This window comes from Pleurodeles waltl, chromosome 4_2 (assembly GCF_031143425.1).
Source record: "Pleurodeles waltl isolate 20211129_DDA chromosome 4_2, aPleWal1.hap1.20221129, whole genome shotgun sequence".
Lineage (NCBI taxonomy): Eukaryota > Metazoa > Chordata > Amphibia > Caudata > Salamandridae > Pleurodeles > Pleurodeles waltl.
In genome coordinates this window covers 340094647-340238825 of record NC_090443.1, presented here as the reverse complement: position 1 = coordinate 340238825, position 144179 = coordinate 340094647, and the positions used below count along the sequence as shown (strand labels likewise).

The window sequence follows — 144179 nt, the reverse complement described above, 5'->3', positions numbered from 1 at the left end:
TAGGCAAACAGATGTAAATTCCACTTCCAGCAAGAGAGAGCGGAATTGTGTTGGCTCTAACTTGGCAGGCGCTTTCAAAGCTCCTGCCAAGTCAGAGTAAATAGCTATGTTCTAGGGGGTGGGCACCCCAGGACATAGCAGGCACCGGCCCTTGGGGGGGGGTTGTGTTCCCTCAGGGCATTATTGGCTTCACAAGGGGGGCTACGTGACCCCACTCCGACCTTTAAACAGCCCGGTACGGTGGTGGTCCCGAGGGCTGCGGGGGGGGGTAGCATGCCCCCCCCCTTATTTTGTTACAATTGCCCCACGGAGGTGGTGGTGCCCAGGGCTACGTGGATGGGCGCATATAATCAAAACAGCCCTTTGGAGGTGGCAGGCCCTGGGGCACATGGGGTGGTCTACAGGGCCCCCCTATTAAAATTAACACATTTTGCCCAGGGAAGTGGTAGTCCCCTGGGCATGGGGGGGCCACATAGCCCCCAGCATACTATTTATTTTAAGCCCCTAGGAGGTGGCGGTCCCCGGGGCACACAGGGTCCGCAGGACCACCCTATTATGGTAGTCCCTATTAGAAATAAGCCCAGGAGGGGAACCCTGTGCACCCTACTCCTTTATTTTTTTACATGCCCTGTGACCTGGGTGATCCAGAAGCTTTACACAAGCGCAGTAGGCTATGCTCTTTTTTTTTTTTTTTACATTTTGGTCTTGAATTTACATTGTCGTCGCAAATTCGCCGCAATTTTTTGTTGTTGTGTCCTGGTGGGGACCTTCCCTTGGGCTTTGGAGCGCTGAACCACTGCTACTTCCTGAGCCTGTAACACTAAAGTTTTCTAAAAAGGTGGTGCGAGGCCCCTTAGTTACGAGCAGGTGAAGGGCCCTGGGCATCTTCCCACACTGCCCATGACTATCGCCGGCCCTGCATAGTCCGCCACGGCAGTCTCAACTAACTGTATACTAAGCAGAATCCCCATATCGCAATTTAGAAATTAGCAAAATAAGCTAATTCAGCAATCTTGTTAAGAAAAAATACTGTGATTTTTACAAGTGCCAACAAAGACGTTTCTTTTTTTGACGAGGCTGATCCTCCATTTCTTACTCTGTGCTGCCACTGAGCCAACAAGAGGGTGAGCAAGAAGCCATCTGGCAGTAAAGGTGTGAACTTCCTCTGTCTGGTAACACATCTTGCAAATGCAGCGGTCACTTCTCCTGTGCTAGCGACCTGCAGCAGTGCTCCCTGCATATGCCCATTGCCCCCTCCCTCCCCACTGTGCTTTGTCTCCTTGGGCCCAGCTCCCCAGGTCTTCTCTGCCTTGTAAATCCCCTTCTGCCCTTGGACTCCTCGACAACTCTCGCCTGTGCCTCGTCTGCTCCGATGACTCACCTGACCAACACCCCCGCCCCGCCCCTGCCGCCATACCCAGCACACAAGTGGCCGCCTTCCCTGGAGTTTCTTGAGCCCCTTCGCCCTTGGACTTCTCCTGCTGCGCTGTGTACCTTTGGAGTGATGGTTGTCGGAGGCCAGATTGTTTACACTTCAATCTGCCCTTCCTGGCACCAGACAGCCTCCTGTTCTGAGGCGCAATGCTGCCGGACACGGCCAGGTCACAGACAGTGACTTGACACTGTCCCTAGGAGTGGGAGACCGCAGACCAAGAGGTATTTTTTTGTGAAGGGTACGTTTTCTAACGACCACAAAATGACAACAAATTGTGGTGTTTGGGACCATATATTTTGCTCTTTTGCTGCAGAATACCATCCCAGAGCACAACTCCTAAAGATGGGTGGGTCTGACTGAGACAACTTTTTGTTATCTACTTACAACAATCGTGTAAGGGATGACTGTAATGTAGTCTACAGTATGATCGCAAATCTCTTATCTCCCCCACCCATCTGTGCTTTCTCAGGTCCAGAAATTCTCAGTATGGACAACCCGTGCAGTAGGATGCCCACTTCGTTCTAGGTCATTACGGGCAGTGTCTCCAGCCCTGAACCTTTCACCTACAAGTACTGATTTTCAGGTGTATTAGACTAGTTAGTTCTATTGGAGCAAAACAAGACAATAGCACCCAGAATGCATTAGTCTCTCAAACAAAAGCTTTAAATAGGAAACATTGTCTATAATGACCTAGCGGGAGGAGGTTACCCTGCTGTACTGCAACCAGTATAACAAACTGTAACCAGAAGGAATATCACAAAGGGATGGGTCAAAGGTGCCAGCATACTGTAAACCATAAATGTAGGCGCCTACCCTTTACACTTCCTTGTCCATTACACAGCTAAGCAATTCCTCACATAACATACCTCAGTGGTTATCGCCCACGATCTGAAAACACTTCCCACATAGAATTAAAAAAAAGAAAATACCCTACACAGGCTAGGATGCTACCATGCAAGTAAGCCCTTCATCACCCCTCATATGGCTAGTTTTTTCCCTTTGAGTTCTGGGACTTGTGGTATTGTTTAAACTACAGTGTAAAAAAACTGGACTGGAGCAGCACATCACGCATAGACGTTTGAAACTTGGCAGGGCTGTGAGTAGTAATACACACCAAATTCAAGATGTCACTTTCACACAGTGCTGGGGTTTTAGCCAACCATATATATTGCATGATGTGCCTACTTCAGCAACAACAACTTGTTTCTGACTCAGACTGATTGGCTCATTGCTCTAGTCAGGTACTGAATTGGCAATGCCCATGCAGTATTAACGCTTACTAAATGTCAAAATAGTGAAAAATACTGCCACAGAATGTGCAACGTTAGGCTGCATATATCACCTCTTGTTGACACACAACTTCTGCTCAAGATTGTCACCACGTCTCAAAACCCCACCATAAAAGAAAAAGACCATAGGTGTTTTATCTTCAGAAGAATATTCAAAAGTTGGCTCTTTCCTACATAACCACCATACTCAAACACTAATGTGCTGCATATTCTGGTGTATGCAAACATTTATAATTTGATTATATGTGTATATCTACATATGTGTATTTCTTTGTACAAATATGGATAATACCTATGGTTTTTAAAATATAGAGATACTCTTTAGGCCTGCTTAACAAATTGTATATTACTTATGGTCATATATATACATATATATATGTTGTATTCTATACTTAACATGTTCATAGTATAGTTTTTTATATAAGTTGTTTGATTAGATGGTTATGGGTCTCTGTTTTATTTATCTATCACAATATGTAATTATTATCATAACTATACAAGCACTTCTCTATTGAAATATTGAAGACAAGGAAAACTGAGTTATAAAAAATACACAAATAAATTACCTTTAACTACTTCAACTAGGTCTTCTCACTCCCCCCACTTGGGCTGGGGCCAAGATCGTACCAGTTTATCAGAAAGGGTCACGATCCTTGCTATCTAATTATCGGCCAATCAACCTTATCGACAGTTCGCAAAAACTTCTCTTTTGAATATTGTTGGATAGGCTGTGTGAGTGGGTCAAGGCCGCAGGTATTATAAGCCCCTTACAAGCAGGGTTTAGCTCGGGACCAGTACTATATAACAAGTGTTTAAACTACAACCTATTTACTGGAAGCATGTGGTTTTGCGAGGCGGTTGACTTTATGCAGTCTTTGTTGACATCCGCACCACCTTCGACCTTGTGCCAAAGGAGGCTCTGTGGAAGGTTTTAATCAAACAAGGTGCCCCAAGTTATTTGGTTGATGTCTTCAGGAGGTTGCACCAAAAGAATTAAGCGCAGGTCAGATATGGCAAACATGGGGAGCTGACAACAACAATACCAGTCACGAGGAGGGTATTACAGGGTTGTGTTCTTGCCCCAACCCTGTTCTTACTATACATTAATGATGCATTAGTGCAATTACAGAAGTGTAACCATGAGGCCCCGAGCTTGGCAGGTATGAAGATTCCACCCCTCCTGTTCGCTGACGACACCTTACTGTTATTCAAATCCCCTATGGGTATTCAGAACCTTCTGGACCAGCTTGGTGACTTCTGTGAGCAGAGAGGCCTTGAGATCAACTTGCAAAAAACCAAGCATATCGCAGTTATAAAACATGCCTAAAACCGCCCTTTTACGGTACTCCTCTTGAGACCGTCCGCACCTTCGACTATCTGGGTCTCACTCTGACTGAGAATTTTGGCTGGTTTGGTCAGATCAACAACCGCAAGTTGAAGCTTGAACATTATGCAGGGGGTGTTTTGAGAGGGTTTACGGGGGTTCTACTTTTCAACCGGTTTCTCCGCCCATTCAAATTTTCAACCTGCAAGCACTAGGCGGGTCCTTGTACGGGGAAGAACTGTGGGTTCACGAAAAGGTTACAGCATTAGAGGTGGGTGAGAACCAATTTTTGTGATCTTTGAAGAATCTCCCCACCAGTACCCCACTACTGCCTCTACGGTTGGACTTAGGGCAAAGGATCCCGTGGTTAAGGTATGTCAAGACCACCCTGACAAAGACTGGGTGCGAGTACCTGTGAACTAACCCAGGAGCTATGATTGGCATATCAAAGGTGGCACTTAAGATGTCCTGGGGGTATATAGATGGAGAACTAAGTAGTAACAGGAGTTTTGGCATCTTGACATCAGCCATTTTAGACTTCAAAGACAGCTTCTGTATGGAGGAATATATGGACTCCATCGAGCCCCATTGGCAACCCTTTATATCAAATTTCGCCTCGGGATTCTACCACTGGGCACATTTACTGCTAACTGTAGACTTCATGACAGTGACCCAAATTTGACCCGCCCCTTTTGTCCTCAGGTGAAAGAATGTATCAATCATATATTGTTTTTCTGTCAGCACTATTCCGGTAGTAGAAAGAAGTGGATACTTCCGCTTTGTCAGAGTATAGGGATCAGGGACTTCAGGGTTGTCTCTAGAATCCCAAGATCAAACACAGCACCACAGATTGTGTTTGCCTTGTTTCGTTTTTTAATGGGTGTATGGAGAATCAGATAGGGTAGTGTTGGACTCTGAGAAGTGTACTGCACCATTTATTGTGTTAGTAATATGACCTGTGCAAGTTTTGTAGCCCTCACCCTATAATTTATTGTCCCCCCAATGATGTGCTTTTGAGACCTAGAAGCACAAGTTAATGGTTCCAGGTTAATTGTGAACATTTTATGATTAATAATGTCTTTTTTTACTAGTTCGTTACATAGGAATTGTTTAATAATGATTTTAAGGATTTTGTTGATTTTATTGTGCTAAAGGTTTATCTGATTTGTATTTATGTCTTCGTTTAAGGCATTATTTGCCGAATAAAGATCATTATGATGGTGAATACTGCAACACTTGAAGGTCTGTGTTTTTACAACTGTAAATCCCAATATATTATCTTCTTTATACACATATACCCTTTCTATGTAATCATGTATCTATATCTATTTATATGTGTTACTTTACTCCTACTGTAGAAGAGAACAAAATCACTCTCTCCAATGCACTACTCTGCCTCACCCTATACCTCTCTCAATTTATCATCTATCTCCTCTCTCTAAATCATCCCAAACCTCATTCTAATACTATGATGTCCAAAATCACCATTTCTAGATCTTCCTTCCTCTATCCCTCCCAGCGCACCCCAAACTTCATTTAACTACCATGATCTCCAAAAACTACCTTTCTAAGTTCTTCCCTTATGTATCTCCTTCGACTCATCCCAAACCTCATCTTACTACTACCCTCTTTTAACCCTCCATATATCAGTCACCTATACTAATCCACTACTAAACCTTCTCGGTTCCGGAGTAGCATGCTACTCGCCAAAAAGCACTTCAACTTCTCATCAGGGGTAGTAAGCACTATATAAATACAATTACAATATTGCATTCTGGGATTTATACTTTAGCTTCTTAAATTGTAAACTTTGGCTAAAAAAATCCTATCATGCAAAGTGCTTTTACTAAAAGGCCAGGGACTGACTGACTGAAAGTGTCACATATAGCATCTTACCACTTAGCAGCTATGCCCTGTGCATGCAGACAACTTGCCACAAGAAAGAAATTGCATGGAGGCTAGCCACTCCCATCCCATTACAAACAACAACAGTAAACTTAAATAAATATACAGTGCTGTTGGAGCTCTCAGGTTCCCCCGCTTCACTCTCAAGAAATTCATCCAGTCCTGGTTTTTGCTTTTCGTGCTGGGACTCGTAGTTCTTATTTTATAAAGCGCTAGACAGGACTACGCATCTCAGAAAGCAAAGCAAAAGCGTGGACTGGATGAGTTACTCACACATGGACCTGGAAAGTGTCAGAGCTGTATGATGTAGTGCTCTTTAGCAGGAGGAAATCACAAGACATTCTATTCATTAAAGAGCAAATCAACTTGCTGCTGTGATCCTTCTAATTTATAGCGGTGATGTAATCTATAAAGGCGGCATTTTCAGAGCTCTTGAGATTCCCAGTTATAGGGGTGTGTAGCTCATCCAGTCCAGGTTTTTGAATTCTATTCTGCGACTTGTAGTCCTATTTTTTTAAAATGGAATAAATAGAACTACAAGTTCCAGAGCTAAAGTTAAAATGTGGCCTGGATAAGCTACGTACAAACGGACTTGGAAAGGTGAGAGCTCTAGACTTTCTAAAGGAAAGAACTGGGCAGTTAAAGTTAGTCATGAGACAATTTGGAGAGCTCTAATGTTCTCCAGGCCAGGTTTTTTGGGTTTATTGTGGGACGTGTAGCCCTGCTTTTGTTACAAGATCAGTGACTCATATTGTCATGCTTAACTTTTCTTGCATTTATTAGACAGCAGCCAAGAAGAAAAAACTACATTACCCAGAAAACCCTGGGAAATAATTAACCTGACAGAGCAACAAACCCTCTTTCCTAGCTGCGAGCAGTCATGATAAGAATTCTGCTTGCAATTTTTTCAGAGCGCGCGTCTCTCTTCATGTGGCAGCCGTTTAGAACGTTTGTTTAACGTTCTTCCTTGCCTGCGGTCAGAGAGTGTCTGTCTCTTCAAGACTGCAGGCCGCTTCGGACGTCTTCGCCCACGACAGCTTCATTTATTTTACAGCCTTTGTGTTTGCCCTCCAACTTAGCTGTGCCCGCCTGCTCTGCTTTATTCACTGGAGCTTCCCCTCATCTCACCGCTTCCAGGTGTGTCGCTCCTCTTATGATTCTGGCGACGCGAGGAGGTTTCTCGGCTTACGGCCCGCACTTTGACACACCTCTGCACGCGCCCCTACTGTTTAGCTCCTTTGGATTATTCTATTCAGCCCATTTTTTTCATTATTTTCTTTCTCAGTGGGTTGTTCTTTCACTTATTATCATTATTTATAGTGATGAGTATGAGGAATCTCAGACCACGAAGGAGAACTTAAAAACCTTCATTAAAGATTCAGTGCAACAGGCAGTTTCTGTCTCTATGTTGACGTTTTTTAATCTTTGGAAGCATCTATCTCCAAAATGTTGCACTGCCCTACTGATGTTCCTTATAAAAAAGGAAAGAAATGTGTTGCTCCTCTGAGGGTGCACTCTTAAGGAGTTTCTAAAAAAAAACTGGTTCTCTCACCTGAGTGATTTCCTTTTCGGGGATTCCCTCTTCCCCCCTCATTATAACTAACTTGCAGGACACTGATAATGATGACGACGACGCCAGGGTTTCTGATGATGTAATTCCTGGTGTTTCTGCTGATGGGCCTCTGTATTAAAGGTGGAAAGTTTATTTTTCTGATGGTGTCTTTCACCAAGTGTCCAGTGATCTGGTGAACCTATGTTCAAGCTTGTTTTAATCCACCATCCCAATTCCACAGAATGATACCTTTCAGATCATGTCTCTTATTACGTTTCCTTTTACCTACTTAAGACACGCTGAAGAAAAATCTTCCAGGAATAAGCCTAAATCTGAGCATCCTTGTTCCTCCCTCCCCAACAAAGTGTCTCATACCCCTGTTATAGATCCTAATACGTTGCTATTTTTATCAAAATTGGAAAAGACCCTAAAAAGGTGTTGATAGAGCCTTGTCTAATTGCCAGGACAGGATCATAGACCTGGTGGTCCTCTTGACCAGGATTTTGGATTTGGCTGAAGAGGCAAAAATGGAGGGTGAACATGTAGACCCTGCGACCCTTTCCAATTGGGCACAGCACACAATTTGAATGCTGGGCAATACTAATGCTTACATATAACCAAGACAGAACCTAAACTGAGTAGCCTTGCAACTAAGGAAGAGGGTCCTCAGGCCAACGGCCTTCTCTTTGAGGATTCCTTCATAAAGGAAATGGGAACATACGTTTCTACATTCGCTACTATAGACAAGGCCTAATTTTCTTTGAATAAGATTTTGTCTTTCCAGGTTTTTGGCAGGGCCGGCAAAGGAAGGAGTAGTTTTGCCAGCCGTTACACCTCCAGAGGTCAATACCAACAAAAAGGGTCCTACAATCAAGGCTTCCAATATGAATATCAAGACTACAAGCCCAATTTCTACCCCTACCGTTCTTCTGGGTTCTGGAACAGGGGGTATAGACCCAAAGGAGATCAGTTCGTAGGTAAGAGTTTTCAATTTTGGCCTTCCTCCCATAGGAGACAGATTGGCTCTTTGTCTAAATGCTTGGTTGTCTCTCAGGTCAGATCCTTGGGTAATTCAGACGATTCAGGGTTATTGCATAAAGTTATATCAAACTCCTGTACAGTAACACCTACCTCACCCTCTTCGTTTTCTGCAGGAACAGTTTCTCCTGGTTCAAGAGGAAGTGTAAACAGTTTTTTGCAAAGCAAGCTATCAAGCGAACTACATTTGATCCCTCAGGTTTCCTCAGCACCATATTCTGGGTCCTCAAAAAGAACAAAAAACATCGTCCAGTCATCAATCTAAAGTTCTTCAACAACTTTGTAGTTTACCATAATTTCAAGATGGAGACTTACTACTTCAGGATGATTGGTTGGTGCGCCTAGATCTTCAACACGCCTACTTAGCAGTTCCGGTTCATCCATCATACAGGAAATACCTTCAATTTCAGTGGGGCCACTGCTTTTACCGTTTCAAGACTCATCTGTTTGCCCTCTCTTCCGCCCCTTAGTGTTCTACCAAGATTCTCACACCACTGGTAGCCTTCCTCAGGATTCAGGGTAGAAGACTCATCATCTATCTTGACGACTTCTTGATTATGGCCCAAGACCAAACATGTCTTCTTTCTCATTTATATCTCTGTCAGGCCCCCTACTAAGGCTAAGTTTCCTCATCAATTTTCAGAAGTCTTCCCTCATACCTTCAAAACACCTGGAGTTCTTAGGCTTCATCATAAACACCTCTCAAGCAGTCCTTCAACTGCCTCAACACAAAGTGGCTTTGATCAACAAAGAGATTTGTTAATGTGTGGTATGATACAACCATGCATGCCTAAACCACGCATGCCCCAGTGACACCCTGCCCTTAAAACTACCTCCCTCATCCTTCCCCCGCCCTAAGCCCTATAACCGCCCCCTGCCAAAAAAACAATCCCAACCACCCCCCCACCCTGAGCCCTAAAACTGCCCCATAACTGTCCCTTCCCCCACTCTAAGCCCTCCAACCCCATCCTGCCCGCCTAAAAAACAACCCCAACCACCCTCGCCATGTGCCCTAAAACTGCCCCCAAAACTGCCACTTCACCCGTGCCCTCAGCCCTCCGACACCACCCTGCCCCAAAAACCACCCCAGCTTAAGCTCTAAAACCAACCTGCTGAAGAAAAAAAAAAAGCAACCCCGCCCACCGCCGCCCTGAGCCCTAAAACTGTCCCCCACAACTGCCCCCTCCAATCTCACCCTGCCCTTAAAACTACCTTACCCTCCCCCCGCCGTGAGCACTAAAACCAACCCCCTGTCAAAAAAGAACCCTGAACACCCCTTTTTTAAAAAACATGCAAAACTGCCCGTTCATCCCTGGCACCCCTTGCCTCCAACCCCACCCTTCCCCAATGCCAAAAAAACAACCCTGACCACCCCCCACCCTGAGCCCTAAAACCAACCCCCTGAAAAGAAAAAGAAAACAAAAACAATACCCCCAAAAAACTGCCCCTTCCCCCCCACCCGAGCCCTTTGACCCCACCCTGTCCTTAAAAATCCCCCACACACCCAACCTGGCTCCAGCCCCACTTACCTGGCTGCGTCAGGAGCTTCCATCCTGTTCCTCTCCCACTGTGTAAACTGCCCCTTACAACCCTCCCCCTTGCTCTGAGCCCTTCGACCCCACCCTGTCCTTACAAATTACCCCCCCCCCAGGAAACCCCCAACCCCACTTACCAGGCTGCCGCGTCTGGAGCTTCCTTTCTCTTCCCACTTTGTGCTTGAACCACACATACGCATGGTGCCTTAACCATGCAAATGTGTGGTTCAGGCAAGTGTGGTAACGCTTGCATAATTATGGCATGCGTGGCTCTGCCCGCGCTGAAAAGGCGGTTTCCCTCAATCATGCTCTGTCTCTGCCCTTCTGTTCTTTCAGATCTTCAGCTCGCCTGGTGGGTCTTCAAGCCTCCTCCATTCAGGCCATCTTTCCTGGTCCTCTCCATTAGTAAGTATTACAGAGACTAAAGATTTGTCACCTGACAAAAGTCTAGCCTACTCACAGGGCTCGAAAAAGCCACTCGACCACTCACATTGGCGAGTCGCCCTCCCTTTTGGCGAGTTCACACTGAACAGGTGTTCTGTTCAGTTAAAAGTGGAGGGGCAATAAAAGATGCCTTTAAATCTTGTTCTTATATCACATTTGCTCTGTGTTCACAGACAGAGGTCAAAGATCAGTTTTTCTTACAATTCATTTTCCTTCTCACTGTAGTGTTCCAGGACTTGTAAGGTGAACTGTGTGACCTGCTGCTTAGAATGTAATATAAAAGGATATAGGGTTTCGGGTTTTTCCTAACACACAACATTTATATGACTAAGTCAACTGTACCAACATTCCAAAATATATTTCAGTAGTTGTGAAAGCCATTTTTAATATTTCTGTGTGATGAAAAAATATGATAATAGGATGAAAACAAATCAGAATACTTTATGTGTTGATGTGCAAAGGATATGTTTTCTGAAAGCCCATTTTCAAAGACTGTTAATACATTTTATACTTTTAGCAGTAAAGCTGCAAGTTAGTGGCGAGGTTTTTAGACATTTCTTATAAAGTTACTGTGTGTAGATGACAATATGTTACCACATCATGGTTCAGTAATATATTTATTACAATTGAGTGTTTAAACAAACTGAGAAACACTCCTACCCTTATGGCAAAGTTATTAGTAAACTAAAAGAAGTCCTAGGTTATGTGGGCTAGATATCATGGGTGTGTGGGCTAGATTCCTGTGATGCATGCAGCAAACTTAAGTCTACTTAATCAAACAAAAGAGGCTTTTTGTACTGAAGAAATGCTGAGCTCACATATTTGAAGGTGCAATTATATATGAGAATGAAGAAAAAGGCGACTGTAAACTATTTGCCTAGGATCACACAATTTAAGACCCGTTTACAGGTCAAGTACATTACAGTTACGTCAAGTAGACTATTTAAGTTACATGCCCTGCAGGTGTAGTAACATTTTTATGATTTTTCGAGCCCTGACTCAGAACAGGTGACTCTGGATTTGGAGTCCAGAGACAAACTCCTCTGGTGGCTGAGTCACTTAGACACTTGGAGCGGGAGAACAACTTTCTCGGCCGCCCCAAATATAATCTTGGAATCAGACGCAAGTCGGACAGGATGGGGCGCACCGTGTGGTCAATTCTCGACTGCAGATGCCTGGTCTCTCCAGGAGTCCTCCATACACATCAACTGTTTGGAAATGTTGGCAGTTTCCTTTGCCCCCAGTCCTTCATAAAGGGCACTATACTCTTACGAATTGACAACCTATTGGCTCTCAGATATAGGAACCGTATTGGAGGGACAAGGTCCAAACTTCTGGCCAAGAGTCTTTGGGCATTTTGTCACCTTTGTCAAAGCGGAGTATCTTCCAGGCAAACTGAACATGGTGGCAGCCTGGTTTTCCAGACATATTCCAACTCAAGTGACTGGAAACTTCATCTTTCAGTATTTAATCGTCTTTCTTCAATATTAGGCTCTATGCCAATAGACCACTTTGATTCCTGTACCATCTCCCAACTCCTGTCTTTCTTCAGTTGGAGGCCAGATCCTTTAGCTCTTGCTACAGATGTGTTCCTAGAGCCATGGCCCCAGTCTCTTCTTCTGTATGCCATCCCCCCTTTCCTTTTCATTTCCATAGTCCTCGCACAGGTTTGCAGGCAACAATTATTCCTCATTATGATCACCCCCCCCATCAGCAGACTTAACTGTGGTATCCAACTCTATTGGATCTACCTGTGGATTTACCAGTGTAGATTCCTCCCTTAACCCACTCACTTCTCAACCCTCAGGGTCTGCGTCACATCCTCATTCTAGAGGGCACCCTGTCCCTCACTGCGTAGAGGACTTCGGGGCATCTTGGAGAACCTCAGGCATTTTGAAAGAAGCTATCCAGTTCATGCAGAGATCCTGGTCCCCTGGCACCGCTAAGGTCTACAGGTCTGGCTGGGCAGTATGGTGCAGCTGGTGTCTGGTGAGAGATTCAGATCCCCTCATTTTTCTAACCCCCCTCTTCCCAAGTATGATACCACGTGGGATGTTAATTTCATTTTATGCTTGTTTATTTCATGGCCTGACAATGCTGATCTTTCTCTCAAGCACTCATCTGCAAAATTGACTATGCTTTTGCTCAAACATGTTTCTGATGTTAAAGCATTAGATGCTTCTTCTTTTCACCATTCTCCTCTAGGAGTTTCTTTTCAGGTATCTAGGCGTACTAAGACTAACTTGACCTCAGTGCATTATCCTTTTTCCCCCTACCAACCTAAGTTGTGTGTTGGTAATTGTTTAAAAACGTATGTTTCACGGATTGCGGATCTGAGAACTTTCTCCTCGTCCCAACTTTTTATTTCCTGTCAGAATCCCAAATGCCAGTTTTGGCTCCTATCTTGGCCCATTGGGTTAGATGGATCATGTCCATGGCTGCGATCAGCACAGTTTTTTTTGGTGCCCATTCAGCTAGAGGGGATATGACCTGTAGAGCTTTCTGTGCGGGTGTGGATTTAAATTATATTCTGAGGTCTGCAGATTGGTCAAATCTTAATACGTTTAGAACCTTTTATTGTAAGCCAATTACTCATCCGGCTGAATCTTTTATTTCATTGCTTTGAACAAGAATAATATGAGCCTCCGGACTTGTAATACAATGTGCATAGCGCTTGATGTCCTATTGGTCTTTCCAATATGATGCAATGTTTGTAGTTCTTTCCCGGGGTTTTCTGAGTAATGTATTTTTTTCTTCTTGGCTGCTATATAATAAATGCAAGAACAGTTAAGCATAATAATACCTGCCTCTGTCTTTAATAAAATCTAGCCTTTCTGACACCGAGGCTGGGAAAATCTCAATTTTACAATGGGATAAATCCAGGAAGCAAAGTACAGAGTGGGAACTCAAGGGCTTCTAGTCCAGCAGCACTGCCACGGTTCTTTTTAAAAAAAATTTTTATTCTGGGACTTGTATTCTAGTTGTTTATTCCTTTGTCAAAGAGGACTACAATTCCCAGAATTCAATGGAAAAAAAATTGGATTGGAGCAACATCACGGATAGACCTGGAAAACGTGGCAGCTATGGTTCGGGGTGCAGGCATGCGTACCATCCAAAATATCAACCCTGCATGGATGTTTGTGATCGGAAAAAAAAACATCAGTGAAAGCCAAATGCAATGAGACTTCTCTGAAAATGTTATGCCACCGGCCTGCTCATTGCTATCGAGCTTGACCCTGTACCTCTGTTAGTCATAATAATAATAGCTTGTTTTTATACAGCAATCCTTTTGCCCTTTTTATGGGCGAGCGCAAAGCGCTGCATCCCATTCTGTAATCGCTCTTTGGGCTTCAAACCACGCCCATGTCACGTCAGTCACTTACATTAGTTTGTGGGCTTGCCTTTTAAAATTGGCTTGCTTTAATTTGTGAATGGCATGCATACGTCATGCCTTTTCCGGTGTTTAGCCCACCTACACAGCACCGGTAAACTACTAAAAACATTTGAGGATCGATGTTTTCAGCCTGGGGTCTGGACTACTTTATCTGTTTATTTTCCATGCAGTGTGATCGTGCTGGTTTTTTTTTTCTTTACAACGCTAATAGCTCTAACTCGAGCTAATGCGAGACCCGTTGCATTGAAAATGCTTGTTATTTAAATACCGTTAGTAAAGTGTTATTTATAACGAAGCTCTAGTCGAAGTGTTTGTCATGAAGAAACACAATTCAGTGGTGCTGCTTCAATGGGACCAAACAGTGACACTGATGGTTGCTTTTAACAAGAACAGAAGAGCGCTTCAAGCACGTGTATCATGGGGAAGCAAGGGCTACTCGTCATGAACAACGCACAGTCCTGCAGGCAGCTCGTCATGTGCCGTGGGGTTGTTGTCAGTATAATGCAGTGCTGCAGTGCAGTTTGTCATGACAAGGTTCAGTGCTGCATGGAGCTGGGCGAGGATTGAAGCTCGTGCCAGATGCCTTCTCGGTTCAACATGAGGCCCTCTTGAACCCTGGCGCCCAAAAACAGCTGAGCTTTCAAGTGGCATCTGCCTTCCACCCATGGTCTAACCTCATGCGCCAAGAATTAACGAGAAAACATTAACTTTTGATGTAAAATGAAAAGGAAGGGGTAGAGAATGAGGCATCGATCTAGTGGATTAGCTGCATAATGAGAAACAAACACACTTGGGGTCAATCCTGGAACCCCTACTTGCATATTTGTTTGATCCTAATCTACTGTTTCATTTCACTGTGAGTCCTTCTTTCTTCATTAGCACATTAAGAGAGCATCTTCAAATACTTGAGTTCAGGATTTGCACTACAGAAAAACCTATTGTGTTTTATTTAAGATACTGTAATGTTGCTCCATGTATATTAAGAATCTAGGCCACATATAGGGTATACATGACACCTGATTTCCCTCTTAGTTCACAAATGGCTCAGCCATCGCCATGGAGGGCAGGAATGTTTCCAAGTTCATGTTTAAAAAAACATCACTTTTAATAAATACCTCTCAATGCACTGATGGAAACCACTTCAACATGTTAATAAAATTTTGAAGAGACTTTATCATTTTTTTCCCCATGATGCTTATGTATGAATTACTTGCCAAACATGTTTAGGGATCGGCTTGTGCATGGGCTCTTGGAGCCAAGTCATACCATTGGCTCGGCTCTCCCTGTTAGATTGTTGGCTCCCTCACCCCTAATGCTGCAATGATCATATCGAAGGGTTCATTAGAAGTTAAGGGAAGTGAAGGCGACTTGAGGGCTTACGGTAGGTAGAAATAAAGGGAGGAAACTGTGATTTGAGCGTTTGGGGTTGAGTAGAGGTTAAAGGTGAAACATGAACGTTTTGAAATTGCAGTGTGTTTGATGATCCGAAAAACATTTTCCTAAATTCTAAAAGTTGCAAAAATTTATTCAGAAAAATAAGACTGTATGACAACAGTCTTAAATGAAGGAAGTATATTTACAGCTTCATCGTCAATACAAGCAGCAGGCAGATGAAATGTATGTTTCAGAAATTTCTCACACGCCACAAAGTTCGTTATTGGTAGCTTTTTACATTCAGCTCCTGGAAGTACCTGGAAACGTGAGCGTCAACTCTGTTGATTTTAAGTTGTCGTGCAAGCAAAAAAAAAAAGTAATTTAATAAAGTACTGCAATCCGAACACAAATAGCGCCTAAAACACTAATAAAAAAATAAACAAGTATCTGGTCAATGCTGCAGGAAAGAAATCAAATATACAGACAATATGATGCTCGATGGCACGACGCTCTCAACAATGAAAAGCGAGAAAATCAGATTGCCAACCAAGGGTAAATTATAGGCAGGCTAAAATACCATTTTTAGTATTTTCTTTAAACACTAGATTATCGCAAGCAACGACGACGAACAGGCTTTCTCAGGGGAGACCTATAAATACACGGTTGCAGTGGAACTGATGAGTAGTCACTGTGAGCTTAACTATAGGACCCAGTGGGGAAATGGGGATAGCCTTAAGGGAACAATGTGAGGGGCAGGTTCGAGGGATGAGAACAACATACAGGTGAAAGAGGTAGGGGGTGGAGGGAGCAAAGAGGAGTGGACACATGAGAAGAAAGTGGAAGGAGCAGCAATAAGCTGATAGAGCGATAGGCTGGTAGTTGAAAAATAGTTCCTCCTACTTTGCAACATAAGCATGCGGAAGAATGAGGGATACGTCCATTAGCCAATAGCATAAGGTGAGAGAGCTACATCACTGGGCGGAGCTGAGGTGTGATTGCCAATGTCTTAAGCCAGTGGTTAAAAGAGGATAGATAGTGTAAAAACCCAGTGGTTGAAGGAGGTGAAACCAAATCCCACTCACATTTTATTGTAAACCCAGTTGAAAAGTGCGCTGCCAAAACCCAGACCTTAAAAAGGTACTGCAATGTGTCTAGTAATTGGAGAAACAGGGTGCTGCAGGGCAATTTGTGATGGCGATGGATGGCACTATAGCGTGTGTTCTAAATACAAATGAGCATTGACAAATGCAGTACATCCAGGCATGAAAAGTCCAAGCTTTTGAATCGGACAATTCTTTGTGCCACTGGCTTGTGTCAAAAACCGTGGACACACGTGGCCAGCACTGATAGTGCACAGATACGTTTTTTGTATATGCATATATAAATATATATTGTTTTTTATGGACAAAAACATTCGGTGCAAGAAATAACTGAGCCATTGTCTCACTAGAGTCATAAGTCATCCATGAGAGATAAAAGGGTGTTATTACATTTGTGAACGCTCTGAAACAGTACATTTCCCAGCTCTACTGCCTCTCGCATTTGGTACCTCGCACCAATTACTGCCTACCACTGCTAGCGGATAAACTAATTTGGGCGCAGTGCTCAGTGAACCGATAAAACACCGGATACGTAATATTTGAACAGTAACTTTATAGGATACTTTGAAGGGGCCCGCGGAGAGAGAGACGCAGTCTAGTCTCTCCGGGGGCGGTTTCGGGAGAAAGGAAGTGGCGCGCAAGGCACCCCATTGGGTAAAAGATAAGTGGGGGCGGGTTTTAGGTTAAGAAATATAAGGGGGGTGGAGGGTGGGGTCGGCCTCTTCACCGCGCCGACTTAGCGAGGGAGGGTCGTTTTATTTAGGAGGTTTAGAGGTAAGGAGTTAGGGCAGTTAGGCCATTGGTCAGGGCTGGGGGATTTCCCAAAGGCAGGCACACCGTCCCGCGGGGCCTGCAGGAGGTTTAGGGCACCGGCGGAAGGGGAGGCCGGCTCCTTGGGCTTTTGGAGCACGACGCGTGGGGACGGGGGAGGCGGCTCCCTTTGGGCAGTATAAATAAATAAAAAAAAAAAAAATAAATTTAATTAAGAACCGGCACGGGAATCGGGGAAGGCCGGCCCCGGTAGCACAATTTTTGTGTAGCGCGCGGAGACGCGCGTTTGCAAGAGGCGGCCCCCCGGGGGTTTTTCTGCAACACCACCGGGAGCCACGCGGCCAAAAATCAGCAGGCGCAGGCCTTGCTGACGCGGAGGCGCCACCACCTCTCCGCGCGGGGCCCCCAGGGCAACAAAAGGCACGCTAGGTGACAGGGAGGGCCCCTTGGGCAAAAAAAAAAAAAATAATATTTCTCAAATTCTGGGCAGCAATTTAACAGGCAGCTGGACAACCCCCCAATGCAGGGGACAGCATAGGGAACACCCAGAACGGGTGCAGGCCAGTTTTTGGCACAACAAGGTGCAAAAAAAATAAATATATATATATAAATAAATAATAATAAAATAAAAGATAAAAACACGGATAATTATACAGAGACACATAAGCGGCCAATAAGTCTGTGGTAGTTACAACAACCGAAGTCTCGGTCGGCAACATGGCCACCGGCCATGACGCGGAGGCAGTAAGGGCCGCACTACGCGTTTTAGGCGAAGCAGGCAGGGTGGATTTACTTAGACCAGGGGTCCTAGACCACTAGCGGCATGCGAGTCACAGGACTCTGATGGGGATAAGGATGAAGGATCTGTAGCACCCGGGCAGGGCGCAGTTGCGCAGCAAGTTCTGCACGGGACACAGAGCCCGCTGATGTTTGGCGGGGAGACACAGGATACGCAGGACGCAGGGACAGCTAGCGCGCAAGCAGGTGCGGACCCCGCAAGCAGCGGGGGCCATACAGCGGGGGAGGCCGGGGACGACAGGCATAGCAAGGAGGGAGAGCAACCCATACCGGGGCCCAGTGGGGATTTCACCCCCCTAGATTTGTCATACCACAAGGGGGAGGGCCCCAGCTCTGGTTTTTTCGGGGCGCCCGTAAAGAAAAGAGGCAAGTATGCCGGAAGACACAGGGGTGGGTCAGGGAGGGCCAAGGCAGCGCCACGCCAGGCCAGGGGAGGGAAAGTCAAGGCAGCACAGGAAGCAGGAACCGTGGTGGACCTGAGCCCGCACACTCAGGGGGCCTGGAACCAGGCAGAGACATGGGATTTGGAGGCCAGAATACGGGAACAGCGTAAGGCCGTGTTAGAAACAGAGGCCAGGTGGGCGCAGCTGTGCAAGGACAGGGACGAGGCACAGGCCCGCAGTGAGACAACCCCAAAACCTAGAGAGGCCAAGGGGCAAGCAGGGACACAGCAACCAGGGCAGGGAAGTGGAACCTGGGTATGGGCGCCACAGGCAAGGGGGGAACAGAGAGAAGAGGGTCGAGCGGCCGAAGGGTCAGTAGGCGCGGTGAAACCCGGTGACGCAGACGGTCACGGGGGCAGAAAGGCAGCAATGCCAACGGCAGAGGTTGGCAAGAGACGGAATACGCCGACTGGGCGCAATACGGCACAGATACGTTGGCACGAAGCACTGGAGGGGTCTGCGGCGGCCTTCTCCACACCGAGGGATCACGGACACCGTCCCGATGACACGCGTCATGCGGGTTTTGAAGCAAGTGCGAGTACATCAACTAATACAAGAGATTTCGGCCAGCGCAAAGGCCAATGGGAAGGAGATGATGAACTGGAACTGGACTATGAGGAGGAAGGGGATGAATGGGAGGATGGCGAAATACAAGATTGGGAGGTGAGCACGGTGACAAAGGGTGGCGGGCGAGGGCGCAAGAGAGGCGCAACCTCTTCGTGCTCTGTTTTACAGGTGGCAGCTCCACTGGAAGGCCCCACTGGTGGTCGGCAAGTTACGCCGCTTGGCAGAAGCCTAAAAAGAATACCAAGGAGTCTGGGAGACACCGCAGGAGGTAAGAATTGGTGGTCAGTGTGGGGCGAGGGGAGCGGGATAATAAAGGAGGCTGACACAAGAAGGTCCATTGGGGTAGGAGACGGGTCAGTTTTAGAGAAGGCAGGTGATAGCGACATTCAGAAGACGGTCGAGAACAAAGATAAAGAAGGCACCGCCACGAGTGGTACGGCCACAACGGGGAAGGTGGATACGGGAGAAAAGACGGTAGAGGACAAGGAAGGGGGAGGCCACAGAAAGAGACTGACGTACATGGGTTTAGCCATGCCACTAGGTTCGCATGTGGCCGAAAAAACAAAAAGCAAAATATGGAAACACGAATATGTAGATGTTTTTAAACTGTTGCATAGGGACATACAGGCAAAGGAAGGGTCCAAAGAGGAAGAATGGGAACTAGCACGTAGGGCTCGGGTGCCGATAACAATGGATAACTGGACATCGGCCTTTTTGATATTCGCCAGTATATACTGCGAGAAATACCCGGACAGGGCCATTGCACTTTTTAAATACATGGATATAATTAGGAAGGCCCAAATGCATTTTGGAGGGTTCGCATGGCTCAGTTACGATGAAGAATTCAGGGCCCGGGTGAGTGTCAATCCGGAGAAACCGTGGGGTGACGTGGACCCCGAATTGTGGATGCAATGGATGGCATCTGCGCAGACAGCAGCGTCCACTCACACTGCGAGTGGCCTGCCAGTGACTTACAAGCCCTTTCAAGCTCGCCCGCCCATGGAGGGGCGGGCAATACCACTAAGACAACAGGGACAACGGCGGGGGCTTGTTGGAACTTTAACAAGGGTTTTTGTTCCAGGGCACAATGCAGGTTCAAGCATGACTGCTCCAAGTGCGGGGGCCGTCATCCAGTCACCCAATGTTTCTCCCTGTCCAGCCCAGCTGAACAGTGGAGGGCTGCCAGAGGGAGAGGGGCGCATGGCACTCCTGCGCCAAAAGGGTCCTACACCAGTTAGACTGGAATTTCTGTTGCCATGGTTGCATATATACCCAGACATGGATAAAGCGCGTTTACTCGAATGGGGTTTTAGAGAAGGTTTTAGAATAGGTTACCAAGGACCTCGGTAACGGAGATGGGCTGACAATTTGCGGTCAGCCAAAGAACGCCCGCAGACAGTGCGTGACAAACTGGCAAAAGAGGTAGTTTTAGGCAGAATAGCAGGCCCATTCTCCGGGTGGCCAAGTGACATCTTGATGATATCCCCTTTGGGAGTGGTACCCAAGAAAGCACAAGGGGAATTTCGGTTGATTCATCATTTGTCTTGGCCGGAAGGGACGTCTGTCAATGATTTTATTGCCCAAGAGGACTCTAAAGTAATTTACGCGTCAGTTGATGATGCGATAAAGTTAGTTTTAAAGTGTGGCAGGATGGCGGAATTGGCAAAATGCGACATTCAATCAGCTTTTAGACTGCTCCCTATTCATCCAGCAGACTTTGACCTCTTGGGCATGCAGCTGGATGGCAACATTTATGTGGACAGGGTGCTGCCCATGGGCTTCTCAATATCATGTGCTCTTTTCGAGACTTTCAGCACCTTTTTACAATGGGTTTTTGTAAGAGCGAGTGGACATAGGTGGGTAACGCATTACCTAGACGATTTCTTATTTGTAGGGCCTGCAGCATCTGGGGCGTGTGGGCGGGCTCTGGACGCTTTCCAGAAGCTGGCGCAACAGGCAGGTGTGCCTTTGGCTCCGGAGAAAACAGAAGGCCCTGTGCCGATTCTAACCTTTTTGGGCATTGAATTGGATACGAAAGAATTGGTCGCCAGGTTGCCAGAGGCAAAAGTGGGAGAGATGCTAGATTGCCTGGCGGAGGTGCGCACTTTGCGCTTGATGGACCTGAGAATGGCTCAGAGGCTTTTAGGCTATCTTAATTTTGCGTGCAGAGTAGTTAGGGATGGTAGAACTTTTTGTAGGCGGTTGGGACTTTCCATGTTAGGTGCCGTACTTCCGCACCACAGGATACGAGAATCATTGACGTTACGAGAAGACATTAGAGTATGGGAGATTTTTCTGAGACATTTCAATGGAGTGCCTATGTCTTTTGGGGAGTCGGACACGGTATGGCAGGTACAAAGTTTCTCAGACGCAGCAGGAGCTTCAGGCTTTGGCTTATATTGGGACGGGAGGTGGTGTGCGGAGACATGGCCGGCATCTTGGATGCAGCAAGGGAGAAGCATTGCGTTCTTGGAGTTTTTTCCCCTTTTAGTGGCACTGGCAGTGTGGGGACAAGAATTAGCTAACAGGACAGTGATTTTTCAGATAGACAATATGGCAGTGGTAGAGTTGGTAAAGAGACAGAGAGCAAGGGACCTCAGAGTTTTGCGCTTGTTGCGCCAGTTCATGCTGTTATGTTTGTCTTTGAATGTTATTTTTAAAGCTGCACATATACCGGGGATCTACAACGAGATTGCAGACTTCCTATCTCGTTCACAGTGGCGGCGTTTCTGCGAATTGGCACCTGGAGCGGATCAGAACAAGACTGTGGTCCCGGCAGACATCTGGGAATGGGGGGCATGATGATCACGGGGCTGGTGGAGATGTCATTAGCTGTATCCACGCGGCGTAACTACAGAATGGCATGGTTGGAGTTTCAATCTTTTGAACAGTTTTGGGGCAATTTCTGGGCACAAAGCCTGCCAATGCTTGAAGCCAGGACTAGACGTTTTGTGCTGTTTCTGATCGGGGAGGGTTTATCTCCAGCTACAATTGGGGGGAAACTGGCTGGCGTGTCTTTCTATGGAAAATTGTTTTTCGGTTATGAACCCGCGTGCAATGATTTATTGGGTAAAATGCTGAGGGGATGGAGCAAGGTTAGAGCGAGCGGAGACAAGCCAGCAAGGGAACCCATTACGTTTGAAATGTTGGTAGAGATGGTACAGGTGTTACCAGTCTGTTGTAGGGATGAATACGAGGTGGGTTTATTTCGGTTATGTATGTTGTGGATGTTTTTTGGCGCATTTAGAGTATCAGAGTTGTTAGGGGTGGGTAAAGAAATCGGGGTAATGAGAAAAGAGGTATGCGTGCATAAAGACAGGTTGGGGATATGGCTAAGACGGTCAAAAACTGACCAGCTGGGGAAAGGCAAGTGGATATGGTTAAAAAAAGGGGGCGTGGATTTAGCTTGCCCGGTTGAGGAATGGGTCAGTTTCAAAGCCAGATGGCCTGGGGCAGGTGAAACAGGGGTTTTCATGCATGCATCAGGGAAGAAGCTAACTAGTTACCAACTTTTACAAGTTATGAGAATAGCCCTTGGAAGGATAGGGTGGCGCAGGTGACTATGGAACGCACTCATTTAGGATTGGCGTGGCAACGGAGGCGGCACATTTGGGCTGGGATTGGGCTAAGATCAAGGCCATAGTGAGATGGAAGTCTAGGTGCTGTGAGAGATATGTTAGGCCTTGAAGAACACGGAACAGACAGAAGAGGAGAGATAGGGGGGGGGGGGGGTTGCGTATCCAGGCAATTGTTACAATGTTTTTTCTTTACAGGCTGCGTGGCTGGGCCGGAGACGGGAAAGATGACGACATGGTTGGTCGGCCATTCGTTTGTTCATTGGGCGGTGAAATTTGCAGAGAAGCAAATTTATGGCAGATCATTGGGACTACCCAGCAGAAGCCATGAAGTGCGTTGGTGGGGCAAGAGTGGTATGAGGTGGGGGAGCCTGCTCCCATTTATCACGAGTAACTTGCCTCAGTGGGGATGCCCAGATTTGTTATTGATTCATTTGGGGGAGAATGATCTGGAGAAGCTATCGGGGCTCACTTTGATTCAATTGATGCAGAGGGATTTGGAACTTCTAAAACAAAAACTATATGGAACATGCTTGATATGGACGGAATTTGTGCTGAGAAGGGCTTGGAGAGGGGCTATTAATCATGGAGCCATAGAGCGGGCTCGGAAAAAATTGAACAGATCTATGAGAGTTTTCTGCTGGGCCCAGGGGATCAAAGTTTTGAGACACGGGGACATAAAAGAACAAGAACAAGTTTTGTTTCGCGACGACGGGGTCCATTTATCACAGTTGGGTAATGTGTACTATATCACAGAACTGAGACTGATGTTAGAAAGCGTATGGGGTACAAATTTGTGTACCCGGAAATAAAAGAGGGTGGGGCAGTGAAACGCCTCATGGGTTTCTCTGGTTGGCAGGAGATGGGGGAGGGTGGAGAGCCAGGTGCGGGCTTGTCCACCCTTCCAGGGGGAAAAACAAGGAATTGAAGGATCAGAGCGGGGAGGGGTAGGCTACAGGCAGGGAAGGCATGGGAGGAATAGGGGAGCATATACGGTAGGAAAATTGAAGGGAGATATTTTAAGGAGAAAATAAAGGAAAGGGAATTGTTAAGTTAAAGTCTGTTTAAAAGGAGATACAGTTAAATGTTTAAGTAATGATGTTTAAAACCTGTTCTAATAAATGACCTTTTACACCAACAAGAGTGTCACGTATGTATGTCCCGATGAAGGGGCCCGCGGAGAGAGAGACGCAGTCTAGTCTCTCCGCGGGCGGTTTCGGGAGAAAGGAAGTGGCGCGCAAGGCGCCCCATTGGGTAAAAGATAAGTGGGGGCGGGTTTTAGGTTAAGAAATATAAGGGGGGTGGAGGGTGGGGTCGGCCTCTTCACCGCGCCGACTTAGCGAGGGAGGGTCGTTTTATTTAGGACCACCCACCCACCCAGCTTGGGAAGGCAGAGGGAGGAGAGGATAGTTAGGCAGGAAAGGGGGGTCAGGTAGGGGCGGTTAACAGTCATTTAGGACAGGTGATTTTGAGAGTGATGGCAGGAGATGGGGGAGGGTGGAGAGCCAGGTGCGGGCTTGTCCACCCTTCCAGGGGGAAAAACAAGGAATTGAAGGATCAGAGCGGGGAGGGGTAGGCTACAGGCAGGTAAGGCATGGGAGGAATAGGGGAGCATATACGGTAGGAAAATTGAAGGGAGATATTTTAAGGAGAAAATAAAGGAAAGGGAATTGTTAAGTTAAAGTCGGTTTAAAAGGAGATACAGTTAAATGTTTAAGTAATGATGTTTAAAACCTGTTCTAATAAATGACCTTTTACACCAACAAGAGTGTCACGTATGTATGTCCCGATACACATTTGGGGATGCAATGCTCGCCTTTCAGTCACAAAAACGGTGCAAATAGGAATGTTGGTTAATGTCCAGGATAACCCAAAGAGCTTAAAAACAGAACAAAACGCATTGGCTTTTTTCAGTGGGGTAGCTGCTGGTGCAGAAAACTGTTGACGGTTTTTGGCAACATTCATAATGCGGTGGAATGTGCAAAAATAGCCTGCAAGCTATTCTACGGATAACTTTTATTTCTAGGAGTGGACTCAAGCAGCATGGAATGCTCGAGGACTTAACCACACTGTTAGCAACTAAGCACAGACTGAAGCTATCTCTGCTTGCAAGAAATACTCACCGCCTAGGTGGCGCTGTGAAAGGGTTAAGAGGACATGGACTGCTCTTAGAAACAAAAAGCGTAGGGAGGACCAGTAGTGTGACTAGCTGCACATGGGGCACCTGGCCGAGTCGACACAAGTGTCCATGAGCATAGAGAGAGGACTATAGGCCAAAATCATTAGAAAAGAAAGGGGACGGCAGGAACAGTCCCAGTAGAAACAAGACCCATGTTGCGGCAGAGCAGTGGGTCAGTATTTTTTGTGTAAATAAAAAAAGTCCTTGGTTCCTGCAGTGCGGTGGGTCCAGTATTTACATAAATAAAACAAATCCCTGGTTCACGCAAGCGACAGGATCAGTATTTGTCACCCTGCCACTTTCCCCAGGTCCATGCGTGAAGTGCTGCTCCAATCTAAGTGTATCTTTGAATTCTGGGACTTGTACTGTTGTTTATTAAAAACGTAATAGGACCCCAAGTCCCAGAATCCAAGGAAGAAAACTCTGGATTGGAGCATCACAATAGACATGGACTTTGGAAAGTTATGATTTACATAAACGAAAACATGATTTCCAGATTATATTTAAAACTAAATGTTTTAGCATTGGAAGGATTCCAAATTCCAAAGAGGGTGGCGCCTCAGTGTCATGACTAAACCGGCTGGTTCACACTGCCTTGTGCCACTCCTCTCTCCTTTATGTGGGAGACCAGACTGCTCTATTCACTAGAAAGCAATGTAAGGTGGGAATGAGGTAGCAAGTGAGGAAAGAACGAAGGAGGGAGAGGTGGAAAAAGGCTACCTCTTGGGGAAGAGGAGCAAGCAATGAGGCAGCAACACAGAAAGTGGAAATGGGTGGAGAAGGGAGGCAGGGGCAAGTAGGAAAGCTGGAGAAAAGTGGGAGAGATCAGGAAAAAAGTGTGGAGCTGGATTGGGAAAGCGAAGAAAGCCATTCCGACAAGACAGAAGTCCTCACCTTCGGTTCCACCCCTGCATGGGATGACTCCTGGTGGCCTGCCACTCTTGGAACCGCTCCGACTCCCACCGACCACGCACGCAACCTAGGATTCATCCTGGACCCCTCACTATCCATGACCCAGCAAGTCAACGCCATCTCCTCCTCCTGCTTCAACACCCTCCGCATGCTCCGAAAGATCTACAAATCGATACCCACTGAAACCAGAAGAACAGTCACCCAAGCCCTTGTAAGCAGCAAATTGGACTACGGCAATGCCCTCTATGCAGGAACCACGGGCAAACTCCAGAAGAGGCTGCAACGCATCCAGCACGCCTCCACACGCCTCACCCTGGACATCCCCCGCCATTGCTACATCGCAGACCACCTGAAAAACCTGCACTGGCTCCCACTCAACAAGAGAATCACCTTCAAACTCCTCACCCATGCTCACAAAGCACTGCACAACACCGGGCCAGAATACCTCAACAGACGACTCTCCTTCTACACCCCGACCTGGCATCTCCGCAACCGTCCCACGAGTCCGCAGAACTACAACCAGCGGTAGATCATTCTCGCACCTCGCCACCAAAACGTGGAACACTCTTCCCACCCACCTGCGCCAGACCAAAGACCTCCTTACCTTCAGGAAACTTCTCAAGACCTGGCTGTTTGGGCAGAAGCAGCACCTCCCCCCCTCTTTCTCCCCCATCCCCTCCTCAGCGCCTTGAGACCCTCACGGGTGAGTAGTGTGTTTTACAAATCCCTGATTGATTGATTTATTTGCTCCTATGGAGTGTTAAAAATCAAATGCACATAAAAATTTGGAAAAGGAAAAATAGTTCACTGACATCAGCAATAGAAAGTGATAATTCATCCAATCAGAACACAGAGACTGAAATGGTCCTGGATGGAACAAACACACGAATAAGGAGAAAAGCAATCAAGTATAAAGCAGACACCTAAGATAGACAATATACCCATCTAATCATGAGCAAGGCTCTAACCCACAGCCCCCTTTAGGTATGCTATGAATGGGAAAGAATAGGTCTGCCAACGAACAACAAAGCTGTCTGTAGCCAAGCCATTAAAAGCATGACATTCCAAAGAGATTTGTAATTAGGAAAAACCTGGTGCTCTAGAGGGTCGTCTATGGCCTGGGGTTATTTTTAATTACAAAAAACAGGGTGCTAGAGGATGGTTTGTTACTGGTAAAGGCATTGTTTTGCTTGGTGCTTTAAATTATAATTATGAACAAGCATTGACAAAGCAAATAGGTCTCGCCTATGCCAGAACAATCGGCTTTGCCAATTTGTTTTAGCCAAGTTGTACACCAGTGTGGCTGCTGTTCAGCATCTAACCACTTTTGGCTTAGGGGATAATGGCAAGTAGTGAAGTGGCATAGAGTGGAGTGGTAGAATAGAGTGGCACAGAATGGAAGCAAGTAGAGTGAAGGGGCATATAGTGAAGGGGCATACATTGTAAGGGGTGTAGAGTAGAGGGGCGCAGAGTGGAGCATAGAGTGTTGTAGAGTAGAGGGGCGCAGAGTGGCCTAACAGTGGAGTAGTGTTGTAGAATGGAGTGGTGCAGAGTGGAGTATCATGGAGCAGAGTGGTGCAGTGGGGTGGTGTGGTGTGGTGTAGAGTGGCATGGCATAGACTGGTGAGGCATAGAGTGGCGGCTCTTAGAGTGAAGAGTCTTAGATTGAAGGGCTTTAGAGTGAAGAGTCTTAGTTGAAGGGTTTTAGAGTAGAGGGTCTTAGAGTGGAAGGGGCACAGAGTGGAGTGTCATAGATTGGAGTGTCATGGAGTGGCGTGGTGCAGAGTAGCATAGAATGGAGGGGAGTAGAGTGGCGTAGCATAGAGAGGAATCTGGGCGCCAGTTAAGGTTCTTGTTAACCACAGTCAGTGTGGTCTCCAAACAATATATTGGGTTCTGATTCCTATTGTTTGGATTTTAGTAATACAGGAAAGTAGCTGGCAAGGCTGAAGCTGACCATTGTATTGTTTAGTGATAGGATACATTTGATAGTGACCAGCTTGATGCAGTTATGGATCTTACATACATGAATGCATGTGCCAACATACAATGCTGGTTGTTTTGTTTTTCTGTGGTGCAGCTTTGTCTATTGCTCTTCTTCAGGGATTTGTCTTCCAAGGCATCTTTTCGCATTAAGAAGCTTTGATCGCACTATATGTCAAAGGATGAAAAGTGATCAAATACTGAGATGAGACGCCATGGAGCTGTGTTGTGCACAAGATAGTGTCAGGAGTTGTGTCTAACGTTTTCTGTGGGAGGTTTTGCTATTAGTGCAGTTGGAGCCACATGACCGTCATTTAAAGCTTTGTAGAGTGCATGTGTTAATTTATTTTCTGAAACTACTGTTGGGTTAACATGTGGGCCTGCTACCATACTGATGAAAGTGGTCGAGGGCCCAGCCCGCATGCTCACCTCATGAATGTTACCATATAGCTAGAATGAGTCAGTACTCCGACAGTTTGTCCCTGTTGAGTATATTACATAAGGGATATAGCTAGGCCCAGCGGAATATGTGACAATGGAGGAACATACTATGTGGTAAGGTGAACTAAATTGTGCTGCACAAGAAAAGTACATTTCACTATTTTGTCAATTCAAAATACATCAGTATTGCCATGGCAAAAGGTTTTACCTCATTAGTATCCGATACGATAATCACCATCTGAAACATGACTAGTTAACCTTTGCAAAGGATTTATCACTGCGCTGTGCCACATCTGGTGCTTTTTCAGTAACATTTTATCATTTGCGCTACAAACAAATCATGCAGCACCAGATTGTGGATTATGTGGCATGTATGGTAAAACTATAAGTGCATAATGCCAGTGGGCCTGAATATAGCCAATGCAGGATTGCAACAACCTGGCCTCTCAAGCATGACACCAGACATACAGCTAATACAGGATCGTGACTGTCTGTCGTACTCGGGCTTCTAACCATGGGCATACCTGTTATTATGTTTTGTATATGTCTAAAAAAACGTATGGTGCTATAAGGTGGGTTGTAGAAACAAAAAAAGAACGTGGTAGAAAGGGCGGCGTGTAATCTGAAAATCCATGCCTCTCTGCAAAGTGGTACCCAGGCACAGGTTGCAGTCTGGGGCTTGTAGGCCTAGATTTAGATTGGGCAGTGTAAAATTATAAGCCCCAGAACCCAGCGTGCTGCTGGTTTAAACCAGGTTGGCCTGACATGCCCTTTATTGCTACATAGAGCAGTTTGAGACTGGAAAGAAGCATGATGCTTCATAGTGGTTGGAAATGGGAAAAAAACATTGTGCTGCAAAGGTTTCAGTATTCTGAAATAAACATTGGTAAAGCCAAAAGGTCTGGCCTTGGCAAGCTTGTCTGATGGGTATTTCTAACGTTTTTATTGCAAACATGAACCACAAAAATAAGAAGAAAAATATGCAGCTTAAACATGGTGGAGATATGCTCGGAAAACAAAAAATAAAAATAAACATTAGGAACTATATTTAATTTTCCATAGAACAGTCTTTCCGTTTCCTAGCAGACAGGTGTACTTGGAACAGGCACAGCAAATTGTGTTACCTTTTAAAACAATTCACAGGAAAATATATTTCTGATTGGTAAAAGGAGAAGGGTATATTGGTCTTGAATGACTGTAACTTGAACACAATTTAAAGAGAAAGGGGGGTTGGGAGCACACTGCCTGACATCCCAGCACAGTTCGCCCCTTTGCGTTACGGTAAATGCAGTACACAATTAGTGCTTACTTCAAATTTGACTGTAGTCTGTCATCAAAGCTAGTGCAGATAGTCTGTATATCTCTAGAGCCATGTAGGTGTTTCTGGATTTCATCCACCAGTAGAGAACAGCTACATTTTATCTGAGTTTGCTGGAAAAGCTGCCTAAATCTTCACAGGTCACAGTGCCGCACACAGGTGCATCTCCAGAGCTCCTCAGCTTGCTGGCTCAAGGGAACCTTTCAAACACAAAGGAGGTTTAGAGCACACTGCCTCACATCCCAGCGCAGTTAACCCCAATGCATTATGGTAAATGCGGTACAAACTTTGGTGAAAAACGACAGTTATTTTTTAAGTGCTAAGTTGTTGCAGATAGTGCTGTATATCTCTAGACAAATTTATGTGTTTCTGGATGTGGTCCTTCATCAGCAGAGAGCAGGAAAATTAAATCAGGGGTTGCTGGAAATGCTGCCTAAATCTTCTCAAGTCACAATAGCACTCACAGGCACACAGGTGCATCTCCAAAAACCTGTCGGCTTGCTGGCTGAAGGAAGCCTTTTTAACTGAAAGGGGGTACAGCACTGCATTACAAGTATATCTGTCATAAAATCTGTCATGAATGTGCATTTATAAAGAAAAACTCAAGGGAAGGGTCAAGTTGTCACCGGCCAACAGCTTGAGAACTGCAATGTTTTATCAAAAACTAATGGCAGAAGTAATATTTTTGGCTTAATGTTCCCCCTCGATGAACCTAAGCTGCCAAGTGAGGGCCTTTATAAAGGACAGGGTTTCACAGTCTGTCCCCAAGCATCACCGTGGGAGAGACACAGAGGGCAAAATTATGCCTGCAGCCAATCCTGGTACAGCATGAATCATTCCTGAATACCTATTGTTGGACATTGCCCTTCTTAGAGGATTTCCCTGAATTGTTTTGCTTTTTTCTCCCGGTCTTGTGCGGACTTTCTTTGCGTGGCCTCAGGACTCTAGGCACTTTCCCACTGTACTGCAGTGGGAAAGTGTGTGTGCCCTTGGCTACACATGCTAGAAGGGGCACTTACATGCTTGGTTCAGGTGCTGTACCCTGGAGGGCCCTGTATAAAGGTATGCCACATCCCCAAGTACAGCCCTGGCTACTAGTGGGGCGTTTCACTGAGTCTGCCACCCACTAGAATAGCCTATGAAGCATATTTTTGCTGATTCCCCACCTGGTGGCTTTAGGGCCCCGGGCCCTTTCCCACTGTCAATACAGTGTGGAAGTGGGCGCGCCTTCCTACATATACGGGGAAGTGGCACTGGCCAGTATTTGCGCATGTGCCCACGATTGCACCAAACATTTGCTGAGCCTGTCGTAGCAGGTTTGTGTGCGCATTTGTCCCTATGGTGTGTTTAACTATGTATCTAGCCTGTCGTAGCCGGCCTGTGTGTGCACTTGCACCTACGATGCTTTTAACCACGTTTCCAGCCTGCCAATGCAGGTTTGTTTGTGCGCAAAGGCACACATGCCCAGAGAGTGGAGAATACCCATGTGTGTTTTCACCGCATAGGAGGGCTGCTCTGCTCATAGGTTAACATAGGGGAAGTGTTACAATTACTCCTACCTGCAGCGGTGGATTGCAGCAGAGCAGCCTCATATCGTTCACTATCATTGGACTCGTCCTGACAAACCCCTTTCTCTGGTAAAGGTGGTTTTGTCAATAATCATGGAGAAATGCCACTTCTAGAAAGAGGACATTTCTCTGCCTCCACACTTTAGGTGTGCCTTTTAATTTGACTCCAGTCCACAGTGAGGGATGGAGGAGCACATCTGTGCATTCCCCAGCCACAGCTATAAAGCTTCGGCACACAACTGGAATGAAGACCTCTGCTATTTGTGGTCCTGGCTGGAGGGAATGGTTCTAACTCTTGGCCTCTTTCAGCCAGATCATGGCCCCACTAAAGATTAAGGTTTGCATTCCACAAACACATGGCAGACAGGACTGAAATTTTGGAGAGACATCTGTGGCTCAAAGGGGAACCCTCTGAATCTCCCCCAGCTTCAAAGGCACACTATAGTATAACTACTGGTGCCACACTGCCGCAAAGTAGAGATACACTGCAGGAGCATGGGACAGAGACCCTGGACCACATAGTGCACCCTGCCAGAAGACTTTGTTGTGCACAAGGAGTAATTACTGCCTTAAGAAGGTATGTCCACCCTTCCTACATCATGGCTGGTCTGGGCAAACTCGTTGCTGATGTGTAACACCCTAAGGTGTGCTCTCCAAGGGCTTGTTGACTTGCCTCCTGCTCACTTGTGGAGGTCTCACGGACATCAAAGACTTCCTGCGAGGGACATACACTTTCTACCTGTGTCATCTGGAGAGTGGTGCCCTCTTAAGTGCCTACAACATCTGCTGAATGTCACCTGGTAGCAGCAGTGTGAGCGTAGAACTGAGCATTGCGTCTGGAGACCGGATTTGCCTGGTTCGGAGCCTTCAAAGTACTGACCACATTCAAGGAGTGCAGCCCTTCATTTTGGGGGTCACGACACGCATTAGAATCTTGTTGGTAGTGAGCAGATTCACCGGTCACGGGATCCTGCATGGCCCGCTTTTGTCGAGCGTGCCACATTTCTCTCGTGTGACACCCAACTGGATGCTCATTGTGTACGGTGTCTGATTCACTGGTTGTTACCCTCAGAGGTGGACGCATATCTGGAGCAATGCTGCAGTCTACCTCATGCAACACCTCTTAACTTTCGTCTCTGTATGAGTGACTGGATTTGTTTGGTGCCGCTCAAGTCATCACACACCAGATGTTGTACCTCATTCCAGGAAGGTACAGGATTAGAACTCTTTGTGTGTGTCTGGTTTTGTCTGGTGCGACTTAAGTCATCGTGCCCCAGATGTTGTGCCTCATTCCAGGAAGCTACGGCATTGATAACTCTTCGTGTGTGTTCGCGTTTGTCTGGTGTGACTCAAATCATTGGGCACCAGATGTTGTGCCTCATTCCAGGGAGGTATGGTATTGGTAACTCTTTGTGTGGAATCAAAATTGTCTGGCGCAATTCAAGTCATTGCTTACCAGATGTTGTGCCTCCTACAAGGGAGGTGCAGAATTGGTACCTATTTGTGTATTGGAGTGCCTGGCTTGGCTGAGCACCACTGTGAACAATGTGTGTCCCAAAGCAACCCTCCCCCATGCTTGGTATACCGTGGCCTGCGCTGGAAGGCACAGTGCAGCGACCCCTGAGTGAACTTGAAGAGTGGTGGCTAAACCCCCATTTATTGACTGTTGCCTGATCAGCCATTATCTCTTGCTTCGCCCCCACCTTTGCTCCAGGATCCCAAATAAGTGTACCTCTGACAGCGAGCAGCCTTGTATCTGGGGAAAGGGTGGGCTCATCTCTTGCGGACAGGGTAGTAGGAACTGGTTAGAGGGTGGAGGAAATTTGAACCCAGGGGGATCTGCGAGCACAGTGACCACTAACCTGCCGGATATCAGTGCACCACATTAGAATGCTGGGAGCGAGTGTGTGTTATACCAGCTTGCCTAATATCCATGGCACCGTGTAGTGGTGCGGAATGAGCGAGTGGGAGTGATTGCTGGTGATTGACTAAACGCACGGAGGTGTTGCTGTACACGCTGTTTCTTTGTCGGAAGACTATCACGGTTGACATTGGGGCCCATATTTATACTTTTTGACGCTAAACTGCGCTAACGCAGTTTAGCGTCAAAAAATTTAGCGCCGTCTAACGCCATTCTGAAGCGCCATGCGGGCGCCGTATTTATGGAATGGCGTTAGCCGGCGCAAGCAGACCGGTGCTGCCTGGTTTGCGTGGAAAAAAACTACGTACACCAGACAGCGCCGGCGTAGGGGGAAAATGGCGTATGGGCGTCTTAAAATGGGGCAAGTCAGGTTACGTCGAAAAAATCATCGTAACCCGACTTGCGCCATTTTTTTTCGACGCCCATCCCCCATCAACATGACTCCTATCATTGTAAAGATAGGAGTCATGCCCCCTTGCCCAATGGCCATGCCCAGGGGACTTCTGTCCCCTGGGCATGGTCATTGGGCATAGTGGCATGTAGGGGGGCACAAATCAGGCCCCCCTATGCCACAAAAAATAAAAAATAAAATACTTACCTGAACTTACCTTAATGTCCATGGGATGGGTCCCTCCGTCCTTGGGTGTCCTCCTGGGGTGGGCAAGGGTGGCAGGGGGGGTCCCTGGGGGCAGGGGAGGGCACTCTGGGCTCATTTTGAGCCCACTTGTCCCTTAACGCCATCCCTGACCCAGGCGTTAAAAAGCGGCGCAAATGCGCCGTTTTTGGCCACGCCCACTCCCGGGCGTCTCTTTTGCCCGGGAGTATAAATACCACGTAAAGGCCTGGGAGTCATTTTTTAAGACGGGAACGCCTCCCTTGCATATCATTAACGCAAGGAAGGGGTTCACGCTAAAAAATGACGCACACTCCGGGCACTTTGGCGCCCGAAGCGTCTAACGCCAGAGTATAAATATGGCGTTAGTTGGCGTTAGTTCTGCGTCGAATTTGCGTCGAAAAAAACGACGCAAATTCGGCGCAACCAGAGTATAAATACGGCCCTGGGTTTTACCTGTGTGGCATAGGAGGCAGAGCTATTTAAGAGTGCTGCAATTTTCTATATGTACACATTGCTGCTTTCATCATGCACTGGGGTGCACCCTATAACTGTGCGATATTGATTTGCGGTAATCACTAGAGTAGGTCTCCTGATGACAACGTTCTGGCACTGCATGAGGGTGCTGGGAGGAAAAGCATTATTTTTCTCATGTGTACATACTGCTAATGTTGTCTTATCACAGTTCGGCCTAGTACTGCTAGTGATATTTCTAAATGTGATTTATGCCCAGGCTTACATGATGTTCATGTTTCGTTAACTAATGTGTATGTTGATTACAAACTTTATTTACACACACCTCGTCTGACCTTTGTGACGCTCAGTGTATTTGTTGTGTGGAAGTGCTCGGCCAGTTCTTTACACACTGCCCCTGTGATAAGCCAGACTTCTCTGTGCCAATCTACCCAGTGGTGAGTTCAGGTTATACAGCGAGTGTAATCACCCAACCCTGACGGGAGTGGTAGGTTCTGCCTGGCTAGGGCCTCGCCTCAGCCAACCAGAATATGCCGCCTCCAAAACCTATCCTCTCCTGTCCTGCCTAATATTCAAACACTTGCTGGTCCTGCAGCCTATTGTAATTCAGAACAGGCTGCATAAGAATGTGCTTATACCACATAGCGCTTCTATACTTACATAAACCAGAACTTCTAACTGTCATGTCTGTCATCCAGTATACTTACCAATACACAGCAACTAACCACTTAGCATGGGATGACTGAAGAGATCTTCTACACACTGATGGTCACTCAAGGACTCTAACACAGTCCACTACTGCAGTCTTAACTTATTGTATACTAAGCAGAATCCCTATAATGCAAAATAAGTTAAATTAACACTTTTAAAAAAACTGTTTTTTTTTTTTTTACAAAAGGGCCCGCAAAAATGTTTTTCTTTTGTTTTTTAACAGCGGCGGATCCTCAATTTATAAGCTCTGTGCTGCTGCTGAACCATTAACAGTAGGGTAGGCAAAAGGCCAGATGACAGCAAAGGTGTGAAGTTCCTTTGTCATCTGGCTGTTAACTCGTCGTACTAATGTAGGGGGCACTTCTCCTGTGAAAGCAGCCTGCAACAGTACTCCCTGCATATATCCCTTGGCCCCCTCCCTCCCCACCGCACTTTGTCTCCTGTGACCCACCTCCTCATGTCTCCTTTGCGCTCCCTTCCCCGCCCCTTGACCTCTCTACATCCTCTCGCCTGTACCTCCTTTACTCCTATGACTCATCTGACCAACCCCCCCCCCCGTCTCCATCCCCAGCACGCCCACCTACCCCCCTTACCTGACTTTCTTGTGCCTCTTAACCCCCGGACATCCCCTGCTGCCCTGTGCACCTTTGAAACAGTGGTTGTCGGATGCCAGAGTTTTTACACTTAAATCTGCTCTCTTGCACTAGATAGCCTTTTACTCTGAGGCAAGGTGCTCATGGACACTGCCAGGACACAAACAGTGACTTGGCAGAGTCTCCAGAAGTGGGACTTCACAGACAGTCATTACCTTTGTGAAGGGCACATTTTCTGCCTATTGCAAAATTACATCAAATTTTGGGGTTTGGGACTGCATATTTTGCATTTTTACTGCAAAATTTACCATTTCAGAGCACAACTGCAGGGGGCAGTGGTTTGGGGAGTCGAGGGGGGTGGGGGGGTCTGACTAAGACAGCTTTTTGTATTCAACTAGTGAGAACTATGTAAGGCAGTTGTTCTTTACCTGGGGGCCTGTGAAACCTAATCAGGGGGTCCAAGACTGTTTAAAAAATAATATTAACAGATTAACAAAGTGTATATAAATAAAGAAGCAAAATGTACATATGAAAATTTTAAAACATTCTGTAAATGGGAAGAAATTTGACATTGGAGGCAAAAAATTAAGTTATTATCCTGAGACTGATTCATAGAAACAGTGCATGTGCAAACAGAATATAATATGGACGATGAGTGTCCTCAGTAGAAATTAGAAAAGATTCAACCTTCCCATTGAAATTAAAATATTTATTATTTTATATTTGTTTGTGAATTAAATAAAATATTAATCTATTGTATATTTGTTTGATAAATGTGTCTTTCTGTATTTTTTATATATTTTGTTGCTCTTCAAATGATCAAAAATGGGTAGGCTAGGGTCCCTGGCTTGCAGTAATTACTCAGCGGAGGTCCCTGGATCTGGATTCCAGTAATGATGCAGTGGGGATCTGCGGGTTCAGTAATGATTACATGGGGGTCCTCAGAAGTTAAAAGGTTAAGAACCACTGGTGTAAGTGATGAATATAATGCGGTCCTTCACAGCAAATCTCTTACCTCCCCCACCTACAAATGCTTGTTCATGCCCAGAACATCTCAGAATGGACAACCCTGTGTAGTAGGGTGACCACTCCACTCCAGGTCATTGCGGATAGTGTCTCTAGCCCTGAACATATCCCCCACAGATCATTTTTTCCAGGTGTGTTAGTCTAATTAGATTAATTGGAGCAAAACAAGACTAAACTGCATTAGGATGGATTAGGCTGTCAAAGGAAAGTCGTAAATAGGAAACAGAGTCCATAGCGACCTAAAGGGAGGGAGCCACCCTGCTGTGTCGCAACTTGTATACCAATCTGCAACATACAGAATACCACAAAGAAACCTGCAGAGCTGCTCAAAGCTGCCAGCATACTGCTAACAATAAACCGTGAGCCTTCCTTGTACACTTTCTCATCCATCATACTTCTAGGTGCTATGTCCCACTGCACAGTAACCAGTGCTTGAAATGGAAACATTTCTGTACCAGAGTACCTACTTTTTTAATCTCCAATTAAAAGTATTACGTTTTCCTTGAGAACTGGAGGTAATTTCCCTCTCAAAATAAAAAAGTGCGAGTACTCAGTACCGGACAGTATCGGCCCATTTAAAGCAATGATAGTAACCACCCGTTGGTGATCTTTGCTCAAAACATGGAAACACTTCCTACATAGCTCTTCTCACATAAGACCAAAATAAAAGCAAAATCCTTGCAACCACACACCCTTAGATGCTACATATGCGGCAAGCACTTCAGCACCTCTCATACGGGTAGTAAGTGCTACATAAATGCTATAATACAATACACGTCCCAGATGTCAGTTTTTCAGCTAACCACACACTGCAATCTGGGATTTCAGTTTCACTTTTTAAATTGCAAACTTTGGCTAAAAATCTTATCACCCTATGTGTCGTTACTGAAAGGCCATGACTGTCTTTTTAAAAATATTTTTTATTACAACTTTTCATAATATCCACCAGAGGAGAATATTACAATACAAATAGTCTCAAAGCGTATATTATATCAATGACAAATTAGCATAACATCAAAAATACATTCCATTTTACATGCATTACTCAGGACTGTCTGGATGCATCACAAAGGGCATCTGACCACTTAGCAGCTATGCCACGTGTAGCAGAAACATGACATGAGAAAAAGAACTGCATGGAGGCTAGCCAACCCCCACAAATAAAATAAACAGCATTGTTGTAACACCGAGTACGCTACCACCAGAGCTCTCAGGCTCCCCAGGTTTATTCTGGAGTAGTTATTGGTTCGTGTGCTGGGACTCGTAGTCCTGATTTTATGATGTGCTAGAAAAGACTACAAATCCAGAAAAGACTACACATCCCAAAAAGCAAAGCAAACGCGTGGACTGGATCAGTTACTCACATACGGACCTAGGAAACCTCGGAGCTGCATGTTGTAGTGCTCTTTAGGGCAAATCAACTTGCTGCTGTGATCTTTCTAATGTATAGCGGTGATGCAATCTATAAAGGCTGCATGTCTAGAGATCCTGAGATTCCTAACTGTATGCATGGATAGCTCGTCCAGTCCAGGTCTTTGCTTGGTATTCTGTGACTTGTAGTCCTGATTTTAAAATAGGATAAACAGTTCTACAAGTCCCAGAACGTAGAGTTAAAACGCAGACTTGATGAGCTACTCACACGGGGACATGGGAAATGTTTGAGCTCTGGAATTTCTAAAGGAAAGAACATTGCTTAGTAGTTGAGTTGGTCATGAGACAATCTGCACAGCTCTGATGTTCCCCAGGCCAGGCTTTTGCTCTTTATTGTGGGACTTGTAGCCCTGATTTTACAATGGAATAGACCCAGGAAGCAAGATACAAAGTAGGAACTGAGAAGTTTTTAGTTCAGCAGCACTGCCAAGTTGTCCGGTCCGTGCGTGATGCACTGCTCCAGTCCAGGTTCTTTCTTCGACTTCTGCGATTTGTAGTTTTGTTTATTACACTATAAGAGAATACCACAAGTCCCAGAATTCAATGGGAAAAATGGTGGCTTAGTTCGACATCGCGAATAGACCTGTAACACTTGGCAGCTGTGGTTCGGGGTGCAGGCATGTGTGTCATCCGAAACATCAACCCTGCGTGGAAGTTTGTGATCAGAAGAAAAAAACACGGGGCGCCGTTCTTTGGGTGAAAGCCAAATGCAATGAGAATTATCTGCAAATGTCACGCGGGCCTGGTCATTGCTACCGAGCCTGACCCTGTGCCGCTGTTAGTCATAATACCAATAATGACAATACCTTGTTTTATACAGCGATCCCTTTGCCCTTTTATGAAACTACTGTTAATTATAACGAAGCTCTGGGTTACGTGTTTTTCATGGAAAAACACAATTCAGTGGTGCTGCTTCAATGGGACCAAACAGTGACACTGATGGTTGCTTTTAACGAGAACAGAAGAGCGCTTGAAGCACGTGTACCACGGGGAAGCAAGCCCAGGGCCGCTCATCATGAGCAACGCACAGTCCTGCCGTCAGCTCGTCATGTGCTGTGGGGTTGTTGTCAGTATATTGCAGTGCGGTTTGTCGTGACAAGGTTCAGTGCTGCACGGAGATGGGAGAGGACTGAAACCTCGTGCCAGATGATTGGCTCGGTTCAGCTCGAGGTCCTCTTGAACCCTGGCGCCCAAAAACAGCTGAGCTTTCAGGTGGCTTCTGTCTGCCACCCATGGTCTAACCTCATGCGCGAAGAATTAACGAGAAAGCATTAACCATTGGGGTAATAAGAAAAAGAGGTACACATCTAGTGGCTGAATTGCACAAGATGAAAAAAACAGAACATCTAGGGTTGTATGAAGACTGTTCTGCGCAGATCCAAGCACCTGTTTTTGTTTCTACTTGAGGTGTCCAAAGTTGGAGCCTATAATTCAGAATTTCCCCAAGTTAATGTATGATTTTTGGATATAGCAAGTCAGAAACAGAGTGGCAAGCCCTGCTCCCTGTTTCTGAACTGTTCTGTTTATAGGTCATGCATTCATTCAGAGAAATTCTGAATTATATGTTTGAACTTTAGATACCTCAAGCGCACAAAAACAGGGGCTGGGCTCTGCGCAGAAGCATCATGATACAGCTCTCGGGACAACTTACTACTGAAAAGCGCCAGGACTCTCCTATTACAAGTGGTGTGCTCCTGCTGATAAGTGCAGGTACTCAGTACCGGACACTACTGGCTCATTTAAAGCACTGCTGCTTCACCAAATTGTGTGAGCCTAGGTCATTTTTTATTTCACTGTGCCTTCTTTTTCTTCAGTATGAGGTAGGAGAGCACCTTCAAATCTGTGAGTTCAGTATGTGCGCCGTACAAATACCTTGTGTTAGGTTCAAGAGACAATATTGTTGCTTAATCTATATTAGGAATCTAAACCACATACAAGGCACACATGACTCCGACTTGCCTCTTTGTTCACGAATGACATTGTTCTCAGGGCGAGGGTGCAGGGATGTTTCTAAGTTCATGTTTGAAAACTTTTAATAGATGCCTGTCAACGCGGTGATATATCCTGCCGTAATAAGGTGAAACACTTCCACATGCTAAATAATTAGACATTTTTAAATAGACTTTATCAGAGTTTTACATGATGTTTGTTGCATGATTTACGTGTGAATATTTTCATGGCTTGGCTTGTGTATGGGCTCCTGGAGCTAAGCCATACGCTTGGTTCGGCTATGGCTGGTAAGTTGTTGGCTTGCTCACCTCTATCGCTAAAGTGACGCTCCTTACGAGAAGGACCAATGCTGACTGCGGTTTGTTATAGGAAAGTTCACTGTTGCAGTGCAGTTTGTCATGAAAGGCTCAGGGTTGTTGGGCCTAATGTTTTCGTTGCTGAAGAGGGGATTGAGACGAGAAAGCAGTGTTTATGTGAGACCCTCTGGATAGGTTAGATGATATAATGATATGTGGGACACTTAAGGTTGTTGGGTGGGGGGGGGGGTAGTAGTTTGGTGTAAGAAAGGCGAAGATTTAATTTGTTGCAAAAAGGAGAAACGAATGATCTAATTCCAAAGTACCTGGGGAGACTCCCAGGGCCTCATTACGAATGGGTACAATGTCCCCTGTTTGCCCAAAATGCATATTTTAACGAGGTGCAAACCGGGGCAGTGCACCTTAATACACATGATGTGCTGTCGCCCAGGCTGCTGTGAACTTAGCAAATTATTGAAAGGTGGAGCGGCTGTTTAAAGCAGCTCTCTTACAATGCAGGCGGCACCCATCCTGCTCTTCAGAAAAGGGGACGGAGATATCTCTGCAGGCAGATGCAAAGAGTGGCTGCATCCGCCTGCAGGAGGATGTGGGGGCATCCATTGGGTCCCCCTTCAGAGGGGGCAGACGGGTGGGTGTATGGATCGTGCACCAACTCCTTGACTCGCACAGTCAAAGCAACTCCTGATGTCCTCTCTGCCTCTGTGTTCATAACTAGGGTGACCACCCGTCCGTAAATTTCATGGACTGTCCGTAATTTCGCCCTGCCGTCCGTTGTCCGTGATGAAAGCTTTAACGGACGGCATTTGTCCGTAAATTTAGCCTTTCACCAAAAGGACAAGGGAAGGTAGAGCGAAATTACAGGCCGATTAGTTTCCCCAGCAGGTTTCAAAGGCAGGGAGTATCATGTGCTCTGAGGGAGGAAGGGGCAGACAGATAAGAAAAGGCCTTCTTGCCAGGGTGTCTCCTTCCCTAAAGACATGCAAATGTGGGCAACTGGTAAATCTGTAAATGCAAAGAAGCCTCAAAACCTGCATTGACTTTGCTAAAAGGAGTCACTTATAGTTTTCTGGTGGCAAAGATATTTCTTTTAGAGAGGTATTGTAATGCTGGTCCAAGGTGAGCTGTGGAGTGTGTGGTTTTAATGCAGTGTTATAACATTTTTTAGTACTAGGTATAAACTGTATATTATTCAAATCTGCATTTGAGAAGCACTTTTTTTTATTTAACCAAAATGTATTTGCGCATTTTGTAGCAGCCTTTATTATGATGTAATTGTATTTTTCACAGTTCTTTCAGGGACCTCGGTACCTCATAGAACTAACAAACATTGTCAAAGCTAGTAGGTCTCGTCTACGAAAGAGTTATTGTCTTTGCTAATGTGTTTTAGCCATTAGCCATGTTATACACCAGAGTAGCTGCTGTTCAGCATGGCTTAAATTTAGTGGCATAGTTGTGTGGAGTGGAGTAAAGTGGCGTAGAGCCCAGTGGTGCAAAGTACAGTGCAGTGGGGTACAGTGCAGTTGTTTAGAGTGTGTTAGCGTAGAGTGCAGTGGTTTAGAGTGCCATGGCATGGGACAGAGTAGAGTGGCATAGAGTGCAGTGGAGTAGAGTGGCATACAATAGAGTGGCAGAGAGTGCAGTAGTGTAGAGTGGTGCAGTGGCATAGATTGCAGAGTAGACTCGCGTTGCAGGGAGTGCAGTGGTATAGTGTAGAGTGGTGCAGAGTAGAGTATAATGCTGTAGAGTGCAGTTGCGTAGAGTGGAGTGTTGCAGAGTAGAGTGGCATAGAGTGCAGTAGTACATAGTAGATTGGTGTATAGTACAGTGGTGGAGAGTGCAACGCTGCAGAGTGTCAGTGCAGTGATATAGAGTGGAGTAGAGTGGCACAGAGAGCAGTGACGTAGAGTACAGTGGTACAGAGTAGAGGACAGTGGCATACAGTGCAGTTGTTTAGAGTGCATTGGCGCAGAGTGCAGTGGCATAGAGTGGCATGGGGTAGAGTTACATAGAGTGCAGTGGAGTAGAGTGGCATACAATAGAGTAGCAGAGAGTGCAGTAATGCAGAGTGGTGCAGTGTCAGAGTGCAGAATAGACTCGTGGGATAGAGTACAGTGGTGTAGAGTGGTGCAGAGTGCAGTATTGTAGAGTGGTGTAGAGTACAGTATAGTGCCTAGAGTGCAGTGGCATAGAGTGGTGTAGAGTGCAGAGTTGCAGAGTAGAGTGTCAGTGCAGTGGTGTTGAGTGGTACAGAGAACAGTGGCATAGAGTATAGTGGTTCAGGGTAAAGGGCAGTGGCACACAGTGCCGTTGTTTAGAGTGCACTGGTGTAGAGTGCAGTTGCATAGAGTGGCATTGGGCAGAGTAGAGTGGCATAGAGTGCAGCAGAATAGAGTGTATTGGTGCAGAATGCACTAGTACAGAGCAGAGTGGTGTAGAGTATTGTGGCGGCCAGTGCAGTGTTACAGAGTAGAGTGTCAGCTTGCAGTGATGTAGAGTGCATTGAACTACAGTGCAGTGGTCAGAGTGGTATAGAGTACAGTGGCGTAGAATAGATTGTTTCAGAGTAGAGTGCAGTTGCGTGGAGAGGTGCAGGGTAGAGTGCAGTGGCATAGAATGCAGTGGCATAAAGTAGATTATTTCACAGTAGAGTGAGGTGCCTTAGAGTGGAGAGGTGCAGGGTAGAGTGGAGTTATATAGAGTTGCATAGAGTGTGATGGCATAGAGTAAAGTGGTGTAGAGTGCTGTGGCATTTAGTGCAGAGTAGATTAGAGTGACGTACAGTGCATTGATGTAGAGTGCAGGGGCATAGAGTTGAGTGTTACAGAGTAAAGTGCATTAGCATAGAGTGTATTAGCTTAGAGTGCAGTGGCGTACAGTGCAGTGTTGCAGAGTGGCAGAGAGTGGAGTTGTGCGGATTAGATTGGTGTTGCCTAGACTGGAGTGGTATGACGTGCAGACGAGCAGAGCGCAGTGGTGTAGAGAGGCGTTAAGTGCAGTGGCATAGAGTAGAGTGGTACAGAGTAGAGTAGAGAGGCATAGTGTGAAGTAGCATAGAGTGCAGTGGCATAATATGGAATGGTTCCGAATGGAGAAGAGCGCAGTGTCTCCCACAGTGCAGTGGCATGGAGTGGAGTAAAGTAGAATGATAAAGAGTAGGGTGCAGTGGCGTGTAGTGGTGCAGAGCAGAGTGGAGTGCATTATGGATGGTATGCCAACACACTGCCATTCCAGACAACACATTTTTTATTGAAATGATCATTACATTTGCACAGACGTACAGTTTTTCAAATCAAGCTATACTGTGCACAGACGATGTGTGGAATTTGCATCACCTAATGTAATGATTTGTTTTAATCATGTAAAGTTATTTGTTTCCAGCACAGTTCAGAATTAACAAAAATGTGCTTCATTTGTACTCCTAATTCTGATATATTTTGAAGTTTATTTAAATATTGTCATGTGATAGAAAAAACTCTTTCCTGACCCCAGTATCCTGCAAGATTGTCGCATAAATCCTCTCCCTTTGAAGTCAGAGAAAGGAAAGGAAACACTAAGTTCCCACCAAAGACAGAGCCTGACATTTGACTTTGTTCTTTGAATGCACAGCAAATGTGATGAGATAAGAACAAGATTTACAGGCCTGTTTACAGAAAGGGAGCACTCGGAAGGATACTGTAAATAAGGTTTTGGCAAAGGAATGGACAAATTCAAGCTGCATAACCTAAAACAAATAAAGCCAGCAAATTGAAAGCAACAAATTGTGAGTTAAAAACCACAAGGCCAATGGCAAGCAACGGGCAGAATGCATTTACAAGGAAGCACTATGAATTTACTTAAAGTGACAGCTGTGGGATACTTTGTGGGGAAAGTCCAGTATTTTTTTGTCCATATCTTGCAGTGGTTTGGCCACATCAATCACCCAGTTAGTATGATGAGAAGACCTGGAGTGGTTTCCATGTTGCAGGAAAGGTCTGTACACCCATTATAGTAGTTTGCCACCATTTCCTATGGTATAGAGCTTCTTGCACACCTTTTGTAGGGTTAGTGCTAGGTGGCAGACATGAAATAGGGAATTTAATGATTATTTAAGGTGGTTGTAAGTAAGGAGTTGACCGGGGTGAAGATAGTAGTCTGCCACAAGGGTTTGGAAATTTAGGGGGTTATTCTAACTTTGGAGGAGTGTTAATCCGTCCCAAAAGTGACGGTAAAGTGACGGATATACCACCAGCCGTATTACGAGTTCCATAGGATATAATGGACTCGTAATACGGCTGGTGGTAAATCCGTCACTTTTCCGTCACTTTTGGGATGGATTAACACCTCCTCCAAAGTTAGAATAACCCCCTTAGTAGCTCGCTGTTCAGAAACAAATTCCCCAATTTTAAGATACCTGCAACATGCCACTGATGGAGTTGCTCTGAGCACAGCCATCCTGTGTGAGTGGGAAGGCTTAGCAAAGGTAGTGCAGGACCATAGGGTTTCTTCGTGTCAGTGAGTTTACAGGTTCTGGCAAGGCAAGAGAAAGCTGTGCATGATAAGCACAGATGGTGATCCGTAGAATGGTTGGTTGGAAACAATGAGCAGTGCATTAAGCCTTCCTTAAAAGTATTTACTGGTAAACCCCATCTCATGCAGGGAGGTGGAGAGAAAGCCAGCGAGCCACCCATTGGACCTGTGCAGCTGCATAATAGCATTCTAAGTCCAGAAGACCTAATCCACCCGCAGTCATAGGTAACTTTAGAGTGGAAAGAGCTACCCGATGGCACCGCAGCTACCAAATCAGATGTATGGCCTGTCTGAAGAAGGAATGAAGGACGAGCAGGGGAAGGTTTGCAAAATAATACTATCATTGGGTTAGCACACCATCTTCGCTAGTGCCACATGGCCCACTACAGAAAGCAGAAGAGAAGACCAAAAAGCAAACTGGGCTTGGAGGGACCGGGAGAGCTCTGCCGAGATTTTCATCCTGGAAATCAGTGTAAGAATGGTAGATCTTAATCACTAGGTATCAAAAGGTAACTAGTTCCCAGTTCAATTTGAGTTCTAATTGTATATAAAGGGGAAAACATTGCCATATGTTAAAGAAACACTAATTACGTTTTAAAATTTGTACATTTTGTTTGTGCAATTTACATCCCAAATATTTTGAAGATTCTATGTGTACTTGAAACTTAGGGATAACCCAGATCTCTAGTTTGGCTTTTGCTCAATTTCAAAACCATTTAAAGACATGGACTAAGCGGGCAATTTCCTTGCACAACCTTGCAAGGGTTCTGGCCCCTGCTCACCCTTCACAAGCACTAACAGCGGACCATTGCACCAGAAGAGTTTGCTAAGGTGGATGGGTGTTGCTTGTTCAACCACTTGACAGTGCCCCTTCTGTTTCGCTCCTGTGTGCAGAGACAACTCCCCAGGTACCCAAAACCTTCTAATAGTCTTGGTGGACCCATCTTGTCTGATTTTAGGAATTGTCCCAACTTGTTCTTCTCTTCTTTATTTATCCAGTTTTTAGCAACAACCCTTTGAATTACTTGCCCTGGATCTCCCATTTGATCTCAATTTCATCCTCCTCTTTTATTATCTTTGATTGGTAGTCCGGGCTCCCATTTCTGAGATAAATGTGGAGTCCCAGACATACACTCTAGTGCAGTGAGACTACAGACAAGTTATGGGTACCTCACATCCTGACATTAGGTGTGAGACTGTCGTCCACACCATCTGCCCTGCCTCTTTAAAAACAAATTAGGTTGAAAGTCCATGGGTGGTTGGGGTAAGCCAGATGTTTTTGTTCAATTTGTTTAAACTAGCATAAGGTTAATTACCTTAATGTTTCCCTTTTAAAATGTTCAGAAACATAATCAAAATGTTGCGGTTACTTTCTCTTCAAGTAAGATCGGGTAGATTTGGGTAGAGGTGATGGGCTTGCCGCAGTACTGACGGGCATTAATTTGCTACTGAACAAGGACGTAATGTGACACCTGAATGTAGTATACCAGGAGGCAATCACAAAAAGAGCACAGTGAATAAATAGTGCTATGTTAAAAAAGAGTAAATACATGCACTGACAACATAGTGAGGAATGGCCTCGCTTGCGAGTGTCTGTGAAACTGACGTTTGTTCTGGAATTTTTGTCCTGAATTTTGACCTTTTGCCCTGAATTTTTGTCCTGAATTTTGACCCTTTGTCCTGAATATTTTACAGTCCTGTCCAGAATTTGCCTCAGTGCCAGGTGGTCACCCTATTCATAACATGGCCACAGAGGCAAATCATTGCCCTCACTTGAATGGGGCTCTGCTCTCATGCAAATGAGGGAACGCTCGTTAGCGTCAGTGACTCAGTTACAGAAGAGGCTGCACAAACATCTACTGCTCCTTCTGTGATAATAAAGTGCCCCGGGGGCACAGGGTGCTGGCGCGCGCACGCCTGTTGTGCTCCCAGGTCAGGAGGCCTAAAAGCAGCGTGACCCTAAAGCTGCTTCCGCACTGGTAGGATAAGTAGGCGTTACACCCCCTAGGTCACTTGAATAGGCCCAGCTCAGTGGCAGAGAAGGTGGGAGCTCCAGGCCACTAGGGAAGGCGGCTCCGGCCCTGGCATTAAATGTAGGTAAAGCACAGAGCTCGATGTCACCAGGACGGGCTGCTTCTTGGAAGGCAGGGATGGAGGGACGTATTGCTTCAAATTATTAGGGCAGGCAACTCCGATCCAAGTGTAGGGGAGGTCAGAGCTACAGGTCGGGCTGGTCCCTTTGCTGTTTTGATGGATGAGGGAGGACGCAGCTCCAACGTTGTTTTTTTAGTGTAGAAGGCGTACGGAGACAGGCATCCTGGAGCCCCCGACACACATCTGCCCAGGAGGGCTGTGTGCCAGGTTTTCAGTGCTCGTCATCCCTCCATCTAACGTCCTCTCCGTATCAGCCCTTTGCTTTTCTGATGGATGCAGGGCCGTCTAGCTGTAACCCAAACAAACTTCCAAAAATAGGACGAGGGCACACCCTGCCCTTTACCAGCACCCAAGGGCGCCCGTTTTCATCTATTTGTTTAGTCCCAGCTCTCATTCTAGGAACCACGAGGGTCGAGGGAACAGTTTTTCCTTGTACTAAACGTTTTAGTTCAGCATAAACAAATATACGTTTTTATAGTAAAAAAAATGTTTTTAAACATTTGCTTCAACATTGTCCCAACTATTACTCTGTTGTAAAACAATATACAAATGATCATTATAATAGCTCCTTGGATTTAAGATAGGGTGGAATTTGATGTTTAAAAACATATTTTGTCTGCAGGACAGAGGCGTTTGTTTTGCAGCTGTCTTTTGGGTTCTGCTAACAATAAACGGTGACAGCTAGACCAGGCAGTCCTAGTTAGTGGTCCTCTGACCTCACACATGGAATGCCGGGTCCGCAGCACTGTAGGACTGGACCAGACTGTCCCAAGGACAGGACACAGACGGGGTGTGTGTATGTGTGTGTATTGGAACTACCTGTCCCTGGTGACCTGGTGTTCTGTAGTATCTATGTTTTCAATACAAGGACTGGACCAGCCTGTCCACAGTGACCTGGAGCTCTTTCCTGTCTCTGCCTTTCATACCAGAACTGGAGCAGCCTGTCCCTATTGACCTGGACTTCTGTGCTATCTATACCTTTAATAGCAGGACTGGACCAACCTGTCCCAAATGACCTGGGGCTCTACGCTACAGCTATTTTACACTTCAAGAATGAATCAGCCTGTCAGTGGCTTGGGCTCTGAGTTCTCCAGTCCTTAGTGCCAGGACTGGAGCCGTTTGTCCTAGAAATATGGAGTTCTGCACCACCCAATGCTTCCAGTGCTTAATTTGAACCAGTGGTTTCCAGTGCTCGGCATCAGCACTAAATTGTTAACACCAACACTTATGACAGTCTGCCACAAGGTGGCACTGCGTTTCTAAATTAGAGATGAACAGAACAACAGTTGCTCCTTAATACAATATACAATAAAATAGATTAATAGTTGCCTTCAAAGCCATTCCTATAGTTTTGGGGGCCTGGAATAGTCTTAATCATTAGACTTTGTAGGTTGAGATGGTAGTTCTGTTAGTTCTGTCATTGTTGGTAGGGGCAATGGGAACTGCAAGCTGCAGTGGCCTCCTGGCGAGGGCACTGGCATTCTTTTTTAGCAAATTAAGCACTGGTACCGCCCTACCTGCAATAATGACCCAAAGATCTCTGCTACGCCCCACGACCTTTAATTCACAGACTGACCTGGGAGTCTGTGCATCTAACTTTTAATAGCTAGAACACAGATCAACACACTGCAGTGATTAAGCTGAAATTCTTTCTGAAAGGTACTATTATGGTCCAAAAAGAATCTGCCAAATAGCAGGAATTCAAACTAACCTATATTATGTCAGGGAATGCTATTAAAGAGCTCTGGTGACAGAATAAACACCAGTCCGAAGACAGAGGAATTTCTAAATATCATCCTGAAAAACTGCCCATTTTGTATTTTGTTTATATTGCATCTTTAATTTAACACTGCTACCATGAAAAGTTTTTTTTTTTGTTTAAACAGGGAAATGTTTATTTAAAATAGGAAATCGAAATCGAAAACGACAGTGCAGTTTTTAGTTATCTGCACTGAAATGAATAGAATCATGTTAATTTATGAGTGGCTGAAATGGGGCTGATAGGGACCACTTTGTGCGGAGCTGAAGAGGTACATTTGGCTGACGAGGTCAGAGGTTTGGAAGCTGCTCTTTGCATTGTTCAGCTAACAATGGGCTCTGATTGCAATCGATGTTCTAGATTAGTTTCCACTTACCTGCAAAGAATTCAGGTGAAACAACTGAGAACAAAGACACAGAACAGTATTCGTGGATGCTTTCCTCATCGGAATGATGTATGCTTTCTAGGAATAAACGAGTGGGTGAAAAGCCAATCAGACTGAGATTAGGCCTCCCATTAAAAGACACCCATTATTCACCGGAACGGTGTCATTTCAGTGAATAATGGAAAATAATGCATGGGCATCCCTAAGCAGCACAGTTTTAAATCTACTACTTTACACCCTGCATGATTTGAAAATATAGAAACGTGCCTTACATGCTGCTATGTGATCACTGAGCGCTGCTCTACAACTAGGGTGCTATACATCTGCTTCTAGTGTTGGCACATGTGGCTCTCTGTATGCAACTGGGCTGCAGTGGTGCTGGAATCATTTTGAGAGTGTGGGTGCTGCCACCAATGTTACATCACCGAACTCATGGGCATTGTAAGATATACACTCATTACACAAAGAACAAGTTGTAGCAGATGCTAGGGGGTGTGGCATATAGCTGGTGGTGCATTTTGGAGCACTGTCTAAAATATATTACAAAAGCATGGTGTACTAGCGCACTGTCATTTGTGGACAGCACATGCTCCACTGAAATGGCCATTCATCTTGGAAAGACAAAGTTTTACTGCTAAAACTATGTAGTATACAGGTGGAAACAGGGCTGGGCTGGGAACCCAAAGCAGCCGCCGGGGAAGTGTGAAGCACTGCTGCTTTTGTTACTGGAGGTCGATGTTGTAGCCCCACTGCAAAACCAGCCCCGAGTTACAAAACCGGCCCCCACCCTATCCAGACTCCTGGAGAAACGCCTGATGCTTATTTACAGCTAGTCCAGCCCTGGGTTGAAATCAGGTTTCAGCGAATATTTGTAATTTGCACATCACCAAGTGAATGTCTTGATTTGTTTTGATCTTATTAAAATCTTTGTTTGCATCACACTTCAGAATTACAAAAAAATATTAATTTGTCCTTTCTTACCTGTTGATATATTTTGAATTATATGTACAGTTCATTTATAAGCATTTACATTTTATTTTTGAAAAAATACATCTTGCATTCTTTTCTTTCTCACTAGCAAGATAGTCACATATTTCAGTTTACAACATTCTCTCATTTTGCAGTCAGAGAAAGAAAAGTAAATGCCAATTTCGATATTAAAAGAAAAAAGAAGCAACTTGTCAGAAGAGATAGTCTAACATTTGACCTCTGTCTATGAAGCACAGCAAATGTGACATGCGAAAACCTAAGGCCCTGATTTAAGAGGGCCTAGCGCCACTTTAGCGCCGCCTTAGCTTCTTTTTTTACGCTAAGGTGGCCTTTTCCTGTGCCATATGTACAAAGTGGCACAATGCAAGCCTTTGTAACCCTTTGCGTTCCACTATGCCTGCGCTACGCATAATATATGCAAAGGGGGCGTTCCCCGTTTGGGGAGCTGAAAAAATGGTGCAAAGAAATCTAAGAGATTTCTTTGCGTCATTTTTTACAGCACTTTTAACGCCTGCTCAGAGCAGGCGCTAAAAGGGGGCACGCCATTGTTTTTTTTCTTTCTTTACAATCGGCCCCTATGTACTCTTCAGGATAAGCACCGACGTTGGCGCTAACCCTGAACAGTACATCAATAGCGTCAAAAATGTTGACGCTATTGCCTCTTACCCCCCACCATGGTGTGCCGTATCTGAGATACGGCGCACACATAGTGGCAGTAGGAGGGGCGCTAAGGGGCGCTCCCTCAGTCATTTTCAGAACTCCTGTACAGTTATTTTGGGGGGTGAAAAGGAATGATGTGTGGTTTAATAAGACGCGATGGCAGCATCCCTCGGAAAGGGGATTTGCACGACACACCCCAGGAGTGGAAATGCCCTTAGCATCAAAGAAAAGATGGAATTTGACCTGCGTGCTCAGCTGGGAAAAAGCACATAGCAAGTGTCAGCGGCTTACAGCTTTTCAGCACTGTCATGTCAGAAGTAATGGGTCACCAGTTACTTCACATACGATTTCACTGTTCATATCATTTGTGGTTACTACGAATGTCAAATAATTAGCGGGAACAAGGGTGTGCTAACAGCTTTGTGAACACTGCCACCTAGTGCCTAGCTGTTGTTAATGGTTTAACATCAAGAAACTAAAATAAAGAACTGCAGTCCAGTCCACATAGGGAAGAGCTTGTGTTTTTCTATAGAATTACCCCCAGTGCGCTGGTGCCAGTATTTTGTCACATGTGTCTGTCACAGTAAGAATAGCTGCGAGTCTGGCCAGCACCAGTATTTTGCCCTGTGTATCTATCTGTAGGAATATGCCAGGGCCAAAGATACGTTCGCAAGCATCACATCACATTCTCACTCACTTAGACCCACATATACTCATCCTTAGTAATTCATACTCACTCACTTGCGTTCACTTTTAATCTTACTGACACTCAGGCCCAGGTGTACTAATACTTTGCGCCATATATGCATCACTTTTGTGAGGAAACCTGGTGCACAGTGTTAGGGTGGTATTTACTGTCCAATGCACAACCGGTTTTGCTTTGAACAGTATTCCAAAGAAAAGCAAAGTACACTACTTTCACTGCTTTGCGATATATTGCATCAAGGGGGCATTCCATGGGTAGTGTAGGACCCTTCCCATAAAACTACCCATGGACTTTGATGCAAATCCCTATTTACAGACACTGGTAGGAAGGAATTTGTGCCAAAATCCTACACCTCCTTGAGGCATGCAAAACAAAGAGAAATGTTATAACTTTTTGTTTTTCAACTTTGCATGTGTGCTGCATTGTACAACTGACATAGCAAGTGGGAAAGACCTTAAAGCGTAGTTTTTGTACTGGAAGGAACCCTGTTCAGTACAAACTCTATACTTCAGAGAATGCACAAAAGTGCACCTGTGCATGAGGAGAAAGAAAGAAAATGCATTACATCCTAGTAGATATGGAGACATTTTGCTCTCTCCCTTTGACACAAGGCAGTGCAGCAACATTGGTGTAGCACTGCCTAGCATGAAAGAGTAGTAAATCTGGGCCTCAATCTCACTCACTACTTGCCATCGGCTCTCACTCGCACACAAATGCTTACACATTCAGACACACTTGCTCACAAATATGCTCTCTCTCTCTCTCATTTAAACCCACTCACCCGTAAGCATACAAATAATATATATTTAAAATCATTTTTACTTACAGCAGCTTGCACTAAAGGTTCCGTTACAGCTAAGTGTGCTTAGTAACGGAACATTATTCACTATTAGTATAATAAAAAACAGACAGAAAATAAAGCTTGCTGAGCCACGCTTGTGTGTGTTCTTGGCACCGATTTTGCCACCTCTAAGGCCAGAGTTTGCAGAGGCATCACGAAAAATCACAAAAAGGGAGACAGAAGCAGTGTACGGTTTTCATCAGCTTCCAATCACAATGTTCATTAGATATCAATAAGGGTGGAATCCATTTATATAGCTTTCATAAGGGTACCCTTCTTTTTAGAGGCCCTCACCAGCTATTTTCTACCAGTGGTATGTTTTTACTGTGGTGTACTCCTACACGATAGCATCATCATTGGGTCTTCTATTCCTACCATCCAGGGGGAAAAAAACTAACTGTTGGAGACCTTGAAGGGATCCGTGAAACAAAGTGGTGAAAAATTGTGATGAAAGTCAAAGTGATCTAAAATTACCTCTAAGACCTAGCCAAATTCCAAATAGTTTATAACTGGGATAAGGTAAGAAGAATAAAATAAATAAAATGACTGAGGTGTGACATGATGGGAATGAAATATGTGTCCCCCCACTTTAACATTAATGGATCCCAGGGACCCCCACTGAAACATCATTGGAATCCGGGGACCCCGCCTGAGTCATTACTGGAAGCTGCGGTCCTCATTTGTAAATATTTGTTAATATTTTTTAATTTTCTAAGCTCTCGCGGACCCCCTAAGAAGGCTTCGCGGACCCCCAGGGGTCCCCGGACCACATGTTGGGAACCACTGGTCTACATGTTTCAGCCTCCCAGTGCCCCTAAGGGTCGTTGGCTTTCTTCAGGACCTAAATTTTATTACAGATCCCAATCATCCCAGATAGGATATTACCTTCTGGAATCTTCTGTGATAGAAGTGCATTGACTTCATGGACCAAGATGGAGTTGCCCACAGGTCCTAAAGGAAAACCATAAAATTCGTTTTTTTCTTTGTAGGTGTCTCATTTACAAAGTAGGCACAGTTATTCAGTTATTTTTTATCGGGCCCAAAGGCTACACCCGGTGTGATGGGGACCTCTATGTTGCCAAATTTCCTTTCTATTCAATTTCTATAGGCACTTTTATTTATGTGTACAGACAGCATGCTTCACTTGGCTTAAGAGTGTAAGGGCCATAGCAAAGCGTTATTCCCAATTGTGTGAACATTCGTATACCACTCTTTAAAATCTTATTTACAATATGTACATGTCATAAAACGGTGTTTCGACATTTATCGCTCCCAAATATTGACAATCTGCCACAAGGGAAAGAAATCTCTTTACTTCTTTCTTCTCGCTTAGATAGAGAAATATTCTTAATGTTGTTATGACTCACCTACTTTTAAACAGAGAGGACACGCTGATTCCATATATTTATACTTACTTGGATATATCTCTGGAAAATTCTGCTACTATAAAAAACAAAAGAATAGAATACAGCTCTAATATTTTGAGGAATCTCTCTCAAATAGAAACATCACGAAGGAGTGTGTGCCTTATGAAGGAAAAGAGGTAATTCCTAAACTACGCTCTTAAAAGGCGATGCAATGTCCTGCTAATGCACAGAAGTTAAGTAGAACACTACAAATTACAAAGAGGGCCTAACTTCATAACGCACCACAAAATTCTTAAAGGAGACGAAAGATAATTTCATCACGATGCCCATGTTCAAATAAAGGTGCTTGATTACTACAAGGGACGATAGAGTGGTGTTGCAAACAAAGGAACCCTTGCTACTATACACCTGACATTAGCCTACTTGCCTGGGACATGCACATTTCTGCTCTTCGCTAATATCACTTATCATTGTTTTCAGGGTAAACAACAGTGCACAGCATAAGCACAAGAAAGAAACCATCATAAATACACACAGGCAATCAAAGCTTCAGAGGTTACTGACTGATCGAAATAAATTATTTCGTCATCACACACAATAAAAATAAACATATGAATCCACTATATAAAATTAAATTAAAAAATACAGCAAATTATCATAGGTAAAATACATCTTCAAACTGTTATTAATGTAAACCTACTTTAAAATCTCTAATAGGAATAGCAATATTCCTTGTGATACTCAAATAAAATAAACCACAGGTTACAATACTTTAATACAGCTTCAGACTGATGCCAAGAGTTCTTTGTGTCTGATAGTCCAAGCTGCGTATACAAATTTGGATACTGCTATCACTACCATTAGTGAGGGATTACTCATATATTCTATAGGCAGATACACGCTAAGTTATGGCTAAGTGTTTACAAAGGGGCAATATCCATCTTTGTCTAGGATCAGAATATCTAGGGCAAAAGAAAAGCAACTTCTCAGCTGATTCATTCACCAGCTGACTAAGTTTGCACTTTTTGTCTCCCACTTTAGGAGAATCCCAACCTGCAGTGAAAACAGCTCTAGGCAACATACCATACCTAAATTGTAAAAATAGTGAACCCACACGAGCAGGTCTAATCACATCCAGGAAGGTCTCTCTAGAAAGTTCACACTTATACTGGAGGAAATCACTACCCAGTGTGCCACTTTTATCAGCCTGAACATTTCGAACAGAAACCATCCCCCAAAGCATGGATACTCAAGTACGACCCGGGGGCCGCATGCGGCCCTCATGGCCTCTAATTGTGGCCCCCTGGTGAACAGCAGCACTTGGCTGCTGTTCCCTCGACAAAGCAGAAAAATTCAGAAACGGTCATACTTTATTTACACATTAAGTGGCCTAGACAACTTATTTGTAGGAACACCTTTAGTTTTAAAAGTATCTTGCACTAAAAGTAAAAATGTGATAAACTGTCTGCAAACTTCAAAAAAGTGCATGTTTTAAAATACATGATCGTTTTACCTTACTAGAATCAGATTATATCACTGCATTGAAAGGCATTTATTAGATGTAATACTTTCAAAAATGATCTTGGAAACATCCAGGCCGTCCCCATTCTGAAAACAACGCCATCAGTGAACCCAGAGACAAGTAATTTGTCAGGTGCACCTTGTGTGTATCCTTGGTTGTTATAGAATTGAAACAACATCATAGTTTATTAAATAAAACACAAGGTAATGTTTTGTATAGCACACATCCTAAACCTGTGTATTTCAAGGGGCTCTCATGTGGTATTGAAGTAAAAGGAGGCAAATGAAATCAACCAATTGCCTAGGATCACACAGTTTGGTCAAATCAGGAAGCAGGGACTGATGCCTAGCTTTCTGGTATCAAATTTTGCAATTTAGCTACCAGATGAATATCTCTTTTTCTCTCACAGTTTGTTATTCATACCATGTATCTGATTCACCCACCACCCACTTCCTATGCCCAGTTTTCATCACCTCGACTCTCGGCCTGCTGGCATCAGTGTGGCCCTCGGGCATGCCACCGACAGTATTTTGTGGCCCCCGGAGAAATGTTTGCGAGTACCCATGCCCCAAAGTTTTTGTTTTGCGATATACAGAGCATTTGTTGGTAACAATGCAGGAGTAGCCCAAAATTCTACAAGATCTAACATTACCCAAGTGGACCTCAGGTTCCTCAACCATCCTTTTTTCTCTAGCGCTCTCGGACATCTTAAAATATCACTAAGGTCAGCCTTATAGCTATGCAGTTCATTCGTTCTCCATATGTGGATCCAATAAAGCAGTTTTTCGAACTTCCACTTCTGATATTGATTGTATTCCTAGATCGAGTATAAGCAGAATGAAAAGCGTCCCCCTCCACAACCCTGTGATGTTCCTAAGGAAGTTATTTTCCTTGATGGTAAGAGCTTTTACATTGCTGTGTGCCCACAGCTCGGCCCCATAAAGGGCTGCGCCCTTCGCCTGCATTTTATAGCTATCCATAGCAGGGCTTACTGGGAATTGCAGTGCTTTATTTGCCATCCTAACTATCATGGCCCCTCTGTAGCTGATGGTATGCAAGCTTTTCATTATTTGGGCTCCCCAAGTACCGGAGTCTGCTAATCTAATTCCTAAATAATCAAATTCAGTGACCCTTTTTAAAGTTTCAGTGTTCAAGGTCACCTTGGCATTTACTTTCCTCCTAGTGTATATCATAAATTTGGTTTTCATTACATTTATTTATAGCCCACAATTCTTGCAAAATGTGCAGAAATTATCTATTAAATTCTGGAGACGCCTCCTGGTCTTAGCAAGTATGAGAGTATCATCTGCATAAAGGAGACTTGGTATTTTTTCCCCAGTTAAAGTGGGAGAGTCAGTGACATACCTATTCAATATACAATACAATTATTGATGTATAAAAGAAAGAGTGAGCGTCAAGACACATATCTGGCAAACTCCCCTCGCTACCCTTACTGGATCAGTTAACTCTCCTTTATTACCATACCTAATACGTGCAAAAGTGTACTCGTGCAGGCAGATGATGAGGCCAAGCAGATCTGAAGGAACCCTGCATCTCTTGCAATGTTCCCCAAAGCTTCTTTCTCTGAAGTAGGTCACAGGCTGCACGAAGATCAATGAAGGCCACAAAAAGGCCCCCCACCCCCTATATCTACAGTCTTCTATTTAGTCAACAAGAATCTGAAAATCTGATCAACAGCACTAGTTGGTGGCCTAAAGCCTGCCTGCAGGCTTGAGATGGCATCACTTTCCTCAATCCATGCCAATAACCGGTCCAGAATCTGCTTACAGAAAATCTTCTGCAAATTATCAAGCAGCCTAACTGGCCGGAGTTGGACAGGACGCAAGGATTACCTGATTTAAAAATCTTCACTATTTACGTCCCCTTCCACGTAGGTGGAATCAGAGCACCAGCTGCAACTGCATTACAAACAGCAATGATTTAAGAGACCCAGATGTTTGGACTGGATTTAGAAAGGTCCACAGGTACTTTATCAAGACCTGGAGGCTTACCCAATTTAAATGAGTTAACAACTGATAGAGTGTCAGCGATGGTGAATTCTAGGACGGCTGTATTCTCCTTCCTGGGTGAGCTGTCACATTCAATTTGTGGCTTCTCAGAAATTGAATAAAGGGAGCTAAAATGTGACATCCATTCACCCGGCAGTATTGAGGATCCAGAGGGGAATGGTGTATTCCCTTGACAATTATTTACCAATTTCCAGAAACAGCTCTGGTCATTTCCTCCAGCTGCCTCAAGTAAACTATCCCAACGTTCAGTCTCCCACTGACACCTTGCCCGGGCTAATTACTGCCTATAATTTACTCTGGTTAACCTAATCTCTTTTCTTTGCTTTCAACAGGTTAGCCTTTGCTACTTTGATACTCTACACCCTTTGGTGAACCACTTTTGTTATAGGTTTAGACCCTATTCTCCCTATAGTGTCAGACAAAAAAAGTACCAAGAAAACCATAAAATTAATGCCCTATGAGCCCCCCCAATGTGAGGACATGGCTTCCATATGTTTGGCTAACGCATGGTATAGAATAGCAGTGCTGGTTGGGAAAGATTCTATAGCTTCCCATTAACCTACCTCCTGTTATTAGTCAACTTAAGCTGCTGGGCAAAATCATTCAGTACCGCAGCATCAATAAAGGGGAAAAGATTGCAGATAATATGTATAAACGGGTCATGGTCACTCTCTTACTAGACCCTTACCTGAATATCTTCTCTCTATTCCCACAACTGGACATCAAGAGGTCTATAATCTATATGAGTCAAACAGCTCCCTGCCTGGAAAGTTGTAGCCAAATGGGCATCCGAGCACCCATTACAAGCCTAGAGCCCAAGTGTCAAAGTGATGTCCACTAGCTGCAACGCTACTCTAGTTAGCTTACGATTGCAGGACATGGATAATTCAGGTATGCCCTACAGTCTATGCTTGTCCCTCCAGAGTTCCTGAGCTATTATTAGGGCTCAGAATTGGTATTAACATCCCCTGCCACTACCAAATGATAAACTCCCTCGAACTCAGCAAGAAGATGATCTAGTTTGCACAATATTTCTGATTCTTTGCTCCGCCCACACTACTGTTATATAAGGTGACCAGTAACATTGTATTCTCTTTGTTAATTACCAAGGCATTACCGCAGCTCCAATTCAGTCACAGTACATTTAAGGGACCCACTAATCCAGATTAGTAGTCCTCCAGAAGCCCTCACAGCTACTGACCTTCGAGCAGGTATCCAAAAGCTTTTGAAACCAGCCCTGTACTTGGGTTCCAAAGCCCAAGTTTCCTGACAGGCGCAAATCTGATGTTTGTCTATAAAATCGCCCCATCCTGGATTCGCAAGCTTCGGTCCAATCCCTGCACCATTCCAACTAAGTAGTTTCATCACATATGTGTGGTTGCCTGGCATTCTGGTTGAAGAAATAGTTTTTGAATCCCCACTAGATGATCCCTGCAACAGGAAATGAATTGAATATGTTGTTGGCATTAGATGCGATTCCTGTACCTCAGCAGAAAAGATGACACTACAATTTTGAATCTCCAAAGGCAGCCTCCTATTTGTAGTGAGGGAAGGATGAAATAACTCTGGCCCCTGTACACTCTGGCTTTTCACCTCTCTCATCAATCCACCTCTAACAGTGAGCGGCAACACCTATTTTGGCAGTTCCTTTGACGAGTATGGTTAGTTTTCTCACTTTTCCTTATCTTGGCATGCAGTAATTAGCTAATGACTTTGCTGGTCCCCTGGGGATTGAGTAAGATCTAACCTGGGGTAAAAGGCTGCAAGACCTAACCTGGGGTAAAAAGCTGCCAGTGGGTGCAGAAAGATGCCCTTATGCATTGGACCCACCATGTGGCAAATAATAAGAAGCTGCTTCGCTCTCAAAGGAGAATCAAAATTAATTAGGATACACTCTCCCTCACATTGCTTTGCCAGCATGCCCACCTATTCCACCCTCCTCACCATAGGTATAGTTGGTGCCAAGTAATGTGGAAAATCTGCATTAACATGGAGCCAATGGAGTACCTTGTTTTTCAATTCCGAAAAGGATTCTGTTACACTTGAATGTAAACTAGGTACATTAACCAATACGGCCACCAAGGGGCTTGCTTCTGGAGGGAGATTTGCTATATTCAGTCCTGGATTCCTCCTTCCGTTTTCCCAGAACCTAGACTTTACACCAAACCGATGGTTCATGCCCCCTACATTCGCCTCATTGTGGCAAGAATCACGTCCACTCAGGGTGCCCGCCCAAAGGCCTAGAATGCTCAAGATGACATTTGGTGTGGAAACATTTACATGAGGCTCTACTACATTGCTAACTGTTGTAGAAGCCAGATCTAAACTTTGCAAGTGAAGCACAGGGAATAAAGGTTGAACCGGATCAGTGAGTAACAGAGGGTGCTCGGTGGGGTACAGATTTTAACACAGGTTCATGTTCCAATAATTTGGCAGAGTTCCCAATGCCTCTTCGACGGCAGATAGTCGATTTATAACAGGTCTCAGTCTTTTCTCAAGTTCCTCAGAAAACCTTTCTAACAATGAGGCAAATGTACCTTCTGGGCAAACCTTAGCACTCCCTTTTATGGTTTGATGTTGACTGTCTATTGTACAAGGGTGTTTACTCTTTATACGTTTTCCACCCTTTTCTTCTTTCCCCTCATGTCCATATTGGCAGGCTGCTTGTCTATTACCTCAACCTCTTTCCCGGTGATTACTTCAGGGATCAGTGGAAGGAGTCCCGTGGGGAATTAATCTGAGTAGTAGGTTGGAGCAAAGCGGGAACTTTGCTACATAGTTCCATGATTCAGAGAGAAACAAGGCCTGGGGGGATCTGAGTAGGAGCTAGGAATGAAAGGCGCCCCTCAGCTGACTCAATCTCCTTGCCCAATGCACCAACTGCCTTCTTTAGAAACCGATCCAACGTATTGGTAGCCATTAGTTTATCCGCTAGGGCTACTGGTTTACGCTTTCCCATTTGGGCCCACCAATGAACCAGACACTTCAGTATCGTAGGCTAATATATTTTCCTGCCTTGGCTAACCATCCAAAAAAGGGCAAGTAAAGTTACACAAAACTTGTGATGTTCAAAGGTTACTTACTGCAGCAGCCGGGCTCGAAGCAGATGAAAAGGGGGCTGGCCCAGCTCAGCCTCTTCTGGGCAATGATGAGTAAAGATGGGTCCGCTCTTGGCCCGGGGTTTGCCCGGGAGAGTCCCTTGCCGCAGGTCTGGCACGTTGTTTTATAGCACCTCCAGGTGCTCAGGATGTGCCCTGGGCTTCCACCCCGGGAGATGGCAGGGGTTGGAGTCCTCACCACACCAACCAGGAAAAACAGCGTCCCGCACCGCAGGTTCGGCACGTTATTTTATAGCACATCCAGGTGCTCAGGATGTGCTCTGGGCCCCCACCACGGGAGATGCCAGGGGTTGGAGTCCCTCTCTACCCTCACCAGGAAAAACAGCATCGCCAAGTGCCATTCATTTTTAAATCTAAGCCCTGATATTAGTAATGTGTGTGGACCAGACGGGAAGGAGAAAGCCCCGCTCGTATACTTGCCCGTCACCGACAGACATGGCTTGACATGCTACTTCGTGTGCTCATATCCCAAAAAGTGTGCATAATTTTTTTATCACACTAATAGTGAAAAATGGAATATTATTCACTGTCAGTATAATGAAAAACAAACAGAAAATAAAGAATGCTGAGCCAACCTTGTGTGCACTCTTGGCACTGATTTTGCCACCTCTAAGGCTAGAGGTCGCAGAGGCATCCCTGGGGTTTGCAATATCTGCATTTCATGCTACAACAATGGCAGCCTGCAGTGACTGCCAAAGGAAAGCTTTCACAACATCCAAACTGATCTTTGTCCTAGAGCAATGACCGTCGGTGACACCAGGCCTGCTCTTCGTACTACAGCGGCAACCATCTGTAACTGTCTCCCTGCTCTTTGAGCCTCCTACACCACGAACTGGACTGTTCAGTGGAACTAACCTGTTCTCTGTGTATATCCCGCACTCCTTCACAACTGGCCTGAACTTGTGACTTTCCCCGGTCTAGCAAAACCAGAGGACCACGAGTGGCGCTTTGTACTCTTAGGCACTATACTTACGTAAAAGTTTGAAATTGTATATCTTTGGTTCTACTGATTGATTTTTTATTTTATTTTATAAACCGTTTTTATTAGTTTTATATGAAACAGCTTGACAGGCCAATAAGTCACTGATATAAACAGCACAGATAACATGATACAACATCGATCATCTTATGGTACTCTAATGCACTTGCAGGAACCACTGCCTCCCATGCCGGACCGCATATGTCCCCTTACTATGAACCCAGACCTCTTGCCCCATTCCAGCTCCCCCACACCTTTGTATATTTACCCAGGCACCCTCGTACTTCACTGACCAATTTCTCCTGTTGCGCACACCAGTCCACTCCCTGAAGCCATCTTGTGATTGAGGGAGCAAGCTCGGCGTTCCAGTTTGCTGCAATGTCTCTTTTAGCCACCAAACAGGCCACCCCCACAAATGCTCCCTGTGCTCTGCTGGACCCCACCCCATCGAGGACCCCCAAGAGAGCCGACAATGGAGCCGTTTCAACCTCCCCCTGTATAACTCTCGAGATTTCCCCCGATACCGCCCTCCAATAACAGATTATCTGGGAGCAGGTCCATACCATATGAAAGAAGTCTGCCCTGGGGCTTGCACAACGAAGACAGACTGCTTGGGGCCGCAGACCCGCTATACACATCTGGTCAGGCGTGAGGTATGCCGTGTGAAGGAAGCATATCTGCACCACTCAGAGCCGGGAAGCCGTAGTTAGGGATCTTGGGGCCATCAACACCTCCCTCCAGTCTCCCTCATCAATCGGTCCCACCCATTGCTCCCACCGCTCTCAGAGTTTGTCAGGGACCTGGGTGGTGTTACTAATCAGTGAGCGGTAAATGCATGACACCCCTCCCCGCCTAGTGCCCCCATCGTAACCTTGGCCTCCATGGGGCTGAATTCGGGGAGTTCTGTCCCCGTCTGAATGTGAGCCTGCAATGCATGCCTAAGCTGCAGGAACTTGTGGAATTGGGATTTATGTAGTTCAAAGCGTTCCTGAAGCTCCTGAAATGATCGCATGCAGGAGCCAGTCCAGACGTCCCCCAACTAGGAGACACCTATAAGGTCCCATTTATTGAATCCACACAGCACAGAGACCTCCCCAAGCCACCGCCTCTGCCACAACAGAGTCTGCTGGGTAAGGCAACACCGCCACCACCCCGTTTTCCGCTGCGCAGCTCTCCACCCCGCCAACACCACCTGAGTCACCTCCGGAATACTATGCGGCAGGGGATCCCCGTACAACCTCCCAAGCAATCCAGAAAAGCCCATCGTCAAAAAATCTAGCTGATACGTCGGGTCCGACCCCCCACAACCAGTCATGGATAACCAATAGGTGCATGGCCAAGTGGTACAAGTAGAGGTTGGACATTTCCAGTCCCCCTTCATAAACGTCCCCTGGACAGGTACGGAACGCCAGTCGGGGCAAACCATGCCACAAGAAACGCCGCGCCTCCACCTTCATCTCGTTAAACCACTTTCTAGGAATATGATGCGGAAAGTTTTGAAGCATGTAGAGGAGCCGGGGAAGCACCATCATTTTATACAGCGCAATTCAGCCCAAAATGTTGAGGGGGAGCGATCGCCAGCGCTGGAGATCCTCCCTGATTCTGCGAGTCAAGGGCGTTACATTGAGGGTCCACGCCAATTCTGGTAAGAGTGACGTGTATCCCAAGATACCGGAAGCTATTGCGGTGGCGGGTGATGTCCTGCTGCCAGTCATAGCTATCTCTACCCTGGCTCAGCGGGACCAGGAGGGACTTACCATGATTCACCACTAGGCCCAACGCTTCGGCAAAGAGTCCTAGGAGTTTCAGCACCCGCAGCCAGTTTCTAGCTGGGTTGGCCAGAAACACCAGTACATCATCCGCATACAGCGCAATGCGATCTTCCCGTCCGGTGGGCCAGGCCCACCCATCAATCAAGGGATCCTCCCTAACCAGTTTTGCCAATAGCTCCATTGCTAGAGCGAATAACAGCGGTGAGAGAGGGCAGCCCTGACGAGTTCCCCTCCGGATTGGGAACACATCTGACACCACTCGTGCTGTAGGGCTAGAGTAGAGGAGTCCCACCAGGGCCTGAAACTGTGGGCCGAACCCTGCCCTCTCCATCACCCCCCAAAGATAAGACCAGTCCACCGTGTCAAAGGCTTTTTTGAACTCCACGAAGAGGAGTGCCAGCGGGGGGTTAGGAGGGTCCGATTAGCCAGCGCCACATGCAGCTGTCTAATACAATGCATGGTACCCCTATTCAGCATGAGACCGCACTGGTCCGGATGAACCAATGAGGGCAACACCTTATGTAGTCTAGTCGCGAGAACTGTAGAGAAAATCTTAACCTCAGTGTTGAGTAGTGAGATTGGTCGATACTCCGAACACTTCTGCGACGGCGGATTCGTCTTGGGGATTACTACAATCGTTGCTTGATCGAGCTCTGGTGGAAATCCCCCAGTCTTTGCTGCCTCCTCAAACAGAGCTAGCAGATGTGGGGTGAGTACATCTCAGAATTTATTATAGAGTTCAGCTGGAAACCCGTCGGGGCCCGGAGTTTTACCCGCCGCTAACTCGGCTATGGCGGCCCTAACCTCCTCAACACTCACTGGCTGGTCCAGGTCTCGCTTGTCGGCCATCAAAATCTTAGGAAAGGACACCTCATATAATAGAGGAGCATTTCTCTCTGCCAACGGTCTAGGGCGTTCCTCATATAGTCTCTCATAATAGTCGGCGAAGCTCCTCGCTATCTCGTAAGGTGACCCGGATACTGCCCCCGACTCAGTAACGACCTCCGGGACGATCCTCCAGACCCTTGGACCAGTTGCCAACCAGTGCAAAAGTTTGCCATTTTTATCTCCCCACCCGTACGCTCGGGCCACAGATGCCCGCCCTATGTGCTTTGCTGTCTCAAGAGTTGCATGCTTGATCTCCTGCCGAATGAGGAGGAGCTTCCTTGTAAGCACCGCCTGGGCCTCCAACACTGACACGTCTTGACTACGCGCCCGCTCCTTCACACGAAGAAGGTGTTTTGCGTGTCCTTGAAGGGTAGCCTTACAGGCAGCCCAAAGAATACCTGGGGATGACACCGAACCAAGGTTAGTGGAGAAATACTCTGATAGACGTTCGCCTATAGCCTGCACATTTTCGAAGTCCTGTAAGAACCACGCGTTAAGCAGCCACATCAGGCGGCGTCCTGCCTCAATGTCATCTAGCTGTACCAAGAACGGCGCATGATCCGAAACCCCGTGCGGGAGCATTTCCACCACCACAACCCGCAAAGCATCGAGGGCTGGAACAAGAAAGGTCTATCCTGGCGTGCGTGTGGTGTGCTGCCGATGTGTGGGTGTAGCACCGCAGCCGGGGATGCCAAGTCCTCCAGACATCGCAGAGACCCAGACTCCCCACCCAGCTGCGCAACCCCGAGGCTCTGACGGTCCGACCCGAGGACAGGGGCCCCATGATGTCAAGCTCTGGTTTAGCACCGAATTGAAGTCTCTGCCCAGAATAGTCAGTCCCGGGGGAAGCCCTGCCACCACATCCCAAAGGGTCATAAGAAAGCTCTGCATTGCCCCAGGGGGGGAATAGACATTAAGGATGTTGATGGGGCGCCTCCCCACCAACCCAAAGACCACCACGTAACGGCCCTGTGGGTCCAAGCGAGAGGTAGCCACCACCATAGTCAGCGAACGGTGCAATAGAATGGCCATCCCCCATGAGCCCCTGGTAAATACTGCATAGTAAACCCTTCTCATACCCCCCTCTCAGCAGCACCTGGCATCGAGTTCCAAGCAGGTAGGTCTCCTGCAATAAGACCACAGATGGTGCAAAACGACGGAGGGTGCTAAATACCGCTGAGCAATGTTCCCTCTAATTTTTTTCCACTGTGTGCGGCAGTGTGCGGTCTCTGTGCACTGCAGCCAAGGATACGTGCGCCAAGAAATTGACCATTCATGCGCGCGCAGCAGCATAATTATTATTATTATTCAAAGGCTAAACAGGACTGGTCTTTTTGTTCTGATTAGTCACCTTCAGGCTCACGGCTTTGCGCTTTAAAGCGGCTCCCTTATGTGAAATTGTATTACTATTCATTTTCAGTTTATGTGGAAAGAACAGTCCGGTTAGGAGTTTACAACGCTAATAGCTCTAACTCGAGCAAACGCGAGACCGATTGCATTGCAAATGCTTGTTTCTGTTGCTCCTGTAAACTGTGCTCTGGAGTCTGCTGATAGTTTGAGTGTACGAGTGTGCGGGAGTACCAGGATCTGTGCCCCTAAGATACCCACTCTGTCCTAGAGACTGCATTGTTAAGAGAATGTGTGTTTATAGGACTGCTCTTTTCTAAAGATGCTCGTCAGCGCTGTGCCTGGAGCAGTGCAATAATCCAAGTGTCCAGCCTTAAAGGCCCAGCTGGTGGACGCTCAGTGGGGTACGGATTTAACAGAAGATGAAAGGGAGAATCTGTCACGTCCCCTTGTTGGATGGAATGGCCCCTTTAATAGAAAAGTGAAACTAAACAAAGTGACGACACGATGTTCAGATGAAATGTCACTACTTGCAACTCATCTCTGTTGCGAGGGTAGGTTTAAAGGAGACACGAATAGCTCAGTCATCATCTCTTCGAAGCTCCCCAGCTAGAAAAACGTGAGTTTGATAAAAACACAAGAATGGCCCCGCCCTACGTAGAGAGCACTCACCATTCCCCCCTCGCCTGCCGTAAGTAGTGCTCAACACCCATCCCCAGTGTATATCGGAGTGATGACTGAAGCCTTTACCTTAAGCCAAAATGGACTGTGAGCCACCAAAGTAGCCGAACTGAGCATGCACATTGAGGCGAACGGACTAGTACTCACTTATTCAGTAAAAATCAATATATTGAGACTACGGTATCAAGGCATCAAGCATCTTAATGGAGAGAGGCAGAGACAGCTTCACTGATTGCCCTCGGCCGCTGAGCTATCACAGATGGCCACTAGGTGGCAATATACACACACAAAATATATCCTTACTGTTTAATTTCCCTCTTTCCAGGATCTTTATGGGACACAGTGCGACAGAAAGAGACGAGGAAAGAGATATGTTCCCAACAATCCAATTAATCATTGTAAGGTTAGGTCCGTGGACAACGGCTTGAGGATTACATTTGGGACATTACTCCCCGCGGCATTTAAACGCTGTTTTCACAACGTGCGCGCTTGCCAAAGGGGCCTGCGCAATGGGGGAAGGAAAGGTGCGCGCGCGCCTTACAGGGAACATTGCCGCTGAGCGCTTAATTTTATCTAGGAGACCGTTAAAATTCCAGGATAATATTCTCTTGGCAGTTTCTGACATGGACAAAAGAACAAGAACAGTGGATTACCTGTACCCACCCAACCCTTCCATCGTGACCTGTCAAGCCAACCCTGAAAAAAAGAAGAACCTTGCATCAACCTTAGCACAAAACTGCTAAACATCCCTTGAACTCCCCCAACTGCCCCGCCCCTATACTTTCACCCCAGAAGCATCTGTTGCCCCAAACAATAGGAACACACTGTCTACAGTGAATGTGGAATGGTGGATCCCTCCATTTGAGTCGGAGTACTGCAAAGTGACCTGCTCGGTCCCTTGCCGCACCTCCGCGGGGGGAACGCCTGCCCGTGCCTCCCTAAACACCAACAGTTCCAGGAGTCAAAGTCAGAAAAGCAAGGGAGATTGGCTCAGGCGCTCCCCCTCCACAGCTCGATTTGGCCTCTTCTCCTCAGGGCCATACGACACTGCCCCTCCACCATCGGGGGCCAACTCATGCCGCACATCCTCTGCTGAGGCTCGACAGAGGCCGCTCCTCCCCCTCCGGCAAGACCGAGTGCACCTGCGGTTCCCCCTCACATCTGAGGGGCCCGCCGTGCCCATCCCCGGCAAACCACCACTCTGCCAGAGATGCTCCCCTCAAGTTACACGGTGCTCCTCAGTGAGCCATTCCCATGCCGCCTCTGGCGATTCAAAGAAGAAGGATTTACCGTCCATTATAACTTTCAGCTTCGCAGGGTAGAGGAGCATGTATGTCAGCTGCATAGCCCGCAGTTTCTGCTTGACTCCTTCATACGAACGGCGTTGGGTCTGCCCCTCATGGGTATAGTCTGGAAATATAAGGATCCTATGGTTGTCCCTGCGGAGGTCTGACTGGGCTCTAGCCTCTCGAAGGACAACATCCTGGTCTTTAAAGTTCAAAAAACGTCTATCATCGGCCTCTGGGGGCCACCCGGCGGCGGTCGCGGCGTCAGAGCCCAATGGGCACGTTCTATGGCAAACCCCGGGAAAAGCCGCGGGTCCGGGACCCATGAACGAATCCAACGCTCCAGGAATTCAATCGAGGAACTTGTTTCCGCACCCTCTGGGAAGCCCACAAACCGTAAGTTATTACGTCTGGACCGATTTTCTGCATCTTCAGCTTTACGGTGTACCTCAACGCTGCGGGTCTGGAGTTGGGTGACCGTGATCTTAAGGTCTGTAATCTCATCCTCCGTCTGTGACACACGGTCCTCGACCTCCTTGATGCAACTCACCAACTTCCTCAGATCCTGGCGGAGGAGACCCACATCCGCTTTCTCTTCCCCGACCTTGGTTTCTACGCCAACTGCGAGGCCTGGATAGCCTGCAGGATCATGTTCACACCCCTGGCCTCCGTCTCAGTCTCTGGGACTCCCATTGCCCTAGAGGAGCCATGTGTGGTAAACTGGTCTATGCGCTGCTGTGATGCCGGCGGCTGCCTGCCTGCCTTGTGTCTCCCCATCTCAGCTGAGGGGTTGGGGCAGCACCATGACGGCTGATCGCTCCCAGTCAGTGTGGTCCCAAGAGAGCTCTGATTCGGGTCCCCACCAGCACCTTTGATCTCCTAGGATATCGCCAGGCAGGTGGACAGAATGCAACACTTCACTCCGGGGGGGGGGGGGGGGTTGTTCACTGACACAACCCTGAGTACCGGCCCAACAGTCGTCCTCCAGGGCCCGGGCACACTCCAGGCTCGACCACCATACTCCACTCCAGAGGCCGATCCCAGAGCCGTCCGCCTCACACCGCTCCCCCCCAGGCTCTCTGCCTCCGCACTTGGAGCTCCCCCAAGGTCGCCGCCGACTGTGCATGACCCCTGATGAAGCTTTCTTGGGGGGGGGGGGACGGGGGGAGGGAGCAGGAGAGAAGGGCCCCGGGTCACCTCCAGAAGTCCATGAAGGCACCCTATCAGGCACTCCGTTCCATCAGTCTCTCACCACCGGTCCCCCACTGACTGATCTTCGCCTCTTTGGGGCCCTTCCTGGTCCCACGTCCCGTCGCCTCCTCCCAGGAGATCCATGACTGCCTTGGGTGTCCGTCAGGCACATCTGGGGCCCCGACCACTGCAGGGTCCTGCATCCATATTCACCACCACTGCTGCATCGGCCACCTGGGTCCAACCGCAGCACCGGGCCCAGGCTACCCCTCCTTGCACAGAGGCCCTCACTCCAGTGTCCATCCAGTGAGGCCCAGCCAGTCGGAGGCCACACAGCTCTTTCTCCGGCTCCGCAAACCTTGGGGGGGGAAGAGGACACCAGCAGGTTCCAGAGCTGGGCGCAGGAGCGTCCAATTTTCCTCTCCGCTCCGCGCCCCGCCCCTTCCGGCCTCTACAAAACACATGCCACGCCCCGGAGGGTCCCAGCCGCAGTCTCTCTCCTCCGCCGCAACGTGGCTCACCTGCGCACATGGAGGGGCCGCCCCGGCCCCAGACGCCCCTCCCAGCATCACGCCAGTCTCTGCAGCCCGAGGTCCCACCACGGCCCGCTCCGCCCACACGGCCGCTCCCAGGCCCGCGAGGCCGGCCTCAGGCCGCAGGGCCCTTCCTCCGTCCCCCAGCCGCCTTCTGGTCCGGAATCGGTCCCCCGCTGCTCCTTCACCTCCTCGGCCTCTGGCGGTCTGCTTGTAGGTGAGGGGCACCGGGACAGCAGGCCTCACACCGGCAGATGATGGAGGGGTCCAGAGCACTCCTAGAGTGCGACCGCCATCTTGATGCCGGTGACCACGCCCCCTCTACTAATTGATTTTTTTTTTGTTCAGGTATTCTTTTATTTATTAAAATGTACTCTAATTTTCTGAATTGGTTTGGGATTGTTCTTGTGTTTTGTTTTCAAATTATTAGTGTTTGTATGCGGCATAAATACTCAGCACAGTGCCTCTAAACTGGGCTGTTTTTGTGCCAAGCTACCAGTAGGTTAAGCACAGGTTAATTTAGTGACTTATGTGGTTCACCCTGACAAGGGACGTGGTTGTTGCTTGAGTTGGGTTTCCACCCCCTTAAACAATAACCCAACTTCTTCCAATTGGTCACCTGGGTACATCAAGAAAAAGGCCTTTTGCAACCAGTCTCCCTGCATTTACTCATGAGGTCAGCCAGCTGTATCTGTAGCTCCTTTTCAATGTTTTTTCTTTTTTTCTGTTTTTGTTATGCTTATTGTATATTTATAATAAAAATATGTAAACAAAAAGAAATGGAGGTCAGCCAGCTGACTCTGAGAGTCTACTCTTGGATCTGGGTACAAGAGAGAACAGATCCGGCCCTTCTGGGCTCTTCTCAGGACACAGATAGTCATTCTAGACCTAGTCTGATATTTTTTAAGTCCAGGAAGTGTTCTGTAGTGGGTGCCTGGAGGTGCCACATTTATGCATGGTGCTAGCTTGGGGGAAGAGTGGGACTCCTGGTATGCTCAAACCAATGGGGTAAAAGTTCCTAGCGCTATTCCTACCACTTTTTCAGAAGTTCTTCTCTGCCTTACTGCAAACAGGCCCAAAATGCCATGTGACAGGGCTTTTTCGTGATGGGAAATATTTGGCCGCACTCAGCTTGGACTCTCCGAGCTAGGAGTGTGTGGGGAGTGTACTATCGTAATCCTAGTATCCTCGGACTTCTAACATGAAAATCCAACTTGTGGCAGGCACTGTATCCAAACAAACCCAGAGACAGAAGTCTGGTAGGACAAAAGCAGGGGTCCTCAACCAACAGGGGATCCACAAGAATTGTCTTGGCATTGTATTATCTCTCTTTCAAGGGTGCCCCAAGTGTCACATGTGGCTTAGACCTGTCAAGCAGGATGTGACTCTGTAGTGTCAAAAATGATGGCCACATACCTCACCCATGCATATTTTGTGGAGTTTAGAGAAGTCATCTCTGCCTAGTTAGGTCAAACTAATGTTTGCTCCTAGAATGCATTTCACGTTTTTCACAGCCATTCAAGACTGAGAACTGGCAAAGGTTTATACTAACTTGCCTTCTGGTAGTTCAGGCAGGGTGAATGTAACTTTTCCTTAATAGTTATGAAAAATCTAATTTCATAGCGGAACTGGATTTTTAATAAGTATGAAATATAGTGGTTTAATGATTTTTCTAACGAGTCACATTCCTGAGATACAGTATTAGTATTTTTAATCAGTACTTTGGCTTTTTACATAGGACTACTAGACACAATAGTGAAAATAGCTTTGTGGGCCTTGTGACTGTAAGGACTTGGTGATATTATTTTCTACAGGTCCTACTTTCATATGCCATACACCCTCCCCTGTGGGCTACAAGGCTTACTTAGGGGTGACATGCTATTATTTAAAAGAAAGGGGGTGGGTTTACTCATCGTAAAGGTTATTTTTTTGTCACACTAGTGGGTGGCACAAGAAGTGCTATAGTCCACAGGTGAAATTTAACTTACAGGCCCATCACTTTTTATAACACATAGTAGGGGCGTACATGCATGTTAAATATACCAATTTGTGAGAGTCCAATTCAACCATGTTTAAAGGGTGTGCTAAGGCACTCTAGTACTGGCTAGCTGGGGTAATATGCAGAGTTTTAAAGCTAACAAACAAAAATAGAGTCCAGCCAAGGCGAAAAATTCAGGATGAGCTTCCAGAAAAGTGAGATGTCTCTCAAAATTTGTTAAAGGGCTTGTAATGTATTGAACCTCCTCAGAAGCTTGATGCCAGAGGACAACAGATGCTATGAACTCGCATGGGGCACGTTGAGCTTAGCAGGCTCACTGACCGAAGGCACAAATGACTGGAGCTTGTACAGGATAAGGAGAACATAGGGTAGGCTAGAAGGTCTACAGAACATGGGTAATACAAGTTATATGATGTCTAGGAAATACAGGTGTGGGCAATTACAAGACAGGGAATACATAGGTAGGGAGTATGTCAGAAAGAAAGCGTAAGGGAAAAGAGCTGAGAACATACAATTAACAGTAAGGACTCCAGAGTATGTAATATGAAGTATACATGATGGATGAAACAGGGACACAGAATAGAGGGTAGGTGAAATATGGCTTATGGGAGGGGGGGGGAAGAGGGCACAGCATAGCTTCAACGTAATCAACATAGGTGAGGCATGAAATAACGACGTTAAGGGCAGTACAGGGATCAAGGTAGAATAAATAGACAAGGTAAATAATGGTTATGGAGGAATAATGAGAATGGTGAATGTTTGTACAGTGAAAGTTCGGGTAGGGGAATGCCGGATGGTGGCAAATTGGGTAAAGGGAATTCCATAAAAACAGACAATGTGCAGGAATGCCTGTGGTGGAAGAGTGCAGTATGGGGGGGGGGGTGCAGGAACGAAAGGAAAAGGATACAATAAACATGGTTGATTGGCTTTATATAGTGCAGGGGTCACCAGTTGGCAGCTAAGGTTTTCAAGGCCAACCAGATGCATGCAGATGTTGATTTACTTGGCATACGGTCTCCTGTGTGAGGGGATAAACATTAATCTTGGCCCGGGTCCAGGTAAAGGTAGCTAGCCTGGTTTTTAGGGGATAGTCTTCCCAGCGGCAGTTCTTTGTGGGAACATAGTGGTCCGCTCCCACCTTAACCATGTGAATGAGAGATATCCTTGTATGCTTCTTTTCAAAGGTGGTGGGAGTCTTATTTCTCTCCACCAAGCTGGATTTGTTATGGAGGGTGCTGTTTGGTATAGTTAATCACTCTGTGGCCGCAAACTAAGCGATACATGTTAGTGTTCCAGGGGCGGGGGTTTTGACTATGTATTTTCTCTTTTGCATTGTTCCCGATTGTTACTGGAGAACAACTGTAGCAACGACTGATCTTTTATAAGTAATGTCCTGGAGCTGATATACTGTTAGACATCAATTGGTTGACCAAGTCTCTCCACCCACCCCCCCCCCCTTACCCACCCTTCTAGCTCTTCGGATGATTCACAGTAGCAGCGTCAGGCAATCAAGGCTATGTCTAATGTTCATGGAGCAGGTCACTTCCCAAGGGCACACCAGCTGTTTGTGCAGGCAGGTAAGTTATTTCATCTTCTCCACACCACAATAAAGGAATCCCTGCAGGGCTTGCTGGACTCTGCGGAAGCCAGAGCTCTGGATCTGGTTCAGTTATCTTCTCCACCTTGTGAGGGTGCCGAGCTCCTCCTCGAAGTCAATATATGAACAACATACTGGCTGATGGGACACATATTGCTGGTTCCTGAGGACAGACCCGGACATTCAGGGATGAGGCACTCTTTGGATATTTGGCGCGTTCTTCCAATTCTGGTTATGCATGTCCTGGGCACAAACACACCTTGGAGAAGGAATGCAGTCCATTTGTTGCTCTTGGGACATGCTCCAGTGGATGGGAATAGTCCCAGAGAAGAACAGAACATGTGTAGAAGCAGGTCCCAATTTATACTCATATATGGACAGACAGCCCAGGAGGAGAGCAACCACCATATTGTGTAGCATAAAAACATCTGCAGTCCAGTGGACTCTCAGTGCAGGTACACATGCGAAAAACAAATAAACATGTCTGTGGTCATCCTTCATGCTTGCAAAGGATTTATATGAGGAGATAGCTGCATCCCTATTTAGGAGTACAAGTAATTGTCAAGCTCATTGGTGGAAAGAAACTCAGAGTCAGACAGAAATGTACACGGGCATGGCCGCATAGCTTTACTAAACCACACAGAGGATCTTGGGTCCAACATTGATCTTGGTTCTAATGGACACTACATCTCTCTGGTTTCTTTAACAAGTTTGTTCTTGAGCTGACTGCACTTGCATGCAGGATGTGTCTGCCTAATGTATTCCAACTCCCTCTGTATCAGTGTTTCCCTGTTTCGTTGACCTCCTTGTTCCAACAAAGTGTTTTTCTTTGGGGTTCTTTTGAACCAAATGTGAAAGTCTGTGTCCTGCAGGCGTATCTTATGGCTTCTTTATATGGATTGCTGAAGAAAGTCAACATGGACAAAACAGACAGGTAGGCAAACAGGTTAAGCACCACACCTGGAACAAAACCAGTGGACTAGGCCTAGTTCTACAGTTTGTGGCAAATGAGGTCTAACTCAGCTGTCTGACTTGGGCAAGGGATCAGTCAGCTAAGCAAGTGATAACTTTGCTGTGATCACAAGAGAAGGAAAGCTCTGATGTCTGAGGAAAAGTGGAGGCTTGCTGTCCACTGAATTAGAAACAAAACAGCTTGAGCAAGAGATACTTCTGTTGTCTCCGACAAATTACTCTTTCATGTAATGCTAAGGTCTTTTATCGGGTGGCACTGTATTCCCAATCCCTTAACTGGTGCCTTTCTAGAGCTCTAGTCCAGAGGAATGCTGGACAGGCAGTAGTTTTTGTTCCCTTTCACTAATAAATACCTTCAGGCCCTAGGCACATAGGGGGTGAGGTTGTTGACCAGAGGGAGAGCCAAAGGAGGGTCACCTGATATTTTCCTTAAGAGGACAGGTTTGTGGAGGCCAAGGTTCGAGGTAAACTGGGGATAGCAGATAATTGCATTAAGCACCCTGCTTAACCCTTGTGCACCTCCCTGCAGGAGCTGTGGCACCCACACCACTGCGCCCCCGACTGGCAGAGTAAGTTGTGAGCGACCAGAGCAGAAGTCTGTGTAGCAGGCTCTTATAAAATACCACACTGTGGCTGCTTACGCTAAAGGAAACACAGTTTCAGCTGTTGTGCCACCTGAAACAGCAGAAGGCCTACAGGTGCTCAAGACTCCATTGGCATCTTTCGATTGTGGCGAGCCACCCATCAGGTGCCCTTTCTATACAGCCTACTCATCATTGTAAGACTTATTAGCAGTTTGGAGCAATGGCTCATGCAGTGTTCTCGCATAATCACTGCTGCTCGCAATGCTACAGTAGTGGGGGGGGGGAGGAGCCCTTTCCACTGCATTGGGAGCCGATGAGCGCCACAATCAAACAAGCATTGGCAATACTAATAGGTCTGGCTTTAAAGGAATGTTGTATGGTTGTACAAGTAAACAGCATGGGAGTGGTATGCATTTTTATGAAAGCAGAGAACTGCAGAATAATATTGGAGTAGGTTCAAATGTAAGGTGACAGATGCACTCTTAAACCAGACCTAAGCACACAGTAAGGCTAATGACTGCCCTCCTCCCACCTGCGCTGCTGCCAGAGGAAAAAAACATAAATTATCTAGTTATCTAGGACACTTGAATAGCATTACAATGTCGTGTGTGTGACACTGAAAGTACAAGGTCAGGCAACTGGATAAATGAACAAAATGATCATAGCTGTATGGAGGTCAAGGACTTCTTCTGGAGACGCACACAACTTCAGTCAAATCAAAACATACTCCTGGCTCCCAACATGTGGGCTGAGCCAAAGACCCTCTATAGTGATGCTCACATAACTGTCTGGTGACAGCTGTGCTGTAAAGTCAGTCCATAAGGTGACAGTAACATAGTAATAGTGAGTTTGAGTCTGCACCAGAACCATACTTTAACCAGCTTCAAGTTAGTAAGCAGCAAAGACACACTGTTTCCCAATGTTTTCCCCACACTGGGAAATAGGCCTGTAGAGACTGCTACTCTTATTGTTAGAAATATCCTTCCTACGGTGAGGCTCCACTGGCACTTTGACAAAAAATATCTACAGCAGTAGCTTTAGAATGTTAGTTTTGTTCTTGATTAGGTACTCATCCCTCACAGATAGGGGAACTTTTCAGCTGACAGCCCTGACATGTTTATTTCTAAATTAACTACTATAAATCGCTGTCTGTTAGGGAGCTGGGAGATATAAAGGAGAAACAGTATTTTTGTTGCTAGTAAGACAGAGCCAGATGGTTGGAGGCGATAGGTGGTGGTGCTACTAGAGGAAAGGTGGCCAAGCTCAATGCGTCCGGTAAACCTCGCACATATCCTGCATAAGTGAGAAGATCGCATGATACTGGAAACAGCGGTAAGAGACCAATGTCAATTTCAAACAGTGGGCCCTCTCTTCCATTTGTCAAAATGAAGCATACGACCAAGGCCACCCGTAAGATTAAACGAAGCAGGGGGTGTAATACTTAGACTGGCTTAGATAATTCAAGACACACTATCCAAACCACCATCACTTAAAAGAGCAAGCCAAATATCACAAATGCAATCCCCAACTGTTAAACATTCAAGTATATACCATGGTGCCAAATGGTTTACATACCCTAGTAGAAAATATGCCCGTCAGCAACAAACTGGCCAATCCATACGAAAGTGCACAGAAAGACCATAGTGAGTCAGCTGGAGAATCGGCTACAGAACCAGCCAATCACATCTTCAAGCAGTAACGGGCTAGCCCCCCCCAGAGGGCTTTTCTTGATGCAAACATAACCTCTTGTAGAGACAAAATGAGCTATTACTCCAGAAATGCCTAAAACTCAGGCTCCACCCAACAGAATATCGACCACTACCCAGTTTTACAAGCAGTATTGGTCAACAAAGATTCTGCTTTAACAAGGACATTACCCATTGATATTGCTTCATGAATTTTTTTTTCGAATGGAGAATGTATCTGCACATATAGATACACTAATACCCAACTGAAAATTCAGTTTGCAATGACTAAAGCGAACACGCTCATTTTCAAGGAGCTTGATCGATTAATGTTAAAGGTTGAAGACATGGACAATATATCTTCGTTTAGTTGTAGTTCTGGTGACAAACCGATACGGACTAAATCTCAGCGTTCGCTACCAAACGTATTAAAGAGCATCTTTTGGCAGAGTACCCTTTAGATCTGGCTATCTTTAGAGTACATTGGGTGCCTTTTACTAAACTAAAACCTGGTGCCTGACCACTTTAAGTCTTGATTAATTTCATATATTACAGAATTAACTGATTCTCTAAAAAGCAATTCAGAGAAAGAAAACACAGGTCACTCGTCAATTTCAATTTCTGTTTTTGGGGTGTCTTCTACTAGACCTCCAAGAAATGCTGGGAGTTTAAACAACTTGTTGAAAAGCTTAAAAGACAGGGTGTCCAGGCACAAATCCTCCATCCAGCATGATTGAAAGTTTTGTGGGACAATCACTTTCAGTTCTATTCAGATATCAACAAGGCGCAAGCATTACTGAACACGCTATATGAAACAAGATCTAGTTTAGTATGACAGCAGTCTACTGTAACATAATGAACTTCAATCTGCAGGGAGGAGGCTAAACCCCTTGCAAGGTGCAGAACAGGGCACCAAATATGACATTACATAGGGACGGTACAAGAAGCAGGATTGGTTCCTACTCGGGATGGTGGTGGTTCACATAGGGGCCAGATATAGGGCAGATTACGACCTTGGAGGAGGGGATTAGGATTACTCCGTCACAGACAGGGCGGATATCCCATCCGCCGTATTACAAGTTCCATAGGATATAATGGAACTTGTAATACGGCAGGTGGGATATCCGTAACGTTTGTGACGGAGTAATCCCCGCCGCCAAGGTCGTAATCAGGCCCATATTATTAGCGCCTCTTCACATAATTATGGTTACCTGCTATGATATGACCAGATCCTTAGGTGCAACAATAGGGCAACAAACGCTTTAGTACAAGCAAGGAAAGGCATTAGAAACGTAGACCAGATCCAATATAAAGCCACGCTGACATATTAGGAAATTCCTTTTTAAGTAATGAGGCCTGGATAAATGAAACCGGTGAGTTTATCAAAAATACTTTGACTAAATTTGACACTGCTGTGATTAGATTAATTTGGGACATCTTTAGGGCCACGTTTAAAGGACAGATAAGTACAAAAACCATAATAGTACACAGGAAAAACATACCACATGGGTACAGCTTCAAAACAATTTAGAACAAGCTAAGTCTTTTTTAGTAGAATGGAACTGAAGCCAACAGATTACAATGGGAAACTGCTCATAAAGGCTCAATTATAACAGCTTCACTCAGCATAAATGGGTCGAAATGGACTAAGGAAGAAGAATACACTTGATCAAAGAAAGCAAAGAAGTGGCAAAATCAAATAGACATGTTGCACAATCCCAATGCCATTTCGATTCCTACAGAATTACAAAAAAGTGAGAAACTTTCAGTAATCGGTAAATTGACCTTTTAACATACTTACAAAATGTGCTGCTTCCTCCGCTATCAGAAACTGAAGCTTCCCAATTTGTTTATCCTTTTATGAGCTACGAGATTGGCAAAGCTATTATTAATTTATCTACTGGCAAGGCCATGGGGAAAGATGGGATTCCTATGGAGCTTCACAAGACATTCAACACCTCATACCCTTTTTAAACTTAATTGACATTTTCCTGAATGGCAAACCCCCGAGCCTTTCTTTTATACAATGAGAAACTGTTAGCTTTAAAAAAAAAGAAAATAATTCCCTACATGTCAACTCGTGTAGACCTTTTACATTATTACATTTGGATTATAAAATAATCACTAAAGTCCTTGCCACCAGAATCTCTAAAATAGATGACAGCTTAATCACAGAAATCAAAATGGTTTTATCCCGAAGCATCAATTATGCACTAATCTGAACTAATCACACAGCATCCAGATATTCCATCTGCAATTGTTTTAAGATGCAGAAAAATCATTTTATCTGGTCTCCTGGGATGCTCAGTTTATTATCTTGAGGGCATTTGTTTTCCTGACCTTTTGTGAATCTAATCACAAACCTATAAAAAAAAGCCTCGCCTTCAAGTGTAGTTAATTAGGCTAAGGCTGGTGTGATTAACATACATAGAAGTACAGGGCAAGGTTGCTCTACACCCCCAATCCTCCTTGAGTTACTCATTAAGCCTTTGCCCTTTGCTCAAAGCTCCTATTGATTTGTCTGGTAAAATTAAGCAATTGGAACAATGAAATTGCTAATTATTTGAAGGTAAAAACTGAAAATATCCAGCAAGCAATACATCTGATATATCAGGTTATAGGTATAGTGACTAGAAACTATAGTATACAGAAGCCGAAAAAATACTCATTAAATGCAACCATTATGAATAGCTACTCCACCAGCCCTAAAAGATTCCTAGCTATATATGCTATTGAGCAGCATCGAGATTTATTCTCTTTAAATAAAAAACCTCTGGCCTCTAAAATGTCTTAATTAACTGTTCAATCACTGGGCCCTACTTCTGTCAGTTATTACTAGAGATGGACGACGCAACAGATTTACAAGGAGGATCGCGTTAAGGGTCTGCCTCGGATCTTAGAGCCTGCAAATGAGTTGAGGCCTGAAAATGTTTGCTTAGTAAGTCACACAGCAAACAACACATAAAATATGATAGAGCCGCTTCAAAAATTCAAGAAAATGCTTTCCCTTAACAAGCGAAGCTTTGACATTAATAAATTGCATTACAGCAACGCACAGAGAAGTACTTATTAAAAGTGGTCATTTGTAAACATGAAATATTAGTGCACGAAGAGGCAAGACAATGGTCTTGGAAATACTGTACATGACCCAGCTTATTATAGAGCAACATTACAGTCACTTAAATCAAGCGCAATAGGTTTTCGTCCAGCCACTGTGAACTCACCTATATGAAAGGGATTTCATATGTGATAATGAAGAAGAAAGTTTTGGTAAGATCAAATATATCCATAAGATCACACAATTTAAGGGGGAAGTCACAGTTTATACAGGGTTTCTGGTTTCACTTTGTACAAGTCAGCCAGGAAACGTGTATCTATTTGACTTTCCTTAGGTTAAGGCTTTATTTTTATCTCTTTATGCATTTTCTGCAGTTTTTAATTAGCCGGCACTTGCCCTTAAGGTATTGGAACACTTTACATGAGTGTTAGTTACAATACACAAGGTCACATTTATTGTTTATGGGCCAGGGAAGACTAAAGGCCTCATTACGAGGTGGGTGGGCCAAAGGTCGGCCTGCCAGTCCGGTGGAGAGGAGACTGCTGCGAAGCTAGCGGTCTCCCCCTAAACTGATTACAAGGTTTCCACTGGGCTGACTGGCAGAAACCTCAGAAATGTGAGGTTTCCGCTGGTCAGCTCAGTGGAAACCGTGCAGCAGCATTGGCCTCGGTTCCTCACGGTGCTGAGGCCAATGCAGTTGCACAGAGGGTGCTCCCAGCACCCTCGAAATACACACTGTCTGCCGTAACAGACAGTGTGCATTGAGAGGGTGCTTGACAGAGAAGGCCCTGAACTGCCCATGCCATGGACAGTGTAGGGGTCCCCCTCTGGACTCAGGGCTGACTTTCTGCCAGTCTTTTCATGGCGGGGTCCCTGCCTTGAAACAGCTAGCAGAAACTGGACTCATGATCAGCACGGCGGCGCTGAACTCAGCACCGCCGTGGCTGAACACAACTCCGACCGTCGCCACATAGTCGGGAACCCTGTTCCTGGCAGTGGCAGTGTTCCAACCGCCAGGGTTGTAATTTGGAAGTCGGGCCGCCAGGAGTGCGGTGGTCCGACCAACACTGCAGCAGGCAGAAGCCACATGAAAGTTCCAATTGTATGTGCTCAAGGCTAAGTCAGAGCAAGGCTTCAGACTTAAGGCCACGTCTAACTATTTTGGACCACATTTATTGGATTAAAAGGACTATCCTTCCTCTGTTTATTTTTTTTAGTATTTACTAGCCTTTTTATAACATTGCATGCTAAATATTACGCTACAACAGAGTCACCCATATCAACATTTATCTGGGGTAAAGTTAAGCCCAGGATTACAGTACAGAATCTTTGTATTTCTAAAGAACCAGGCGGCCTGGCATTACCAGACAAAGTTCTACTATCACTCTGCATTTGCTGGCTACTGAAATAGATGTTCAACCATACAGCCCATTTACAATGATTCTATCACAATATAATGTCCATCAATACACTTCCAAAAAATATAGGTCTCATTAGATATTCCAGTGTCACAAAAAGTTAGGTACAAGACTCTCTCAATTTTTTTTAAACACAAAAAAGCATTTTTTAAACATCTAAATACCACAGATTAATCCTCACACCAGACTTGATGTTTGTAAAATATTTTCATCAATATTTATTACTAGTTATATGGAAAGATGGAGAAGGATTGCCTTTTCATTATTTTCTTTTATAAACATTTTTTATTAGTTTACATACAAAGGATGGTACATAACCAATACATCATGGATGGCAGTTAAATGGGAAACCATAGTACAGACCTGTAATACTCAGTAAAATAAATGTACAGGGTGGATATATGGACTTCGATTGTGGACGGACAGAAGGTTCATTCTATCTTTTCGGTGCTGTGCACCCCCCCCCCCCCCACTCATCCCCATCACAGCCCTATGCCCCCCCTTTTTACTATAAAACAATAATAAACATAGTTTATTATTGTTTTATAGTAAAAACAAAATTGCAGCTGCTGCTGATGGCGAGGGGTGGGGGGGTAGGTGGCGATGCTCCTCTGCCATAGCGGAGGAGCCACCCCTGGTTTTGAGGGGCATCCCAGGGCTTGGTAAACAGGTTTCTCCTGCTGTACGCAACAGTCAACCCCCCCTTCTTCATTGCATCTACGTTGGAGGAGCGGGCTCTTCCCACAGGCTATTTCTCGCTTGGCCACTCCTGTTGCTATGCCCAGAAACATTTAGCTTTTCATTATTAACAGACTTTACTATAAACAAAAACTGAAAACCAATACAACTTATTCAGCAACAGGGGTTGCTTCCAAGACTTTGTCAAGGCTGGCATTCACCCAGCTGACAACTATGTTTGTTAAATCACCCTTAGCAGGCAACGAAGAAACAGCTAAAATATTTGAAAATATTTAAGAACGGGAATCCTAAAGTTGAATATGGTACAAATTTTTGTCACATAAAAAACAAACAAGTAGTCTTGAAATGGCAGATAGTAAAACGAGACAGGAATTAGACCAACAGAAAATCAGTGGCCAAAATGCAATCATTTCAATTGTCATATTTTAAAAGACCACCAATTTTCAGGGACTGCTTTTTAAAAATAAATAGTAAATGGCTTTTATACTTTACTGCCGCTTTTCTTTATAAAATGTTTGTAAACAAAAGCACAAAGCGCCCAAATTGTGTCCCCCGCCCCCCCACTGAAGACTGTATGCTCAGGTTCTGGTCTTGGCCACAGCTGTAAGTTTTTTTGAAAAAAGTTTTTTTTTAATACTTTGGGCCAGATTACGAGTTTGGCGGTTTTCACCAGACCGCCAGACCCATGGTGAGGAGACCGCTGCGGAGCTAGTGGTCTCCCCACTGGCCCCATTACGAGTTTCCCATTGAGCTGACTGGCAGAAACCTTGCAGCCTGGTGGAAAATGTGCAGCGCCATTGGACTCAGGCCAATGCCATCGTACAGGGGCCCACCTTTGGAATGCGCACGGTCTGCAGACAGTGCGCATTCCAACGGTACTGGGCAGAACAATGTTGTGGGCAATGCAGGAGCCGCCCTGAGGCCCCGCACTTTTCTGTGAGGCCTTTCATGGCGGTTGAACCGCCATGAAAAGGCTGGCGGAGAACATGGTTGTAATCAGTACGCCGGTGCTGACTTCAGCACCACCGACGCTGATTACAACCATGACCGCCATCATCCCCACGGGATAAGAGATGCTGGCAGAGATGGTGGTCTTTTGGCGGCACCGACCACCAATCTTGTAATATGGCAGTCGGACCGCCAAAGCTGCGGTGGTCCGACCTCCACCACGAGTCCGGTGCTCTTCGAACCGCCAGACTCGTAATCTGGCCCTTTGTCTCAGTTACTTGATCAACAAATAGAAACTGATCCAACTTACTCCCATTTGGGTTGTTTACCCATTTCCACTAAATCTGAAGATGCGCAAATATGTCTAGCCACGCTAAATGTATGATTGTTAATCACCCCCAACTGGAAGTTATATCAACCTCCCACTTACGCAGACTACTAAAACTGAACAACATCAATCAAACCTGAACAGACACTCGCTTTAAGAAATATTACAATAAAGAAAAACTGCCAAATATGGAACTTTGGTACCCGAACAAACTGGTTATTTTCTTTTTACAATTTTATATTTTTGGATAAAAAGATTGATTTTTAACAATATCAAGATTGCTAAAATAATACTTATTCTATTAAAAAGCCATCAATATTTTTACCTGCAGGGCCCACAGGGTGCTAGAGTGTTGACCTGATGGGGAGCCAAGGAAGAGTCATTCACTATTTTACAGAAGAGGGTGGGGTCACAGAGGACAAGTTTAAAGGGACAGGCCATTGGCAGAGTGCTAAGAGACAAGAAACTGCACACGGTCATCCCAAGGTAACAAGGCCCAATGCTATTGTGAGGCAGCAGTCATTTAGGTCCAACAGTAGCTGTGCCTTGCAAGGATTGCAGACACGTTGGGTGCATGACAGAGACAGCAGAACTTTTCAATCTGCCCTTTCAATCTCAGGATTTTCTTATTTAACATATGCCATTTGACATATAAGATTGCTAGGACCAAAGATGCCTGTCCTCAGCCGCCAATATTCCCCAAATGCTGTTGTCACTCTGTATGTTATGATCTAGGATGCACCTGAAGAGAGAAGAGCACTATCATTCCACACAGTGTCACCAAAGAGAAGCAGGGGATGGTTTTCAAGGGACGTAAAGCACATTTACACCGCTCGGGGGGGGGGGGGCGCACATTCAATTGGAATGGAATGGAATGGATGCTTATGCAATTTTCATGATAACTGTGTCAACCAAAGACAGGCAGCATACTGGAGGGGCTGGAATGGGCCTTATAAGGCAGGATGTTTGGTGAAGAAGTGCATGGTCTGAGAGAGTGGCAATAGTGATAAAATTATTACAGTGTGGTATTTCTTTTGTTAACAGCACACTAGTCACCTGTTCTTTTGCTTCTTGGCTCTTTAAGCTGCCCAGGGAAGACCAATATCTACGTTTGTGGGTACAAGGTAACTACTAAGAAAGGGAAGCAACAGAGTAAGAGGAAACCTGTTGCAGTAGAGAGTAGGGTGGAAAACACCATTTGAGGAGGTGGCGGCCAACAGCTTTAGGAGGGAGGGGGGCGGGAGGGAGGGAAGCACACACACACACTCTTTCACACACAGACACACGCACATCCATTAGCAACACTTATAACATTCAAACATGCACGCACGAAACATTCATTTTAAAAGTTCACACACACTCATTCTTTCACACATGCACGCACATCCATTAACAACACTAATACCATTCAAACATGCACGCACCAAACATTCATTGAGACTGCTGACTCCAACCCACTCTGTGACAAAGTGTCACTGATTGACACTCGCCCTGGGCTCTTCAAGGCTTAAAGTTGAAGCGCCCTGGTCGAAGTCAATGGGTGACGCTTTCCTCGTCACCCAGGGGAGGGCCTCGAGGCACCTTTGCTGAGCCGATGAGGTCACCCCCATAGGAGCGGTGACCTCCTCAGCCCAGCAAAGTTCAGCTCAGGCAGCCAGGAGTCTGTGCAAATTGTGCATGTCTCACTCCTGGCTGGCTGAGCTGAAAATGAAGAGTGTCTGTCAGGCTGACCTTTGTTCAGCCTGACAGACACTCTTCATGAGGGGCAAAACGTGGGGGGGTGTGGTCCATCCGCCCTAAAGGACGGGCTGCGCCTGATGGAGGAGTCTTTAGACGTAAAGAAGACACTTGGCACACGGATACAGCATTTTGCCTTTATTGAGGTATATTGTTGACAAGGTGTAGGTGCATAGGCAGAGCAGGTACATCATCACATGGGGTCTTTGACTCTGAGGCCACTCTTTCCAAAATAACCTTCACTATTTTCGGCATGCTTGTGCCCGCAAGCCTTCTCTCCATTCTGTCAAACATGCCCTCACCTTATCCTAGGGTTCATCTCCATCTTCTACCAGGGATGGTTCTCTCAGGACACCACTCCATGTTTGTGCCCCACCTCCACGAAGGCTGACACGCACTGATCAATATCTTCCTCGCTGTGAGCGGCTGAGATCTGCACGCGAATGCGGGCCTTTCCCTTGGGCACAACAGGGTAACTGAATCCGATCACATAGATTCCTGTGAGATAAAGGCAGAGCGTCAGTCCAAAAAAAGAGTAATGTGCACATGGCTACCAGCCATGCTGTGATTGGCCGCAGAGTATCACTACTGCACCAGGGTCTGCTTTCCCCAGGACCTCAACCAATGTAATACTGCATCTTGCCACTAGGCGGCAATGCTACACTGGTCCATACAAGACTTCAGCCAATTTGTCACTGGCCTTGTGCGTCACTGATACACCAGTTTCAGCACTCTAGGACCTCAGCCAATGACATATTGTGAGGGGACACTGGGAATTAGAATTGCACCGATGCCCGACCCACACAGAAACTCAACTGCACCATTACGGGGATTTATTACCCAAGGGAAAAAACCCTGCTGTCTAAAAATTAACGCTATTGCCTGAAGATGTGGGAGCCGTATAACCCAATAGAAACCTTCACAGTCTAAAGATGAGATATATATGTAATACAAATAATAGACAAATCTGAGCTGCAGCCAGTGGTGTAACAAAAGGGATAGCTCTGCTGTTGCAGAAGGTGAGATCTTTTTAACACAAGAAAGATCTCTGCTGTCCCAGTAAATGTAATCTTAAGGGCAGCTCTAATGTCTGAGCTCTGTCTCATCTGATGTATAGCTCCTACCTCTCTCCAGAAGGTCGTCAGCCATGAGTGATGCCAGTCGCGCATCCCCAAGCATCACTGGGGAGATGGGATGATCGTTACCGCTGATAGTGAACCCCGCTGCTGTCATCTGAGTGCGGAACCTGATGAAAGAACCCGGAAATCAGCCACATCTGTGTGTATGTGCACATAATATTTGATATTATTGCAAGTCACCAAGCAGTTCCTTGGCCAGGTAGATGAACAAGTCTAAAATCAGAGTGTAGTGATGTAACAATGCCTTAGCCACGCACCCCACATGATGTTATGTGATGGTGTATGACACACACAACTGTATACACACACCTATCCTTGGCGGTTACTGTATCTGGTGTGTTGCCTGTTGCACCATCTTATCTTTAATGCATACCTGACACACTTTCAGCCTCTTCTCATCTCTACACGGAGTTCCTTTATAAGTCCACAGGAACTCAGAGGTCACTTACAACATGCCTTTCACATATAGCAGATGGTGGTTTATTCCTTATAATGCATGGTCACACCCCCACCCTTCCCACAAACCACTGAAATTGTCTGTGCCTTTCTATTTCATAGGGAATGGAAAGAATGTCTACAGACATGAAGAATACAAGTAGAGTTTATGGTGTGAAAATAAACACACACCAAACAGCATTTAGTATTAAAAAAATATTAGAATCAGTTTAATACAAGTCAGATTAAAAATTCTTGTAGCTCAGAAAATATGGAGACATACAGAGATTTCCTCTTTCCTGTGATGACCTGTAGTATGGAAAAAGTGAACACATTGCCACACCGCCAATCTGCTGAGCACTCTTCATTTTAGAAAAATAGATTAAAAGAATGAAAAGCCAATTCTAAGTTCACTGTTTAAACTGCAACGATACTCCAGTACCTATCTTTAATCTTGGCTGCTGGCTCTGGCAGTAGGCATTGTGATGTCAGAACTCAACTATAATAACTTATTACAGTTAAGCAGCTGCTTCATTTCTTTATTACAAGTGCCTAGATTTGTCGCAATGCACCTCTAATAAGGACATTAGAGGCAGACGCTTATACGAGAACCAGGCTTCCATGTATAAAAAAAAATAATCTAATTTCAGCAAGGGTAAGAAAGAGCTCCCCTCAGGAGTAAAAAGTCACACTAAAAAACTGAAGGGTTGGGTTGCGGGTGAAGAAATTAAGATAGGAAAGTGGAGTGGGGTCTGGAATATGGCCATAGTGAGAGACAGGAGCAAGTAGAGGCGCTCCAACTAAATATGATGGAAAGAATATTGTGAGATACAAATATTATGTCTTAAATTCTGTGATGCCAAAAATATCATGGGTCAGAATCTTGTAGGCAAGATTACCATTTTCATAAAATATGATTTAATATTGTTAAAAATATCACAGAGGTGTATATTGTTGTATTTTTGTCACTGGGAGCTATAGATGTATGTAATTTATTTTTTAATGTAAAATCTGATATAATAAACAATAATAGTTATCAATGTTAAAAACGTGCAGTAAATATATATATATATATTTTTTAGTAGTGCTGTTAATTTTTATGTCATATACTTTTACTTTTTGGGATCATTAAAATGTTATTCTGGAGTGTATTATTTTAGTGCAATGTCTGCTATAATTTTGTTGGAGTAGTTTATTTTTGAAACTCAAAATTACTGCATTTTCCTCAACGTAAGTTTGAAGTGGGAATAGTAAATCTGATCCTCTGACCCCCGCCCTTCCATGGGTAATACTTTAACATCTGGTTAGGTTTGGAGTTGCAATATTGCATTTGATAACCTGCAAAGTCCAAAACTATCCCCAATGTTGTTACGTTGGGAGTGGGAAGAGTAAATCTGAACTCTTATCCCTCAAAGTCCAATATTTTTGGTGTGGGGAATAGCAAAATTGTCTTACCAAAAAGCCCACATTTTTCCAATGGTGGCATTGTTTTTCCTGGGAATGGAGACTCTGGTATTCATAAATTGTTAGCATTTGTTTGCTTTTCTTACTTTGAACATTTGAAGGAAAATCATTTATAATTTTTTTTATTAATACAGTTTTTGTAAAGTTTTTATATTTCAGTGGTATGTACACTCCCTAAACCTCTTTTAAAATATATTTTTATTGTGCATTATTTTCCAATAATTATAGTTGTTTTATTTTCTAAAAAAATGGATTTGAACATAATTACAACTACACATGAAATGGCTGCAGTGTAAATACATTTTTATTTGTAGCTCTATAGCTCCTTTAAACATGTTGTACATACATTTTTAATTAACATGTATCTTTTCAACACAGCTTACATTTACAATTATGATATATTAGGAAGTATTGAAACAATTGGATTTATATTTGTATCAGTATTTCTTACTAAATATTTATACAGGAAACGTTTGAACATTTAGATTTTGTAACTAAAATGTATTTCTTATTTTATGAAAAATTTATGAATAAAACATGTTTACAATGATTCCAATGGGGTTTTACTCCTTATTTTCATTTTTCTATTTTGTTCGATTCTAATGCTTTCTTTACTGTACTTTGTTTTATACTACAGTTGTAAGTGTATAGGTATGTTGATACGTTTTTTCCTTCACAGGTTTTTATTTTCAGAAATGTGCTGTTTTTAATCTGGATGCCTTATATTTTTTAAAAGAAAACTACTAACCAAAATTATTTTTCACTTTTTCAATCATTTTTCAGTTTTTCTGGATAGTGTTTTTTTTTCTCTAATTTTTTCGGTTTTGAATGGATTACCCTGATAAGTAGACTCTTGATAGAGGTTCTATTTTTCTCTTGTTTATTGCTGCATTTTGTTCTTGGTTGAAGATTTTTCAGGGGATTGTGTTTTTTGGTCATCACTCCACTCACCAGGACTTCAGCAACAAGCTCATCTTATATATTTATGCTATTTGGTGGGCACTTAATATTTTTGATGCAATGTTCATTTATTTGTGTATATATATATATATATATATCATCCAAAATACTTCTTAAAAAAGAAGACAATGTCGCAGCCCCTTACTTGCTACAATCCCAGTATTCTTTATTCAGGCAGATAAGCACCAAGAGAACAAAACTAAACTAAATTCTCCGATGCGTTTCGGGAGACTCTGCTCCCTTGTCTTCTATGGGGAGTTTGTTGGAAAATATCTCTAAGTATGTAGACTATTTTTTGCGTCCCTTTGTGGAGGCCTTACCCTCTTATATCAAGGATACGAGAGACTTTCTACGTATAATCAATGGAATTGGATGGGAAAAGGATTATCTTTTACTAAGTTTAGATGTGAACAGTCTATATACGTGTATCCCTCATGAAAAGGGTATAGAGGCAGTCAGATATTTTCTAAGGGCGAGGTCATTGTCCTACCTTTTGCATACAGAAATGTTATTAGATATGGTGCAGTTGTGTTTGACTTATAATTTTTTTTACTTTTAATGATACCTTATACCGTCAGGACCAGGGGACTGCAATGGGAACCTGTTTTGCCCCCAGCTATGCGGGTTTATACCTTGGCTGGTGGGAAGAGCAGGTTGTCTGGAACATCTCTGGTTTTGAAAACCAAGCAGTCCTGTGGGTGAGGTATATTGACGACATTTTTTGTATCTGGAAAGGAAGCAAAGAATCAGCCTTTAGCTTTGTGGAGAAATTGAATAGTAACAACTTGAACCTTAAGTTCAGTTGTACAATGGATTCAGCTGAATTGGAATTTTTGGACGTAAGAATTTTGGTAGTAAAGGACAAATTGGAATGTGAATTATACAGGAAAAACACGGCGGGTAACAGTCTTCTACATGCTTTGAGCAGTCACCCAAAGAATTTGATTCATAGTATCCCCTATGGGGAACTATTAAGGACTAGAAGAAATTGCAGTTTGGAAACTGAGGTTAAAGTAATGACCAAAAGATTCACCGAAAGAGGTTACTCACTAGCTGTAATAAATGAAGCTGTGCAGAGGGTCAGACAGACCAAAAGGGAGGATCTATTGGTAGAAAATGTAGTAAATATGAAGAAGGAAAACATTAAAATAAGATTTATAACTACATACCATGATAAAGTAAATGAAATTAAAAAAGCATTTGCTAAATTTTGGCCAGCCCTTAAGACTGATGAACATATAGGTGAATTATTGGACGAATACCCGGCTTTTACATTTAGAAGAAGGAGATCTTTGAAATATATACTAAGCCACTGTTTAATATCTAAGAATGAGATAACACAACCCATTCAGGGTTTCTATATTTGTGGTAAATGTAAGGCGTGTAAATTCAGTTCCAATTGTAAGGAGGTAGTATTCCCGGGGACTAACAAAGTGTTTAAAATTAAAAAACATGTTTCATGCACATCAGATTACTGTGTTTATGCTCTTAAATGTCCTTGTAACAAATTTTATATTGGGAGTACCATACATATAGCAAAGAAGCGCATTTTTGAACATTTAAGAGCAATTAAAAATGAGGATAAATCTTATCCTGTGGCGAGACATTTTAAAGAAATCCACAACAAAAATGAAAAGAAGTTACAATTTGTGGTCCTTGATAGGGTTGTATTGAAAACAAGAGGTGGTAATAGAACGTTAGATTTAAGAAAATTAGAATCAAGGCTGATTATTAGCTGCAACACAATGGAACCCATTGGTCTGAATAAGGATGAAGAATTATCGGTGCATTTACATTGACTGATCATGAAATACAAATGTATTTAGAATTATAATTATATGTCGAAGTTCTGCTATTTCTATATTAATTCATTTTTATTTCCTTTTTTTCTTTCCAGATGATGCACATTTAATAAGAAGCAAAAGAGCTATTATATCTTCAGGGTATTGTTGAATTACCCACAGATACATGACTAGAAATAAGATGAGTATCTATATTGAAGTATGAGTATAAGTAATAACTGGTTTACAATATTGTGAAATTATAAGGCATATTTAATATGTGTGTATATATATATATATATACATATGTGTGTATATATATATATACACACATATATATATATATATATATATATATATATATATATATATATATATATAGGTAGAGTGTATCAATTTGGAGTATAAAGAAGAGTGAATAATATGTAGTAACTGTTAGTAAGGTTTACTAATTATTAATCACAATTTTAGTTTTAATTTCATTCTCAATTTTGTTACATTGTTCATTGAAAGATAAAGTGTTAAGATGGCTGCCATTAGTTTTAGATAGTAACTGTAGTCCATTTTTTATGTTTATTATGTTAGTTATAATGGAAAGAGAAAAGGGTTTCAGAATACCTCTGTGATCAAGGGAGCAGAGTCTCCCGAAACGCGTCGGAGAATTTAGTTTAGTTTTGTTCTCTTGGTGCTTATCTGCCTGAATAAAGAATACTGGGATTGTAGCAAGTAAGTGGCTGCGACATTGTCTTTTTTTTTAAGAAGTATTTTGGATGATTTATAGGGGGTCGTGACCCTGTCGCAGCCTGCCGTGCTGGATGCTAACCTACACGAAAACTTTAATTGCTTGCATATGTATATATATATATATATATATATATATATATATATATATATATATATATATATATATGATTTTTTATGGTATTCACATATTTGAGTGATAGAAGAAAAATAGTGTTATTTGCATTGCATATTTATTTTTAAATGTTTATTATAGAACATTTTAATTATCAATTTGAACGATTATCATAATTATTTTTCAAGACTGGGATTTTAAATTTGCATTAATAATTTTACAATAGTTTAATATTTTAAATAAATAGTCATAAAAGTATAAGTGTTCATGTTTTAGGGAGATTAAAAAATACACTAAAAAACAACACACTTTAATGTGAAGTTCTCTCTATTGAGTCTAGATGAGATTGACCTGGGTTGTTAGTAAAGAGTCTTACTTTGCATTTGTTAAGTTGTTGAAGACTGTAGGGATGGAAATCGATACTTGGGTTGGCGTCTGCTGCCTGATCAGTGCAGTCGACCAACCAGAGTATCCTCAGAATAATCAATTAGAGGAGCTTGTTTTGTTTCATGTTGTTGGTAATAAAGGAATTCAGTGACCATATCATAATGTTTACTGACCTCAGTCACATGGACATGTGGTGAAAGTATTCGCTTTTTTTTAATTTCATGTTCAAATTCTAGGTTAGTTGTATACTCTATAGTAATAAGATTGTTTTGTAGTTGCCTTTGTATGCTCTGTTTAATGTGACCGTAGCACCCCTGAATTGCAGTGTGTAGGAAGATTCCAATTATGGTCAAAATCACTTCCTTTTTAAAATCTACGATTACGTTTCCTGGGCATCAATTGTTAGTTTGTTGTTTTATACAGGTTAGCATCTCATTCTAGGTTGCACTTTGTTGGGTAAGAATGCATACACTAATGGGATGTTTGCATTTTGATGTAGACTATGTACTATGTATATTTGACTAAATGATGCAGGGCACAGCTTAAAAGTGCCTTCCATCATCCACGGGTTACACTGCATTAAGGTTAGTAAATTGTTGTTAGCATAAATGATATTTCTTATATCACTATTGAAGTTGTCATACAGTACAAAGTTCTGTTTTTATGTGATTAGTGAGGGGGGGTTGTCTACATACTCATATTGTTTAGGTAATACTAGTATTTCCCTGACTGCGGTATGTGTTCTGGCAATTAACTTTTCTGTGTTGACTTGGAGGGATTTGGGCGGTTTGTTTAGGAATGTTTTGTATAATATTTTAAGTATCATTCTTGTTGCCTCCTGTGAGCTTACACTGGCCTCTTCATATCCTGTAAAATATTACTTCTAGTTCAGTAATATTAGGGGGGAAGGTTATGTTCCCCAACACTTTCAACTATTCCATTTTGAGTGGTAACCCGGTCTTAGCATGCATCTGAATAATATTTAGATCACTCCAGTGGGTTTTCTTACTGGTAGTGCTATCCTTACTTGAAGCATATCCCCTTTAATTTAATAGCAGCTTCCTTTTTTGGGATTTGATATATTTTCCGGTGTCTGACATTTTATCTGAGGGTTTTATAGTACAGAAAAATATTTTTTTAAATACACAATATGTGATGGTATATTTTTTAACATTTTTACATTGCAGATGGACATTTTAGCTCATGTTCTGGATATTGTTTTTACTTCATTTTAGTTTTAGAGCTTTGCAGGCCTTTTTTTGGCACTGTTTTCTTATCAGAAGAAGAAAAGCATGAGTTGTGCTAGTTTATTTTTTAATGTAAAATTTAGATAGCAATTTGTTTTACTATATAGTTTTAATTTGTGAACGCATTATTTTTAATTTAGTTTTACTCCTGTGCTTTGGTTACAATATTTACTTTCATGGATCTTTTTTGTATATTTAGTCATTTGGTGTCTGTCTGTGTTTTCTCTTCCTTTTAGCTTTTTTTTATTTATTTTTTTAATTCTTGAAGAGGAAGAGCCTGTAATTGTCTGGGATTGATGTAATGTTTCATTTGCTTTAATGTGTAGGGGATATTTGTTATTTCTCTATTTTTGCTTAAACTCTTTTTTTTTTTTTACTTACTTTGTCTGCAATATTTTTGCCATCAATATTTGTGCCTTTACCTTTTAGGTATAGGGTTATGATATTTATGTTTCCTTTTTTTTTTTTGGCAAGGTGTATGCCAATATTGTTTTTCTTGATATAGCTTTGTAGAATCACAGGTAGACTCAGGAGGAAAGGGTCACAAAATGTGACCGGAGAGCAAGGCTAAGCAATAAGAAGATGCCATATCATGCTTGGAGGGGCGTACAGTAAACATATTTTCTCATGGTAAGAGTAGCAAATGCACCAACAATCATACAATATAATGACTGGGACAGAGAAAGGGGCATTTAAAAAGAGAAGGCTGAAAGCTGGATACCATGTATTAGGCCAGTTCTTTGGAAATTGCACAACTCAAGGGCAGTTAAACAACCCTTCAAGTACTGTTGCTGTCCGTGAAAATGCAGCAATCAAACACTACAGTGTTCTCACTACTTTGTCAACGGTCTCCTAGTAAGGTTTTTGACATTCAGGGAACTGACCTAGTGCAGGCAGCACGCGTATCACTGACTTTAGATTGCCTAGTGTTACCCTTTTTATAAAAGGGAATACAATGTTTACTGAATTAAACAAACATACACAGAAGCATTAAGACATTCTGTGGCACATAGCTCACTTGGTGTTCTTGCAGCAAATACAGTTCTACATCTTCCATGCTCAGCAAAAGGATGTGTTGTGGTGCATGCTCACTAGAAACCAGGGTCACAATTTATCAAACAGTTAAAATGTCAAGCAGGTTTTCATTGGGACACTGTGCTAAGGATTTAAACCTACACAAACAACCAGTATGTAAAGAGTATGTAGACAACGGTTGTATCGGGTGGGCATGAAGGCCATTGTTTTATTTAAGGAGCAACGTCAGACCCACACAATCACTCAGAGGAGGCAGCCGGATGAGAACCCAACTGAGCTACTGCAGAAACACTGTGGTGCTGGCCCTATACCTACCGCTGAGTTTTTGCAGCAACAGATTGGGCGATCACATTGCTCTCCATAAGGAGGTCCAGGGCTTTTGAGGCGCTGCCCACCACTGAAGGTGGCAGAGTGTTGGAGAAGAGGTAGGGCCTGGACCGCTGGCGCAGGAGGGAGATCAGCTCCTTTGGTCCTGTAGTGTATCCTCCTAAATATGCGAGAAGACAAAAAGAGGACTCATGAGACCAGTATGTAAAGCACAGTCAAAAATAAACTTGCACCTTTGACACCCCCCGGGCTTTCTCCAGCAGTGGATCTTTCATAGATTTACATGCTTGAATCACCCCTGTAGAAAGGATGGGACTCCCCAGTACTTTTAAAGCAGCAATCAACAGTGTTAAATTGGAAGTAGGACAAACAGTGTTTGCTTAGTAGCACCCCATTTGAAACAACCCTACTTCATTCAATGAGGTGGCACTACTGAGCTCTTTACTTCCACTAAAGGCCACCATAGCTAAGTTTTGGACCGCACATCATATGTAAAGGAGTCCCCTTAAAGAGCTCTGTTGTGAATTGAAAATGGCTACGCTTCTCAGGATTTTGACCAGGATGTAGTTACATATTAGAATTACAGCAGTCCTGCTGAGAAGTGTAGCTACTGCTCCATTAACAGCAGAGCATCCATACAGTGAGAGCAGATACGCCTCATTACAGATATGACATTTAGGGGCACAGCCTATGGAGATGCTGTGGGAATATGGCCTCTTGGAGCCCCAGCACAACTCTAAAGTCTAGAGCCCACTGGAGCAAATGAAGCTATGAGCAGGTGAAAGGTAACCATCCAGTGTGTGGGAAGAACATATTCTTGGGCATGCAACTGGAGAGTTTTTGATGAGAAGACTAACATACCAATATTTGAAGGTCTGAGATTACCCCAGCGTTGTGAGGAAAACAAAGATGTCTTCAAGTCATGGTCCACATAAATGAGTATGAACCAGACAGGACCACAGATGAACCAGATCAGGAGGGGGAGAGAACATAGGCATACACAGGAGTGCGGGTGGACAATTTGCCCGGTTTTGCTGTGTCTGCCAGGCCAGCTGGGACTTGTGGTGCATAAGTCTAATGGGGAGTAGGCCCCTGCAGAGCTTTATGCCCTCATGGTGTAACTGCTGAGAATGTGCACATCTGATGATGTCCATATGCCAGTCTCGTTATTTACATCTGTGCTAGCAAGTGTAAGCAGGGTCTCTTGAGGCAGGTGTTTCGGACGGAGCCTACTGTGGTTTTACTTGATGGAGGAGGAAAGTTATAACAGTGACCTTCATTATTGTGCGCTGTAAATATTCAAATAATAATTTACTTTTAGTCCCAGGCTGAGCCTCTTGAGGACAAGGTGCGAATGGCAAATATTCGACCCCAGAGGCCTATAAAACCCAGAAATGCAGAGTTCCTTACCTCAGTGATACTGAAATTCCTATAGGAAAAGCTTCTCCATTGGACTCTTCTTTCAAGATTGTCGCTTGAAAAACCTACAGGCTGAAAGCCAAAAGAACGAAGGGAACACCAGGGCTCGGGTAACCCTCACTGTGAGTTTGGTGCTCCCTCAGGGAGACCTATCAGAGGTCACCAACCGAAATGAAGAATCAGTTGGCGGTGAGAATAATCTGATGTTCCCTGACTACAGCCATTCCACATTAAACAGGAGGCGAGATGGACAACAAATTTAATCAGTTTGATTGTTCCACAAAGCCTCCTCCAAACACAGACCACTCTGAAACTTATGGTTGAACACAAGGGGCATCAACATGTGTTTATTCTGGTGGTCACAACTAAGGCCATTTTTAGGACACAGGAGAGTGGCCCTGGTTGCAACAAAAGGGGAGATTTCATGAGAAGGGGATTGATATTCGGTTTGATTATTGAATAGAGCAAGGCATGCAGCAAACAGTACGTTTGCAACCGTCAGAATATTGGTTACTTTGTGCTAATAGCGCACAGTCAAACGGTCCCTTTCTACCCATAGGAGAGAGTAGGACTGAAAGAATACATCCGTGAGACAAGAACATCAATAATACAGACTCCCCTTCCATCCCTTTCAAGCTTCCTATGTTACTGAAACAGGCACAAGAATTGTAACGGTGCTTCCCCCCCCCCCCCCCCACGTATTCAACGAATTCATTTTTTGTTGTTTAATACCCTGAATAAAAAAATGGCTGTAAATACAAAGATTAATTCAAGCATTTCACTCGTTCTTTTTATTTTTGTTGGTCTCAGTGCAACGCAGTAATTGCAAAAATGAATGCACAGACGTGAGTCACGTGCCAACTGTGCCACTGGAACTAAGCTGCGCCCTACTAAGAAGGCCTATATCGCTTGAGGCGGAGGGGGGCAGGGGGTGGTTGTGTTTCGGAGGGACTTGACCTGGCTTTTCAGGCTGGACTGTTTCTATTGTACTGTCGGAGGTGGCACTGTGGGCAGAAAAAAAAAAAGTGACGGACACAGACGCGACCCCAAGTAATTACCAGTGGCTGGGATTAATTCAAGCATTCCACCATCGCGTTTTTATTTTTCTCAGTAAAAGGAAAGTGCGGTAAGGCCTTCTGAGAATTGCGGGTGCATCTCTAGTGCAGAAGCCAGCACCTTCTGGCGGGTTTCCGTAAACCTGCAGGGAGTGTCAGGGGTGAGACGTCCCACCGCAGCGCGTGATGTCGCATTAAAGAACAGCTTTGTAAGCCTGCGGGCGGTTGTTCCTTCATGTAGAACTGTCCTGCAGAGCGCCTGCACAGTTCAGTTGAAGAACTAGCGGTCATGCAGGCGAGTGCGAAACCGTTTCCTAATAAGTAGGACTACCCTGGTGGGAAATGTTGGTATTGTGTAATTACAGGCATGGCCTACCCTCCAGAGACGTGGCTGGGCTGCCTCGCTGTCAGTATTGTACTTCTAATAATAGGTGCATGTAATAAGCCTTTAAAGGCAACAAGCAGCCTTGCTGGTCTGCTGAGGACTGCGCTGTAGCAGCTCTTCTGGGAAACGGAAGTGTAAGGGCTGATGATGAGTCAGACGGAACAGTATCCACAGGCGGCTACCGCCTGCCTGATCACGAGGGCCAAGGTGTCCCCTCACCCGCATGTACTGGGAGCAGGCCCATCACTCAAGAGTCTCCAGAGTTTGAAAACCAAAAGCAACGACATTCCACAAATATACCAGAAGGAATACAATTGTGCATCCACTCGGGGGCGCGGAATGACGATTGACAGCGCTCACCATATGAAAAAACACAGGCAATGAGACACCAAGGCAGTTAAAATGAAACCTTTGCCACACTGTCATGTGATATAATTTGTCTTCTGATAACAGCGGCTAAAAATAATAATAAAGTAATGCACCGGAACACACGAAAACTTGGCCTCCTTCTGTGTTAGGTTGAAAACCGGGCTATGAGCTAGATGTACTGAAATGTACAGGGAGGGATGGTGAAGTATAGGGACTGAACCGCAAAACCGGGACGCCTAGTCACCCTGCAGTGGCCCCATTCTACCAGCTGGAAAACCCATCCGGTAGAATGGCATGCGGGTCGGGGAGGGGCTGCAGGCACAAGCGTATCCTACGCGTTGCCCGATCCCTTCATACTTCATGGGGGGGCATTAAACGCTCCCCTCTTGCGAACCCACAACCTGCCTCTCCGACAATCCCTTCACCCCTAGCTTCGCACAGGCTCCCCTGCATACAACAAGAGGTAAAGGGGAGTTGTATTCTCACTGGAATGCAGAATCCGCACGTTAAGAGGGACCGGTAATTCCGTGTCTGCATGTTACTCCCCATTTCGGGGACCAAATCTCCTATTTGCACACTGCTAGTGTTTAATTACCGGCCAAAATCAGAAAGATCAGCTGTGATCTCAACCCCTGAAGATCACGGTGCACCCACAGCTGTTTGCAGTGGACACATTAACCCACCAAACTATTGCACCATAGCTGAAACTCGCATTGTGAAACCTAAACAGAACTGGTCAGAACGATCCCACCCAATTAGCCCACAAGGTCAGGGTTGTCAATATGCCTGTGCTTCACGAAACAACAACAGAACTGGGGAAGTGTAGGTCAAATGTACGGTGTACCTGGCTTGTGAACGTTTGAAAAATCACTTTACCCCCAACACTTCCACCTCTCCCGACTTTGGGCGATTCCATCTCAGTAACCACCAGCTCCACAAAGCAGATACTGCGCTACTTGAAATCTAAAGAGAAATCAGAATTAGAGGGCAAATTGCGTGGCTGAGAATCCTCTGACCTAACCAGTGTCTTCTTGAGGATTCTTCCCCTCCTTTGTAAGCAGCGCCTCTTCTGCTTTGTTGGTGACCACCCGTTGTCTTCTGTCCTCTCCTGCTCCTCCCACTGTGGTCCTCCTCACATTTTACATCGCCCCTTTTTTGGTACTTTTGTGACCCCAGTAGTGTCTATTCATCCATGCTGCTTGATCACTCCCCTCCCGCCTTTTGTGGCTAGCCCTTGTGTGGCTTCGAGATGAGGAACCCAATGACACGCCTTCCTTCTGCAGCCTTGGAGCGAGCGGCGCTTACATGTGACTGGTCGCTAGCATCATGAATGGGGCCCTTAAGATGGCCTCCTTCCCCCAAACAGTGTGGCATTACAACATGATGATCAGAAGACCTTAACTTAACATTTCTGCCATTTCTAAGGATATCCCATGCTCCTGGTATCATCCGATGAACAGGTTCACTGTTAATTTACAGTAGCAACTCCATGACCGGCCCAGAACGGCATAGGATCAGAGACGCTTACCCTGGACCCAGGACATATCTCACAACAGGAAATAAGAGGAGCAGTGCACTTCACCGCCTGCTTTGAGGAAACACAGAGTTTATACAATCTCCATAGGGAAAGGGACTAGTTATGCACTGCAAGCTTCTAACAACGTATCACCTTGTTATTATGGATTCTAAAACAAGGCGTACTGTCTAAACTGTAACTACCTCAATGTGTTAGCCCAGTATGTTGAATTCCTTCACCCATGCCATACCTTTGGGTGGACAGTCCAGGAAATTAAGTAGCTTAAACACATTTAACTAACAAGTTGCTTAGGAATGGCGTAACCAAGTACCTTCTTTTTAAAATTACTCCTGGGTGGACAAACCCAAGAATAACTCTATAAACCGCACAAGGGGAGATGTCTCTAAAAAGCACTGACCTCCCACAATTGGATCTCAATCATTCCGCACAAAACATTCAGCACTCTTGCTCTGTACTGAAATCCATGAAACAAAAATGTGTTTCTAGTCTTTTTCCACCAGCAGCACCAAGACTCTGAAATAACATTCCACCACAGCTCAGAAAAAGCGTGTCAGAAAAAAAAAAATGGCAATGCTCACAAGCGCATTTTCAGAAAAAAAAAAAAAAAATAACAAAATGCGAACCACATTTAGCATAATGGTAAGGGATTTTCTACAATCTACTTATATGTTCCAGGCCTGCATGCTCACAGGATGTCAATCATTTCATACATCAGAACGATCATTTACAACCCGTCATAAATACACTACAATAATTGCATCTATTGCATCTTTCGCCCACAGGTTCTTGGCTCCTGGCTATTCTCTGTGTAGTATGAATCAAAAATTGCACACACGATTCCAAAAAAAGAGAGAGTTCCTTTTAGACCGATAGGCTCTGCATACCAAGGAAAAGATTGTTCTTTTGAAGCACGAGCCCTCACTCACCTACCGGTGACATGCTTCATCATAGGGCTGTGCTTCTCGTCAGGCTGGCGCTGCAATGCCTGACGGGCCCCACGTGGGGGCTCTTTGCCGGAGATCTTTAGGAAGAAAATGCACAACCGGTCAAAAGAATTCGAGGATTGGTATAATAATGGTTAAAAATGCCTAGAGGTAGGGTATGATCATAGATTTAATTCAATGTTAGTACCTCTGGCAAGATTAAAAACAATAAATAGGGATATAGTAAAATAATGTCTACACTCCCCATAAAAAAAGAATTTCCTATTACAGCTACTAACTCTCACATTGGGGAGTAGTAAACATGAAACAAGTACACACAGGACCCCCTGTGTTACTCTACATCATAGGTCAACATGTTTCTCGCTAATTTATGGTCAATAAATGATCTTATGCGATTCGTCAGGACCTTAAAGACGTACCTAATCCTTTAAATACTTGGACATCCCATATTAGGGAGAACAAAGCCCACAAAAACTGGGAACTTCGATGAAAGTAGGTCACCCGGATAGGTTGGCTCCACTGACAAATCAAAGTGGATTGCTTCAATTAGATGCTCTCCCCGATGAGGCCCTACATTAAATTTTTTGTGGGCTTTGTTCTCCCTAATATGGGATGTCCAAGTATTTAAAGGATTAGGTACGTCTTTAAGGTCCTGACGAATCGCGTAAGATCATTTATTGACTATAAATTAGCGAGAAACATGTTGACCTATGATGTAGAGTAACACAGGGGGTCCTGTGTGTACTTGTTTCATGTTTACTACTCCCCAATGTGAGAGTTAGTAGCTGTAACAGGAAATTCTTTTTTTATGGGGAGTGTAGACATTATTTTACTATATCCCTATTTATTGTTTTTAATCTTGCCAGAGGTACTAACATTGAATTAAATCTATGATCATACCCTACCTCTAGGCATTTTTAACCATTATCATACCAATCCTCGAATTCTTTTGACCGGTTGTGCATTTTCTTCCTAAAGATCTCCGGCAAAGAGCCCCCACGTGGGGCCCGTCAGGCATTGCAGCGCCAGCCCGACGAGAAGCACAGCCCTATGATGAAGCATGTCACCGGTAGGTGAGTGAGGGCTCGTGCTTCAAAAGAACAATCTTTTCCTTGGTATGCAGAACCTATCGGTCTAAAAGGAACTCTCTCTTTTTTTGGAATCGTGTGTGCAATTTTTGATTCATACTGTACTGGGAGCTTCACACACGGGACCAGGAGTCCTGTCTCCAAACATACCATTTTTTGGCCCCTTCTCTTGTTGTTTTTTTATATTCTCTGTGTAAACATGAAAACGCACGATTCTACAAGAAAAACACCAACATGGGCATTAAAGAGAACAACCACTACATTCAAGAACTGTCTAAAATTACAAAGCCCACTGACAACTGTAATTATTAGGCAATCAGCGTGTTCAGGTACTGCCTAGAATTGTAGAGTGCTTTTATGTCGGCAATGACGTGTTTTGCATCAGTATATAACATCCCTAATAAACAAAATGGTTGGCCATGCACACATTTTTTTTCACTCCAACCTACATATCAGACTCTCTGAGAAAACTTTAGCATAAATGTGGCACGCCTACGTTTGCTCAACATTATCTCCAAGCCTTATGTTTGAACCAACAAGGCTGCCCAAGAAAACAACTCACCTGGCCTTGTACAACAGGGCACCTCTTTGGAACGAAATCCGAGTCAAAGTCCACCGGATCATGCATCCATACAGATTGTACACTACAAATATCACTAACAGGACAGGACACACCTTGTTATTTCCATTCAACAACATAAATCGTTACTACACAACATATTGGACAGACAGGTCTGCGCTCAGCAACCTCATGGACTCAAAAACCACCTTGTCTGCAGTCAATGAGATCCCAGAACCATAAAGCAAGTCCAGAATCTGAAAGCGATACGAGACCATATCAACAGTAGAAATTAGCACTATAGATAGTTATAACAGAAGATGTGGTGGTTGAGATCCCCTGACCTGCAGCTCCACCGAGTGCCTTTCCGAGAGTTGAGTTCACAATGGCAACCCGATCCATCACCCCAAGAAGTTCATCAGTTCCCCTAGAAAGGAAAGAGACGAGAATAAGAGATAAAACTGAGCTCAGTGCCTTAACCGTTGCACATTACCTGGTGGATGTGAGTTGAGGAGGCTACAACTGTGGTTTTCAAAAGAACTGCAGATCATACTTTTGACCAATCGAAAATTATTGCACCATATTGCAATATAGGGAACTGGAGCTCAGCGCTTCCACCTACATTTAATACTGGGACTGGACGAATCGATCTTAAGAGGGCTCTGTACCCCCCCAACCCCACCTGACGTTAATGCCAGGACTGACCTAGTTTCACCCTGTGACCACCTACCTACCCACCTTTAATAGCAGGACAGAACTGACCAGTACTACTGACTGGAGTACTGTTTAAGCAGAGTAGTTGCTCTCGTACCTCCCATTGGGTCCCATGAAGCCTGTGGCATGGCATTCGTCGATGAACACCAATGCCTGGTACCGCTCAGCCAGGTCACAGATCTCCCGCAACGGGGCAATGTCACCATCCATTGAGAAGACACCATCGGTAGCAATTAGTCGGAGCCGGTGCTTCTAGAAACAAAAGGCACAGGGAAACAGTGTAAGGAGAAATTTCAGTTTACCACAACCCACAATACTTCGGATTGTTTGCCGTTTTTTGCACAGTATTTTTAAAAAGAACTATATTTGACCTATCTTCATGGAAGAACAAAATGGCACCCTTCGTCCTTTCAGCGTCTCCATGTTCAAATCAGGAGATGGTCCAAGGTAGCTACCACTACAGTGAGCTTTTGATTGGGGAAGGGCCGACCCTTCACCTGTGACTGGCCGTGCCTCAACCAATAAGGAGACTTTTAAAACATCTGGCTATCAGAAATCACTATCATGTATAGACTGAGCGGGGAGTCTTCGCAGTCAAATTGCATTAGGGAAGCAAAGCTTTGGAAGTGTGTGCCTGTATTTTAATTCCAACAAAGCAAAAATGAGTATCAACCAATAAACCAATTACCATGAGTACAGAGGCAAGACCTGTTTTTCCCCACTATCAGTAGTAATGTACCAACTTAGCTATAAGCACAAATAATTGATGCAAACACGCTTCAGGAAAAATAAAATGTGTACTAGGTTGTGGATGGCATTTAGCATCAGGTGCAACACAGTATCTGCCAATACAAACAGAAGAGTATAGCTCTCTTCAGAGGCCCCTTGGATCCCCTCTGTCCACCACTGCATTCCACTACCTGGGCCTCCTTCAGTTTCTTCACCATGGCCCAGATATCATCTTGCGCTCTTAAGCACAGGTGCTTTCTATACCTGGGCCTCCTTGAGTTCTTCCCCAGGTTCCCCTAGGTGTTCATGGTTCGCTGCACTCTAGTATCGGGGCACTTTTCAGATTCTCTTTAAGATCCTCAAACCCCCGATCCACACTCCACAATCCATACCTGGCCAATCTTTGTGCCTTCCCCATGTCACCCAGGTACATCCTGACACCCACATACATAGATAGGTCAGCCCATGTAGCTGGGCATCCTTCAGTTTCTCCTCCATAACACAAGATGGGCATGGGCCTCACACAAACATATCCAGGCACACTTTAGTTTCGCCTCTAGAGACCACAGCACTCTGTACCTGGTTGCCCTTCACTTTCTCCTCCAGGTCCCTTGGGCACTCGCCTAAGACAAACCCAACTTCTACATCTGACAGTCTTTTAATTTCTCATCACGGCTCCCAAGTGAACCACCAGCACCAAGATCGGAGTCTTTTTCGATGCCTCCTCCATGCCCACATCCTCTAATAGTCTTGTACCTGTGAATACTAATGTTTGTCCTCCATATCCCAGGGTCCCCAGGTGTCCTGAGCAACCATTCCACCCTGGATAAAGGCGTTTTTCCAGTTTTACCTCTAGGACTCTCTGGGACTGCAGGTGCTATCCTGCACACTCAATACCTAGATGTTCTTCAGTTTCTCCTCTGTTCCCGGAAGTCCTTCGGTACACCTGTACATCAGAATCCTCCATGCATCCAGGTAACTCAGATTCCTGCTACCTAGAGTTTCAACAACCCCTCCTCCAGGGCCTGAACGCCCTCCAGTACACTAATTCCTGGACGGCCTACAGTTTCTCACTCAGGTCAAAAAATGATCCTGCACCCACTTACCTGGAGACCCTTCAGTTAGTCCTCCGAAGCCCCTAATACCCCCTTTCCTGGCACCCTTCAGTGTTTACTCTAGGTTTTTATATCATCCTCAATTCAAGAACCCAATACGTGGGACTCCTTCAGTTTCTAATCCAGGATCCCAAATGTTCTCAGCATCCCATACATGGACCTCCTGTAGTTTCTTTGTCAGCCCCCACCACAATCCTCAAATACCTGGGCATCTTTCAGCTTCTCCTCCAGGTCGCCCATGTCCATGTGCTTGTAGCGATATTTGTTGGCCTTGCATAGTCTGATCCCATCGATGATGGATGCATGGTTCAACTCATCGGACAACACAGCATCCTCTGGAGTCAACAAGGCCTGCGGAAAAAAGAAAGAAAAAAAAAGAGTGAGCACTTTAGGATTCAAGAGGGCATGACTTTTGGAAGTCTATATGAGTAAAAAGTACTGACAATAGCTGGCTTCAAACGAGAATGCATCAGGCAAAGAATGAAGACTGCAGTTAGATTTGAACTATAAGAGTGCAAATGGAAGCTGTCTTTGAAAGCGAAGGTAACAATACAATAATGCAGACAGCAGTTACCTTGGACATAACGCAGTAAAGTAAGGATAGGAGTGCAGAAAGCAGCTGGTTGAGAAAGGAACAGATAAAGAGTACAGATGAAAGCTGGCTCAGAGAGAGTAAATACAAATGGGACAAAGAGCATCTGCTGGAGTACTGTGCAGTGCACGTTTGGAACAGTTTGTTTTAAAAAGACTTCTGAAATATTTGAAAGTCAATTTACCTAGGAATTTCAACACATGCAATTAGTTACTTTATTGCAGGCTTTCAGCCTAAATAGGCATTATAAAGAAGGAAAGTAGTTTTAAAAGCCATTGACGCCATACCAATTATAAAATGCCTCACTTCACAACTTTTAAATCCTTATGTGTTGCATACATAACCTCTTTGGTACACGGTGATCTTTGGAAATAACTGTTTTACACTATCCTAAATTAAATCTCATCGTAAGAACTCCGATTCCTGACTCTATTACAGATTCCAAAATTTAAGCAAATTACAATGCAAAACAATTCTAACATTGTTTACTGATTTGTTCTTTCAGTTAAACAGACAAACATGAGAAAACAAAGAAATTGTACCATTATACTGATGCCACATTTAAGCAATCAAATCAAGTTTGTTATGCACGTTCACCTCTCATCAAGTCGAAATATTTACTTACCACCTGTCGCATGACCCATGATGCATCATGGGTGGTATTCTCTGGCTCAGATCTTGTGAAAATATAACCAAGTTCAACTGTCTTTAGGTTGAGAGGCTTGCACAGTCTTGTCATCAATTATGTAATTTCAGATGTTGCTGTCATGTTATCAATGAGGTCATAGATCATTTCATGAGTGATCTAATAAGTGAGATAATTAGCAGTGCACGGTGAGGGCGCGGGTTATAGTTACCAGAGGTTATAATTACTAGAGATAACTATAACTGGTGAATTGCAGTGCTTTTTTGTTTTAGTTTGAAATGTTACATTATCACAGAAATTTTCACCCAACTATAATGTTACTTTGGGGGTGGAGCCATGCCGGTGTCCAAAATGGGCGTGCGGCGCTGAAGCTCCAGCGGACCAGACCTTAAATTTTGCCGAATGAGCCTGTATACACACTCCTCGGATCCCAAGACATGCCGTAAATCCTCTAACATCAGTGACAGTGGGGGCGGTACATCTGAAAGAGCAAGCAAACTTCTTGCCGCTTGTACAGCGGACACTTCTGAGGCAGGCCTGCGCCTTATAAATATATATAAATATATACACACATACATATGCGTCTCCGTCCGCACCACTCCTCCTGACTGATGTGAACATTACCCACGGAAGGTGAAGGTGAAGAGACTGGTGGCACAAACAAGTCTCTTTGCAGCAATCATTCCTTTATTTTTAACAATCCAAACACATAGAACACCACTGTTCCAAAGACTTCCTGTGTTGTTCGGCAATACCAAAGGAAAACAAATGTTAAAAAGGTTCTGATGATAGACTAGCCCTTATTGCTGGCTTCCATTGTGCAGGCTGTGGGCCTTGCATAGGGGGGAGGTGGAGGCAATCCAACGCTGCGCAAAGATAAAGGTCATGCAAAGCGCAGGCTTTGGCCAAAGGTTTATCGAGGAGGGGGAGGTTATGTTCAATTTAGAACAAGATTGGAAAAAAACACCCAGAATTTCACAAAAAAAACCCACCAAATATTAAAGTGATGTTATAGTTAGGTGTTGAGATAACATTTAAGAGGTGAAAAAACACTGTAATTAACCAGATAAATAGTTAAGTGAACTAACTATAACTTTACCTCCTAGCATGCAATGCTTATGACCTCACGTCACTTACATGTTAGATGACATAACATGATCTTTAATGACATCACTGATGAAATCACTTATCCGTGATACTGCTGTTCACATTACTCTATTAATTCTTACATTGTTTTAAAAAGTGAAAGTTGGTAGGAAAGTGCCTATAGTCTTATATAGCATAGAATTACTGCATGTAAATGTGTGGGTGCACAGAATGGAGACAGTGTACACCCTCGAGGCAAGTGTGACTACACACAGTGGAAGTTATCTGGTGCTCAGTTTACAATCTAATAAATTTCAGGTGCAAGCAGTACTCCATGTTAAACAAGGTGAAGGCTGAGGGCACTTGGCGTTGGTTTCAGAATTGTGTCTCAAAGTAGGTTGTGGCTTACTGCCAAAGCCTGCTGCAAGAAATCTGTAAGAAAAGCCCAAGCTTATGGTCACAATAGATTATCCACCAGTGGATATCGGACATGTGTCAGTGTTATATAATTGTTAGACATAGTCTATGTAAGGAGAACACTTACAAGATGTGGATGTTTCATTCCAGAACTTCACTGAACAGTTTAAGGCACTGCAGATAGTTGAATAATGTAGAATGTAGGGGCAGCCCACCTAGAGATGATTAACACACACTGTGGTTGTAAACATGGCTCAAAGTTAGTACACCATTATGCTCAACTCAGGAATGTGTGGTGTATTTAAACAAACTACAGAGGGTTGTCCAGAGGGCCTGACTGAAGGTGTTTTGACAGTGGCCCATGCATACCGGTCAACATCTTGACTAAAAACTGCAGGCCATATTAAGTCTTTGAGGGAGTGATCCCATTAAGGCGAAAAGTGAACACTTTTTTTGCGGTATTCAAATGTTAAAAAAATGCATGACCCCATTTAAAACAATGGGGGCATTTGTTTGTTAGGAGGGTGAATACTAGCAAAACAAGAGGGTGAGTACTAGAAAGAAAGTAAAAAAAAAAAAAAGAAGAGGGTAACATCCACAAAATATGGCAGCGCTGACCTATGTGCTATGTGTCCTGCATATGGCCAAAGGTTATGACCATTATCACTTGACTGGAGATAGAAAACAATATTGGTGTAGCTTGTTGAATTACTTCTCATCCACAAACCCTATACCACACTGTTTCAATAACTGGTGGAGGTCACCAGTGATTTCAATGATGTCACTTGAGAGGTCATCAATGATGTTAATTTTGTAATTTGTGACGTAATTTTATATGTCATGAGTGATGTTATATGATAACTCATAAGCGGGGCACAACAAGGCACAATTTATACTTAGTTCGGGGAACCATGACTGGCATATTTCTGTGGTATTTCAGTTTTTAAACCTTAGTTTTGTGTCTTATTTCAACACCGAACTATAACATTACTTCAACCGTTGTTGTTTCAGTGAAAACGTATATACGTATAAACACATACACATTAAAAATACAGCAGGCCTGTGTTATCACAGAAAGGACAAATCAGTGATGGACTGTTCAACTTCCTCGAATGGAAATAATAAAATAGGCAAATTAGGGAGAAGGACAGAAAATCAAATTCCTGAACGAATTGCAATCTTTTTGTGAAAAATCCAAAAAAGGTATTAAGCAAACTGGTCAAGCTACAGTTATTAGTAATGGAGTAATTTTGTTTTTTTATCAAATTGAGAAATGCAATAAATGTAGCCACGAAATACTGGAAAGACCTCTCAGATTTTCAGCCACTGTAAGTTCCCTTTTCTCCTCATCGTTCCTCTCAACTTTTCTCATGGCTGGCAAGCGACACATAACGATTAAGAAATCATTACAATGATTTGAAACCATTTAACCAATAGACAAATGTATAGGCATGGCCTGCCTTGGTCAAAATGTGCTGAAATAGCAGTATGGAAAATCCACCAAAGCATCATTAGAAAGAATGAATGAATCCACCATCAGTTAACCTAGTCCTCCAGCTTTTGCTCTTTCCACGGAGGAATAGCTGCCCTTAAGTCACCGCACTAGAAATTATCTAAATTCCTTGTAGACTCAGATGTGATGTCAAATCACTTACTATCACGGTACACAATTGGTGTCTAACATAGGTCCAGATTCATGCCAGATATTCAAGATATCCATGTAAGATAAATGTACTTACTTACATGTAAATGGCACTTCTTTACATAATCAGTTTGAAAATGTGGCACAGGTCTGGCCTTTCTGGATCTGGGCTTCACCCTCCTCTAGTCTCTTCTTTGATGCCCAATGCCTTATACCCGAAACCCTCGCCCTCAAACCTGGATATCACCTGTTCTTGACCCTCTCACTTTTAAGGTGCGCTCCTATCTGCATAAATGGATCAAATTGTGCACCTCTGAGTGCCCAGGGGATTGTAAACAGGAACTAAATGCCCTCATCACTGTGTTTGAAGCTGAAGCCCAGTACAGAGGGTCAATCCAGAAGTACCAACGGTCTATTCCGTCCGCTCCACTTACTTCTCCTCCCACCCTACAAACCACCCGGACCAGTGATATTTATTACAGCATCATCCCAACTGAAAGGCAAGAGGTGTACAGGGTCTAAGACAACGATACAGTCAACAAGTGATTGAAGAGTAAGTTGGTTTCCAAGAGAGGACGTGGACTGTTACTACGATGTAGAATTATTTCAAGGCTCAGGTTCACTGCCGTCCGGTGTGGACGGCAGGGAACCTGAGCCTTGAAATAATTCTGGTGTAGTCCTCTTAGCCCACTTTACTACATTCTCTAGAAAAATCATTCCCATTCTAATGAACACGAATCTCCTCAAGTTCTCGTCACTCTTAAAAATCAGAGGCACAGCTCTGCCTTACTATACGTACTCCATCTCCAAATTGTCCAATCACCATCTGACCACACAAGTTTACATCACTTAACTTCAAATTTGTTGGGACTGTATCCAGTCAAGTGCACATTTATAAGATATAATAACTGTAACCACAGCTTATTTAGGCAGGGCACAGATACAATAATTGAATGACACCAGTAAGTCTATTATGGACACTAAAATAAGAAATGTTTGCGCCTGCCCCCACACACCCTTACTGGTAACCTCTCTCAGGCCCAGTGTCATACCCACTTGTTTTCTCAAAAAAGGTTTGAGCTGCTCATCTTCATCAGGATACTCATTGCCTTTCCTCTTACAACCTGCTTGACCCGCTTCAATCTGGCCTCCATTCTCTTTCACTTCACCTACACTGCTCTCTCTAGCCTCATCGCTGTCTATCCTCATCCTGATCGATCCATCTGTGTCATTTGACAAAACTGACCTCAATTCTGCTCAACTTCTTTGAATCACTTGCTATTGCTGGTTACCTTCCTAAACAGCCCTCAGTTTCCTGGTCAGTTCTCTTCAAGTGTGCATGCCCAATACTCCACTCTAGCTCCTCTTTGCTACACCACTTCCCCTGGAGCACTCATTTCATCTTTTGGCTTCCCTCATCACTTTGATGCATATGTGATACACAAATATTATCCTGTCACCCATTTCCCCAACACCACACTAATCTCCCAGTGCCTCGCCACCAGTAGACAGTGAATTGCTCTACGTTCTCTTTTTCTCAATGTATTCAAAACCCAGATACTTTATCTTCCTGTGCTTTTGGGCGCCAACCCTTGCCACAACATATTTCTTTTTTTCCTGGTGTCCTTAATCTTTTCCCTAGGCAGACACTAAAGCGCCCATTTGATTCTAGGATGCCTTCATGTCGTATTTATCTCTGTAAGCTGCTGTCAAAATATTCGCGCTTAGCAACTATTACATAACACAAAAATCACCCATTGACACACTCGACATGAGGGACTAATAAAAAAAAGACCAGCTAGTCAGCTTCAGAGCACTCCTCCTTGCAAGCTGACAAAGCGATCAGCTTTGCAATATGTTAACTTTATAATCTCCCACATCACCACCACCTCCTGTCACTGGCAAATGGTGTTACTGGCAAAAGGCAATATACCTTCCAACCAGCAGCAGAGCCTGGTTCAATCTCCACACTTTGGAGTCCACTGTAATTCACTATTTTTCCTATCACAGAACATCACACCCACTCTTTGCGCTTGGCAAGTCACCTCCTTCTCAAAACCCCATATGCCCTACCCCAATGCGGCTCACTCCTTCTGCGTTGGACGCAATCCCAGCTGAAACTTACGTCACTCTTCCTCCTCGCCTCTCCCTCCAAGCTTTTTAGACAGCTCTGAATTCCAGCCTTCTCAAACTGGAGTGGCACTAATAGTCCCCCACCCTGAACTCCGAATACTGACACCACCCTCTCCGATCTCATCTATTTACTTATCCCTCCCTCAGTTGTAATTGTATGAATTAAACCTTTCTGCTGGATCACTAAAATCTCCAGTTCCATCTACCATTTTCTCACACTTCTATGACCGTGCAGTAAACTATTCACGTTTAGATTGTGTCATTTATTTTTTTTACATGGTCCTCCTGCAGATCTGCCATGGATCCAGCCCCCTGTGGAACACTCCTTGTCTACATAGGCTCAATACTGCATTACTCTTTCGAATATGAAACATGAGTTTGCATGGAAAGCGTTTTGGCTCAAAATGCTCCTGTCCTACAAGGAATAAATTTAAATAAAATAGATTTGAAACAATTGTAGACTTCGCCAAGTTTGACAATGCTTTGTTCAACAATGAATGCCACTTGCTACAAGCACCTCTTGCGTGCTGGGACTGAAGTAATGATGATAAATGGTTGTAGTGTAATGTGTAGATCGTTTTCTCACAGTTTTTACGCTGCCTCCAATACTTCCTTTTCAAAGCCTCTTCTACGCTTCACTTTCAGCTGGCTATCCTGGCTCGGTGCTTGGATCTAGTGCTCAAGGCTTTGACATTCTTACGCGAATCAGCATTGCCTAGTTTGGTATCAACTAAGATGAGCTGCAGGACTCCTCATATCTCTTAGTAAAAAAGGCCCTTGGGATAGAATAAAACTCTAGTGTTCTAGATGCATTGCCATTCTTCAGTCCATTGCATGTGTCACTCCCAGGAATTAGGGATGTGCTATTTTTACGGTGACAATCTCACAGAGCTCCCGAATTTCGCATTATGCTAAATGTGAAGTTTTCATCGTTCTGCATAATATAAAACTGTGCAGTTTTTGAGTACAAGAGTCTATTTCAATGGCAAAATGATTAGCTGAGACATTTCCTTCTTCAACATGACACTGAATCCTTGAATACGTTTTATGTCGGTATCTCGTTTGCCTTCGGTGCAAGATATGCTCTAACGGAGAAAGGTTACTCAAGATCCTGGCAAAATGTATTTTGCATAATTTCGTGGAAAAAAAAATCTGCATATTTCACACATCCCTCAATGGTATGTGTTGTTTAAGGTCTTGACATGTGACACGAATGTCTCAAATAGTAAGCAGTGCATTACTGGGCCTGCAGGCTTTACTATACTAAGCAACAAATCGATGGTGCAGGTGGCATGTGCTGGGGCTGCCCACATCTACCAATGGTTTATTTGCAGATGGCGAGCTGTGGATCATCACCCAAGAGCTCAGTTTCTGCATTGTGTGCAAGAAAGCAGCAGCATTATTATGAAACAGCAAACTAGGCACCGAGGAAGCCCAGGCTCACCCAGCGTAGCCATTTTACTGGCTGCTGCACCTCAGTCAGATCAATGTCCAGCTCGGCCTTTGCTCACTGTGTGTAAACCATGAATTAGAATGATGCAATGTTTCTTTGTACAACAGAACTACCCCTCGCAGCCATTCTACCTTAGGGTTACTTTGAGTTTGGATGAAATGGCCGTTTGAAAGAAACCATGTTTTATTAGGCTTGATGAGCATGTACAACAGCGTCTGGATGTGCGTGAGAGAGAGAACACACGCAAAAGATAACGATCGGAAAAGAGTGTACAAGGCTGTGTGTGTGAGAGAGAGCGAGAGAGACGGGGAGAGGCAGAGGAAACGTCTTCAGACTTCCCAGATGCTCGGACTGAACCAACCAGACCCTTGTACGACTGATGCCCTGGGGTTTAACCGTACTGTTCGACTCAAACCTGAGCATCAAGCACACCCCTCGTGTTACCCTCAAGGCAGTAAAGTCGGGAGGTTCGAGGGAGGCAGTGAAAAGTTACAGACTAGCACTCCGCACAAATCAAGTGACAAATAATAATTCACTGTCCAGCAAGTACTTTTTTTTTTTTAGCAAACGTAAAGTACATTATTATTGGCACATATAAAAGTGGAATTACACTCCACAGCCTACAGCACTAATGGGAGCAGCACCTCGATATACAATGGAACAGTCTTCATTGGTGATGTAAATTGGCCCCGTGCGGGGGAAATCTCACTGTGCTTCGATACGGGGGGGGGGGGGGGGGGGGGGGGGGGAGTACCTGTTGATCTGATCACCATCAAATAATCCACGGGGCCACAGTCTAGTGCACGTCTTCCCTCTCTTCGAGAAGCACAGTCCAGTGCCTTTTTCTTGTCCGAGTGTGGAAGTCTGTGCGGTCCTTCCACAGCCTCCATCACTTCACTGGTGTGTACCTGCGAATCAGGGATGCTTCGTCTCCGGCCCAGCACTTCAGGCTAGTGTGTCTCCCATGACCTCAGGTAAGTCACAGAAGCACCGATACAAGCCAGAGGTGCACACGGTCATCTAGTCACTCCCTTCTTCAGGGCACAACTCAAACCCCGCCTCTCAAATAGGCTGGTGCCCATCACAGGTCCCAGCGATGACACTCCTCAGACGTCCTTGAGCTTCACTCCGCACATGCGGCAATCCTTAGAACCCAAATGTGTCAATGGTATGGCTGTCATAGTGCTACAGTACTTCTTGGTGCTACATCACTGACGGGAATTGTCTTTGGAAGGAATTCCGGGCCGCCTTCAGGCACAGGTGTCAATGCCTTCTCCATAAAGGAAACACTTTCTGGGCCTCCGGCCATCGCTCACCGCCTTCAAAGCAGGTTGCGCTTAGTGTTGCACTAGTGCTGTGACTTCACCAAGCACTTCCACAGCCTTGGCTTCTTCCGAGTCGCGGGTCCTTCATGCCGGGCACCACTAACGCCTCCTCTGCAGACAGATCTCTGCTTTGAAGTTAGTTTCAGGTAGCCTCTCCTGGCAGACCAGTCGCCTCTTACCCAGATCAGTGGTCCCGAACTTGGTAAGGGGCTGGCAGTCAGCACCCTAACCCTGGAGCTCAAAGGAATCTTCAGCCATCCTTCTGGAAGTGAAATCACAGCACCATGAATGGAAATATCTGCCTCATCTTTATACTCAAGTTTGCACTTCTGTGAATTTTACACATTCTCCTCCAGCCAACGTCTTTGTGACAAGTGTAAAGAGGAATACAAGGGAACCAGAGAGTCTCCAATCAAGATCAACCCCATTCAAGTACAAATGGAAAGTGAAAGTGAGAGTGCCCAGCTTAAATGCCTTTTATCTTGCGGGGTAGACGTTCACACAGAACAATTAGCCAGGGAGAGTAGGGGAAACTCCATAGCTTCAAAGGAGTTCTCGGTCTCCTTTCTTAATTTCAGCAACATTCCTCTGTCTGGCCGCGATATACAATGCGATCTGGGCTCTCCTCCCAATCCTCCATCTTAGGTATCATCACAATTTGCTCTGTATAAAAAGGAACTGATGCTGACTTTAGTCCCATGCCCTCACTTTGGTCTCCACATGCCCCCTTCAAACATAAGTAACGCATACACCTGCAACACAAACACTGGTAGTGCACTTACATGCAACATCCATACACACCATTGATGGGCGAGGAACCTGGCTATAGGAGACTGGCAGAATACTTAAAACTACGGAAGAGGCCTACTCTTCCGTGCAAGCAGCATGAAAAAAGGCCTGCCCTGTAATCTCTTTGCTACTACCACCGTCAGGTGTCTACAGCCAAGTGAGATAACAGTGGTCCCTCTCCTGAGAAAGGGAGGCACATTTTTTGTGCCCTCCCGACCTCAGATCCCCTCTCTGGGAATCATTCCACATCACGAAAAAGCCTCAGAGCCTGCGTGATCCGCGTGTGTCACTGAGGGGGCGGCAGGGAAAGGGCAACAAACACTACTGCAGGCAATAGGAACTCCAGGGCATGAGGGATGCTCTCCGGAGCCTGCAGGGAGATCTTACTCCGTACCAACGGTTTGTGAGGGAGTACATATAAGAACGTGCACGAGTGAGTGTGTGTAGAAAGAGGTTGCTTGCAATGGAGAAAGAGAGTGCAACAGTGTAAGAGAAAGCACTGCAAAGTGGGTGTGAAAAAGTTAGTAGACGGGGACACTAAACGCATAGCAACAGAAGAGTATATACGTTTAGACAGAAGATACTCTGCATGGGTGCCATGTCACAAAGCACTCCTTATTCCCCCACTATTTTTTGCTACTTTCCACTCCCCGGCTATCCTTCACCCTGAGCGCGCTACACAGAAAGGCTTTCATTAGCTTCATGTAGTTATAATAACTTTTTAGCACTGAGCCTGCGCTAGTGCATGCGTCTCACTAGTGCAACACTATTGTTTACAAAAAGGGCTTGGAGCTCTCCAGGTGCTTATCATTTGTTGGCTTGCGTAGTTTTTTTCTTTACAGCTTCGTAATTGGTCATTGCAGTCCATGCATCATTTCCGTTCCCTTCTGTGGAGCAGGTACCAGGCACTGATTGATTCAGCCTAATCAGTGCCAGGCCGCTGCTTCCGTTGCGATTGTGGTGCTATTTTATTTTTTAAGCTTCTAGTGCCCTGCAAACAGAAGGCAGCAGACTCGAGAGTGTAAACCCACGTATGATGAAGATAATGGGACCAGAACTGCATTTAACCCAAGGGTCAGGAAAAGCGAGTTCACTTTTAGGTGCATGCCAGCATTATTGGCAAGCCACAGAGCTGAATCAGCATCTTCAAAGTCAGCCTGAAAATACTTATTTTTGAAGATCAGTGGGACTGGCAAAAACGTGTCAAGCAGGCCAAACAAAATTGCATAGTTTTATTTTCTATAATTTTTCATTTTGCCAAGCCTTATTTTCTCACTTTGCACTCCTGTTTCATTCGTTTTTGCTTGTGGGCTCTATCCTCAAAATATTATGATTATCTTGTTCTAAATATTGTCAAGTGACATTATTTCTTTATGTGTAATTTCTGAAAAGATGCTGTAACACATAATCATGCAGTACACTCCAACACACCCCATTCCAATCCACCCCAATCCTACCCACCGCACACCAATCCAGTCCACCCCATGGACTCCACCCCATTCCAATCGACTCCAGCCCACCTTAATCCAATGGATTCCACCTACCCCAACCCAATCCACTCCACATCACCCCAGCCCACTCACCCCAATCCAACTCACTCCACCCACACCAATCCACCCCACCCCCATTCAATCCACCACACCCAAATCCACCCCCTCCCATTCAATCCACCCCACTCCAATCCAATCCACCCCACCCCCTCAGATTGCTATTTGTAACATTTTCACAATTTCAGTGTAACTATGAGTGGCATTTCAATGACTGAGTGACACTTTCTTACAAGCAAAATCAAGCAATGAAGATGAGGGAACCATTTAAATATTATATTATATTGAGAATCCTATACCTCCCGCTGTACATCAGTGCCACCTTGTGGCCTTCGATAAACACTACTCAGAGCTTACCTAGCAAAGTGAGAAACTGGAACAAGGTTTTACCGCACTTCTGGACTTGCGTGACAATCTCAAGCACTGTAGTAATGCGGGAAAATGACCGGAAATGCATTAATCTAACGCAAGATATGTGACACTTGGCAGGACTGGGATCAGCCCGTGGCGGGGGTTCCAGACTGATGAAATACAGAGATTCCTGCAGGCAGTGCAAAGAGCGACATGGAGGATTATCATTTCCCTGAATCTTTGTGTATGGTGGCAACAACATTGTCACAATGAAGCACGTAATAGGTGGGAGCATCAAGTATTCTTTTTGTGTGGTCAGACTATTTTACATGACCCAGTGTAGAAGAATGTGTTTTCACAAGAGGAAGCTGCCAAAGAGGTGGGGAGCGGGTACTGTAAAGCATGTGCAGCCCCTACATCTGGTTTTAGGATTGACCAACAATTTAATTAGTGCAGAGCAGGCTTTAGGTGGATGGGACCAGTGCAGCTGCACTGGGTGCTGTCCTGGGGTGGGGGGGGGGGGGAGGACCCATGGGTGCTATGTTTAGAATAACTTGCGATTTAAAAAGCACCTTATTCGGAGTTCCTTGTGCATCCAGCTTTCAGGCAGCAATGAAAATGTCAAACTAACTCTTGTGATTAATGTTTCTGCTATAGAAAGAGAGAGATCCAGTTTTGTAAAGTGGCATTTTTTACTCGCCATAAACTAGCGCAGAGGGATAATATGCCTGCTGTAAAGAACACATCTGTATTTTATGTGGACAGCTGAGTGCCAGCCTTTACCAGTGCTTTAAAACAAATGAAATGTATGTGAAAGGGGTGCTACGGAGAGATAAAGGATACTTTTGCTAGGAGGTAGTGAGGGAAACCGAGGAGGAGGTCATGAGGGGGACACCAAAAAAAGATTGTTGCACCCGGTGCCACCAGCACTAGAGCCAGACCTGATTTAGGGCATAGTGGGTAGGTGAGATAGGGTTCATTTTATCCTGGGTCTTATCTGCGCAAAGATCCTTCGTGGTATTTGTAGGAAAGGCACTGTGTCTTGAAAGGGACACTAGTGGGTACTGGGAAACTGTGTAGTTGTATTAATACTAGTTTTTGTTTTTATACTTGTAAAATTAGGCTTTTTGAAGCCGTGATCTGATATGCAGGAAGACTAAACTACAGGGCGTTATTCAGTCAAAAGGTTAATTGTGCAGGGTTGCAAGTGCCGTGGGATGCTGTTCTGCTATCAGGAAAGACAGTATCTTTTGTAGGAGTTTTAGCTGAACAGTGCTAACTTCACTTCGATGTGTGTCAAGGTCGGGGTCTGCATCCCACATGATGCTCACGCTGCCCGTCTTTGCTCCAGTGAGGGTGTTTTATGGGTAGTTTGGTTTTAAGATGTCAGGTCTCAAGGTCTTTGAACAAGGTTAAGATCAGGTCTCTCAAGACACTTAGCTATATTTATGTGGGTATGGTGGGAATAGATACTCGAAACATTTTCTGAGGGGCCACAAAGTTTGGTCTATAGTGTGACCCATGTCTGCACTGACGGCAGTAGGGTGGCGGTTTGGGAAGGAGGCTGATTGTATAGGAAGTAAGCATGTATATCTAGAGGCTAAATTGCACATTGTGAAACCAGAAAACGCAGGCTCACTCCCGGCTTCCCCATTTGACTAAATTGTGCAATTGCTTTATTGTACTCGTCCTCCTTTTTCTTCATTATCACACATAGGAAGACCTTGAAATACATACCTTCAGGATGTGCCCTGTACAAAACCTTCTCCTGTATTTGATCAACTATAATGTTGTTCATGCTGAATAGCAACCCAGGCCACCCAAAGGGGGCACATAACTGACTTGCATCTTAGTTCACTATTGGCATTTATTTCAGGGTGGGGGAGCAATAATATTTCTAAATACATGTTTGGAAACTATTTTTTTTTTTTATAAATACTTCTCGATGCAATCCCCATAATCTGATGTATTAAAGTGAAACAGTTCTACATTTTGGAATTATGAAGAGAGTGATGAAGATCATATTTTACTTACACATTTGTGGCATAGAAGTTAGCACGTGGCAACTTATAAAACTTCATTTAAAAACCCAATCAAGAAGTTAACATGAGATGTAAAAATTTGCATGTTTGAATTATGGCAGACATTGTGTTGTACGTTTATTTGGCCATCGCTTTTTGCCATGGCAGATGTTGCACATTTATATTTTAGTGAACTACTAACTTGAATTAATGTTAAAAGTATTATCTTTAGAGATACAGTAGAGATAAAAAATATATATATATCATGAGTACTTAATGAATATGAATCAAACGTCCTTATACTGATGTATACAGATTTTATGAATGTAGAGTTGTGTACAGGGAAATAAACGCATGTTTGAATCATTCCTAACATTATGCATTAATGATGTCTGCAAAAAATGTAATTTTTTGCATTTATTAATTGAATTGTACACATTAGCAAAAGTGTTTAGCAAATAGAACTACGTATTTAGGCTTACTTTGCTAGACTAGGCCTGAAAATTCATTTTCGCGGCCATAGTGAAAAGTGCTAATTGATCAGGTTTTCTTTGACCTGAATTTTTTCCTAAGTTTGCTTATGTGTTGGAAAATGTCTTATTGTATTTAGAGATATCAATTGTGGTTCTGTTAATCTCAAAATGTAGCGATATTTGTCCTAGATACCAGATGAATGACGTGCATTAATGAATTCAGATGATAACATTTGGAAACACCCTGTGACCCATAAGAAGAAATCTTACTGTTAGGCACATTGTCATTTTTCAACAGAACTATATGAATTAATCAAGATGGCTTTGCACCCTCCATGAGAAAACCTGGAATAGTTGCAAACCTGATGGGCATCTAATTCTCATTGGATATTGATCCGTTTACGCAAGCTGGGTCCACTCCGAGGACCAATCAGAATTCTATGGACATTTCTAGTTAAGGAGAGACTTTTGAAAACTTTAGAGACTTCTTCCTTGAGTGTTTGTGCTGTCACCTATTTCTCTTCAAGTCTTCTACTATTTCTAGACTTTCAAGTTATTAATTATCTTTTAGTCCTATATGGCCCATTTATTTATGCTGTACAGTATTAATATGCCCAATAAATTCTAAACTGCTATCTTACCCATGTTCAGCTCGTTCTGCACTGTACCTGATGCTGCTGTATACTGAAGCTGAGAAGCTGTGAACGCTCTGGAGAGACAAATCCTTCTTGACTGCTGTCCCATGAGGAGAGGTATATAATCTGCAATGTGGTTCTTCTTTCCTTTTCAGCTTAGATGATGTGCACCAGTGTATTTTTTATAGTGAGGTACCCTAGATAGGTTATTTTTTTGTTTTATCCACGTGTTAGCCAGTCCCCACACATGCACGTTCAAAATTTGTAATGGGGATAAGGATGCTCCAGCCCCAAAATTTGATTGCTACTAATTGAATTTTGATGATTTACTCATGTCACTATCATCTGCTTCTAAATCTGGTTTTGATGTGTATATTATAGTTCTGTTCATTTGTGTTATTCTCTTGGAGTGTTTAGCAGGCTTAATCTCTTTAGACGTTTTGGTTAGCCTATGGTTTTCATGCTTGTCTAGAACTTAGTTTTGCACACCATTTACATTACATCGGCTCTGTGGTTTTAATAAAGCTTTGTAACTTAATTCAGTTTGGAGTCTGGTTTTGTGGCTAAATTGGTCATGGTGTTTACATTGTTTAGATTTCTCATGTTATTGATTTGTGTTGAATAAATCTGATTATCCACTTTTCACGGAGTCCAAAGAGCCCATCGACCTCCAGTGGGTGGGACGAGTCGTGGCGTCTCACCTACATGCGGTTTCTGAATCTGAATTTCGGAGGAAGACCTCTGTGCGCTACTACAAAAGCAAGGGCCAAAGTGGTGACCCTCGTGGTAGCTTGCAGGAGACTAGCCAGGGATGATAAGTCACAGTCTTACTCTTTGACTGCTATCAGACAGCAAGTATTTGAACTACACAAGTACTCCATTTCAGATGATGGCCTCTGATTGGCAGTAAAGTAGGAGATTTTATGTAGATCCAGGAGGATGTGCATGCTAAAGGATTGCTGGTCTGCTAGTTTTAGTATTCCATTCATATGGTTACTGTGGCCCTATCCTTGCTGTGTTGTGGCCGAAACTGGATGGATGGATTTCTAGGATCTGGTCACCTCAAAGTGAGAGGTAACAGGCATTTGTAGTTCTAAGGCAAGCCTGCTATTGTGGTGTCGTTGAGTGAGGCAGGGAGTGATCAGAGTTAAATTTAGACCTACTGGTTTTTGCCAGTGCTTGTCAATGCTTTCCTGAAAAAGAGGGGACCTAAGTCACTGATGGATGCAGGAAGGGATGACCCTACAACCATCCAGACAGGAGAAGATCCAACTCATATTAAAATATTTCCTCAGCAAGATACCTTATAAAGGAATCTTCACATTTCTGCACATCAGTGGCTCCTGGATGCTCAACACAAATGATGTCCTCCTACTCAGCAACACTACTGTCAAACATTCTCAGGAAGATACTATGCACTTCTATGTAAGGGTGGACAGCGACCCCTATTTCATGCCTAAAGAAGTAGATTCCCAGATACCAAGTTCATTTCTGTATTCAGCTTCCAGCACAAAAGGTGGGCAGAGGCTCATTAAAGAATTGCCAGTGTACCCAAGTTTCCATGTGGAACAACCCACTACATTTTGGAATTTGCATCGGTCAGAATGCCCCAGTCTTTTAAATGAAGTCCATTAGCTATTCAGGATGGGTAGACCTACGCCACATGTTCCTGACAACCACAGTCTGAAATTCCACATGGGTCAGAATAAAGTTTCACTGCTAACCTCTCCTTCTTGTGTATCTTCCTCACTCCCAAATCCCACAAGTGTTTGTACAGTGTTATTGTAACAAATTATCTGGTTAGCCTACCTCGAAGATGCCAGCATTGGCATCGAAGCAGCTGATGTACAAGATGGCATCTTCACGGGCATGGAAGCGGGAGATCTTCTCTTCCAAGGATTTATGGATATCCTGCAACAAAGAGGCGTATGAGAATGTAGGAAAGTTAAGGTACGGAAGGGTTAATTCAGGACTCAACTTTTTGCAGGATCAAGCATGAGTAGATCATCCAGTCCAGGTTTTATTTCGATATTCGTGGATGCGCACTTCTGTTAATTTTGTTATATAATTGGAGCAGGATGAGAGAGACTGCGGATATCCCTGTCCTATTTCAGATAGAAAAGATAGAGACTGATATATTTGGTTGGAGAAGAGATAGATGAGATGCAGGATTGGGGGATTGATATGCTTGTGTGTTGAAAGGGTACAATTAAGACAGGAGAGGTGGATTAGGGAGAGATGAAAGAAGGGGCGCTGAGAGAGATACATGAAGACAGAACAGGTAAGATGGGGAGAGACATGAAAATATGGACGAGGGTATGATCGGGCTAGTAAGTAGTCGGGTCCTTCCGGGTCTCAGCTGGCAGTAATTAAAATGGACACTGAAACTGGTTCCCATTAGGTCTTACATTGAAATTCCCAACTATAAAAGGTAAAAACCTTTGTTAGACGGAGTGAGATTTAGAGTCAGTAAAGGAGCATGAGTGAGTCAGAGTGAGCGACACTGAGTGAGAGACAGTGTGCAAGTGAGTGAGAATGAATAAGAACGTGTGTTTGAAGAAAGGATCAGTGAAAATGAGTGAATTATTGAGACGAGTGAGTATAAGAAATTAAATGAGTGAAAGATTGAGTGCAAGTGAGTAAGCAGTCACTAAGAGAGAAAGTGTGAATGAGTAAGTGGGTGGTAATTAATCAGTGGGAATGAGAATAAGTGTGAGTAAGTGAATATAAGTGGGAATGTGGTGTTGTGCTAGCAAGTCTGCTGTTGGTCCTGGCTTAAGTTAATTCTTGACTTATAGTGCCATCCATATCAAAATACTAGCACTGGCATTCTGGAGACAATTCTTAGCGTGACAGACACCAATAATATAATTTGGGGAAACCCATGGAAAAACGTTGGCATTGGCATACAGCAGGTACATGTTGGGATGGGGCACCCAGGTTAAAATGCTGGCCCTGACATTCTAGACGTCACTTTTGCAGGGTCACTCATGGACGTCTCTAATGGCTAAAATCTGACATTGACATGCTGTATGTAATTTAGGTACAAGGGAGCACCCATTTCACATGACACGGATCCACGACAAAACACTGGTCCTGGCACAATGGAGATAATTTATTTGGCAGATGGGAGACTGATAGCACACTGAAAAAAATGGCGTCATCTCCTGGGAAGTGTCAGCTTTAATTGGCTCGGCATATCATAAAAGGACTTCAATATTTAATGAGGGCCCTTTCAGAGCCGATGGTTATTGAGCAAACTAATGTTAAAATTGTGCTTGAAAATACACCATTCGACCCTGTTATTTTAAAACATTTCTCATGGGGAGAACCATCCAGAACCCTACCTAGAAGAGGTCAGGCTCACTCGAGGGCTACATATCTGGGCAAGTATAACCCTCCTCTCACCACTTTCATAGATCACCAGCCACGACTGCAAGAACTGAAGGCACACAAGTGCCTGATGAACGCTGGTTACTTTCTGTAACTTCCACTACATTGTGGGCATTACTCTTTAGATAAATACATGCATCAGTGCATTGAGCATTCTCCAGAATAGATTAAAAATGAACTAAACAACTCGTTGCCTACTTTCATTATTATAGATGCATAAAAAACAATGTTCTTAATAAAAACTTCACATATGAGAACTGATGTAGGTGCAGTGCATTGCAAGCGATCATAAATAAACAATAAGGATTAGTTTAAGCCAATAACATAGCTTATAACTGGTAGATGGGTTCTATCAATTACTTCATCGGGACATCACTACTGTTTTTTTTTTTTTTTTTTTATCTTTTCCCTTCTTTGTCAATATATTTCTCACTGTGTGTACACTAGGGGACCTATTAAATTATGTAACCTTTGTGGTATAAATATTTTAGGTTCCCAGTGCTTTTCTGAGTTTTGTAGCACGTGATCCTCTTCAGACAAACACACAATCTTTAATGTAAGAGAAACGGGTAATGTTCCTCTTGCATATTATGTCAGCAGCACAGTATAAGTGGTATCTAAAACATTTGTCAGTGTGGTGTTGATATATTAATCATACAATTATTGTGGAACTTTAGTGATGTCATATATTGGGATATCATTATGCTTACAGTCAGTAGGACCACTTCCAGGGAAGACTCAGGGTCAAAGGCCATATGGCGTTACTTCCTGTGATGTTATTAAAGAGAGAGAGTTTATTAAGGTCAAAAGTTTGTTTATTAAGGTAAATTTGTGTGTGTGTGTGTAGGCATTTATGGGGGGGGGGGGGGGGAAGCTGTGTCTTTTTTTTTTAGAAGTATCCTATCCCGACTGATTACAAGTGTAGTATCTCATGATTAATCCCAGTATTTCAATCTAACTGGAGAATTGCATGAGATGTGGAGTCTCGGGTAAACTGAAATTCAAAATCCCGGAGACAGACATCTTACCGTGCACGGAGAAAGATGTCTGCTATACCAGTGGACGGTCTGAAAGCGTGGGATATGAATGGACAGCTTACCTCGTTGGTAAAGCAGCGGGGAGGTCTCTTTCGTAATGTACCACCTCTGCAACCTCCCACAATATCGTTGTGTTGCCTGGCTCCTGCTGTAAATATAGACCATTGCCTATAATTAACTGGCTTCCTTTTCCGAGACTTCCCTCTCTGAAAACAACATGAACATTCTGCTAGTTCGTCTTTGCATAACTGGCTTCTTGTGGGTGTGTTTTCTCAGCCACGGTCTTGAATCGTGTTTTTTTGTTCCAATGGTACCATGACGTTGTAATTAAGCAACTGTGACTGCCATACATATGCTCCAAATACATAATGCATTAAATACATACATTGACTTTCGACAGGCTAAGTCTATCCTTCATCATAATCTTCTGTTCAAATACATATTGTTTTTTCCCCTCATCTCCGCATATTTTTGAGAGACAACACCCTTTTGTTCTATTTTTTTTTAAGAAACTCAAACACTGCTAATTAAGGGCAGTCACCGAATTACTAAATGTCCTTCTATATATGATAAGTATGCCAGCCCTCCACTCCTCGCGAGGGCCCTGGAGAGAGTGGCGCCTTTCCTGACCATTCTTCAGACCAAATACTCTGAACCATCCTGCTTCAAAAGGTGGTGCACGGAGCCGCCATCTTCAGGAGCTGCTGACTGAGTTGTTCCCTTGAAGGTGCCTTTTAAAATCTCTCTCGTATCTTAGGGGTCCAAAGCTACCTTACTCTGAAGGCTGGTGTGAACGACAAGTCTAAGACTCAAGGGGTCAGTGTGGGGGCGGGCATTTGCTGCGAGAGCACTTCGAGGCACCGTGTGCCTACAAGCACTATCAGTGACCCTTCATCACATGTAATGATGAGCATTGTAGCTTAGGCCCTCTAGCTCCCCAGCAGGGCCAGAGAGGCCATGCTCCTAAAATTAACTCTTGAAACCCTGAGCTAGTTTAGGGGTTAGAGATGGTTCCATTTAGAAGTGTATGAATTCATGTAAGTATGCTTTCATAGCGGAACGTAGTGTATCAGGCTCTCAAGTAACTTTCTAAGGTAGCGTGCCCTCCCTGTCACTCAAAATACCAGAGGAGAAGACTAGTCTGAGCCCAAAAAAGTCTCCCAGCAAGTCATTTTCCGTGCAAACCAGTCTCTTCCTGGTGTGTACAAAACTTTTTTTTTTTTTTTTTTTACAAGGTGCAAAAAAAAACACCCAAGTCAGTCAAGTAACAAGAACTCTGCGGTGGAAGGAGCTCTGCACTCCAAGGCTAGGAACTACTCCTGGTTCTTCAAACTGCAAACCGGAGTGGAGACAGGAGGGAGGACTGAGGTGCGGCGGGGGCGAGGGCACCGCATAAAAGGAAACTGAATGAGGAAAGAGGGACGGGGGTAAAGGAATGATTGAAGCGCGAGGAAGGGAGTGAAAGCAAGAAGCGGGGGAGGAATGGGAGGAGATGCATGAGACAGTGGGAGGGGAGTGGGCGTGGAGCCCCCCTACCTGGGTGCCGCAGATGAATCGCACAGAACTGAGGCCGGCTCCCCAGCCCTCGAGGGCTCGCCGGCTGCTCTCCACCACCGCAGGGTGGCTGCTGAGGCCCAGGTAGTTGTTGGCGCAGAAGTTCAGGATTTCTGTGTGGGAAAAACAGTCAGGTTCAGCGAGTGCGGACACCCTTCACAAAACGTCGAGGGTCCTCTGCAGGGCAGTGCACATCAGCAGCCCCAGTCCTACCAACTCAGTTACACTAGAACCCAGTGGCGTAGCGTGGGGGGTGCAAGGGGGGCCGGGCGCAACATCTTGGAAGAGACTAAATCCACCGGTTAGGGGGCGCAAATTACTTGCCTTGCCCCGGGTTAGGGGGCGCAAATTACTTGCCTTGCCCCGGGTGCTGACAACCCACGCTACGCCACTGCTAGAACCTGAAGCCTCTCCAGCCCTTCCGGCACCACTGCGGTGCGTACCATGAGAACTATGGACACCTAAAGCCGGCTCATCCTCCAACAGTACATCTGGTCGCCCCTCCGCCTCCAGCATTAGTTACTACTAGAGCTCTGGGCACCTGTAGTTTCCCAAGTTCCTCCGGCTCCATATTGGCAGCAGCCACCACAGAGCTCTCAGGTTTCCCCATGCCCATGCATGAATGTGTAATCTAAGCTTTTTTTGGCTCTGCAATTTAGAACTTGACTTTCCGGTATTACAATGAGGTAACCTGAATAAATCCCAGAAACTTTGAAGCCAACCTACTGCCACACATCTACGAAAACTCTGAACGCCAACCCTCCACCACAGACAGTGTTAGCCAGCTCACATGCACAAACACGAACCCCAAACACCTTCTCACCCACTGGGAACTCCTCACCATGCAAGACACTAGCTCCATCATGAACTCCATAGACTTAGGAACACCCACGGACCCTTGCCCCCACCATGTCTTCAACCTCAGAAGCAAGACAATGGGAGTCGAGCTCTGGAATGTCCTGAATACCTCCATCACCGCAGCCTCCTTCCCAGAGGTCTGGAAATACAGTAAAGTGAGGACCCTCCTGAAATAACACATCCGTCGACCCAGCTGAAATGAAGAACTACCAGCCCAGCTCTCTGCTCTCTTTTCCAGCAAAAGTTATTGAGAAAGGGATCAACCAGCAACTCACCTAACACCTAGAAGACCACAACCTCCTGTACCCCTCCCAATCTGGATTTCAAGCTAACCACAGCACCAAGACAGCCCTGATGGCAGCCACGGATGGCATCAGAGCCCTCCTGGACCATGGGACAATAGCAGCCCTCATCCTCTTGGATCTGTTGTTTGACACACTCTTTCACCACATCCTGATCAACAGACTCCACCACATCAGGATTCAAGGAAGCACCCTCAAGTGGATCAACTCATACCTAACCGACAAAACCCAAAAGGATCAGTCTCCCACCATTCACCTAAGAGCCCAATAAGATCTGTGGAGTCCCCCAGGGATCATCCCTGTGCCCGACACTCTTCGACACCTAGATGACTCCCCTTGGCCATCAGGGTCAGACCACACGGACTCAACATCATCTCCTGCGCCAACGACATACAGCTCATCCTCTCACTGTCCAATAATCCCTCCACCACAAAAGCTAACTTCCACAGATGCATGATGAACGTAGCGGATTGGATTAAGGACAACTGTCTCAAACTTAACACCTAAAAAACTGAAATCCTCATCTTTGGGAGCAACACCTTGCCACGGACTGACTTATAGTGGCTTGCAGAGCTTAGCATCTCCTTCCCCCAGCAAAACCACCTGCACCCCAACAGACCACGCCCATAACCTCGGCATCATCCTAGATAGCAAGCTGTCCATGAAGAAACAAGTTGACACAGTCTTATCTGCAGGTTTCCACACTCTTCACATGCTCCACAAAGACTTCAGGTAGCTTACAGCAGACACCACAAAGACTGGCACGCAGGCCTTCATCACCAGCAGACTGGAGTACGGAAACACACTCTACGTAGGAATCACTGCACGCCCCCTGAAGAAACTCCAGACAATACAGAACTCAGCAGCAAGACTCAACCTCGTTCTCCCCAGAATGACCCACATCACACCCCATCTCAAGAAACTACACTGGCTCGCGATTCAGAAGGGATGCCAGTTCAAGATGCTGACCCACGCCTACAAGGCCCTGGACAACGAAGAACAAGCATACATCAACAAATGCCCGACCTTCCACCAACCGACCAGACACCTCCGATCAGCTTACCGCTCCCTCACAGACACTCCATGGATTTGTCAAGTCAACAGCGGAGGACCCTCCTTCTCACACTTGGCAGCTACGGCTTGGAACAACCTCCCTCTGCACCTCAGGACCGCACCATCACTCCAATGATTTAGAAAAGAACGAAAGACCTGGATGTTTGAATGATCATACCTGCACGCTGCAGCATACAGCTCCAGCACCTGGAGACTCTCACGGATGATTTGCAACACTCTATAAATGTTTGATTGATTAAGAATGCAAATCAAAACGCATACTGCATTAGCTTATCGAGCATGGACCAGGGAAACATGGGAACCCTGCGTGCCTGCAGCTCCTTCAGCCAGCCAGCAGCTGCTGCTGCTACGGGCAGTACTAACCCTTGATGCCCTCCAATAGCCATAATCAAAATAAACATCTAGCTTTACTCCAGCCCTCCCACCATCAACACTATCGCTCCTCGCATGCTGAAAATGACATACTCAATCACGCTGGCTCTGGAGAGGTCTCGCTGTCTAAACCCATTTCTAGTAGCCGATCCAATCCACTTTTTCCTTGGAATTCTGGCACGTGTTCACTGCCAACAGTTCACAAGTACCACAGTGCACAGCGATGTGCTCTTGAAAGCTAGAGCTGATTAAGCATCGAATTCCTGGTCGGGGTCAAAATGCAGTTACCCACATATTACCTCACCCAGCATTCTATTCACCGAAGCAGGACCACAGCAACAGTCCCACAAAGGCACGCCCCCTCTTTGAGACACATGCTCTCTATATGCCATACAGAAATTAGCTTGTTCAAGGAAGCATGTACACTCTCACCAGTCACCACGTTGCTTCCAATTTATCCCAGGTCACCTTGGGCAGACACCAGGGCTTAAACTGGGATTAAAATAAATTAAAGAGTCTCTAGTACGGGAGTGGCTGATGTAAATAAGGCCGTGGCTTATAAACACGTAAGCGAACAATCTGTGCTTGGCATAGTATGCGGCCCGACTGGTATTTTGCTGCTTCTTTCTGTCAGTGTATCCATAAAACAAGCAACATTACGCCTACAACAAGCCAAGACTATTAGCTTTGTCAATGGCTCTTGATTGCATAAGATAAATAAGCAAGAACAAAGGATAAAATATTGAACACACTTTATTTTGAAATAATAAGACTGTGAAGGAACTATAACGAGCCTCTTTGAAGTTACAGCAGAGTGGTACTGCTGCACAGTAAAGTTTTTTTTTTTTTCACTCCAGGGTGAGGGCAACACTGGAGAGCATGATAGGAACCAGTCTCAGCACCTGCTTTTAGAACTACAGGCCCCGGCCCACTTAAAGCCTTGGTAGACACCACGCTTCCAGGACTGTACATACCAATAACGAGTGATATTGTACTTTGGTGCAAACGAAGTGCGCACTACACATCTCAGCATGCATAAGGTTGGTAAACGGAAGAGCAGCATAGGTAACGACATGCCCGGACCTGAAACGACACGGTGCCACGCGCACTCGCTCACCTCCCTGCCGCCCGTCCACTCGGATCCTTGCCCCCTGCTTTGAGGTGATGACCCGCTCGCCCTTCCACGTGCCCGCGCCGCGGATAGCCTCCAGTTCGCTCCCCAGCACTTGCCGAAGCTGGGCCAGGGCGCTGTGGAACCGGCCGGGGGCCACGGCCGCCCCCGCGAGCCCCCTTTGCAGCAGCCGGGAGCAGTTCATGGCTCTGCTGTTTCGGGAGGAGAACGTACCAGGTGGAGGGAGTGACAGGGAGGTGGAGCCAGCTGCACACACCCCCGGAACTGAGCCAACCCGGCGGCCATGTCTGAGTGATACGGAAACATACGTAGGCATCACATACTAGTATCTGTTCTGTATTGTAAATGGAGTTCACAACTTTTTAATGACCAAACTGCATATGTAACACTTTCATACAAAAATCAGGTCCCTTTTAGTCACTAGCTCGTTGAATGCTGGGACTTGTTGTTCCATACCGAGAATTAAAAGCACCGTATCCATCACACCCTCAAGCTCTGCGCCATTTTTCTTTATAGAATTGCTTCAGTCAAACATCTATTTTTTCATCACGGATTTCTGGTGGAACAATTTAAAGTATCATCTCACAGACACATTTTATGAACTAATAGGTTTGATGCTCGGATCAGCACTTTGAGCAGTGACTCTATCAGTCTGTTTCTTTGTTAATAAATAGCAAGCTGCATTTTAAGCTTGGGATACAACAAGCTACAAAAGGCCTTTACTGCCACTGCCCTGTGGCAACAGTATGTTGCTGTTGGCCTCTACCTGACACCCTATGAGCCTCTAAGTCCCTCCTGTGGGGTCTTGCATGGCTTTAGAAGTGCACTTGTATGGTAGATTGGGACTTAAAGGACTAAAGTTCGAAGGTAAAATCCTTGACGAGGATGAGCCTGGTTGATGTATCCAAACCTGCACTTTTTCACAGTCAGTCTCAAACTACACACAGGACCTGTTTTTTGAGACTATTGATGATATTTAGCAAGTTGTGCTTTTTACGGCTATTTCTCCTTAAAACTTTAACAATTCTTCTCTCTGGTTCCCCCTTTTGGATTTATATCATTTTGTTTAACTATTACACATTTTTTCTAATTTGGGTTGGAATTTTTATTATTTTTCATTTTAATTTTATTATTGTTTTGGTAGTGCACAAATACTTTATTATGCTAAATTAAGCATGTCTGCTCTGTTCCATAGCTACCAGGGTGTTAGGTTCAGATTAATTTAGTGACTTCACCCTGGCAAACTTTGTGATTGGTCCTTGAGGTGGGTAGTCACCTGCCCCAATTAATATTCACATTTTTCACACTGGGTAAATCACTTTTTCTCCCTGTGCCTCAGTTCCCTCCACATGAAATCACATCTGCAGGTTTTAAAATACACTTAAAATTCACATTTTCCCTGCTCTACAGACCAGCACCGTACAACCCATCATTTGTAGGAACATTTCTGGACTTCATTGCGGAAGCTGCCTTAAAACATCTCAACCTGTGCATATCTGGACATTCAACACCTTTTGACAAGTTGCACAGGTAGCAATCAAAATGCCTATTCTGTAACCTTGTACAACTGGTCTCTGGTGGCCACTCATTCCACAAGACCTACACTTGATGCAAATGTGCCTCTTCTAACTCCACCTCAGCGACAAAGTACTTGGACTATCATATGATCCTATTCAACATCTTCATTCCAGCAGCACTCTAAAGTAGCAGAAATCGACTTACTGACCAATATTTGAATGTCCATATTTAGGCAGAACTATTGAAAGATCCACTTCCAATCACATATTAAAACAATATCATAAAATAAAATGATGGACGGAGTGTTGAAACTTCTCAAACACTCTCCCCCAGTCACAGATCTGGGTTTAATCCATTGTTATTTTGCTTGCTATGTCACCCTATTTCGGACCTACCTATATGCAAATCAGTCTTGGCCCTGCTCCCAATGGGAGCAGTCAAGCCCGAACTGCCAAGTCAGGTCCTCCCTGGACAGAATTCAAGCATCCTGGGATCAGATTCAGAGTATCACCCTTCATCAGCCAAGCTAGCTTGAATCCAGTGGCGCAGCAATCAAGGGACCCACATCTGGGTATACCCTAGCCACTTAGGGGCCACAAGGCAATATCACAAAATAAAACAATGGATGGAATGTTGAAACTTTTCAAACACTCACTCAGAGTCACAGATCTGGGTTTAATCCATCATTATTTTGCTTGCTGCGTTACCCCCAATTCAGACCCGGCTATATGCAAATCAGTCTTGACCCTACTCCCAATGAGAGCAGTCCAGCCCGAACTGCCAAGCCAGGACCTCCCTGGACAGGATTCAAGCATCCTGGGACTAAATTTAGAGTAGCACTCTTCATCAGCCAGGCTAGCTTGAGTCCAGTGGCGCAGCAAGCAAGGGACCCACATCTGGACATACCCAAGCCACTTAGAACGCACAAGGCAATATCACAAATAAAATGATGGGCGGAGTGTTGAAACTTTTCAAACACTCATCCACAGTCACAGCTATGGGTTTAATCAATCATTATTTTGCTTACCACATCACATTCATTCGGACCCAGCTATATGCAAATCAGTCTTGACCCTGCACCCAACGGGAGCACTCCAGCCCAAACTGCCAAGCCAGGTCCTCACTGGACAGGATTCAAGCATCCTGGGACCAGTTTCAGGGTATGCCCTGAACCCGGTCCTTGGATGCTTGTTTCCGGTCCAGGGAGGACCTGGCCTGGCAGTTTGGGCTGGACTGTTCCCATGAGGAATAGGGTCAAGACTGATTTGCATATGGCTGGGCCCAAACTGGGGTGGCATGGTGAGCAGATGGATTAAACCCAGAGCTGTGACTGGGGAGTGAGTGTTTGCATTGTTCAGCAATTCATCTATCATCCTTTTGTGTTGCTAAAGGTTCCCTAAGTGGGAAGGGTATGTCCAGATGTGGGTCACGTGCTCACTGTGCCACTAGATTCAAGCTAGCCTGGCTGATAAAGGGTGATACTCTGAAACCAATCCCACAATGCTTGTTTCCAGTCCAGGGAGGACCTGTCCTGGCAGTTCGGGCTGGACTGTTCTAATGAGGAACAGGGTGAAGACTGATTTGCATAAGACTGGGTACAAACTGGGGTGGCATTGTGAGCAAAAGAACGATGGATTAAACCCAGATCTGTGACTGGGGGTGAGTGTTTGCATTGTTTAGCACTCCGTCCATCATCCTTTTGATTTGCTCCATTCACATATTGCCATTTGTTGAATCAAATAACCTTTTCTCTGACTGTCAAGCTGGATTCTGTCTCGGCAGTGCTAAGGAAATAGCACTTTAAGCCACATGGTGAGATACCAAACTACTGCTGACTGAAATGGAGTAGCTCTACTCCCACCAAGGCTCTCATCTGCCAATGATCCTTTCATCACCCTATGCTCCTTCGGAGGTTTGATGGCAGAGAAGTCCTGAGAATTGTTTTGTGTTGGAGTATCTTTTATCTGACTGATAAATCACTCATCTAACTCTTGTCTCCTTAGAACCATTCAAATTCACATACGGCAAACTCCAAGGTTCAACCACTGTTCCACTCCAGTTAAATTTTTGCCTCAGCTTCTACCTGAATTCATGTCTGCTTTTATCCCAACTTTTATAAATACACTAATGACTCAAATCCTCATAAAGCTTTAAAATACATAAAATCTTGACTTCTGTACCACTAGACAATGCCTATAAGCAATGGACTAGTGGATGCTAGCCAACAACCTGAAACTAAACACCTAAAAAAAAATAGATACCAGCATTTTGCAAATACAACTATCACTTTCAAGCACCTGGCCTCAGGAACTAGGTCTCCAACCATCCGGATTTGAGCAAAGTAGGGAAACTATGGATTACAGACTCCAATCTGTTTTATACCTCAATTAAACCAAGTCTCCAAACAAAGATTTTGTACCATGCGATGCCTTTGGCACATTTTTCCGTACATTGGCTTCCCTCAAAAAGTTCACACTACCGTCATATTGGTACTCTTCCAGCTTTTCAAACTACTGATGGGGACTTACCACCATACCAGACATCCTGTCATTACACTTGCTGACCGTGGCTAAAAGTGTAACTTTCAAAGCAATAAGCATCATTCATTGACTAATCCATTAAACTGGACCACTCTTCCTTCAACATAATGCTGCACTGATCCCCAAACAAGGCAACAGTGGTCAAGGCTCACTACCTTTTTGGCCTTCTCACTCTTCAATGTTGAAAACTGGTGGGAGTTTGTTTTCTATCCAGACAATCATGCTTGAAATCTCCATTCCTACTTTATTAAGGTGAACCGGCAATCATTCTGAATTTCAGAGAGCATTAAAAACCTGGCTCTTTCCACCAATAGTCACAAGATGTAGCTAACAATATCATTTGAAAGTAGGTATGTGAAAGGTGTTTATTTTTGCAGACTTCACAACACATGAAGCTTTTCAACAGTGAGGTAGGCTACAATATGTTTGAAGCATAACTTTAAACTTCATGCACGTCTCCAAAACCACTCCCATTGTAGCCTTCTACACACCAACATCCTTTCACCCACACTCAGAAAGTGTACCCAGAAACCCAATGAAAATCAGAGCACCTTGTGGCCTCAGGTGTGGTATGAAGTGCTATAAAAATGCTGCAATACAATACTGTTAGAAATGGGGTATCCCTTTGGCAGAGGTATTCACCTTTGTCCAAATAGGGACCACACTCCTAGTTAGGGTAAGTCACACACAATTCAAATTACTCTGTTCCCACCCTCTGGTAGCTTGGCACTGAGCAGTCAGGCTTAACCTAGAAGGCAATGAATAAAGTATTTGTGCAATACATCATACAGTAAGTAACACAATGAAAACACCACAAAAATACACCCCACAGGTTTAAAAAAATATAGGATATTTACCTGGTTAAATTAAGGTCAAAATGATAGAAGATTCAATAAGCACAAGTTGAGATATCACTTTTGCAAATTTAAAAAACGTCATAAATCTTAAAAATCAACAGTGGTCTCTTGTGTGCACAAAGTACCTGGTTTGCGCCAAAATTACCATGCACAAAGACCGCAGAGTAGGAGATGCGTGAAAAAATAAGGTGTGCATCGGATTTTCCAGCATGGCACAGATGATGCGTCATTTCTTTCCACGCTGTGACGATTTCCGGTGCTCAGTCTTGGTTCCTCACTGCAATATGGGGATCTTTTGATGCCCTGGGAAGATGTGGGGAAAAATCTGGGTGGGAGGGGCGAGGTCACCGGCGTTGCGCCGATCTGGTAGGCGATGCGCTAAATTTTCTGTCACACGGCAGGTGCTGCGTCGATTCTTCACTCAGGAAGTCTAGCTGCGTTGTTCCGGCTCAGCTGTGTGTGGATCTAGTAGGGCTGTGCATCAAATTTCCGGTCGCAACGCAGGCGCTGCACCAATTTTCTCTCGGGAAGGCGGGCTGCATCGTTCCGGTTCAACTGTGTGGCAATTTTCTCATCGCAAGACAGGCTGTGCGTAGATTTTCAGTGCACAAGGAGTTTCCTTGATGAGATTAAGTCTTTTTGCCCCTGAGACTTCGGAAATAGGAGGCAAGCTCAATCCAAGCCCTTGAAGAGCACTTTTTAGCAAAGTCAGAGGGCAGCAGTCCTTCACAGCAAAGAAGTCCAGATGAGTCCTTTGGGCAGCCAGGCAGTTTCTCTTGACAGGTTGCAGGTTCAGGTCCAGAAGTGTCTGAGGTGGTGGGGTCAGGGACCCAGTTTATATATCCCAAAATGCCTTAGAAGTGGTGGAGACTTCAAAGAGTGGTTTTGAAGTGCACAAGGTCCCCTTTCAGTACAGGTCTGTCTGTGACAGTAGGGGGTTTGACAGTCCACTGTGTGAGGGCAGGCCACTAGCCTTTGAATTGTAAGTGTAAGATCCTCCACCCTCAAGCCCAAGAAGATCCATTCATTATGTAGATGAGTGCAGGTGTGACTGAGTATCCTGTGTTTGTGGTTGTCTGGGTGAAATGTACAAGGGAGCTGTCAACCAGCCCAGACATGGATTGGGGGCAGGCTGTAAGGCACAGATGGATTTTAAGTGCAGAGAAATGCTCATTTTCTAAATGTGGCATTTCTAAAACAGTAATAAAAAATCCAACCTCACCAATAAGCAGGATTTTGTATTAACATTCTGGCCATACCAAGTATGACCTGGTTACCCCTTTCTGATCAGAATCTACCACTCACACAATATATGAGGGTAGCCCTAATGTTATCCTATGAAAGGAGCAGGCCTCACAGTAGTGGAAAACCAATTTAGGAGTTTTCATTTCCTGGACATATAAACCACACATTTACATGTCCTGCCTTTTAACTAAATAGCACAGTGCCCTATGGGTTACCTAGGGCCTACCTTATAAGTAGAAAAAGGCAGTTTATAGCTTGGCAAGTACTTTTAAATGTCATGTCGAAGTGGCAGTGAAACTGCACACATAGGCCTTGCAATGGCAGGCCTGAGACATGGTTAAGGGGCTACTTACGCCCACGAGTAGCATTCAGTTTACAGGCCCTGTGCACATATAGTGCACTTTATTAGAGACGTACAAGTAAATCAAATATGCCAACTGGGTATGAACCAATGTTACCATGTTTGTAGGGAGCCAGCATATGCACTTTAGCACTGGTTAGCAGCAGTAAAGTGACCAGAGTCCTAAAGCCAGCAAAAATGAGGTCAGAAAAAGAAGAGGAGGAAGGCAAAATGTTTGGGGGGTGACCCTGCAGAGAGGCCATTTCCAACATACACACTATGATTTACAGAATTTTCCATGAGATCACAGAACATCGTTTTTCTGTAGATACTTCTGGGAATGGAAGCACTTTACAAAAACTGTCACAGTTTATGAAAGAGCTGGAGACACACCTCTTTATTGAATACTACGTCACAATGCAGTGCTAGTCTACATTCGCTCTTAGAAATCTGCTGTCCCTCCATGTGCATGTTTCCTGACACTTTGTACAGGACTATAGTGCCTTTTGACAAAGTTAGCTCTATAGAGATACCACAAACATACATACATTGCACACATACACTAAATCTGGGACACTCACTCCATATGAAGGAGACAATTTTGTGCACATGAGGCATCCAATCTTGTCTTTAGAAAATGCCTACAGGCCTAATGATGGACTGCAACATTTTTGTGGCTCAGCTAAATCCATTTTATACTTGAATACCTTGGGTCACCCAACGTTTGAAGGACTATTTGGATAAAGTAGGATGGTACAACAAATGGACTTAACAACACTTCAGTTGGATCTTCAACACAATAAAGCATACAATAAATCCAGTGGCTGGACCAGTGAGCCCTTCACTTCCTCTGTAACCACTAAAAGTGGTTGCCAGGCAAGATATACTATTACACTTTTGTTCCATGGTGAAGAAAACTAATGAAATCCACAAAACAAATTTACTCACCTGTTACAGTAGTTTTGAGCTTAACTATTACAGGTTCGCCCACATTCTTGGGACATGGCTTATTTCCCTACTGATGGCTTCCTGCTGGAAATGCCTTAGGAATAGTGTACGCTAGTCTTGAAGTTTTCTTGCTGAACATCTAAACCACAATGTAAATACTGATATACATGGCTGCGTTGATCTTAGCAGTATTTCCATGGTATAAATCTGTGAGTGCAAAGCTGTTATATAGGAATATACTGAGTTGTTGTTGCTATTTTGTATTATTGTTAAAAAAAAAGTTGTAAACAAAAAAAGTTATTATAGTTTTGCATGGCATGCACATTTGTACAGTGTAGTAGTTTGGCTCTGAATGGCAGCTATGATTCAAATGATTAGAACAATGCCCCATGCAAGATGTTTTCTGACTCAACAAGTGCAGTGCCGACTGTGTGAGGAAAAGTGTGAGGCCAGGAAAAAAACACTCACAGCTCTGGGCGTCACATTTCCTGGGAAAAGTAAGCATTATGTATGCTGGATGAACAGTACAAAAGGTGCAAAAAGAAAAAGGTGACAGAGGGAATGCTAGAATTAATCTCAGCCACTAGCAATCGCTCAGGGACACATCCAAATTCATCACTTTTTTGCCCACCATGCTACCTCAGATTGGACCCAGCTAATGCAAGTCTTAACCCTGCTCCACCTGGGAACAGTCCAGCTAAACCTGCCAGGTCAGGTCCTCCCTGAACCAGAACACAAGCAGCCTAGTACATGTTTCACCCTTCTTAGGGCTCTTTGGCCAGGTGTAGCTTGGTTCAAATGGCACAATGAGCCCACGACTTGGCCTGGCATTTTGGACTGGACTGTTCCCATGAGGAGCAGGGTCCAGACTGATTTGTATATGGCTAGTCCCAAACTGATGTGGCATGGTAGGCAAAAAAAACAATGGATTGGGATGTGGCCCGAGCAATCCCCAGTGGATGAGATTAATTCAAGCGTTCCTTGAATTTTGCAGTGCAAAAGGTGCATTTATGTTCCAGAATATGATGAAGACATAAGATGCATTCAATGTAGTAAGCAGTGGTTAATTTAGAAATTAAGACGTGCGGATGCCCAAGGCTGTCCTGTGAAACACACGGCTGCTGCAATTATATGTGCGAGCACAGTATACTGAGGCAGCGTAATCCTAAAGCAATCTCGGGGCTCCCTAATCCATTTACAGCCACTTCTTGCCCCTTCAATTTACTCTTGCAGCCTTCTACCTTTGTGACTCTTTTCTGTCTTTCTTTGCTCTGTCTTTCCCATATGTCTTTTGCTCAAAGTAAATTCCTGATGCAGAAAAATAAGTGTTGGTGCCCCCCACCGGCTCAAATTAAGCACTGGCAGTAAGGGTAAGGGGCCATGGTTAACAGCCATCACATTGCTTCTCAACATTGGTCGGTATGTTTCGTGAGGGAGAGCTTTTCAATTGCAGAAAAACACCCTTGCATTCCATTACCAGACAGTCTAAATAGAAAATATTTTCACAACTGATGGTTAATCTCCAAATCTGGCACAAACCTTGCTCTTTTTGAAGTAGCGTGGACAACCCGGTTATAAATGTCGGTAAACAGAAGTCGTTTTGAAAAGTAAATGCTGCGAACAAATATTTGGATTCATCTTCAATAATGCTGAAACAAACATGTACACTGCCTAAAATAGGGTGTTTCAGATTTGACATACTGCCAAAACCAAGGTCTCAATGTGTCACAAGACACTGGAGTGGGAGCTTACCTCTCATGATTAGGGCAATCCTCCCTCAAAGGGGCAGAGCAATATTAATCTTTAAAAAAATTATTGTGACAATTAAGGTTCTTAAAACACCAGTGATGCTACAAATACCCAGCAATGCCAAAGGTGGACATTGGCACATCTTTCAGGGCAAATGTTTCATCCCTGTGACCTGATCTGAGAGAGGCGGCATTGTCTATCAGAAAAGAATCTGTCCTACAAATTCAGAGTAGCTCAAGATCCAAAAGAACAAGGGGCATATTTGTACTTTCCTTGTGTTGAATTAGCATCATTTTTTTACGCTAATTCAGTGCAAACTTAGGCCCATATTTATACTTTTTGACGTAAAAAAGTTTAGCACCGGCTTGCGCCATTCCAGAGCACCAATCGGGCTCCAGATTTATGGAACCCCACAAGATGGCGCAGAGGGTGGGCTATCGTTTGGGAAAATTATGTCAGCCGGGCAGGTGTTGAGGTATAGGGGAAGGGGGTTTTGCACCAAAAAATTACGCTAAGCTGGTTAGAGGAAAAAAAAACAAAAAACTAAAATGCCTTTTACTGGCCTAGCGTCATTTCCTGATGCAAAACCATCCATACCACGTCTCCTGTCTTATAAAAGACAGGAGTCAAGTCCACCACCCCAATGGCCAGCACAGGGGACAAGGGTCCCCTGGGCATGGCCATTGCACCCAATGCCATGTAGGAGTCCCCAGTTCATGGCCCCCAATGGCACTTAAAAAAAAAAAAAAAAAAAATACTTACCTGGGATGCCCCCCCATCCTCTGGTGTGGGTGGGGGCGTTCCTGGGGTTTGGGGTGAGCACCTGTGGGCTCTTGCCATGGTTTTTGACCATGGAAATGGGTCCACAGGCCCCCTAACCCCTGCCCTGACCCAGGCGTTAAATAATGGCGCTAAGCAGGCTTAACACCATTATTTAGGCCCTCCTCCCCCATGCACCATTTTTGCATGGGAGGATAAAGAAGGCGCTTTGAGTAATTTTTTAGACGGGAACGCCACCCTTGCATCTCATTGACACAAGGTGGTTTTGCGCATCCAAAAAATTACTTTAACTCCAATATTTTGACGTTAGACGGGTCTAGCATCAAAATATAAATATGGAGACATAAGGACAGAGTAGGTGAAATTCCCTCCCCCCCAGACCTGGCTGTCAAGGCAGGAGTGCTTCAAGAACGTAGGCACAGATGCCAACATTGCAGCCTAGCAGATGTCCAGAGCAAGGCACTCTGCATCCCATTGTAGTGGTAGAAGCATTAGCCCTGGTGGAATGGGCTATCATACCTTCCGACAGCTCTTTCTTGGCAAGTAGTAGTAGATCATAATCAGTAGATTAACCACTTTGATAGGGTCCTCTTCTGCACAGCCCTCCTTTTCTGTGCCCTGGGCAACCCCACAAAAAGCTGATCCTCTGCAGTTTTTGGGGTCTAGTCAATGAGGCTTCTACTACTCTTTCAAGTAGAGAGGCGGGGCAAAGAACATAGGAAGGGTGACAGGAAAGGAGTCACAACTTAGTCAAGGATGCTCAAGTACTCAACACCAGTTTGTTTGGGGAAACAATGATGTAGGGCAGATGCACAAAAGGTGCAACTCACCCAGATGAGGAGTTGAAGTATTCACAATGAGAACAACAGCCTTCAAAGTCAAGAGATGCAGCAAGCTTATATGCATCAGCTTGAGGGACCAGGGACCAGGGACCAGGGACCAGGGACCAGGGACCCCCCCCCCCCCCAAAAAAAAACAACACAACATCCAACAGCTCTGATTGTAGAGTCAGCCTTGCGGTTACTACACCAATCCACAAACCTGTCCCTTGGAAGCGCATCTGGTGGCAAGCATGATATCCACCACTTCCAGAGGTAGATCAAACTCAAGTCAGCTGACGCCTCTCAGTCTCCAAATATTGAGGGGTAGATTCAGGTGGGAGACCTTGCCCCGTTGCTGAGGCAGGAGGTCCTTCCCAAGTGGCAACCTGATCAGAAACAGGTGCACATGATCAAAAATTCTGGCTGCCCCACTCTCCTTATCCAATGTGGAGCCACTAGAATGACTTGGGCCCAGTCATTCCTGATCTTTTTCAAAACTCTGGGCAGCAGAGGCAGGAAGGAGTCCTGATTACCATTCCAGTCAGAACAAATCTCTTATCAAGTGTTCTCATGAAAACTCCAACATGCAAAACTTTTGACAAAGTGCGTTCAGTGGTAGAAAAAATATCCAGGCAGGGTTCTCTGCACTGCAATAAGACACCCTGCACTCTCTCTGGATGTAGTCCCCATTTGAGGTCTGCCAGATGCTGTCTGCTGAGCTCACCCACTTCGGCATTCAAGGACCTTGCCAGGTAGTTCACTATCAGGAAGATGTCTTGACCCTCCAACCAACTGCAGAGGTGCATAACCCCCAGACACTGAGCCCTGAACCTCCCTCCACTTAGTTTGTTACAATACCGCAAGATGGTGGTGTTCTTCTTGGGAACCTGCATTAGCTAAGCAAATTGCTCCTAACTCCAGCACATTGATATGGAGTCAGGCTTCCATCAGATACCAGTGTCCTCTGATCTCCACCTCCAGTAGATGATCTTCCCAACCCAGCAGTGGCATGTCAGACACCACCATCAGCTCTAGATAGGGAAGTGAGCGGTGCCTGCTGCTGGTCCAGTTGTAGCAGAGTAGCTACCACTGCAGATCAAATCTGTCTTCTTCAAAATGTGAATGTTGTTCAATAGGTTTCCTGGGTGCTGGGGTCACTGGGGCGTTTATATTTAATTGCTGAGCCTGCATAGGACACCTGGTGTGCTTGACAAGGGAGATGCAGGGGCCAAAAGGCCAAGAAGCCTAAGCGCTGTTCAAGATCCAGGACAGAAGCTGAATGTAGGAGACTGGGCAGATATGTCTCTGCTATGGCTCTGTCGATTATTAGATACAATAAGTGATCATGGAATGCATTTTTAACTACATGTGCTGGGCACTGGTCAATACCAGTTTCCTAGTTACATGATGCCTTTACTGAAATTACAGATGTTTGGTATCACACACCTCGTATTAGAGGTACCCCCTGAAGAACAAATTACTTACCTTCGGTAACCAATTATCTGGTAGAAATATATTCTAGCTGCAGATTCCTTACCTTAATATTTCCCCCAGGTGCCAGTCTGGATCCAGAGGTTTTTCCTCGAGCAGTACCACTGCATGCCGTCAGGTGGCAACTGTAGATTCTGCATCCGTGGTCAGGTTTGCCGGATATGTTGCAGGTCCTATATAGGTGCCACCCCTGCGCACTGAGGACAGTTTCTTTTCACGACTTTCCACGCCCGAAGTGCAGAGCCACGAAGAACACTGACCCTGGTGTGTCAGAACTAGAGCCCTGAAAGGGCGTCCCGGTCTCTAGAAATCAGTTCGCAGAGTGGAGAAGATGGGTGGGTCAATAAGGAATCTGCAACTAGAACAGGTCTCTACCAGATAATTTGTTACAGAAGGTAAGTAACTTGTTCATCTGATAGAGACTTCTAGTTGCAGATTCCTTAGCTTAGAACAGATACCCAAGCAATACCTTCCCTGGAGGTGTCTGCGAACCAAGATCTGGCTAGGAAGTCTCGCAGGACCGAACGGGCAAAGTACCCGTCACTCTGGACCTGACTGTCCAGACAGTACTGTTTAGTGAACGTGTGCAAAGACGCCCATGTTCCTGCTAGGCAGATATCCAGGACTCGAACCTTGCGTGCTAATGCAAGAGTTGCAGCAGTTGCTCTGGTGGAGTGAGCACGCAAACCCTCCAGGGGTTGCTTCTTAGCCAATGCTTAGCACATTTTAATGTACAGAACAACCCATCTGGAGCTGGTTCTCGTCTGGAGTGCCCAACCTTTCTTCATACCCACAAAGAGTTGATCATCCAACCAGAACTCCTTGGTATGATCAAAATAGAAAGCCAACACTCCTTTTGGGTCCAGGCAATGGAGTCTCTCCTCTTCCTTAGAAAGATGGGGGGGGGGGGGTGAAAAAAGTAGGCAAGTTGATGAATTGGCCTACATGAAAGGGTGTGACCACTTTTGGTAAAATGTAAGCCCTGCTTTGAAGCACCACCTTATCAGGATGGATGGCAATGAAGGGTGGCTTTGAGAAAAAGAGCCTGCAGCTCACTGACGCTGCGGGCAGAAGTGATGGCTGCAAGGAAGGCTGCCTTTGGGAAAAGAAGCCCAAGAGGACAATTATTAAGTGGTTCAAAAGGGGCACACATCAGTAAGTAAGTACCAATTTCAAATCCCATTGGGGCGTTATGAATGGTGAAGGAGGAAGCTTATGAGTAAGACCCTTCAGGAATCTACCCGTTGTAGGAGATTTAAACAAAGATGGTTGGTCAGATAATTTCAGAAAGGCAGATACAATAATCGTTTAAGGTGTCCAAAACACAGCCCTGCTGGGCTAGAAAAAGAACAAACAAGAGAACCTCTGATAGAGGGGCATAGAGGGGGGGGCCAACAGAATAGTCTGTGCAACATGCCACAAATTTGTTCCAATAACAGGCATATACCGTTTTGGTGGAGGGACACCTCACTGCCAAGATAAATTTACAGACGTCAGTAGAAGGTCAAAAGCTATCAACTATCGCCACTCAATCTCTTCACAAGCAGGCAGAGACTGGACAGGTTCGGATGGAGAACCTGCTGCTACGAAAGACCCTCCTGAAGGAGCAGACTGATTAGCGGATGAATGACCATGCTCAAGAGCTCAGGGTACCAAATTCTTTGTGACCAGACTGGGGCCACAAGAATTACTTAGGCCCGTTGTTCTTGATCTTCTTGAGAACTCTGGGCAGAAGTGTATTGGCAGAAAGGAGGCCCAAGTTCCACTCGAGACGAAAAGCGTCACCGAGCGAGGGCCGCCTTGGAAACTCCAACGTGCACAACAGCTGACTTCTCGTTCTCTGCGTACGTGAATAGATCTGACCAAGGCTATCCCCACTGCTGAAAGAGACCTTGTGCCACCTCCACATTGAAAAGCCATTTGTGATGGTCCAGGCATTGATGGCCGAGTTTGTCCACTCTGGCGTTCAGAGAGCCCGCTGGATGTTGGACCCACAAAGATATGCCCTGATGTTCCAGCCATGTTTAGAGGCGAGGAGCCTCGTGAAAAAGGGTCAAAGACCCCACCCTGCTTGTTGCAGTATCACATTGTGGTGGTGATGTCCTTGAAAACCTGCACCACTTTCCCTTTGAGAGAGGGAAGGAATGCTTTCAATGCTAGCATGATCACCCTGAGCGCCAAAAGATTGCTATGGAGCCCGGACTCCGCTGGGGGCCAGATGCTTCTGATCTCTGCCTCTCCCATGTGGCCAACCCATCCCAGGAGTGACGAACTGTCACTACTGTCAGATCTGGTTGTTGAATGGAGAGGGATCTGCCTGTGACCCAATCACAATTTAAAAGCCATCACTGCAGATCTTGCACAGTTCCCGCAGCGATCTGGACCATGTCAGAGATTCCCCTGATGCTGCACCCACTGGAACACCAGGTCCCACTGCAGAGCTCACATATGCCATCTGGCATGATTTACTGGCAGGAGGCCATGAGGCCCAGCAGCCTTAGAGTCATTCTCACCGAAATCCAGGATAGAGGCTGAAACATCGGTATCATAGCCTGAATATCCTGGACTCGCCGCTCGGGAGGATAACCCCGAAACTGCACTGTGTCCAGAACTGCTCAGATAAAAGAGAGCGTCTAAGAGGGAGTCGGGTGTGACTTCGGCATGTTTTTGGTGAACCCCAGTGAATGCAGGAGGTACTCCGTAGTCTGGAGGTGGGAGACGACAGCCTGGGGGCGAACCTGCCTTCAATAGCCGATCGTTAAGGTAGGGGAAGACTAAAACCCCTGACCTGTGCAGATGAGCTGCGACCACTGCCATCACAACCGAGGGGTGCTGGTAAGGCCAAAGGGGAGCAAGGTAAACTGAAAATGCTCATGGCCTATTGTGAAATGCAATTAGCATCTGTGGGCAGGCAGGACTGGAATGTGGAAATATGCATCCTGCGAGTCCAATGCTACCATCCAGTCTCATGGGTCTTGGGCAGATAAGACTTGAGCTAGAGTGAGCATTTTGAACTTCTCCTTCCTAAGAAAAAGACTGAGGGCCTGGAGGTCTAGGATACCCTTTTTGGACACCAGAAAGTAGCGGGAATAACAACCATGACCTACTTCTGGCAGCAGGACCCTCTTTATGCCAAGAGAGCTGTAACCTCGCGGAGAAGGGCCAAGTGATCCTCCAACATCCGATCATAGGATTGTGACATGGATGGAGAGGTAGTCTGGAGGGGGAGGGAGTAGCCCCTTTGGACTATTTGCAAAACCTGTCTGATATGATAGATTGCCAGTGAGGCAGGTGATGGTAAATCCTACCTTCACTGGTCTCTGATGGGGAAGCATCAGAATAGGAAGGTTTGGATTCCTGAATGCCTTCCGGAGCCAAGGCCGAAGCCATCAGCACAGAACCAGAGGTGGTCCTTGCTGACCCCACGGGGCCAAAAGGTGCTCGAGCAGGATCAGACTGGCCTAAAATTAGGTGCATGGTTTCATAAAATTTGCACAATAGGGCAGGGGTGGCTTCTGCTCCTGGAAACTCAGAGAGGCACAGAGCTGATCCAAAAGTAGGCTCCAGAGACAGAGGCCTGGAGCGGCGATGCTCCTTTTCTCGCATTGCGTCATCTGACCGGCGGGGTGAAGTCAAAGAACACTGGCCCTTCTTCAACGACTTCTTGTGCTTACCCAAACGTCCCGAGGACTTACAGATGGACAACAAAGAGTGAGCTCCAAAAGCGGTCTTGAGACCTTCCTCTTGACCGGGAGCGACATGGAGCGCAGCGCTGGGCCACAATTAGCTTT

General features: G+C 44.8%; 1 protein-coding gene across 1 annotated transcript; it reads right to left on the bottom strand.

Annotated features, from left to right (window-relative positions):
* Nucleotides 1-83845: 83845 nt before the first annotated feature.
* Nucleotides 83846-128328, bottom strand: GCAT (glycine C-acetyltransferase). The gene is made up of 9 exons (XM_069231386.1): nucleotides 128085-128328; nucleotides 124344-124474; nucleotides 120187-120288; nucleotides 103472-103618; nucleotides 101521-101675; nucleotides 101054-101136; nucleotides 93342-93513; nucleotides 84847-84968; nucleotides 83846-84220 (listed from the first exon to the last, which is right to left on the bottom strand). The coding sequence occupies exons 1-9, from the start codon at nucleotides 128281-128283 to the stop codon at nucleotides 84069-84071; spliced, it is 1263 nt and encodes a 420-aa protein (XP_069087487.1). The 5' UTR covers nucleotides 128284-128328; the 3' UTR covers nucleotides 83846-84068.
* Nucleotides 128329-144179: the final 15851 nt, after the last annotated feature.

Coding starts and splice junctions, on each gene's coding strand:
- GCAT (XM_069231386.1), bottom strand. CDS start 128,283: ATGAACTGCTCCCGGCTGCTGCAAAGGGGGCTCGCGGGGGCGGCCGTG. Junction 103,619..120,186: donor CCAATGCTGGCATCTTCGAG/GTAGGCTAACCA, acceptor TTTTTTCCGCAG/GCCTTGTTGACTCCAGAGGA. Junction 93,514..101,053: donor GGCACTCGGTGGAGCTGCAG/GTCAGGGGATCT, acceptor TCGCATATTTAG/GAGGATACACTACAGGACCA.